The 144,179-nt window shown below is 43.1% G+C and overlaps 2 protein-coding genes, 1 long non-coding RNA gene and 3 other non-coding genes across 9 annotated transcripts; 1 reads left to right on the forward strand and 5 right to left on the reverse strand.

Moving 5' to 3' along the window:
- Positions 1–6,907: 6,907 nt before the first annotated feature.
- Positions 6,908–13,490, reverse strand: HSPA8 (heat shock protein family A (Hsp70) member 8). Its single transcript, XM_035138752.2, has 9 exons — positions 13,442–13,490; positions 11,412–11,621; positions 10,366–10,571; positions 10,123–10,275; positions 9,467–10,022; positions 8,948–9,150; positions 8,322–8,520; positions 7,845–8,077; positions 6,908–7,278 (listed from the first exon to the last, which is right to left on the reverse strand). The coding sequence occupies exons 2-9, from the start codon at positions 11,614–11,616 to the stop codon at positions 7,093–7,095; spliced, it is 1,941 nt and encodes a 646-aa protein (XP_034994643.1). The 5' UTR covers positions 11,617–11,621; positions 13,442–13,490; the 3' UTR covers positions 6,908–7,092.
- LOC118097431 (small nucleolar RNA SNORD14) lies at positions 7,510–7,607 on the reverse strand. Its single transcript, XR_004694041.1, has one exon. It is a non-coding gene; the product is annotated as a small nucleolar RNA SNORD14 (small nucleolar RNA).
- LOC118097430 (small nucleolar RNA SNORD14) lies at positions 8,650–8,747 on the reverse strand. Its single transcript, XR_004694040.1, has one exon. It is a non-coding gene; the product is annotated as a small nucleolar RNA SNORD14 (small nucleolar RNA).
- On the reverse strand, positions 9,230–9,317 carry LOC118097432 (small nucleolar RNA SNORD14). The gene has a single exon (XR_004694042.1). It is a non-coding gene; the product is annotated as a small nucleolar RNA SNORD14 (small nucleolar RNA).
- A 5,357-nt stretch (positions 13,491–18,847) lies between the features above and the next one.
- CLMP (CXADR like cell adhesion molecule) lies at positions 18,848–79,699 on the reverse strand. 2 transcript variants are annotated; one of them, XM_035138753.3, is made up of 8 exons: positions 79,657–79,699; positions 79,163–79,440; positions 33,811–33,968; positions 30,449–30,650; positions 30,170–30,334; positions 29,614–29,736; positions 27,287–27,428; positions 18,848–22,134 (listed from the first exon to the last, which is right to left on the reverse strand). In XM_035138753.3, the coding sequence occupies exons 2-8, from the start codon at positions 79,188–79,190 to the stop codon at positions 21,840–21,842; spliced, it is 1,113 nt and encodes a 370-aa protein (XP_034994644.1). In that variant the 5' UTR covers positions 79,191–79,440; positions 79,657–79,699; the 3' UTR covers positions 18,848–21,839. The 2 variants fall into 2 exon arrangements, with proteins under 2 accessions (XP_034994644.1, XP_060124423.1); XM_060268440.2 differs by having other exon boundaries at positions 79,163–79,512; positions 79,657–79,685.
- Positions 79,700–109,861: 30,162 nt separating this feature from the next.
- Positions 109,862–139,760, forward strand: LOC132591175 (uncharacterized). Of its 3 annotated transcripts, none has more exons than XR_015946994.1 (5): positions 109,862–109,998; positions 122,640–122,868; positions 133,261–133,364; positions 133,621–133,718; positions 137,474–139,760. It is a non-coding gene; the product is annotated as an uncharacterized LOC132591175 (long non-coding RNA). The 3 variants fall into 3 exon arrangements; XR_015946995.1 differs by lacking the exon at positions 133,621–133,718 and having other exon boundaries at positions 137,474–137,628; positions 139,232–139,760; XR_015946993.1 differs by lacking the exon at positions 133,621–133,718.
- Positions 139,761–144,179: the final 4,419 nt, after the last annotated feature.

Consider the following 144,179-nt stretch of genomic DNA (forward strand, 5'->3'; position numbering starts at 1 on the left):
ACCTTCTCCCCTTCCAGCAAGGTAGTCCACATCCCAGAGGAAGTCATTTATACTGGATGAAGGAAAAAGGGAAAGGAAAGCATTTCACTGCACATGGAAAATGATCCCAGCAGGTCTGGTGGTTCTTGTGCCATTTCACAGAGACCAAACTGTATTTTGGGAACCAGCAAAGCAGAGTCAGCCTTACTGAATATGTGTATGTGTGTGTGTGTTGTTTTTTGCGTTGTCTGACTTCCACACACAGCAAGTGGCTCATCATAACTTTTCCCTCAACAGGCCCTCCTTAAGGAGCACTTACATATTCTTTTAATTTTCTGATTTGTATGCTGCATTTTCTTCTTTGTAGAAACACACACACTTCATCTGAACAAAGCCCATGTGATGTAGCGGTTATCAAGACAGAGGTGTATTAACAATCGGGACCAGAAGCCAGAGGAAGTGTGGGGTCATGGTGGTCAGAATGATGGAACAGAACTGGAGACGTCTGAGTTCAAATTTGTGCGCACACGCACACATACCACCTTTCAGAACTCAAAGTGTACTCGAGTGCGCTCAAGAATAGTGCACTTCAGCAGACTAGTTGCATCTCATGACGCATGCACAAATAACAGCTCTTCCTTCCATTGAAGTGAAATGGGGAAGTCCTTTGGGATGCTGGTGGAGAAATGCAGCAATGGCAATATCCCATTGGTTAGGATGTTTTCCCTGCCAGCGAAGGCAGTAGAGAAATAGCTTGGTGGCTCTCCAAGGGCAGGGAGTTCCAACGTTTAGGAATCACAGTAGAAAAATATTTACCTGTGCTGCCTACCCTGCTAATTTCATATCAGTAAAAGGGGGGGGGAGGAATTCATAGCAAGGATTTTTCTTCTGATCTGATGGGGCAAGAGGCTAGGTATTGACTGTATTAAGCATCTAATTCATTCCCCAATAAATGAGCAGGGGAGGGGGAGGGGGAGGGACTGCAATTAGAAATTGTACAATAAAGTTCCCAAGGGACCTTTTTTGCATTTGTCCCTATGCATCATGGACAGCCCATTTTTATTTTATTCATCTTTCTTCTAAGGAGCTCAAGGCATGGGCACTACAGTTCAAGGATACTGACAAGCTGGGACGTGTCCAGAAGAGGGCAACCAAAATGGTCAAAGGCCTGGAAACGATGCCTTATGAGGAACGGCTTAGGGATCTGGGTATGTTTAGCCTGGAGAAGAGAAGGTTAAGGGGTGATATGATAGCCATGTTCAAATATATAAAAGGATGTCATATAGAGGAGGGAGAAAGGTTGTTTTCTGCTGCTCCAGAGAAGCGGACACGGAGCAATGGATTCAAACTACAAGAAAGAAGATTCCACCTAAACATAAGGAAGAACTTCCTGACAGTAAGAGCTGTTCGGCAGTGGAATTTGCTACCAAGGAGTGTGGTGGAGTCTCCTTCTTTGGAGGTCTTTAAGCAGAGGGTTGACAGGCATATGTCAAGAATGCTTTGATGGTGTTTCCTGCTCGGCAGGGGGTTGGACTGGATGGCCCTTGTGGTCTCTTCCAACTCTACAATTCTATGATTCTATGATTATTCGCCATGTCATTTATATCCTCCCAACTCTCTCCCGGTAGCAGCCAGTACACAGGGCTGCAACACAGGATGGAAGAGAAGCAACACAAAACCATCACCTACCCAGCTGAGAAGCCAGGCTTTTCCCTCTGTTAACTGATCACCTGGCAACATAGCAGAGGAGGGAAGGGAAGGGAAACAAGGTCTCTGCATTGGCACAACTGAGATACTGATGGGATGGAGCAACTCAGCTCTCTAGAAAAGTTGCAACTTTTGTGGCCTTTTAGGTTAGAGAAAAGGTGAGTAAGAGGTGACCTAACAGAGGTGTATAAAAGTATACATGGGGTGGAGGAAGTGGATAGAAAAGGTTTTTCTCCTAAAACCTAGGGACAGCTAATGAAGGTGAATGTTTGAAGACACAGGACAAAAAAAGTCGTTTTAAAAAGTATTTATTTACATAGTGCAGAGTTAACCTATGGAATTCACTGCTGCAACTTGGATGACTTTGAAAGAGAATTAGACAAATGGATGAGGGAGACAGGGCTATCAATGGCTAGATTAGAAGCTGTGATGGTGATGTTGTGTCTCTGTTGTGGAAGCCGTATATCTCTGAATACGTGTTGCAGGGAATCACAAGTGGGGAGAGCGCTGTTGCCCTCGAATCTTGCTTGTGGGCTCCCCGCAACTGTGAGGACACGTTGCAGGACTAGATGGGCCTTTGGCCAGATCCAGTTGTGCTCTCCTTACATTGTTAGGTCTTTTTGCCTATACAAGGCAACCTGCAACAAAACTGCAGTTCAGATTGCTCTGTTTAAGGTTTCATCCAGCCATGTCCTTCTCTAAGATACCGTATATTCTGGCGTATAAGACGACCCCCAACTTTCCCAGTTAAAATATAGAGTTTGGGATATACTCGCCGTATAAGAAATACGACCCGGCGTATAAGACGACCCCTGACTTTTGAGATTTTCCTGGGTTAAAAAGTAGTCTTATACATAGGAATATACAGTATTTTGTTTTCACCCCCTGCTCAACAAATCAGTGCATTATAGGGGTTTCTTCTCGATGACTCCCTTGCAATTCTGCAATTCCATCAATGCAACCTTCTCCGCTTATTAGGAGTTTCCCTCACCACAACTGAGGGTTTTCCCCTCAAAAGTCCTTTTGCACTTCTGCAAATTACCCGCCCCCCAAAGCCTGTCATGTATGGATGGTGGTGTTTTGACTGCAGAAGGATCAGCAACGGAGGAGGTTGTTTTTAGTATATGTGATGACTGCCCATGCACATTAATTAGTCAGCAGTCAGGCCCAATCTAAGATGTTATTTTCCTCTAGCCTTTTGTCCTCTCCAGTTGGATGCTGTTGCGCTTGTTAATCTAAATTTAATGGCCATAATCCTAATATAGGGATGGGAGGAAAGGGGGGGGGAGAGATCTAGGGGCTGCTCCAAAGTGGTTGCAAAACACAAAAGGGAAGGAGCCAGGCTCAGTTTGCGCATTGTTTCGAGTTCCGTGAAGATTATGACGCAACTAAAGGGGCCTAAATAGCTTCAGATCAAACAGGCGGCTCGGTCCTTGAGGCGCCTGGCTGGGAATTATCCTCCTGAAAGGGGAACCAATGCAGAGATGGCCGAGACAGGAGTTAAAGTCTATGAGACTTTCCAGTCAGATGTGATGAGATAGCTTCTCGACCCTCCAATAAGCAAGGAATTAGCTTCCTGCCCTCTTTTAATCAGGCAGGAACTGGTTGATGATATAAAGACAGGCTCTCTCAGAGAAAGCTGGGGAGGGAGATAACCAGCTGGTTCTGGTGGAGGGCATATATACTGCGCCAGGCCTTTCCACACTTCATGCAGCAGCAAAGAGTGTGGTGTAGTGGCTATAGTGCCATACTTGGACCTGGGAGAGACCAAGGTTCAAATCCTATGAGCTCTTTGGAGGAAAAAAAATAATCCTGTTTTTTATTGTAGATATATTCCACCTTTTTCTCCGAGGAACTCAAAGTGGTGTACGTATGTGGTTTTCCTCATTTAACCTCCCACAACATGCCTGTGAGGTAGGTTAGGCTGAAAGGCACCGATTGGCCCAGGATCACACAGTGAGTTTCATGCTCCACTTCAAAATATGCTAAAATTTCCTTGTAGACCAGGGTCACCAAACTATGGCCCGGGGCCCGAATACGGCCCAATCGCCCCCCTGCTCGCAGCATAAAGCGGGTTATTTGTGGGGCCTGCCTGGTGTTTTTACACGAGTATAATGTGTGCTTTTATTTAAAATGCATCTCTGGGTTATTTGTGGGGCATAGCAATAAATTCATATTTTTTTCCAAAATATAGTCCGGCCCCCCACAAGGTCTGAGGGACAGTGGACCGGCCCCCTGCTGAAAAAGTTTGCTGACCTGTTGTAGACCTTTCATTACTGAGGCAATTGCATTCAACCTTTGCTAACTTCTCTTAGAATCCGTGCAGGTGTCTTGATTTGGGATGCTCCTTGCCAACTAGGGATGCATTGATTGGAGCACCTCACCCAAATAAGCAAGTGATGAGAGAAATTAATGCTTTGAAGTGCAACTGCTATGTGGCTGTCTCCCATGCTCTCTCTTGACATTTGAACTCATCCAGGAAGACCAAAAAACAAAACTAGCTGAGCTCCACATCCCAACTAGCTGAACTCCACATCCCCAACTCCACACAGCTTTTATAGATTAGTGACTGCTGACATCTGGTGGACAGAACAAGAATTTTGGTTTCTAACTATACTGCTTCAAAGAAAGGCCTAAAACTTGGCATGCCACCAACTCTGGGAGCTCACTGGGCAATCAAGCAATTAAATGGGGCATCAATACAGCAGCTATGCATGTGAAAGGCAAGTCTCCTTGCTTAAATAATTTTGGGAACTCAAAAGCTTTATTAGTCTTATATTTATTACATTTATATCCCACAGTTTTCTCCAAGCTCTCCCTCATTTAATCCAAACAGCCTTGTTGTGGCTGGTCCAAGGTCACCGCTTCTGGCTGAGTGGAGATTAGAACACTGGTCCCCCAGATCGTAGTATGACACACTAACCCAGGGTTTCCCAAACCTGGGTCTCCAGTTGTTTTTGGAGTAGAATTCCAATCATCCCTGACCACTGGTTTTGCTAGCTAGGGATGATTGGAGTTGTGGTCCAACAGCAACTGGAGACCAAAGTTTGGGAAACACTAACCAGTAAACACTGGCGCTCTATAAAGGTGTTAGACATGATGCAACTGCAAATTTTGGATCCCTCCCCCAAAACTAACACCACTTCCTCTAGGGAAGTGGACATGCTTCCATGCAGAATGCATGCGGTTTGGTTTCAATTAGGGATAGGAAGAGCTGAGCTTTTGTCTGAAACCCTGGAGCAACACTGCTAGCGGGTGTTGACAATTCAGTGGTAAACAAACAGATTTAAGACTGTTTAAGGCAGATCTGTGTTTTACTGGTCAAAGCAGCACCTTTATCAACATGGATGTTAAGGAAAACAGGACTGGTAAGGGGGCGAGAGGCTGCCCTGATGAAAGCCACAAAGACTGCCATCCTAAAGCCACTTGGGAGTAGGCCCCACTGAGTTCAGTGGGATTTACAGCATTAACTCTGGAGGTAGTCACCATCTTAATATGCTCTACTAGCTGCTATACATTTCAGGTTGCACCTAGAGTGCAGGGACCTTCTTCCTCCCTGCCCCTCCAAAGGAAAAACTGTTCTATCTCCCCCTACAAAGGGGTGGGGGGGGGTGGAGAGAACTTCACCAACCAATCCGGCTTCAGTCTGAAAACATAGGTGTCTGATTTAATGAACTAGCATCATTAAGTGTATTATTAAAAAAAACCCTGCTAGAATACTTGTAGAATGTGAGGATGCTTTTGTGACAAAAAGGCCTAACCCCCTTTTGAATGTATCCAAGAGCAGGCCTTTCAATCTCAGGAAACCCTTGCAGGCAACTTCCATTTTGTATGCTTTTTTGTCACTTCTCTGAAATAAATATGGAAGACTAATTTTTAGGGGGCTGCCCTTCTATTGCTTCATCTAGGTTCAGATCCTCACACCCTTATTGTGGGTCATATGGTTTCTTTCCCCCATCAAACCTTGGGACAGAAAGAACAGATAAGCAAATTTGCATTGGGGTGGGATTGCTGGTTTTAAGGTTCTGGCTAGTTAATACCGTATTTAACCCATGTGTTTCATATGCATTCGAAGCATGTGTTATGTCGCTATTCACCGAAGTATTAAAGATACATTATGAAGGATTTCTGGAAATTAAGATACATTGTAACTTAGTGCAATCCCCCTGCTCTGGAACTCAGCATTAGAAAGGTATGCAAAATATAAAAAACCTACATATGTGTACTGTTGTGTAGCAATCATATTATGCCTCCCAGCTGAGTGGATTAATATTGGGTAGGATGCTCCAGAGGTTTTAAAACCCACACATTACAAACCTGAGGTGAGGCTATAACAACATGTTTGTGGGAGCTTGCAGGGTTTGAGGCAAAATAAGTCTGCCCTCCTCCCTTGTCAAAAGGTGGCAAGATGACAATTCAGCTAATATAGGAGCTATGCAAAAGCAGTGAATAGCCTTGAATTTTAAAAGGTCCAACCTCAGATCTACACTTACTGTGGAACAATTTAAATAAAAAAATTCCTTCAGTAGCACCTTAAAGACCAACTAAGTTTTTATTTTGGTATGAGCTTTCGTGTGCATGCACACTTCTTCATGTGGAACAATTTGGCATTCTTCTAGGTCTACAAATGACCTTATAACAAGGATGCTGCATAGTAGAAATTGGAAACAGCACCAGGAAGTTTCATGCAAAGTAGCTAAACGTGAATGTTGATGCCTTGCTCCTATGCAGTCTTTCCTGGCATACCAGAAGGATTGACCAAAATGGCTCCACCCCCTTTTGGAAGTTATTTCTTATAACCTTTCCCATTATAATGCACACTCTGCACCCATGGTTTTTTTATACCTGCACCCCATCAAATTCAGAAACTGTTCTACTTCACCTATTTCACTCTGGCTGTATCATGAGGGGGGGAAACCCAGACTGTATCCCTTTGAAACAACACAGCTGCATAAAAAATTGCTACCAATTACTCCCTACAAAAATCCTTCCAGTCTCTGGGACCTTCACTTATTGCTGCTGGTGTCAATCTGAAGACCCAACATTTTATTACCGCTGTTTCTCTTGCCAGGTTCTGGGCTTGTTATCTGTTAACATTTTAAACCACAGGCCAGATATTCAGCAATCCAGATTTTACTTTGCCACCTGCTATTTGACTCAATAAGGATAGCAGATGTTAAGATTCTGCTTTTGCCTACTAAGGAAGCACCACAAGTAAATATTTAATGTTGCCAATTAAATAAGTTTATTGGGACTCAAGTTGCATTTCTACTTTTATACAGTACTGGTAAAGTGCAGTGTTTGCCTTCCCCTCCCTGTGCACATGTTCAAAGTATCAAGAATGCCCTTTGTAATTTGAGTCCTTCAGTTCTGAAGGTGGTCCACAGAAATGTCCTCTCTAGAGCTTTAATCCACCTCCTCAATGGTTGGTCCAGAAGATGCTCCTCCAGAGGGGGGTGCTCCACCACCAGGGAAGCCACCAGGCATGCCTCCGGGCATCCCACCTGCACTCTGGTACAGCTTGGTGATGATGGGATTGCAAACCTTTTCCAGCTCCTTCTGTTGGTGCTCAAATTCTTCCTTCTCAGCTGTCTGAAAATATACAGGAAAAAAGCATCCGTGTTAGTAGTTTCCCTGTACAGTCGTATAAAAAGGGAGGATGCTTGGCTAAACCCAGTTACCACATCACACAGTTACTGCATCACATATTAAGCTATATACAAGCCATTCTAAGTGAACTTTGCCTAGTTTCGTATGATGCATAAAGCGTCTTTACTGGGCAATTGGGGGTTGCAATGCCCAAGATAAGAGATTACCAAGTGGTCGCTCAGACATCCAAGGAAGGTACTTTGAGCCAACACAGGTCTTTCAACCTCTGGTGGAAACTACGAATGGTTTTGGAATCTCTTTCATCATTGCAAACCACTGGGCTACTACTCTACTCCACACCTTTTTAAAAATCAAGGACAGACCCACCGTTTAAAGATTTGTAGCGCCACCCTACGCACTTGCTAGCTTTTGAAGTGTAGGCTGCCTTCTGCCATACAGAACAGCTTTGTGGACAAGCAACGTTTAAATGCTTTCCACCACTATTATTTGAGGCTTGAAGTGTAAAAACCCCTTCCTTTATATATCTGGGTTGGGGCGGAGCTACAAACCTGGTTTTTATCCAGCCAGTTGATGATCTCATTACACTTGTCCATGATCTTCTGCTTGTCTTCATCACTAATTTTGCCTTGAAGTTTCTCGTCTTCCACAGTAGCTTTCATATTGAAAGCATAGGATTCTAGGGAGTTCTTGGACGACACCTTGTCACGCTGCTTTTCATCTTCAGCCTTGTATTTCTCAGCTTCCTGGACCATACGTTCGATGTCTTCCTTGCTGAGACGGCCTTTGAAGAATAAAATAAATCTTGTGTTAAGTTTTTTTTTTTTGGCAGTCAAACCACTATTTGCTGCCTAGGTTTTTTTTTAAAAGAAGTAAAGGCATCCTGGCATCTGGATTACCATCTTATTCCAAAGGGAGCCTACTGATGCCAGTGGGAAGGCCTGAACATTAGGTCAATTAGCTTTGGCTCATCTATACTGAGTTACCTACTTCCATTTCATAAACTTATTTCCACCCCAGTAACTTACCTTTGTCGTTGGTTATTGTGATCTTGTTCTCTTTGCCAGTGCTCTTATCTACAGCCGACACGTTGAGGATACCATTGGCATCAATGTCAAATGTTACTTCAATTTGAGGTACGCCCCTTGGAGCTGGAGGGATGCCAGTTAATTCAAACTTGCCCAGCAAGTTATTGTCTTTTGTCATTGCTCTCTCGCCCTCATAAACCTATAAAAACAATATAAAGTGTTTATCGCCAGTGTCTTTCACAAGTGTAAAGGGCTCTATTTATAGGTTTAGAATGCATTTGAAAATTAACTTCTTCAATAGGAAACTAAGCAGTTATGAGTCAGTTGGTCGCTCAGACATCCAAGGAAGGTACTTTGAGCCAACATAGGTCTTTCAACCTCTGGTGGAAACTACGAATGGTTTTGGAATCTCTTTCATCATTGCAACCAAACACCAGCCTGCTATCCTTACACAGAGTAATTCATGTGATGTCCCCCAGAAGTTGATACTCCCGTAAACTAAAACAAACACTGTCAAATGTCATGTTAGCCAGAGTTTCAGCACATCTGGAGGGCACAATTTTGGCTAGCCCTAGATTAAATGGCAGTATTTTTAGCCAAACACCTATGAAACATTTTTACCATACCTGAATCAGCACACCTGGCTGGTTATCAGAGTACGTGGTGAAGGTCTGAGTCTGCTTTGTGGGAATTGTGGTGTTTCTTTTAATCAAGACAGTCATGACACCACCAGCTGTTTCAATACCCAGCGACAGAGGAGTGACATCCAGCAACAGCAGGTCTTGCACGTTTTCAGACTTGTCCCCAGACAAGATTGCAGCTTGAACAGCTGTAAAAAGGAGGGGGGAAGGTTATGCATAAACCAAAGCACACACTATGCCCCTTTTAATACCCATAAATAATTCTACTCGCTCAGACATCCAAGGAAGGTTTGGACCATCATTATCAGCTTCTGGTGGAAACCGCGAATGGATTTGGAACCAGTCATCAGTGCAAGAAATCAAGTTTACAGGAAGGACTCTGGGTTCTTGGCTTGCGTGTAACACATGCTTAATCTACAGGTATATTGCCCCCAAAGTTTTGGTGTAACTGCAAGGGTGCATTGCTGATAAGCTTTCAGACTATTACTAGCTCTTAGTACTGACCTGCACCATAAGCCACAGCTTCATCAGGGTTGATGCTCTTGTTCAGTTCCTTGCCGTTGAAGAAATCCTGAAGGAGTTTCTGGATCTTGGGGATGCGAGTGGAGCCACCAACAAGTACAATATCATGCACCTGAGATTTATCTAGCTTGGCATCCCGCAAGGCTTTCTCCACAGGGTCAAGAGTGCCACGGAACAAGTCAGCATTCAGCTCCTCAAAGCGAGCTCTGGTGATTGAGGTGTAGAAGTCAATACCCTCATACAGGGAATCTATTTCAATACTGGCCTGAGTACTGGAGGAGAGGGTACGCTTTGCACGCTCACAGGCGGTGCGGAGTCTTCGAACAGCTCGCTTGTTTTCACTGATGTCCTTCTTGTGTTTGCGCTTGAATTCAGCAATGAAATGGTTGACCATTCTGTTGTCAAAGTCTTCCCCGCCCAAGTGGGTGTCACCTGCAGTTGACTTTACTTCAAAGATGCCATCCTCAATGGTGAGGATAGAGACATCAAAGGTGCCACCACCAAGGTCGAAGATCAACACGTTTCTCTCAGCACCAACCTAGGATACACGATAAAAGGAAAATGTAAGTGGAAATAAACACAAATGAGCAATACCCAGATATTCCTCACCATGGACTGGGATGGCTCCCACCACTTACTTTTTTGTCCAAGCCATAAGCAATAGCAGCTGCAGTTGGCTCATTGATGATCCGGAGCACATTGAGACCAGCAATGGTTCCAGCATCTTTTGTAGCCTGGCGTTGGGAGTCGTTAAAGTAAGCTGGGACTGTGACAACAGCATTTGTAACAGTCTGCAAAAGGTAAAAAGAAACTCGTGTTAAAGTATGGAAACAATACAGCATACAATCTGCGATTGCAATGCTATCATTTAAAAACCTCACCTTTCCCAAGTATGCCTCTGCAATTTCCTTCATCTTAGTTAGCACCATGGAAGAAATTTCCTCTGGATAAAAGCTTTTCATTTCTGCTTTGTACTCCACTTGGACTTTTGGTCTGCCAGCATCATTCACCACAGTGAAAGGCCAGTGCTTCATATCAGACTGGACAACAGCATCATCAAATCTACGGCCGATCAGACGCTTGGCATCTATTAAAATATTTTAGTTACTTGTTAGTAATCCTTCACTGGTGACTTCCTGTATCATTTTAATAATGGCACATTGCACTTTTCTAGTCTGAACAGTTTCCAAAAAAGTAGCTATGTTAGATTGAATGCAGCAAAAAAGGGTATTTCAGATTTAATTATACCAACTTTCAAAGCATACATGCACTTAGCAGAAAATGCTGCAACTTAATGGAAAGATGCCTGAATTTATTGATTAATTGAATTTGTACACAACATGTACACGAAATAAAATGTACGTATAGATGTAAAATTTTACATTCTACTAAAGAAACATTTTATACACCCACATATACAAGTATATGTATGTATATGTACTTATCTCTGCCTAGTAAGAATTAAGTTAAACAGATCCATAAAACCTGATGCTGCAACAAACTTGTTGGCCTTTTAAGTTGCCACAAGGCTTATTTCCAATTTGAAGGGAGCACACACAAAGGGTTATACAACTCAATAAAACACCAAATCTTCCCAAAACTCCAGGTGGACATATTAAGCCTTCTCCACAGCACTATGATATTCTTGCCACTAATGCAGCTATTCGTATGGGGCATGTGGTATGGTCAGGGAAGTGACTCCCTTAAGGAAGTGGTTTTAAATATAATTCAAGTGGTGTTGAGAAACTTCAACTCCGCTGGCTTTTGAAATGTTCCAAGTTTTAATTAGCTGTGCCCTGCTACTATAATACTTTATTACCCAATCTTGTTATTACAGCAGTTGTATGACAGAACACCTTAAGCAAGCCTTAATCTAAATGACTATTGTGCAAGACAAATGCTTCCAGAGAGTCTTAATGATCCTTACCAAAGACTGTGTTTGTGGGGTTCATTGCCACCTGGTTCTTTGCAGCGTCACCAATAAGCCTCTCTGTGTCAGTGAAAGCAACATAGCTGGGAGTGGTCCTGTTACCCTGGTCATTGGCAATGATTTCCACCTTGCCATGTTGGAAGACACCCACACAGGAATAGGTGGTGCCAAGATCAATTCCAACAGATGGTCCCTTAGACATTGTAGCTGTGAACACAGTAACATTTAATTAGATATCAACAATTCATACCTGTAATGTTTAAGCATGAGAAAGCAACATATTGGAAGCAAAAACTATGTCAGCCGATTCACATTAAGAACAATCATTAAGACATTAAGAACTATTTAGTAAAACGTTTATCCTAGAGCCAGCCTAGTGAAGTTTCAGAAATGGCCAAGAGGACCATTTACCCATTTAAATCCCCATTTGGCCATAAAACTACCAGTAGATTAGCTCTCTGAAACAATTTGGAATTTTTCCTTGCCTTGAAATCAAAGCATTATTTGTGCAGGACTAGGCCTCTTTCCCAAAACGTTTCTTGCTTAGAGTCCCACTGCTCGGATGTAAAATTATGTTTGCTTTTACGCATTCCATTTTCATATCCCACCAGGCTCCCAGACTTGCAAATCTGAACCAAAAGAATGGGGATTGAAGGCGGTGGAGCGACTTTGGAGAAGCCACCACGTGGCCGAGGCGGAAGCGCCGTCTTTCCAGCCTCGAGGGGAACCGGAAGGATTGAATTACTCTTCCCGACATGCCCGCGCGGAGGGAAGGAGGTGGGGCTGCGCGATGGATTCTGGGAACCTCTTTCCCCCTCCCTCCGCGGCCTGCATTTGGAGCATGAGGCCTCGCCGTATGGGAGGAGCAATACCATACCACGTGCAAAGATGCCGGCCGGAACCGGCCGAGGGCGCTGCTGAGCACGTGGCGGGGAGGAGGAAGGAAAGGGCGATTAGGTAAGCTTCCTGCACCAGCAACGAAGGGAGAAGACATAAGATTCCTCCTTCTCACCCTAAAAAGGAACTAGACCTTTCGCCAGCAGTTACTTTACAACTTCCGCTTTTAAAGCAAGAATCCAATTATCTACGGCCCAGAGAGACAGCAATCCTGCCCCGCCTTGCCATCTGCGGCTCACTTCCTTGCCTCGATATTTGAAGGTCATCGGGAAAATAACGCCCGCTCCCATTTTCTAAGGCTTAGCGCCTCGGCTCGGTGTCCTAATGATTAAGACGCCCTCTGATTTCGTTAATCTCCCCTCATCCAAGTAAAACTGGATTAGCGGCACACGATACATAAACGTGGGGGGGGGGAAGGGGGATATTTAACCCCGTATTTAACTGGGGTTGCCCCCACCTAATTTTCCCGCATTGAATCAACGGGCTTGCCCGTGCAATCCTATAGCTTGGTTTAACGGGGCATAGGCTGAACAAATGCGTAGCAGAATTCAGTCTGCCTTCACCCTACCTTCCTTTTCACTCCCCCGTTCAAAGAAAAGGCCAATGCAATGCAGCTGCTTTATTAAAGGAGGGCGGCCCGCCCACGTGTACTTTAATCGCCTTAGCAGATTTAGCCTAGTTTTTCCAAAGCCAAGCCATACTATTATCTTCCCCCCCCCGCGCGCGCGCTTCCTCCTTTTCTTTCTTTAATACGATGCGTTTCGCGGAGCCTCTCCTTAATTTTTTTTCCTTTTATCGGTTTCCCTAAAGGAACACCCGTTCCAGGCGCCATTGTGACCCCCCCTCCCCCCCGACTCAGGCAGAGACCTCTACGTTAGAGAAGGGGGGCGCAGAGGAGAAAGAGGCTTGAAAGACGTTTTGTAGAGCTGAAAGGAAATGGAACAAAAGGAATCGGAAGCCTGCGAAATTAAGGAGCAACACGGGTTTTTTTTCACTTTAGCAAATTCTCTACTCTCCTCCACCCCAATCACAGAAGGAAAATAAATCAATGAATCATCTGCAATTTACCCATTAACTAGCGCATATAAAGACACCCACTCTGCATTACTGCCCCCCTTCAAAGAAATTACCTGCTTCGTTTTCCTTCAAAAACCAGGAAACGAGTAGCTGCTTCGAGTAGCTCTGGATAAAAAGCGGCTTTCTCGGCCCAGCCACAAGTCATTATATACTGCGGGAGAACCTTCCAGAAGGGCCACGCCTCTTTCCGGCCGACGGGCCAATCCTGCCGCGTCGGTCGCCCGCCTTCCCCGCCCACTTCACCCAATGGCCGTAGAGGCATTGCGTGAGGCCTATGTGACGCAACAAAGGAAAGCGAAGGGGGCGGGGAAAACCAGTGAGTCAACGGGAGCCGGCCGGCTTTCTCCTCCTTCCTTCTTCTGGTTCTAGAACTTTCATCTCTCCCAGCGCGGCAAGACATTGTATGTGGGTGGGAGGGAGAGAAATTGAGCTGCACGACGTGGATCTGGCCCAATGAAATTTCTCCCTCGGCCGCCTTTATTTGCATAACCGGAGAGCTGGGCCTGTTCTTTTTCTGTCTTTTGTGTTCTGATGTGGAGCCAATCCCTCGCAGAATCGGGTTCCCCCCCCCCAATATTTACACAATACCCGATTGGAGGGATTGGGCGGAGAAATGAGACAGGGAGAGAGAAGGGGAGCCGAGCTGAGTGCAAACTGAATATTCGGACGGGCGTGGGGAGTGACCAATGAGATGGTAGCGCGGGAGGAAGGGTTGAGAAGCTGGGCAATCGGATCGCTGGTTACCTCACGGAGCGGGAAGGCAGTGGGCGGGACGAGGGCAACCGCATTTTTGGAAGTGAAGGAGAGAGTCTGGCACAAAATGGCGGATTAGCGAGACCCGTTTGCCGCAGGGCGCTGGCTGACGGCCAAGGCCGGGGTTAGTTGGGGACGGCCGGTGCATGCTCGGGGGCCAAGGGGTGGACAATGCCGAACTATCTCGAGAGAAAGTAAATCGACTCACCACACTCAGGATTGTTGTGGCTTTTTTAAAAAACCTATTTTCATTTATTGCATTCATATTCCACCTTTTTCTCCAAGGTGGTGCACGTGGTTTTTCCCCTCATTTAATCTCCGCAGCAACCCTGTGAGGTAGGTTAAGCCTAGAGGCAGTAACTGGCTTCTTTCCAAGGTCACATGCCGTGAGCTCCCAGTTCCTAGTCGTGACACTTTTTATCAACTATGCCACACTGGTTGTAATATGAGAGAGTTTCTGAAGGGCATTCTGAAACCGATAGTCTTAACCTTTCTCCCTTTGCCGACCTGCTGTGCGAGGGAATTGCCTTTATAGAATTCTGCACATGCTCAAGGGCACATTGCACCCCACCCCCAGGCATAACCTGAAAGCTGCATAAGCGCCACGGGGAAAGGCAAGGGCTGGCCCAATACATTTTGGTACATGAGGCGAACTACAAAATGGTATCTGCCTACCCCTGCCCAGCCAGGGAAGAAAGGGTGAGTGAAGAAAGGGCGGTGTGTGTGTGTGAATAAAATCTTCAATGGGTACAAGGCTGGAGGAAGGGGTCTGCTCTGAATCCCACCTGGCAGGTGCAGAGTCCAGAGGGGAATTTATTAAGCAAAATCTCAGACCACTGCACACACTGTGGCTGTTAGATTTCATTACTGTACTGTATTTTGTATGATTTACATACCTATTGATTGTTAAACAACAACAACTGCCCTCCAAAGGGTTTACCAAACAACAACAACCCCAAGTTGTTCCTCCCACCCCCCCTACCACACAGCCTGTTGGAGAGTAAAGAAGAAGCTGAAAGTTTGCTTCCTGTTTCCTGTTGTGTTCCATTTTTGTTGGCCTAATAAGGGTCTTGTTTCTGCTCTCCCCCCCCCTAATGGGGTGACACTTTGTTTTTCCCTCTTAAGTTCATATACAGTACTGTAGTGCCCAGGTACTAAAATCAGGTACTGTAACAGATTAGCTGAGCCCCTGTCAACCTTGTTTGCAGTTAGCTCCACATCTCTCCTCAACAATATATGATGCTGAGATGGACGGTGGTTAGTTTCATTCTGACACAGAGTTATGTATTTCTGGCTTTAGAACAGGGGTGTCAAACTCAAATTCATCGGGGGGCCGCATCAGCAGTTTGGTCACCCTCAAAGGGCCGGTTGTATCTGTAGGACTATGTGTCCACTCTTTCTTATCATAAATTATTGTCACTGCATTCAATTATTACTGTTTTTTTGTAATAATGTAAGTAATAACTAACATAGTCAGAATAATGGCAAGTAGATATTCAAATGTACAATTATTGTACAATTTATTGAAAAATGATTTTTGGTAACTGCACTGGGTGGTGGAGGCTCGCTAGGATTTCATGCAGGAGCTTTGCAGAGCTACTGGTACCTGGAGATGCTGGGGTCCTTCTGCATGCAGGACAGATGTTCTGCCAGTGAGCCACCACCCTTCACCAAAGGGACTGGCTGAGGTTGACTCACTGGAGCTGTTCTCCTGGTTCCAGGGTTTAAGGGCCAGAAGTATAAAGCAGCATCCTATGTTTCTGAGGAGAGGGAGAGGGAGGGGAGGGAGGAAGGAAGGAAGGAAGAAAAGAGGGGAGAGAAAGAAGAGTAGGGAATAAAGAAGTAAAGAAAAAGAAAGAGGGAGAGAAGACAGAGATAAAGAAGGAAGGAAGGAGAGGGAAAGAAAGAATCAGAACGAGAGAGAGGAAGAAAGAAAGGGAAGGGGGGGTTGCCGCCTTGATTCAGCGCCAGAAAAGAGCGCAAAGGGACCCAGGGGCAAAAAGCATTTCCCGTGCAGCGTGAGGCAGCGGGTATCCATTTTAGGAGATGTGCGTAAAGCCTCAGAGTTGCACGTTCGTGAGGCTGAGCCGCTGCTGAGCTCACGTTCATGAGGCTGAGCCGCAGCAGGAGGAGGTGAGGCAAGAGGAGGAGAAGGCGGCGGCTTGCCGGGTCGGTGCCCGGCAGCGCCGTACGGAGAGTCCCGAGCCTCTGGGACGCAGCAGTGCTCTGTAGCACTTTGAATCCTCCTCCTCCACGCGGCGCTGCTGGGTGCTTTATCTGTGCTTCAGCAGCAGCAGCAGCAGCCGTTTCCTGGCGCCGAGCTGTGGCAGGAGGAGGAGGATTCAAAGTGCTACAGAGCACTGCTGCGTCGCAGAGGCTTGGGACTCTCCGTGCGGCGCTGCTGGGCGCTGACCCGGCAAGCTGCCTCCTCCTGCTGTGGCTCGGGGTGCTCCACGCAGTCCTGCTCCGGCCGCCTTTCTACCCCCCCCAGGCCCCAGCTGTTTGTCGGTGCTTTGTCGGCGTGGCGCTTCAGCAGCAAGGTCCTGCTGCTGGGTCCCGCTGGCTGGGGCGCTCGGCGGGCCAAATGACGAAGTCTGGTGGGCCGGATTTGCCCCCCGGGCCTTGTGTTTGACACCCGTGCTTTAGAAGGTCTTTCTTGTAATTTAGATGCCTGATGACCAGCAGACAGTTGCACAAAAGAAAGCAAATGAATTATTCACGTTTTTCATAGTTTAGCCCTGAAAAGGAATGCTTGGTTCTGGGATTAAAGGTGTAGGCCTAATGTGCAAGGGGAAGGGCTGAAAGCTCAGTGGTAGAGCACTTCCTTTGCATGCAAATGGGCCTGGGTTCAATCCCTGGCATTTTCTGAAAGCATTAGGAAATACTATCTGAAACAGTTGCTGCCAAAGTGTAAATAATGAGTTAGATAGATTTATAGTCTGACATGGTAAGGCAGCAGCGTCCCATGTTCTCTCTGTGAAAATCCCATTTCACAGTGGAACTTGTTTTTTAGTAATATGCATAAGCTTGCTGGCAGATAGAAGTGTACTTACTGAGGAGTAAAGCCCATTAAATTTAGTTGGATGCTTCTGAGTAAATGTATTTTTATTGCATTGACCTGGTTTGCATGCTCCTTTAAATTCTTGTTAAAATAAACTATGGATTAAATTTGAGTGTGCATTGTGCTAGTGCTTTTCCTTCCCCATTCCTGGGGAAGTGGTCTGACTTAAAAAGTGGTCTGACTTAATTCAGACCCAGACCCATAGTTTCCTCCTCTCCAAAAGAACCACAAATAGTAATCTAGTTTTGTTCATATTTAAACCAGAATTTATTTTAACTGTGGTTTACAGTGGCATGGGAATTGGGCCATTGTAAACCATGGCTAATTCTTGCTCCAATTAATTCCTCACATGAAAGAAATCCTTTTTTGCTATCCTCTGACTATTGATGTGGAAATTCCACTGCCCACCTTTTGGGTGAAAAATGAAAGTTGTGTGCAATTTATTTCCCTATCAATCTCATTATTTTGGGGCACTTATTCATACACAAATTTCTCTTTCCCCCAATTGTTACTAAATCCCTTTGGTTTGGGGGCAAAATTAGGATGTCCTTGTATTAGCCTGTTAAAAGTTTTCTTTTTCAAGTAGGCTCTTTGAAGTTGAAGAAATTTCTCCCACCTCTAATCCTGATACTGATGGATCTGTTTGAGGTTGTCAGAGGGAAGCTTTGTCCCTATCATCTTATGTCAAAATGTGCTTGCTAGGGTTGTTGGTTCTGAAGGGTGACTAAACCACTGTAGATCGGATCTATTTATAACTTCATTGATGGTTATATAATCCATAGGGCATTCTAGTTATAAGGTAAAGGTAAAGGGACCCCTGACCATTAGGTCCAGTCGTGACCGACTCTGGGGTTGCGCGCTCATCTCGCATTATTGGCCGAGGGAGCCGGCGTATAGCTTCCAGGTCATGTGGCCAGCATGACAAAGCCGCTTCTGGCAAACCAGAGCAGCACATGGAAACGCTGTTTACCTTCCCGCTGTAGCGGTTCCTATTTATCTACTTGCATTTTGACGTGCTTTCGAACTGCTAGGTTGGCAGGAGCTGGGACCAAGCAACGGGAGCTCACCCCGTCACAGGGATTCGAACCGCCGACCTTCTGATTGGCAAGCCCTAGGCTCTGCGGTTTAACCCACAGCGCCACCTGGGTCCTAGTTATAGTTATATGTGCATTCAAAAGCTTGAAATTTCCATTTTGTTGTAGGATTTCTTGGAATTTATGTTTATTCTGAAATAAGGCTTATTGCTGCTGTAATATAATTTAGCCTAATTAGCACCGTACAAGTAACTGCGAGTGTGAATAGCCTACTCTGTTTACATAGAAATGTGACAGGCTTGCATCGCATGACCATTAGGTCCCACTGCATTTTGTGAAGTGGGATCAGCAAAAAAAACATACCAGTAGGTCACAAGAAAACCATCAGACTCTTCATTGTTTATGTATAGTATAGACTCCCAAGTCCTAGATTTCCTGCTAGCCAGGATATGGAAGCCTACTACTACCCCCTTCTCTAATCTCTCCTCTAAACACTGAGTAGGTACCAGTAAGAGGAAGTTCCTCTCATTTTCCCTCTCTTTGATGCAGTTTGAAATAATTATTTGGACCATAAAGTTAGTTACATAACAAAATTGTGACACTTTTCCAGGTTTGGTTGAACTACAGCATTTATACTGCAGCCTCTTTTATTTAAAAACAACAACAAAATAACCTTACTAAATTGTTGATTCAAAGGAATCTATAATAAATGTTTGTTTCATTTTGTGTTGCTCATTCTGAGCACAAGTACACCAATAATAGCAGGTAGACGTAATCTCAGTTTACCAATTAAGAATTAAAACAAAACTAGAGAAGATTTATGCACCCACACTAAGTAGCAATTGGTATACAGAATAACAGTAAATACTTTAAATAGAATATTTTACAAAATAAAGCTTGGTTTCCCATAACATGAGTGTGATTTCCCTTATAAAATAGTGTTTAGTACCATGTCTACTTCAAAAGCCATTGCACTTAACATTCTCTTTAATTGTGAAATGTTTGATGATCTGAAAGAATATATTCCACCTTTATTTAGATCTTATCTCCCTTCTTAATACCTGTGTAATTCACTTGGGTTAATTTTAACCTATAATGCCACTGATGATGCGCTAAACTAGTAGAATCCATAGTTTGTACTTCGCTGTCAAAGAAATGACAGGCGTTTGTTTGGAAATTTAATAGCATGTGAAGGCTCAAAGTACAGTGGTACCTCGCAAGACAAATGCCCTGCAAGACGAATTTTTCGCAAGACGAATGCGTCTTGTGATCTGATGGTGACTCGCAAGACGAATTCGTTTTGCGAAAAAATTGTCTTGCAAATCGCAGTTTCCCATAGGAACGCATTGAAATTTAATTAATGCGTTCCTAGGGGGGAAAAAAGAAATTTTAATGCATTCCTATGGGAAACCGCGATGCGCAAGACGAATTTTTCGCAAAACGAATTGACTCACGGAACAAATTAAATTCGCCTTTAGAGGTACCATTGTACACGTGTACCATATATTTACAACTTAGCCAATTTGAATACAATGATGTAGATTTTCCTTTATAAATTAGAGTAATTTGTATGGGATAATTTAAATTGGAGTGAGGATTCAAGCTTCCAGTGCAAAATATTTTGATGCCCTAGAGAGTGATCTGGTTTAGTATGTTTATTTTACTTGTACAGTATTTAGTAAACAAAACTAAAAACTTTGAAATTGCCAGACTTGCCTAGTATTTTATTTGCAGTTAGTATCCACTCATTGTTACTACTGAGCTTCATGAATGGAAAAATTTCCGGAGGAAAAACGAAGTGTTGGAAAAAATTCCGCCACTTATCACTGTTTCAGTGTCCTTTTTTGTGATACAAATCATTAATCCATTCCTGTACTTGGGTCAGATCCTGAGTAAAGTGATCTAAACAGCTTCCTAGTTAAAAGTTTGAAAAATGAAGTTTACAATAAATCATAAACTGTTGACCACCTTGCAATCTTCTCTGTGGTGATTCAAATCAGTGCAGTGCTAAAACTGCTCAGTGGTCCATAAACCTTATATTTTAATTTATGCATGTTAAGGATGTGCATAATATGAATTCAGTATGACCTGTAAACTGTATTAGGTTTATTTTGAAGAAGGGGAAAGTAGGTTCCTTAGTTGGGGATAATAAAGTACTACTTTATGCACATTAGGAGCATGTTCTTCAACACAGTAGAATTCTGAATAAACATGTGGGGGTACTGTTAGGGTTGCATCCAGCTAGCTATACTTACAGTAGACCCATTGAAGTGAATTGACCTAAATAATTCATGTCCATTATTTTCAGTGGGTCTGCTCTGAGTAGGACTAACTGGATAGAACCAGGGCCGTCTTAAGCATACTGTATCTGGTCCCCTGGCGCCGTGGTGCGAAGATCCCTCCGGCGTCCCGTTTCCCAGTGCGGCTGTCTGGCAGGCGCAGTAGCGCGGCGCCCCCCTGGCGCCTTGCGCCACCAAGCCTTGCCTTAGAGCCGGCACTGGATAGAACCATTAGTATTCCTAGATACCTGATTTTAATCATACTGGAGCATGCTTCAAATACTTCCAAACGTTTTGTTAAAGAGACTCCCCAAGTAAAGGCTTTTCTCTCTTAGGAAGAAAACTCACCCCTGATTTCCTTTGAGAAACCTTTTTTGAAACCCCTTGTATTGTATCTAATATTAATGAATTGCCAATACAGTACATGATCCACTGGTACTTTCTAAGCAACCATTTGGGAATCATTCTTGTACTATGTCAGGCTAGTGGTTCCACTCTGAATGTGATAAAATATCAGAATTTAGGCTTTAAAACAATCAGCTGCAGTATGAACATTTTAAATCAGCCTAATTAGAAATTTATATCTTCAGTAACAAATAGTATTAATGGAAGTGTTTTTGTACTTTGGAAAATTTGAGGAATTCTTAAAATCAGCTATGGAATTCTACAGTTCTGGTCGCATTGTGTAAACAAACTTTCATTGGCTTTTTCCTTTAAATCTTGGATGTCTGAGTGTTTCTTTCACAAATATATTTACAACAAGATTTCCCAAACCATTAATTAGAAGTTTTACTCATCACATTTTCCATTTTATTCTGGCCTTTTAAAAAGCAACAACATAACTTTGGCAATATCCATCCTAAAAATGGATGGTGTTATTTCCAGTACAGAGAAGAGAAGTACACTGTCCATCACCCCCCCCCCCGACACACTTCTGTATTGCTTCTTGTATACATTTCATGAAAACTGTACCAAATAAATTTCTACTTCAGAGATCTATTGGGATTTTTTGTGTCTCTTTAATTTTTTAAAAAATGGTTCAAGACTCCAGCACTTGATACCTGCCACTTCAGTGTTCCCTTTTCTTCCTTTTAGAGTTAATCACAAAAGCATTAAAAATAATAATAAAAAACAGCATGAGTTCACTTTTCAAGGCTACCTGTAGCAGAGAATACTGAGTGATGGGTTTTATTATGTAGTGGTTGAGTGTGTGTGGTGGGGGAGCTCCCTTGGAAGGTAAACAATCTAATACAGTGCTGCTGGTTTTGTGTGTGTGTGTGTGTGTGTTATGGGCATAGCTGGAGCCTGAATAGATGCGGAATAATCAAACTGACTGGAAAACCCGACTCTGAGCAGGCATCATGGTTGGTGTGGCTTCTGTTTTCATAAAGTTGGTGTGGTTTATTTTCTTTGGCTCAGTTTCCTTGCCATCTATCTCAACCTGGTTGTGTTGCGTTGGAGTAATATGAGGAGTGGCCTCTGTTGATAATGTCTGCTGGCTTCGGGAGGCACTGTTTGCTGTTGATCTTGTTGAGGAGGAACCAGAATGTGAACTTCTGGAGCCAGAAGAGGAAGAGCCAGGCTTGACTAATCGGGCTTTTGGTGCCTCTGCATCTTCTCTGTAATCAAGAGATGGTATGATTAAATGTAGAAAATAATAAAGACCAGACATATTCATTTCATTAATTTTAAGGTGCTTTAGAAGTTCAACGAGGTTTTGAATTAAGTGCTGATATATTCACCTGTATTACACATGTATATCATTCACAATGCGTGAAAAGAATAAAAATGCTTACTTCCATGTTATCCAAATCATCCTAATACCATTCTAAATAATTCAGGGTTTGAATGCAAAATGTAAATCCTAGAGGATTAAAAAAAATGACCAGTTACCTACTGTCAGGAAAGTTTGCAGGAGTTATTTAGCAGGAATATTGTGCATTGCATTGTGGGTGGGGGCAGTCTCTGAAACCAAAAGCTCATATGAATTGATATGCTACAAGTAACACCATAGATCTAAACTCTAAACTATGGCTTTTACAAAACCTATTAATTTGTATAAATACAGTATAAGTATTACCACAGCAAAACTGGCTTGAGTCCCTCCCCTTACACTATTGATTGTGTTGGTGTGAGGGGACACATTCTGCCTTCATACAGCCAAGTATGACATACATTTCACTTCTGGCCCCATGCACTGTGAAGATAATTAAGAACATAAGAAGAACCTGCCGGATCAGGGAAATGACCCATCTAGTCCTGTATCCTATTCTCACAATGGGCAACCAGATGTTCTTTTAGGAGTCCTTTGTAAATTTTCTCCTGTGATCGCTTAAATAAAATTCATGTGTATGTCACATAGCTGTGATGGGTCATTACTGCATTGGGTCAATCTTATATTGTGCAACAACTGCCATGCCATGCCCCAAAAACAAATCCAAAAGAACTACCACACTGAGTAAGATCAGTAATTAATCAAGTCCATAGTCATTTCCCAATAAGACCAACCCTGGAAGTTTGAAATGAGGTTGAGCAGCAACACAACTGAACAATCTAGTTTCCTGAGTATTTGCTTCTAGCAGCCAAAGGTTTAGGGGTTCCTTAACAATGTGTTTGTATTCCCTATCTTAATCATAGAATTGTAGAGTTTGAAGGGACCCTGAGTACCATCTAGTCCAACCCCCTGTAATGCAGGAATATGAAGCTGTCCTGACATTCGATTGAAAACACACACAATTGCACTTCTAGGCTGCTGTTGCTAAAATAACACATTCTGTCATAGTCTGCTAAAACTGTGTTTCTCAAGTTATCTGACATGGTGAATTGGCAGCCCCTTCTTCCCCGTGCCAAGAATTTACACCATATTTGGTCTCTGAAACATCCTACCCAACTTGGACCATGGTGGAAGCTGATGTCTCGTGGACTGGCACATGTCCACAGACCCATCACTTTGAGTAGCATTGCATTAAAATGTGATTGGGTAGAATTATTTTTATCTGCTTTGAAGCATCTTCTGAAGTGCTTTAAAACATGGTTTAAAGTTCCAGGGTAATAAAACCTTTGAGAATTTTTCACCCTTGACCAAGGTTGTAGTACTAGGGCAAAGTGCTGAGGCAGACTGTGTTAATAAGTCATTCCTTTATGTGTGATCTAACCCATATTAATATAGTGGAGTCAGCTGATGAGCCTGAACTACCTGTTGCAGCTTGAAAGTGGGTCACAGAGTGCTTTTGGGACTTAGGACAACTCTAGACATAAGTTGGACAAATCTAGTGTGTGTTACATTCCTGATATACAATTCAGTTGTGATCTAGAATTTGTTTTTTACATTTGTATCTCATCTCCCAAGTAACTAGGCTGTGCAAGTGTGAGTTGCCTGGGTCATCCAAGTGAACTTTGTAGGTGAATGGGTATTTGAGCCTGGGTTTCCCCACAGCCAAACTCAGTGCCGTAGAACTGTACAGTACTATACTATTTCTTGTGTCTTGAGAGATGTTCCTCTCTCAATCATTAATGTTATTTTTTGTATACCTGTCCTATATAAAATACTCAAGGTAGTTTGTGCACTTCTATTGTATCCCATGGCTTGCAATTTCTTCCTGTATCATTCTTGTGTATAGAAAAGGGCAGTGGAGTGAAATGAAAGTTTCCAAAGATGCTAAAGTTGAAAGCAAGGGACAGGACAAAGTCCAGGTAAGTGTCACATAGGCAAATAATCTGTACTAATGATTTATCTTAGAAAATCCCAACCCTAATATACAATCAGAGAGATACAGAGGTTTTTTTAAAAAAAAAAGTGAAAGAGCACAGATACCAGCTTCATGGCTGGATTATAAAGAGAATAAATGGGATATTGTGAGTCATGAGGGCTGGGCAATCTTAAAGGATGACTGTTTCATTTTCTCTCCTGAGGGTGTAGGCTGAATCATGTAGTTTAGACTTGTTTTAAACATCCCACAAATAAAGTTCAGGAAAGATCTGGTAAGGGTAATGTGCTAGAATAAAGAGAGCTATGTACACTAAGTTTGTTGTCATTTGTCAGTTCTTGAAAGTATGTGCTCTTCCTTTCAAATGAATTAGTACTTCACAGTAGTGACAGAAATTATCATTGTTATAGCTATTAAATAATATACAACTTCAAACTAAATTATCTAAGAAGATCACTTAAAACAATAAATATGCAAAATACAATTACAAATTCAATTGACAAGCATAAGTATATAGCTGGGTGAATCTTGTATGGAATAAACTTTGTATTCAGCTCTGGGAAATGGCAGATAAAAGCTCTTTATATATAAAGAAGAGAAGAAGAAGAAGAGTTTGGATTTGATATCCCGCTTTAACACTACCCTAAGGAGTCTCAAAGCTGCTAACATTCTCCTTTCCCTCCCCTCCCCACAACAAACACTTTGTGAGGAGAGTGAGGCTGAGAGACTTCAGAGAAGTGTGACTAGACCAAGGTCACCCAGCAGCTGCATGTGGAGGAGCTGGGAATTGAACCCAGTTCACCAGACTACAAGTCCACTGCTCTTAACCTCTACACTCCACTGGCTGTGTCAGGGCAGTGGACAGTAAAGATACTATTTTCTACATGACTGCTTACTATATACTTCTGTGATATTGTGGTTGTGGTCCTAAATCAAATTTGGGTTTTTTAGTCTACAGCAGTGTTCCTCAGATGGTTGACTGGGAACTAGCAGTTCCCAGTCCACTAGCCCCCAAAGGGGAGAGGAAAGTGGGGACTTGCTCCTCTTGAGCAGAAGAAGCCAGAGCAGAAGAAGCCAGAATGAAATTAGAAACAGATTAAAGTTGTTGTTGTTGTTGTTGTTGTTGTTGTTGAATAGTAAACAGAATAAAAAAGAATAGGATAGGAGAATGAAGCTGTTACAGGAAGAAATGAATGTTAAAAGAGGATTTTAAAAGGGACAGTTTGGTGGACATGAGTTAGAAGTTAATTGTGAAGGGGAGAAGAAATTACAGGGGATGAATAAAAACAATTTGAGAAGCACGAAAGGGAAAGTACCGGGATGTAAAATTAAAAGCTCTCTGTACATAGATCAGCACATTCTTCCTATATTGGGGAGGAGAGTCAAAATATTTCCAGAGCTGAAGTCTGTATTTAAATGGGGGGGGGGGGACGATGAAAAGGAACTCTCTGTCACAAGGGAAATGCTTTGGCAAAGAATTTAGCCATTTCTGAAGAAGCAATAGATATCAATAGACAATGATTTTAATCATCAGCTGATTATGCCAAACTCTGCCTCCATCTGCCACTATTTTGTGGCTGACTGCCCTGCACCACTGTTTTGTGACTGGTGAGTCTCAGTAATTTCCAGCCATCTCAAGTAGCCTTAGGAATAGAACGTTTGAGAACCTCTAGTCTACACCATGTTCATTAGCACTGACAAATTAAAGAAATGCACAAATGAGTATTTAATACCTCTCCAAAGGAACACAAGGTGCACAGTATTTTTTGTTAAGGATCTCAGCATTCATGGGTTAATGAGAATGAATATTTTTGAAATAGCATGTAACTGCACTGTTGTCCATACCCTTTCCCTACTGCAGGAGTGGGAAACCTGTGGCCCTCCAGGTGTTTTAATTAGACTCCAGCTAATCAGTTCCACCTGGCACGCCAATGAATATGGATGATGGGAGTTGTCGTCCAACAACATCTGAAGAGACACCAGTTCCCCACTATAGAATAACACATATCTAGCCTTGAAACTTCAGTCTTGAGTCATTTATACACTCCACTTGCCCCAGGCTTGCATATTGTAATGCAGCTAGATTCATACTGCATTTCCCTTTTAAATAGGTAGGAACAAACTTTAGTAGACAGTAATATAATTTATCTGTGCAATGACATAAATAAAAACTGGGCAGGTGAGTGATATGATAGCCAGTCTTTTCCCCTGCCCACATGTATTGTGCCTGATAACACAAGACAGTGGCTGGTATACAGGCAGCAACCATTTTAAGTGTGTCTGATATGTGCGTGACTGCACACCTGCATCTCGATGAACCTAGAAGTGACCCAAAAAGTCACAAAAGGGTGGAATGGGGTGTTTGCAGGCCTTTTCAGTGGTGTTTCAAATATATGCAATTTCACTTAAATGTGTGGTGCCTTTCAAACTTAACCCTCGTGTAAATTGGGAGTTGCCTGCATGCATATAAAGCTGCCATTTTCTGCATATGTTTAGGCTTCAGTGGAGTTGTCACCGACTGTATTTTTCAATATCATTTTGATGTTGCTAACATTTTTTCACTACACAAATACCTGCCTCATGTTGAAGTCCTGAAGCAGACTTTAGTCCAGGGAGGCTTATACTGTAATACTTTTGTAAATGTTTTAAGGATCACAAAACTCTTTGCTTTTGTCATATCATTAATCCAGCTGGCGTAGTACTATCTCTTGTTGCCTGTAACAGCTCTCCAAGGTATTGGCAGAGATCTTTCCCAGCTCTGTTACTTGGGGGCCTTTTAAATTGGGGTGCCAGTGATTCAGTCTGGGATCACATGGTAATCATGTGCTTAGAATCATAGAATTGTACAGTTGGAAGGGGTTCTGAGGATCATCTAGCCCATTCCCTGCAGTGGAAGAATCTCAACACACGGTGCCCCATCCTATTAGAAACCTCTATCACTGAGTGATAACCTTCCCCTCCCCCCTTCTGCCAGTTCTGAGACGCTTCTGTGACACAGGAAGGTAATGTGGTGTTAATTTGGTCTTTGGAGAATTGTAAATAGAAATTCTTTTGAGATAATTACTTGATTTCATTTGGAGTCTCTTCTTCTTCATATTTCTTCTTCTCTTTTTTCTTGATTGTCAGCCACACCGCCAAGAGAACCAGGGCAGGCCCCCCCATTGCTCCAAACACTGCTCCAGCAACTATGCCAAAATTTTGTGCATCTGTTAATTCATAAATGGATACAGTGTTACATTTGCCAAAGAACAAAATATTTTGCCACAGTATGTTGTGTCTCTTTCAGTGAGTTTCCGTGCAACTTAATCCTCTTGTATAGGAGTTCCTAAAGAAGTTCTAATACTGTGTCCAAAAGATAACAGCATACTCAAATTGTTATAGTGAGCTGCATTAACACTGTAGTCCAGGTTAAGCCCTTTTTACCTCTTCTCTGTTGAATGTCCCTTTATTCATATTTGCATTTATTTTAGGAAAAATAAAGCCTTGATAATCTCTGTCTACTTCTGGGTTAAAGAGGTGAAATTTAAGTCAGATCACTTTCACAAAGTGCTGTGAATGTTTTTAATTATGTTTATGAATTTGTATTACTGTTATTTTTTGTTGTAAATCACTTTGGGAATTTTTGTTGTGAGAAGTAATTGATACATTTAACAAATTTAAAGTAACTATAACAAGACTGGCTGGTTGAAAAATTCCTTTTATGTAGTGACTTCAAGTTTTCAACTTAAACATGCTCTCTGATACACATTCATTCAGTCTACAAATATTTTAAAATGTATCCATAATGTACATTTTATGTTTATTACAGTAAATGTTATGAAATGTGTAATATAGTATCCAAATGTATTATCGTTGTTTATTTACCGTATATTTTTGTTGCCTAATCTGTTGTTGCTCACGGATTCTTTTCACCTTGGTGTGCCATTATTTTGGCATTGTGACCCATGTATAATGGTTGCCGGGCACAGGCTTAAAGTGTTCGGTTAATATTTATTAACCAGCACATTGTAGTACAGTAGAACCTTCTAAGCTATTTATTACTTGATTGGGTAGTTATTACATTTATAACCTGTCTTTCTTCCATCTAGGAGCTTGCGGTAGTTTCCAGTCTCCCATCCAGTCATTAACAGGTTTCAGACCTCTTTATCTTGAGCAAGGTGGCTGCATCATGCATCATCAGACCATGTCATAGGACAATAAAAGTCTGTTGAGAAAGGTGATCTTGTTCATAGGTGATTGCTGCTGGCAGCATGGTGGTGTAGTTGGGGCTGTGGGGGTGCATCAGTGGAACTAATCCAGTGCTTCTTCTGGTATGCCTAAGTAGCCCTGACTTTGCTGCTGCCCAGTTCCACCCAAGGTCTTTCTAGGTAGGCTGCTGTGGCACCTGTCTTGGGAGCACAGCTCCTTCACACCACACAAAGCAGTTACTGTTTATTGTTGTAAGGACTCTTATTCCTCCTGCCCATTTATTTAAAAGCAAATCTATTCCTCATGGTTGCACACACCTAGATTTGTTTGTATGTTGGCAAAGACTTGTTGCCAACCATGTGAGGCTTACACTTACTCCCGTGTCATGGGGAAAACAGTTTCCCAAAAACCCTAATTGCTGGTTAAACTAACTTGGAAAACTTCATGACCCACAGTATTGCTATCATTAAGTGTCTAAGCAGGAAAGCAAAACTTATTCATCGCTGTGAACCCATCCCTTCCCATGTAGTTTTTACTCAGCTTCTGGTTATAAGTATATTTTATTGCTCTACAGGAAAAAAAAATCTTTCTGCCTCTTCAGTCAAATTGGAGGCTCAGTATAAAATTAGGTGAATGGATAATTCAAAAGTGTGGGCTTTACTTCAGAGACATAGCTAATTAATGAAAACTAGAGAAACTGCTTAGAGATGCAGCTGCTGCCAAAAATATCTTAGTTTGTAGGGATCCCTAAAACATGGAATTATAGAGCTGGAAAGGGGCCACAAGAGTCATCTAGTCCAACCTCCTGCAATGCAGGAATCTCTTGCCCGACCTGAGATGCAAGACCTCAGAATAAGAGCCTCATGCTTGGCCAAAGGTGAGCAGAGGCCACCTGAAATTGATAAATGAGAAAGAGGGGTGCAGCTTCTAGACCTAATGGCCGACTGCAGGGTCTTGGTTACTGTGCCTCGGGAGCAAAGCTTCATTGTGTAAAATGACAGCTATTGTGTGAAGAAACTGGGAGATGGAGAGTGATGAGGCCAAGATCTGAACAGTGGCCTTCTAGTTCTTCTGTTTTTCTAAAATGTTCATGAACTGCCTTTTTGGTTCAATTGACATTTATTGCGAATTTAATGTTTAATTTAATATTGGGCTACTTTTCCCTCCAACCTTAAAAACACTTGGGATTCCCTGTATACTTACACTGCACAGTCACTTTTACAACACAACTTTCCTGCCCTACTTCATTAGAGGCAGTACACTGGTATAACCCTGTTGCCATCCATGTGAGGTTCTTCAGCAGAACTTGTGCAGGATTGGAAAAATCTGGGGGGGAAATCAAGATTTAATGAATTAGGTAGCACAATGATACATTGTTTAAACTATGAAAATTGTTGTGACAAATGTGGGGGTGGCCACCAACTTTGAGGCTTTACATTTTATTTGCATTTTGGGTAATATTGCATATAGATTTTTCTTTTTTCTTTTTTGTACAGTATTGATCTTGGAGATATTACAATGTTTTATGTAAACCACTTTGGGATTTTGCATATTAATATATAAATATAATACCTAAATAATTAATGTAGAACCTTCTCGATCTCTTACAGGGAGTAAAGGTACTCTACATGTCAAGACTTTCAGCTTTTTATACTTGTGGTGAGCAGAAGACCCAGAAACCTTCCCTGCTTTTGATAGCTGCCATAATGAGCAGCCACAAGAGAAGGTGAAGGTGGTTTGGGGGCAACAATGGACTTACTGATATGTGCCATGGGTGGCAGGGACCCAGCCTTTCCATCCTCTTCTATACGCTCCCATTTGTACATTATAGGTGTAGTGCCAGAGGCAGTATTGCACTGTAAACTGATTTCTTTTCCTTCTATCATCTCTCCTTCTTTCCAGCATTTGGGTTTAGAAGGTTTTTCTGGGAATGGGGAAAAAAATATCAGATTCCTACTCTTAATTGTAAGCCAGAATAACATGATACTCAATAGATAAACTAAGTGCTTATCTTGGAACAACTTCATAAGAGCCTTACCCAGAACCTTCAGGGTTATGTGGGTCCATTCATACTGCCCGGCATTTTTAACTTTGCATGTGTATTGGCCAGCGTCACTAGGCTGCAGGAAAGAAATCTCCAAAGAGGCATCTCCAGTCCGGTTGTTGGAGGCAAATGAAACACGACCCTTTTGTTCATCATTAAAGTAAGTGTAGGTGTTGCTTCCTGCATAATTTATCACCTGAGAGGCAGAGACAGTCCACTCATTAGTTACTGTGTTCTTCATTTCACCATTGCTAGTTTAATAAAAACAAAATCTCTAGGATTTATTCTTATCCCAAGGGCTTTTCCACACTTGAACATTGTTCATCTGCTAATCCACTAGCATGACTACCTCTCTGGAGAGTTTTAATTCTGACTTTCATAATTTGTCCTTTTAGTTAAGGGTTAACCTTCAACATTCTCTGAATGAAAATTGGAGAAGTCTAAAGTGTTCTAGATGTGTCCTCAATGCTGTGATTCCTTCATTGCAGGGGGCTTCACTAGATGACCCTTGGAGTCCATTCCAACTACAATTCTGTGATTTTGACAATGCCTTTTTTCCTTCTACAGCTATACTTCCAATTATAGGAATTGTTTTGCGTTCTTAAATGCAAGATTGTATCCTACACACACACACACACACACACAAAATGATTTTGAGATGAGATCTCTAAAATTTACATTTTGTTTAAAGCCATGCTTTAATTCATTTCCTTTAATTTGTGTCTGGGGAAGAATATGTATTTTTATACACAGTAACATTGTTACTTGAGACAAAAGTCTTCTGATTCAAGCTTTAGCATAGGCTTTTAGAGGTAAAAATTTGCCTTCTTGTATGACAACAGATGTATTTAATCTTTTCACTTAAGATATTTATTTATACTCCATCTTTTTCCCTGATGGGATTCAAGGTGACATACAGATGAAAATAAGAACTGCTATTTTTTTTAAAAAAAATCATTGTAAAAAAAAAAACATTGATAGAGTTAAAACTATATACAAATATAAAATCTATTGAAACCATACAAATAATTACAAGAAAAACACTGTGGCACCAGCCCTTTCATTAAAACTAGTCAGTCCCCCAAAGCCTGTTGGAACAAGAAAGTCTTCACCTGCTGGCAGAAGGACAACAAGGAGGGAGTTCCAGAGTCTGGGAGCAGCCACCAAGAAGGCTCACTCCCATGTCCCCACCTAGTGCCTGTGAGGCTGGCCTCTCCCAAAGATCACAAAACCCGTGCAGATTCATGAGAGGGAGTGCAGTCTTTCAGATAGCTTGGACCTAAGCTACCATGTAGGGCTTTATAGGTCATAAATGAACTAGTAGCCAGTGGAGCTGTTTTAACAAGTTGTATGCTCCCTATAACCAGCCCGAGTCAACAATCTGGCCGCAGCGCTTTGAACCAGTTTAAGTTTCTGAGCAGCTTTCAAAGGCAGCCCCTCATAGAGTGTTACAGTACGTAATCCAAACATAAAATAACTAAGGCATGTATATCCCTTCATGGAATAGTTTGGTGTTTCTTACACTGTTGTTGATGTCCATCTGTCTCACAGTGTGCCTAATGTTTAACAGAAAACATTTACAGCCAAAAAATATTTTCATGTCTAAGGCTGCAGTTGTATATACACTTACCTTGGAGTAAGCCCAATCAAACTTAATGGGGCATACTACTTAGTTAGACATGTTCAAGACCACTCCAATTCTTCTAAATTTTCTAAGCTACCCTTTTCACCAGAAATCTGTTGTCCGATGCAGAAGCTCTTTTAAAATGCTGACCTTTAAAGCCCTAAATGGCCTCCGTCCAGTATACCTGAAGGAGCGTCTCCTCCCCCATCGTTCTGCCCGGACACTGAGGTCCAGCGCCGAGGGCCTTCTGGCAGTTCCCTCGCTACGAGAAGCCAAGTTACAGGGAACCAGGCAGAGGGCCTTCTCGGTAGTGGCACCCACCCTGTGGAATGCCCTCCCACCAGAGGTCAAAGAGAACAACAATTACCAGACCTTTAGAAGGCATCTCAAGGCAGCCCTGTTTAGGGAAGCTTTTAATGTTTGATGGATTTCTGTATTTTAATGTTTTGTTGGAAGCCGCCCAGAGTGGCTGGGGGAACCTGGCCAGATGGGTGGGGTATAAATAATAATAATAATAATAATAATAATAATAATAATAATAATAATAATAATTAAAATATAAAATAGCTGGTTTGCCAAGCAGGCTCCTTGTATGCTTTTAAAATGTGTAGTGCTAAGTAATCAATGTTAACTAGTTTTGCTATCTTGGTATGACCAAAGGTGTGGCTGGCTCGTGTTTCCCAGTTTGCATTGTAACAAAAGCCTCTTCATAGGACTCTGAAGTCTCATATTGTTCTAAGCCAGGCATTCCCAAACTTTGGCCCTCCAGATGTTTTGGACTACAATTCCCATCTTCCCCGACCTCTGGTCCTGTTAGTTAGGGATCATGGGAGTTGTAGCCCAAAACATCTGGAGGGCCACAGTTTGGGGATGCCTGTTCTAAGCCAACTTTATAAGCATACATGCAGGGGCGAACAAAGGCTAACTGACACCCGGGGCGGGGCAAACTGCCGGCTGTGCACACGTTGCGTCACTACGTATGATGCATGCATGGCATCTCTATGTAGAGGGCATGTGTGGCGTCACTATGTACAGCGCATGCGTGTGACACCGCGCATGCGTTGCACATAGCGGGTTGCCGCTGCCGGCGCCCGAATGCCGTACGGACAGTGGCAGGATCCTTTGCTCGCGGCTGCAGCAGCGGCAGAGGGATCCTTGACTTGCAGTTGTAGCGGCGGCGGAGGGTTCCCACCAGCCTCTGTATGGTGCTCGGGCGGCACCAACGGCAAACCACTATGTACAGTGCATGAATGCGACACTGCACATGCATTGTACATAGCGGTTTGCCACCGGCGCTGCTCGAACACCATACAGATGGTGGCGGGATCCTCTGCTCGCGGCTGCAGCTGCGAACGGAGGATCCTCCACATGTGACTGGCGGCACAATGGCTGCTCGCGCCGTTGTGCCCGGGGGCAGTGAGCGAGCAGCTCGTGGAGTGCCACCTTGTCACCCTCCCAGACATGGCACCCAGGGTGCACCGCCCCCCCCTTGCGACGCCACTGCATACATGAGGGCAGAGTTATTTTTCAAGAAAAAGGTGTCTGAGCTCATTGTGAACTTCTCCCCCCTTCTCTTAGAATGGCAATGACGTCTACCTGAGGGGTGCTGGAGCTGAGCTCTAATGAGCTCCAGCTGAAAAAAGCCCTGGGGTGAGGGCAAGGTTGTTTTATTCCTTTAATCCCAGAATCTAGTGTTAACTAAGGAACTTTGAATTTCAGGGGATGGACATACCACTTTCGGTTCAGCATCGGAATTCTTAAGCAGCCATTCTATGTCTAGGCTTGTTTGCCCCAGGCGGTACAGTCGATGGTGACAGGGCAGAGTAATGTTTGCTTCGGCCACTTTCTTAAATTCTATCTGAGCCCGTGAAAGCCAAGTGGAACAGGATGCTGAAAGAGAAAGAACAAGTCAGATGCTTCCAGTAATCCTACACCAATAAATTGCTGCCTTGGCATTTCATAACAACATCAAACCTTTGGTTACGTAAAACATGCTCAATACCCACACGAGAATTGACCAAGAAGACCAGATAGGAACATTTAAAGCAATATTATTCCTATTACAAATGCAACTAAAATGGAGAGGGAGAGAGTGACTTGCCAAGATGATGAGGCTACACTGAGGTGGAATCTGAATACATCCATCACTCTGTCAAGAGGATCATAGTGACTTTTACCTATCTTTGTGTTATCATGGGATGCTGGGGGGCTTGTTCTGTTTTGCAGATCAGTTGCTTGGTAGGCATGTCACAAGTGCAGCCTCACTAAAACAGAGTTTGGTTATCTCTTGCTTTACAAAATAAAAGTTTATTTGTATCTATTTCAGATGGGCTGGCTGGTAGATTATTGACTGGTTTACTGCTAATCTACGGTAGATACTTTTTACATACTTTTTTTTTTTTTGAAAAATTATGCTGATGCTGGTAAAACACCAGTGGTAAAAACCAGTGTTGCCATGTGCACCAAACAGATGGTAAACATAGAATTCTTTTAACTGTTGGAGTTGATAAAAGGAACATAGGAAGCTGCCTTATACAGAGTCAGACCTTTGTTGGTTTATTTCTGCACTGTCTACACCAGGCATGTCCAAAGTTCAGCCCAGGGGCCTCATCCGGCCCTCTGGTCAATTTAATCTGCCCCCCATGGCAAAACCCCCAGTAAAAGGTCAACAACTTCAATCCTAAAAAAAGGTCAACAACTATGGTCGGCCCTCACACACGTTCACTTCATCAAATCTGGCCCTCTGAAAAAAGTTTGGACACCCCTGGTCTATACAAACTAGCAGTGGTTTCAGGCAGGGGTGTATCTGGAGAAGCCATGGATTGAAATAGGGCCTTTTTGCATGCAAAGCAAGATACTTTACCACTGAGCTGTGGCTCATAGTATATAACAGTTGCTAAAATAATGGTAGGTTTGGTTGAGCCTAAAGGTACTGGTATTTATACCGGTAGTGAATGAGTGCATGAGTAGTGTATGTTTTAAAGCAACAATCAAAACACTTAACTCACTTTTCTTGAATAGTGAGTTGATTTTCGGCTGTTTGAGTACTCTGAGTATTCATCACAACAGTACTGGTGGTAGCTTCCCTCAAACTATATAAAAAAAGTAGAGCTTGAACTACTGGTTTTTAGATTCACACACTCTTGGCAGAAGCCCTGCCCAGAGCAAGGGATTTAATTTATGTGGGCTATGCATAAAGAACCTGTAGCTGAATATAGGCAGGGCTAACCTGGCAGCGGTTGTCCTGGTTCTACTGGCAGCATTTCCACCCATATTGTGTTGCAGTGCATTGATGGGTGGTGAAATGCCATGGACGCCAGTTCCCTCTCCTCAAACTCCATCCATCGGATTCTGCTACTTTGTGGTGGGATTAGGAACCAAATTTTATGACTTATGATTGATAAAGCTTTTGCTTACAGTTTGTTAATAAGAAACATGTTATTTTTAACTTAAAACCCTCCTACCAAAAGGAAACCAAGTAATCAATGGCAAAATTGTATACAGCTGACAATGCTATATTGATGCTTCCAGAGTTGGCCGCTAGAGGGACTCTGATACACATGTGAAATTTAGGCTGAGAAAGTAATGTAGACAAAACAAATAGATATGGAGTGTCTTTGTTTTTATCATGTGTGCTGTTTTTGAGAAGATCTCTTTTTTTATTAAAAAAAGGGAGAGGAGACGCCCCAGTGACAGCTTGTTTTAATTGTTTTTATAGTTGACCATCTTTAGAGCAGCCAGAAAAGAGAAGCAACAGAAAACTAATAATAAAATGTCACCCCAGTTCAGTTTACATTATTTTACTGTGAAATGGTGTGTTCATGAATGAGTTGATTCATTTGTGCTTGCATTTCAAAAAGCTGTTTGGCTTTATCTAGTTTTTGGCTAATTCCCTTATGGGGTATCCAGAGCCCGTATAGGGTCCCTCAGGAGATTTCTATTGGTCAGAGAGAAAGCAGAGGCAAAGCAGAGTATATTGAAAGGAAAGCAGCTAGTAAGCCTGACCTTTATTAAAGAAAATAAACTGTTGTAACAGAGTCCCCACTCACCACCCACAGGAGGGAGGAGAACCCCGAACAATGGTGTTCAAGCCCCTATAAAAACTTTTGAAATTGCCCACCCTGTAGCCCAAGACCACCCACAAAACATCATACATACATCACAGAAGGAGGCAGTCTCCAGCAGAAATTTGAGAGTCTTGCTTCTCTCCTATCTGCCATGATACCTGATAATGCCTTACTTGATTGCCTTTTCTGGGTTGCCTGGCCTTTCCTTTGAGATGGTAAATACTTTAGTTCCTGGAATCTCTTACGCATATTGATAGTTTGCTGAGCATAACAGATACTTGCCAGACTGTATTTGAAAAGGGAGGTGTAAGCCCCTACAGTCCAAAGACAATTGGAAAGCTTTTCCCATTTCCTTCCTCGTAGAGAAATATTTGTGGACAATTTGGGAGAGTCAAAATGGCTTCAGGATTGGTCTCCTGTACTATTTTAGACATGAGGTTTATATACTTATGTATGTGTTTGCCTTGTACATTTATGAACATTTATTCTGTATTTGAGACCTTAAAATTCTTATAACACTAGTTTGAGGAAACAGGAACAATGAGAGTGACACACACACACACACATTCCTGCATTCACCTTTTCAGGACAAATCCTAGCCTCCCAGGTATGCAAAAAAATTCTGCTTAATTCACTGTTGGCAAAGTAGCAACAAAGACCTTAGTCGTGTATACACAATATATGTAAATAAAAAACAGGCAAGAAAATGACCCTTAGATACATTAAGTCAATGATAGGGTGATAGGATCACATTCAAAATGTTCGGGCCTTGCATGTTACCATTTTTTCTTGTGTGTCAGAATACACATTAGGATTACTGTACTTATTTGAAAATTAATTACCATGACTTAACACGGGAGTCCCTTAAGTGAGAATCTAATATTCTGGGAGGAGAAAGAAGACTATTGCTTTCAACTATCACAATCTTAGCAGCTTTTTCTATCCCCACCCCAAACATACTTGTACATTTTGCAAACTATGCTGGGGTATATCGTAAATTGAAATGCAACCCCTTGAAAGTACACATATCTACACAGAATTTGCTCATGGGCAGGCATCCTTTGTTTTTGTTCTTCAAAAAATACTGCGAGAAGTTTCACTGAATCAGTGAAATTGTGTGAAAACAGTATTCCTGTTTTACACACAACTCAGCGCATATTGATGTACAGTAAATGCTCCACCTCTCCCCAGCTATAGCTAACACTTCTGTTAGTTAAACAGCCCAGGAACCAGGTCCATATTCCCCACCTTGTCATTGCATTCAGAAATCAAAGCATATGGCAGTGAATGTGCTCAGATTTGGCTTCATGAATGGCATTGAGGTGGAGAAAATTAAAATGAATGGTATGGCTAAAATAGTCATTTTTAATAGTGCTTTGTGTTTCTAAGAGTTGTACCACAAGAGGGCAGAATTCCCCCAAAGGCCATGGGCGTTTGAGCTTGTTATAGCTCTCCCTCTCTCTCTCCCCCCCCTCTTTCTTGATCACATGTGATAATTCATAATCTAGTGTATATGTGTTCTCAGAATTCAACCAGGTCATGTATGTGAGTTTCTATTTGTAAGCTGCATTTATAATTTGGTAAACCTAAAATCTGGGAAAGAAATAACATGTATTTTTGTATTTAGTGTCAGTGATTCTGAAGAAAATGCTACCTAACTTAAGACCTGAAAATCTAATAGCAAGGAACTTTCAGATTTCTCAAAATAGTTTGGGGGAGCCTAACCATCAAAAGGGACGCAGGTGGGTTAAAGCTGTGGGTTAAACCACAAAGCCCTAGGGCTTGCTGATTGGAAGGCCGGCGGTTCAAATCTCCGTGATGGGGTGAGCTCCCTTTGCTCGGTCCCAGCTCCTGCCTACCTAGCAGTTCGAAAGCACGTCAAAATGCAAGTAGATAAATGGGTATCGCTATGGCGGGAAGGTAAACGGTGTTTCCGTGCGCTGCTCTGATTCGCTAGAAGCAGCTTAGTCATGCTGGCCACATGACCCGGAAGCTGTACGCTGGCTCCCTCAGCCAGTAAAGCGACATGAGCACCGCAACCCCAGAGTCTGTGACTGGACCTTTAAGTCAGGGTCCCTTTACCTTTAACCATCAAACTGTTCATATTCACTAGCTAAGGCTGTAATAAAAGACTTCGATTTATTGAGCCTACAGTTGAAAGGGTTAACTAAGAAGGCACGGAGGTAGGAGATAAAATGGATTGTGATACACACTGCAAGTGTTTCTTCACTTTGCAATTTGGATTCACCTTTGAATCCTAGGCATCTTGAAAATCCTTTTCATCTACAGGGAGTTTCCATAAAATCCTATGTGAAATAACTGGAGATGGCCTTTTAACGAGGCAGGGATTTCATGTAAGCAGTTGGTACTGTATGGTGTTCATGTCTGCCCTTGCATCAATTGAAAAGCTCAGTCTTAAGCAATTTTGCAATGGAGTGTTCATCACACATAAGAAATGCATGTGTATCCTTCAGCTTGTGTCATGAGGAACTTCAAAAGTATATCTAAAACTGGAAATGTAAAAAAATGGACTCTCTAGTGAAGGGTGATGGTGGAGAAAGGTGGAGTTTAGAAGCTTTTTTATTTTTTTACTTCTCTTTTTTGACAATAGTAGTTATTAATTTGTTAAAGATGGATAAAGAGAGACATTGGCAGGCTGCCGTACAGCCATAGAAGAAATTGATGTTTGATTCCCATTTTAGCAAAACATTGCATATGCTCAGGAAATGCTTTTCCTTGAAATGCTTCTCCTTTTGGGTCTTGCTTCTGCATTGGTCCTGATGCTATCAACTATAATTTTATTAGATCAAGTGGTATCTTAACCACTCTCCTGCTGCTTCCTTGTGACAAATTTCCACTGCCATGTTATAATGCCTACAAACACCATGAGCTGTGACAAGAATAAAATATTGTGTAGATCAGGCATCCCCAAACTTCGGCCCTCCAGATGTTTTGGACTACAGTTCCCATCATCCCTGACCACTGGTCTTGTTAGCTAGGGATCATGGGAGTTGTAGGCCAAAACATCTGGAGGGCTGCAGTTTGGGGATGCCTGGTGTAGATTAACCTGGAGATGATTTTTCCCCAAAGAGTTCTGTGAATCTCATTCTATACTAACAAAAAATGATACATTAAAAACTGGGTTGTAGCCAAGTAAGTTCTACTCAGAGTAGACCCATTGAAATTAATGAACCTAAGTTAATCATGCTCATTAATTTCAATGGGACTACTAAGTACATATAACTAACATTGGCTGCAATTCTGTTTGCAGGCTTCCTTTTCTTCACCTAAACTTTAATTTTGCTATCCTTAATAACCTCAAATCTTGAGCCAATGTGCAAGTAGTGCCTTTTTGCAGATTTTTTCTTGCAGAGGAGGAGAAAGTTGGAACATTCTGTGAGATAATCACTCAGTTATGCCCAGACGATGTACATACTGGGACATCTGCTCTTTGTATTCTTTGGCTAGCAATGGAAGAGAGGCTATAGGTCACCTTCTCCCGAGAGTGTGAGCGCTCAGAGTAAGTGAGACCCGGCCCCACATGCATGATGCTTGCAGCCTGCTTTCCTAGTCTGATCTGTGGTTTCAGGAATTTGGTAGAGAGTCAGAAGTGTCTGGTTAAAAAAATATTTTATTGCAGTCAGCTCCCAGAGGGAGCAGCTAGCTAGGCTCAAAACAAAGAGGACAATGAGGCCCATCAATATAAAACATAGTGCCACAGAGGCGCTGACTAATTTGAATCACATGCGCTTGAAGTTTCAAGTGACACAAAGATAAAATGAAAATAAATTTCTTTGCTCTTTTAAGCATTGTGAAGCATTTGAGGTCTGAAGCTAAAGAAATTAGTAAGGATCAAATCAAACTATAAAGAACAAATTGTAGATTTAAAGATTGAATCCCCCCCCACATACCATTTAGAAGCAGTTATAAGGAGAAAATGTGATGGGTCCTGTGCAGATAGATATATATATATATATATATATATATATATATATATATATATATACCGTGTTTCCCCCTTTTTAAGGCGTAGTCATAAAATAAGCCATAGCAGCATTTCTAAGCATTTGAGAAATATAAACCGTACCCCGAAAATAAGCCATAGTGATAGGCGCTGTGCGGAAGAGATCACTGAGCTCCCCGAGTCAGCAGCAGCAACGCCGGCCGCAGCAGTGTTTGCTGAGTCCTTTCTTGCTTTTGGGACTTGGTTACTGTGCTGGCTTGGGATGGTGTGTGTGCAATTGCTGTTGCTGCTTCGTGTTTTTCAGCTGGATTCTCTGGGTTCTAAGCACTTTCCCCCGTTTGTTTGTGAAGCAGCACTCGGCTGCAGCCCCTGCCTCTCCCGACGGCTGCATGAATGCGAGGCTGGATTTGATCGCTATCTCCTTTTCCATTTCTTTTGTCTTTGAGCACCCGGCCCCGCCCCCTCTCCCCTTCGTGGAATGAAGAACGGAGTTTTAGCAGCATTTCCTCATTATAAAAAAAAGGTCAGGAACTTTTACTTTAACCTCAAAAATGGGATATTTCCTCTCTCTAAAAACAACTCTGACCTGAACACCAATATAACGGGGGTAGATCACCTCCAGTTTATAAATCCGCAAGTAGATCGCAGTCTCCTAGAAGTTGGGCTCTATACTTTGGCTGATTGCAAGCCTTTGCATCTTTAAAAAACAAAAACCATGCGCTTCTCAGTCTTAATTTTCCTTTAATTCATCCCCCTATACCCTCCTCCAACCATTGCCTCCTTCCATTCCTTACCCCCCTCCCTCTCTCCCCACTTCCCTCACTCCTGTGCGATCTCATTTAGTCATATACTTGCTTTTTCTGTTGTGTTGTCTATTTTATATTTAATATTATTACCCTTTATGATGTTATTTTTCCCCTTGCGATAATTATTTATTTTTTATCTTTAACTAACTTTCCTTTCCATATTTTTCCATATATAACTCAACACTTTCCCATTCCTTCTTAACTCTTTGGATAGAGTGCCCCCCCATTATTGTTGTTAATTTTACAATTCCTGGATTTTTTATGGAACCGAACAGCTCGGGTGCTTCAGAATGTGCCTTCTGTTGCTACAGGGCTATGGGGCTTCACTATTTGACCCCCCCCCAGGTTGGGATTTTTAAAGTAGTTCTGTGGGTCCCAGGGCACAGAATCACCCCCGATCCTTTCCTTTGTCTAAACAGACCTATTCCCCCCTGACTTTGGAAGGCTGTGCTTCAAGGGTGATACCAGGGGTTTTTTAAGACCTGCGCCTCTTAAGGATTGTTACAGTCCATAACTTCCATTGCTTTCTACAGGGTTGGGGGTTTAAAGCACTGCCACCCCCACCCCACCCTGCAGGCGCTCGGAACTGGCAGCGCCAACAACGCGCCCAGCAATGTGCAGAAGAGAGCACCGAGCATCCTGAGCCAGTGGGTCCCAGTTGTACCAGCACTTTTTTTTTAAAAAAAAGACACCCCCTGAAAATAAGCCACTGTGTGTTTTTTTGAGGGAAAAAAGTTATAAGACGGTGTCTTAAAAAAGGGGAAACACGGTATATATATCCCTGTTGAATCATGGGTGGTAGTCAGCAGCTGTGTAGGTGGGGAAGTGACCATTATTTTCCTGGCTTCTTCACAAAAGTTGCTGTACTAGCACAGAATTTACAATGAAATTTTGAGAGAGTATTAAAGTGGAATTGCTGATGGAAAAGTGGGCTGGAGATTGCTGCTGTTCTGTTTTTGGCAGAATGCCATAAATAAAAGGATATTGCCTTTAAATGTGGCTGAACAGCCATCATAATCAAGCTTCTTGGGGAAGAAGCTGAAGAAAGCATTATGTGTCAGAACCGGCCTACTTGAGAAATCACACTGAAAATTGGAAAGAGTTTTAGAATTACAACTGTTTTTTCTTCATATTTTATGTCAATATGTATTGCTAGTAAAATATGAGAAATCTAATAACCTGGCGATCAACAGTGGATAATGTCTGCTTTGAGCAATGTCTTCCCATTTTAACTGTTTACAAAATATTTATCCTATGAGCATTGCAAAGTTTTTTGTTTCCTGTTAGCCTGACAGGCTAGGTGCCCTCTCAACAGACAAAACAGTTTTTCCCCTGATTATTGTAACCTAACAAACAGCAGGTAAATTATAGCCTCTGATGTTCAGAGCTTCACAGAGAAGTTGACAGTACTGTACAAGAAAATTGTCTGTAGTTATTACAGCTGCAGCTGGAGACAGGAATACCTGAGGCATTTATCCAACTTGTTTCAATTGCAGGTACAAACTCCTAGGGAAGGGAAGAGAGATGGAGGGCAGATGGGTGCATGTACTTGCTTGTCAGATGTTCAGGTTAAGATGATAGCTAACAGAAAGCCCAATATATTTGGGTTGCTAAACCTTGCCCTGGATCTGAATATTGCACATATCAAACCTAATAATGCTGGTTGAAGGGAAACTATGATGAATGGCTAGATGGAAAAGGATATTAAGAATAGGCTGAGGGGTAAACCCTACACATATCTGGAGTAGAGTCCCTAAGATGTTTAGATGGCGTCTTGTATGCATCCTTCCAGCAACTCTTGCAGCCAAGCTGGTGCCAGATGTATTGCTCTGCTTTCCTTTGGACCCATCAGTGAGGGGCTTGCCATCTGGGCAGCCCAGGACCTTCATACACACTGCCCAGGATTGTGCCACGGAGAGATCACTTTGATGCTACTAATGCAACAAAAACAATGCAGTAGGCAGCAGATATGAGTTACTGGTCTGTGCAGTAACAGCAAGCATTGATTCTCCAGGGTTTGACTTCACTCCCAGAAGCACACTCCATTGTCTTTTGAGACAGATGGATGCCAACAGCAGTTTACGTATACAATGTATTCTGCATCATCATCATGATCTGGGATTGTGACTGATCTTAACAGCGCTAAGGAAATTGTTTTATAAAGGATCAAATTAGCCCTTAGTTCAATCAACTTCTGGTTCAAGTCCCCAAGCCAGAAAATTAAACTTTTACCTATTATATGACAAATACATAACTCTTCCCACAAGGATGCCCTGAGCACCTATCTCATAATTGTTGGACTATGTAAACATTAGATTTAATTATAATTTGTCCTTCTGTAGGCCATCAGAAGATTGTCACCATTCTGCACAACAGAAGGCAAAGATCTACGAATGACAAAAAGCCTCAGCATGCATGCAGAAGGCTTCTTACTTATTGCTATTTAATACTTTCAGACATGTTTACCTCACGACAAGGTACTTGTCCAACAACCTGTCTGGTTCCGGTGACAATCATATACTTGCTTGTGTCAGCTGTTCAGGTGTCCTCTAGATAGAAATAGTACTAGTATGATATCTGAACACCAAACATTTCTTGTACTGTATAGCGGTAGAAAAGTGAAGAGGGGGGAATAGGTGTTCAGAAGCACATGTTGCTAAGAGTTTACCATACAGCAAAAGGCAACATGAGGCAAGATGTGGATATTTCCAAGACCAATGTCTGTGCATGATAACACTAGCAAAAAGTGTAATGCAGAAGGCAGCAGATGTTGTTGCCCCTCAGAGACAAAACAGTATGTAAAGTTTGTGCGTAGAGGCGAGTGAAGATATACGTGCCGTTCTGTTGCTGAGTGTTGGCATTTATCCCTTCTATTCAGCTGCGTTTTGAGAAATCTGTTGTTCATACACCGATGGTGCATGTAAGATCAAAAAGTTACATTTATTCCAAGACAACTACCCGCTTCTTGACATAGAACTTAACATCTTTATGTTGACCTGACTGGAGGTGGCCAATTCAAGAGAAAATACATTAGGACTGTAATGGCTAATAAGTCATCAAGCAGATTATTGCCACCAGAGACCCAAACAATCTCCAAAGGAGAGATGAAGGGGCCAGCTGTAAATCTTCTAGTCCAGGGAGAAGATTTGTGAAGTTAGGCTGCTGAAGTTCCTTGACTATGGGTAGGCAAACTAAGGCCCGGGGGCCAGATCAGGCCCAATTGCCTACTAAATCCGGCCCGCGGACAGTCCGGGAATTAACTTGTTTTTACATGAGTGTTTTATTTAAAATGCATCTCTGGGTTATTTGTGGGACCTGCCTGGTGTTTTTACATGAGTAGAATGTGTCCTTTTATTTAAAATGCATCTCTGGGTTATTTGTGGGGCATAGGAATTTGTTCACACACACACACACACCAATATACTCCGGCCCCCTACAAGGTCTGAGGGACAGTGGACCGGCCCCCTGCTGAAAAAGTCTGCTGACCTTGACAGTGCAGTAAGACCAGCATCAGCAGCTGGAACTTTATTGTCTGTTAACTTCTTTATTGCTTTTATGTGTTTAAGTTGAGTATTTCTTTTGTAATATTGATCATAGCTGCCAAGTTATCCCTTTTTTTAAGGGATTTTCCCTTATGCTGAATAGGCTTCCTCGCGAGAAAAGGGAAAACTTGGCAGCTATGATATTGATTCTATTCTGTGTTTTGTTTAATTGTTGGTTTTGTCCTGTTTGAATTTATTTCTATCTTTTGCAGTGTGGCTAGATCTGCTAATTTTTGATGGGATTGAAGGTTTGCCTGACTCCCCCATGGATCCTGCTTCGTATTAAAGCCTGGGGCCCGTGTGATTTGAACTCTTACTGCTGGCACTGGGTCTGGTTTAGTTATGTTTAAAGTCCAGGTCCCAGTCCAGTTGGTAGTTTGTATGACATTTGCAGTGATCTTTTTTTGAAAGGGGAAGATCTGAATTTTTTTAAAGTAATCAAAATTAATTTCTAGATGAGTCATATTTATATCAAGACATTTGACAATAAAATGGTAGTGCTAGATATAAACCTTGCCAAATTCTAACAGAGTGATTTTGCATTTAGGAAAAAGCTTTATTTTGAAACACATGCACGGATCTTAAGAGGTAACCTTGGTATACCTCCCATCACAATCAATGAAAGTCACTTTTCAGGTACAAGCTTCATTCCCTGTTAGCCATTTTCAAGTTACAGTAGTGAAGTGCTCAGTTATGTTCCAATACTTGCTCATAACAAGATATGACAGTTCATGTACCCACTACAAGTGTTGCTAATATGAGACGAAAATGAATGCCTAATGTTCTGTGTCACTTTTCATATTCCCACCTATTCCAAAACATGCATGGATGACCACAGATTTCCTCTGGGCAAAAATATGAATGGCAACAACAGCCACTCCCCCATGTTCCTTATAGTGTAGACTAGAGAATGTGAGTCTGTATCATTAAGATATTTTTGTTTGGTACAGAATTCTATATTGCTTACTTTCACCCTTGTGGTGTGCATATCTATGAATGTTTCCTCATGCAAAAGTCACCTAGCATAAAAAGTATTGTGGGATTCTCAGTACCTCCAGACACGTCATTCCAAAGTTCTTCCTAGCCTATCCAAACCAAAAAGAGAAGTATATTTCAGGTTCTCCAAGTTGAATATGTTTGTCACTGAAGGGCGACTGGGGTGGGGGTGGTTTGTTTTTTTTAAGTGCCTCCAGTATGTTTTTTTCACCACAGATATTCTGTGCCAGTGGTTCCACTAAACTGATATCTTTGAAGCAGTGGTAAATCAGGTGTTCAGGAGCTAGGCCACAGTGAGTCTATTTAACCATCTAATCTACATATGGTACCAGAAGGCATTTTGCTGGGATCAGAGGGTACTCCTCTGTATACACAGAAAATAAGTAATATTACGTATCCTATCCTGAGGCTCTCCTCAGGCATATACAGTATAGTAATAAATTGATTAGATTATCATGTCTCCGAGCTATGCTGGTGTCTATTATATTCACATTCCTCATAACAGTGCTTTTCCTTCTGAAGTGAACCTGCTTATTGCTGCCTTATTCTTAACAGCCCCACCCCTGCCTAGTTTTTATAGTTCTGGTTACAGGTAGGTAGCCGTGTTGGTCTGGATCGAAGTAAAATAAAAAAAATTCCTTCAGTAGCACCTTAAAGACCAACTAAGTTTTTATTTTGGTATGAGCTTTCGTGTGCATGCACACTTCTTCAGATACCTGAAGATATCTGAAGAAGTGTGCATGCACACGAAAGCTCATACCAAAATAAAAACTTAGTTGGTCTTTAAGGTGCTACTGAAGGAATTTTTTTTAGTTTTTATAGGTTTTGTCCCCAGTCACTATTTCTTCTCATTCTATTTGTGTGTCTATGCGCGTGCGCGCACACACACACACACACAGAGAGAGAGCCTCTGATGTTTTCTCCTCTAGCTACGGCCAAAGAGCCTAGGGATGTTGTCTGAGGAAAGCCCTGAACAAGAATAAACTTGTACTGTGTCCCAACAAGCATTCCTGTGACCTTTGCAGCTTCCATTGGGCACTTGTCCCAGTTTCAGAGTGAAGATGCCCTAGGTCTGGCTGAAGCTGCAAAGACCTTTGCATAAGCAACCATCTTGCTATCAGTGACCTGAACAGAAAGATGTTCCAGCTGAGAGCTATGAGATGTCATTGAGCTTGGGTGAGTAAGTGAGCATAATGTTTCTAACATGCTGAACCAGAACAAATGTTGCATCACGTGGGCTGCTGCAGAGCATATCTGCTAATTAGATGTGAAAAGGCCAGCCATGTTACCAAGGAGCACATTCTATGAAGGTCAGAGGAAGTATATGTACCTTAGCCTAGGAAAAAGGGGTAGAGGGGTAATTTTCATTTGTGCCTAGGGAGCCCACTATTGCAAGAAGTTCTTTTGCATTACAACACCTCTTAGTTGCGGATGGATTGTGGATCAGGTTTTCAGGATTCCCCCACCCACCCAAAAAAACAGCTGATATGCACACCAATAACACCAGCAGAATGTTTTTAGAAGTTCCATTTGATACAATGCTAGTTAGATTGGTCCTCTTTGATTTGTACTTGATAAAGATTCTTGGAGGCCTCAAAACGAACTTCATAGTTAGCTTAAAAAAACACCTTCTTGAATGGGGAAGAAAGGAAATGCTCCATTTGAAATCATCTTAAACTTTAATTTGATATAATGGTGAAACATTGACGTTAATGAGCATTTTTGCAAAGGTATTGTATGCATACATTATGTGATGGGGGAGAGAGAGAAATGAGTAGCTTTGAAACAATGCCTGCCTTATTCATTTTAACTTCAGTGCAAACATTTAAATCAACTCATTTTGTCTCACTGGTGACTCCTCATAGCACATAGAACAGTGACTCTTAGCCTCAGGGAACAACAGTTCTCTACAGTGAGGGGAGACAACAAAGAACAGCAGACAGAGGTTGCACAAAGGTAGCTCTCAAAACTGGTGAAAACAGTCAAACTTTACTAACGCTTATGATTTTTTTCTGTGGCATTTCCCCCACCTCCCTAAGACATAGCTGCCAAGTTATCCCTTTTTTACAGGGATTTTCCCTTATGCTGAATAGGCTTCCTCGCGAGAAAAGGGAAAACTTGGCAGCTATGCCCTAAGATGAGCTCTCTTGGTAAGTGGTGATTGTTTTGATAAATCATACAGGGATACATCCTGTTTGGGTTAATGCAAAAGCAAATACACATGTGAAATTGAGAGCAGTATTTGATGGTATTAGAGAAATAAATAACCATTTTTTGCTTCTGAGAAAACAAAGCTTATTTGAGATCTTGTTTTATTTTTACCACCTGTGTTCGTAGCTAATGTAGGCTAGAATGGGACAGAGAAACCTAATCATTTGTAGGCTTAGAGATGAGTTTAAGCCAAATGCACAGTAATTCTCGGGGACCTTAATGCTAGTAGCATATATAATAAGAGTATTTAGATTTAAGCTGATACCTATTCACTAGAGTCAGGAAGACAAGGCAGAGTGCACTGATGGGCAAGAATCAAGTATCCAAGTCCGAGATTTTAAGTGAGGAGATCTGAGATGTGTCAGGATGCAGAAAGGATTAGGGGTTAATGCTGAATAAGATGTTCAGAGTTAAGGCAGTTTGGGTCCTTATATTGACAGAATGAACCTTGGGTATGTATTTTAGTACAGTGTTCCGTTTCCTGGTGGAGCTTTACATAGTCTGGCATAACGTATAGGAATGGGCACAGTATGGCTGTCATCTTGACTGATTATCTATAATTACAAATACTTTTTTGTTCCTCGCTTGACGCTCCTGCTGAGCAACAGAATCCACAGGTAGAAGGCATTTAAATCTTGTTTATCTTAAGCTTCATTTGTGAAATGCAAATTCAAAATTAATGTGTTTTCTCTTTGTTCGTTAATTAGCCAACCGGGTTAGGGACACAGCATATATGCCTGGGGACAGAGCCAACCCACAGTTTCATCTTGCAGATCCTAAGGCCAATCAGTTATCCCTTGCAAAGGTTTGCTAAAACCACCCGACATGCATTTTATACTATTAAAAAAGAAACAATCTCATGGTTGGCACATTCCCGCTAAATATGAATTTGTTTGGCAACGTTCGTGTTTGGTAGAAATATGAACCTTTTACCTTTTATTCCGCTATGGAATATATTTTACACCACTCATTCATTTTTCAGCTTTCTATGAATCATTACAAGTATTATTTTATTATCCTGTAATTTTATTCTTCCTGCTTTTATGACTGCTTTTATTATTACTTTTACCTTGATGTTTTGTTGCTTGTTTGAATAAAAGAAATTAAAGGAAAAAGAAAGAAACTTGTAGCTGCTATCAATCTGAGATTCCAATGTGCTGTTTGCAGCTACGTATTTGTGAAGCAGACATCACAGTTCTGCTGTGGCTTAAGGAGTAGCAGAGCATTTAGCTTAAAGAGAGACTCAGTGGATATAGAGTGCTTCCAGACTTCACATTTGCTCCCATGATGTTGCCAATACCATGGGAGTAAAAGTAATGCCTGCAAAGTACTGCAGCCATTCTGTCATCAATATTTTTGGTATGCTTCCCAAAATTAGATTTTCAACTTTTTCCATGTTATTTCTTATTCTCATATATCTGATGATGAAAATGGATAATGTAGTGAACATCTGTAAATATATTTCCCCACAACTTCCAGTACCAGTCTTCAAAGCGATTGTGGGCTGTGAAGGTAGAAAGACCTGTTTAGATGGGTAGACAATTATCAGATAGATGACATCAGTGAAGTGCAATTGAGAGCTATCCTAGGGTTTTTAGCTTGGTGAAAGGCAGTTTAGAATTCCTATATATTTGAGTAAGGACAAACCCTCGGGAAGCCCGTGGCTGCCAACAGGGTTGTCTCAGATGTTTGTCTTCTTAAGTCTTTATACCTTTCTAGGTTTTGTTTCAGAATTACCCATTCTTCAAAGTAGGGCATCTTGACTTTGCAGACACAGATCTGTCCACGGCCATTCCTGGATATTTAAGTATAGACTCCCTTGGTCAGCTTCCCGTTAAATCAGCTTCACCCCGTCTTGACCTGGGCAAACTCCATTGGTAAGCTGTTTCCTAAATAATGTCTGGTTTGAGTAGCATGCCCCTGTGGACCTACTGTCCTGACAAGTCCATTGTGGCTTGTATTGGGTCCTGGTATTGTATGAACTAGCCATATTTTTCTGGCTTTGTTTTTGTTTGGTTGTGCAAACAAATTATAGAGTTGGGTCAGGCTGCTTTCCAATGATGCCACTGCAATGAGGAAATGAGGAAGTGTCATATGATGGAAGAAAAGGGGGATATTTGATATTTTTAGATACTACTGTTTTCTTGTGGTATTCAAACTGCTTAGGTGGTGGAACTAGCTCAGATGTAAGCCTGTAGGTGGCTCTGGGTTTTTGTAAGATACTTTTTTTTTCTCTTAGCCAAATCCACATATTCCTCAGAGAGCAGAAATGCACACAAAAACTGTTATACTGAAAACAAAGAAAATATTGACTGAGTCAAGAACACTCACCTGTTAAACACAGGCTTGCACTATGATTCCTAGATTTTAAATAGAACTGGGTCTGTTTGTGGCTGATTTGTGGCTGATTTTCCTCACATAAGCACGTAACCTAAGGTAACGTTCTCACAAAAACTTTTTTGTAAAGAAGAAAGGTATAACTTCCATTTTTCAGTTTTGTGTGAGTGGCATGGAAATTTGAGCAAAAGGTATGTTCGGAGAGATCTGTGCAGTTATATGTGTTGGACTTCTTATTAAATGGCAATTCAATTCAACTGTTGGGCCAAGAATGGAAATTCAGACACAGCTGCTTTCTCGAGGACATAATACAAATGCAAGCAGGCAAACTAAAACGAAGCTTTCCTGCAGGAATGAGAATCTCCTTGAACAAAGGGCAAAGTGAGGCACATCCCACTAAGAGTGTGAGCTTCCATCATTGTCTATGGTGGCTTTTTTTCTTTTTATGTATGCTATACAGTAGTGAAAGTAGTTTATATTGTAACATGTTAAACAATTTGGTGGTGCTAAACTGTCTTGACATCAGTGGTTGGCTGAGTTCTGTTACAGAGAGGAACAGGGTGGGCAGAAGGACTTGGACAAGGGAAGGAAGGAAGCACATCATAGAAAAGGAGAGGTGGCAGGATATCTAGGGGGAAAGGGGGCTCTACTATAGGAGGGTTTTGTTTAATTAAAATTTATAAAGCACACTTTCTTATAAAATATCACAAGGCATAAGGTATAGGCTAGTGGAGTGATCAAAACAGGAAAGCTGGAAAGAACGTGGAGAGAGGAAAGGTGCATAGTGTATATCATAAAAAGCAGATATAAGGAAGGTTGCCTATTTGTTTAAAATAAGGTGCAAAATCTAGTTTTAATTGTAAATACTGAAACCAGTATTTGTAATTCTAATTTCCTTTATCCTTCAGATAGTGCTGGAAGACAGCCCCTATTATGCCTGACCATTAGCCATGCTCAGCCACTGCCATTTGGAAGAATTCAGTGACAACTAGGCATAAAGAAGACACTTTTATGTATTGGGTGGCAGATGTGTAGAAAACAGGCTGCATTATTGTAACAAGATACATGTAGCTTCGGCACTTGCCTTTATTTAGCATAAAATTATAATTTGATGAGAAAAAGTGTTAGGTGTGAGAATCATATGGATAGCAGAAGACAACACCCCCCCAACTTTCTCTTATTCTCCTTTCGTCCCGAACACTAGATTGCACCCATGTAGATAATGCAAAAGCATCAACCCCACCATAGGCACCGAGTGTGAGGGACTGTGGGTGCTCTAGCCCCCCCAACATTCCCCATGAAGGGGCGGGGCACCCACAAATTTTTGCGTGGGGCCACCCACCGTGGGGTGTGTGTGTGTGTGCACCTGACATCAGCACGCGCAGCGGTGGAGGATATGCTCCCTTTTTTGCAATTCATTTTTATTAGTGTCTTTAAACATACATTCATCACATCACATTGTCATAACTTGGTTTTCCTGTAGGTTAAACATATACCTATTTATAGAACATACAAAAGTAACACAAAAATACATACTTATTTGTTTGATTCAATTTGCATTTGACTTCCCTCCCCTTCTTACTTGGGTCCTCAGTTTCACTTAATTAACTGCCCCTCCTGACACAACCTTTTATTTAGTAACCTAATTCCATTATATTTTACTATTTTTTCCTTACAGGAGGGATTCTAAACCAGTCAAAAATTTTAGTTGTCCATAATGGTCTTTCAACTACTGTTTAAATATGTTCCAATCATTTTTACATTGTTACTTTGTTGCATCTCTTATCTGACCCGTCAGCTTGTCCAATTCCACATACGCCATCAATTTGATCAACCAGTCTCTCTTTGTTGGCAAGGTCTCCATTTTCCAGTTTGGGGCAGCCAAGACTCTTGCTGCCGTGGTGGCATACATAAAGTTTTTCTCAAAATCTCTTGGGATTTCATTCCAAATGATCCTTTTGGGCTTTGGGGGGGAATGAGACTTTAAACATCTTTTATCCCCACATCTTTTTGCATGTCCATCAAACATGAGATGGGAGACCACTGAGCCCAGCCATGCAGGGTATGCTGCCCAGCTGAGGAAAGGAGTGGCAATGCTGCTACAACTTTCCTTCCTCTTTCTGCCTCCGGAGTCAGACCTGACCCAGGAGGCTGGGTGAGAGGGAGCAGGCTGCACACACATGGCCCTGGGCACCCACTGTCCAGGGGGCCAAGCCGGTGGGCTTGAACCCTACAACCTTGCCTTGTTTTTATGTTTATTTCCTCCTGAAGACCGGATTGTGTCCTCAAAGGGAATTGTGGCATTATCAATGAAACAGGAACAAAATCCCATTGACATTTCCCATCAAAGTTCATTCTGAGAATTTAATCCAGCAATGTAACCTAAACTTTGCAGCTTTACAAAAACACGTCCTCTATCTTGAAATAGGCTTATACAGAATACCCACACGTTCGTAGTGCCCCATTACAGGGAGAGAATCAAAAGTAGGGGAGGAAAAGTGTAACAGGCAAGAAGTAAGGGAAAGACTAAATGTCTGAATGTGCTGAAGCCTGAACTCCAGAGTCTTAATAGATTCCACCTCAAGCATGTATCAAACATAATTAATGTTAATGTCATAGCCATCTTAATGTCAATTACTTTTTAATGTCATCGCCTTCTCTTTGCTGGTGACAGCAATGTTGTACTGCTGGGAATAAATTCCACTCACTAATTTAGAAGTTATAAAGAGAAAGATCTAGAGAAATGCATAGCTGGCTTATGGTTCTTTGCTGTAGCTTCCTGATCTATGAGGAAGCTATGAGTTCAATTGCATTTCAAAGGGCACTGATTATTAGAGCAAAATGTAAAGCAGTCAGTCCATCTCCTGTGGTGTAAGTGCTGTGGAAATGTAATATATCTGTTAACAGGAGCCTGTCTTCCAGAGCTGCAGGTCAGTTTCACACTAAGCATGAAATTCTAGGATCTAGGTTCTTTCAGCTGTCTTTGCTCCACTTTCCAAACATGACTGCTTTCTTAGCTGAAGTGATGTAAAGCACTGTAACTTTAACATGGACATGGAAAGGTAATGTGGCTAAAGACCATGCACATAGGTAGGCTTCCAAGAGGGTGGGAAGGAGAAATGCATGGCCAGTAGTGAAGACTTGTGCAATCATGCATATAGCCAGCACAGGGAGAAATGAAGAATCCTACACGACTTGGAAGTTAAGTGTATTCAACCTAGGTTAGTCAAGGTTTTTTTGGACTAAATTGGCTTTTGTACATTTTGTACAGACTGTGACCCACACACAGACAATTTTGAAGGCCAGCCAGTTGAAGAAGAAAAATATAAGGAGTTTGCAAAATCTCAAGCCCACAAGTCCCCTAAAAACAGAGCAGGGTCATCAAAATAAAGTCTTGACCTTCTGCTACATTTTTCCACAACCACGATAGCTAGAAATGTATTTTATGTTCTTTAATAAGCAATGCACACAGTGATATTGTGCCAGGTTTCAAATCTGAATTGGCCGCGCAGCTCTTTTTGTTGTTCTGCATACAGAATATCTTGTTCAGTGTCCAAAGCAGAATTATTTCTACCTCTTAAAAATTAGGCACTGGGGATTTCTTTGTATCCAAATACTTCCTCAAAGTAGTCCCATGCTAAGGTAATGCTGTGGGCATGATCAGGGGTGAAACCAGGCTTTATTTCACTCCGGTCAAAGATCCAGTTTGGCACCCCTCATGCGCATTTCTGTACATACCAACACAGGCTGGGAGCCTCAACGGTGCCCCTCTGGAGGCTTAACCCGGGCACAAAAAAACCATCTCGCCCACCCTCAACCCCCACCACATAGCAATGGCATGATCCAAGCAAAGTCAAGAAGTTAGTGCATGTGGATTTAAGGAGAGTAGGAGAGTTATGGACATGATCAAATCGATTGGGCACAAAAATATTTAACTTTGGCTGGATCCTGTCACATATAAATAACATCCCATTTTCCTACGAAGTACTTGAGAAGTTTGTCATTTAAGTGTACATTAAGTAGACAAACAGCTAACTGCCTTCTTTTACACACTGTGCTTGGTTGACCTTTTATGGCCTCCTCTGCCAGTGGCAGGGAATGTCCTGATCTTTTGGAGGGGGGCAAGTTACATCATGGGCCATGCCTTAACTGTCGCTGGCCATTAGGATCTGTGGCTCATTCAGAATTTTAAGCAGCAAGAGGAGGAGCCCTCACTACTTTATAAGCTGCGTGTAATTCTTCAAGCAGGCAGAATTCTGCCCAGTGTGCCTTGCAATCTTGGGCTGTTTCCCATCTTGCCTCTTCGTCATTGCAGGCCCAGACACATCAGGCCTCATTAAAAAACATTTACTATAAATGGTAATCAGGTGAAATAAGCACAACTGCCAAAAGAAATAAGGCGTATCGTTCTGATAAGGCTTGTGTACGTACATCTGACAGCTACCATAGCCCAGAGAAACCTCCCATTTCAAACGGCTCAAATTCCTTCCCCCCAAGCTAAACTCCACACAGCCCTGTTGTTTAAACAAGCTGAAAAGAAATCCATGCCAGAGTTTTAATGCAGGGACCTCCTTCCATAACCCCAGTGCTCCCCAGGCGCAAGGCTCCCTAGCAAAACGCCACACGCCAGCCTCTCTTGTTTACACATTTCTGCATTATGAGACAGCCAGGAGGAGGTCATAAAATCTACTCGACTCCAGGGGGAGAGATAAATTCAACCAATCAGGGCGTAACCCAGAGATCACATGAAGTCAAAACCTGGCCCTTGTGTTCTACCCATTCTACCTACCTCACATACTGGTGTGCAACTTGTTTGATACTAAGAACAGCTATAGAATCCTATCGTGAACCCAAAGCCTCCTCCAGCAAGTTTTAATAGGTTTTTAGTTAGGGCTGAAATGAAACGGGAGTGGAGGAATAACGGATGCATAAATATTTTTATACCGTACATACCACAGTATGAGCCCCGCCTTTTAAACAATGTTCATACTTTTTTGTGGAAGGTTATAATGTTTAGTAAGAGGGTGGTTGACGGGACACTCTGAAGATGTTGCTGAATCGAGAGGGGCCAGCCTTTCTTCACGTGCAGATACACATTAAAATGCATCCTAGGAAAGTAGTTCAATTGCAATGGAACAACACCCACACTTGAATGTTATAGCTTTTGACACAAAGTGTGTGGGTGTGGGTGTGTGATCAGTGTAATAATCTTGGGTTAGACAAGTGGTTCTCACAGGGTCTGGCGCGCCACACAGGTGTGGCGGGAGAAGATGGCAAGTGTGGTAGGAAGATTCAAGGACAAATCAATATAATATTTTTGGAACGATGTTTTATAATTTCTGGATGTCCCGTGATCATATTAAAGAGTAGTTGTGTTCTATGTTATAATATAAAATCACACACTGTTAAGCGTTGTTTGTTTTTGTTTTCCAATGTATTTCTTGTCAATAAATTTTTTGGTGTGGCACGAGCAAATTTTTATTCTGAAAGTGTGGCCCAAATAAAGTTTTGAGGACCAAGAAGATTTATGGGGAGGCTGGACTGATTAACCCACACAGGAGAAAGAACATTTGTGAAACCTTGTTTGATATTTATCTCAGCAGCTGGGAAACAATCGGTTGAAAGAGGAAAACATCTATGTGACTGTAAGGGATAGATCTGGATTATTATGGACCCGGAGAGACGATTTGAATTTTAGAAAAAAGACGGCAGTAGACGGTTGCGAGGAATCCCCAATTTCTTGAAGCATGGGAACCCCCAAATTTTTTTAGATGATTTGGTATAACATTCGGTTTGATTGATATATATGTGTATAATTTGAAATAATGTGATATAATTGGTTTTAATTGGAAAAATTAATAAAAATATATTTAAAAAAAACAAATAAAGTTTTGAGAACCACTGGGTTAGATGAAATGAATTTTGAGGTCCTCTCCAAGCTGTGATTTTAAAGCTGTAAGAAAGGGACTACAAAAAAAAAAGCTCAAACCAGATTCATTGTTAGGAAATCTAGCTAGACACTTTACTTAACTATCTGCTTTGTTATGTAAACGTAGTCCAAAGTGAAACTAAAGAGCTGGAGACGCTTCTGGAAGGTAAACTGAAGAGGGTGGTAGGGGAAGTAGTAGGGGAAAAAATAGCAAGGCCATACTGGACTTGGAACAATACAAAAAGTATTTTCTCTTTTTTCTGAGAAACTGCTGCTATGGTTTTCGGAAGCCCACCCTAAAAAAGCAACCTATGGGTATCTATATACCACTATATCATTTAAAAGAATATCTGTCTATCATCTATTGTTGTTGTTTAGTCGTTTAGTCGTGTCCGACTCTTCGTGACCCCGTGGACCATAGCACACCAGGCACTTCTGTCTTCCACTGCCTACATACATACATACATACATACATACATACATACATACATACATATCAGGAGTTCTCAAACTTGGTTCCCCCCCAGCTGTTGTTGGACTACAACTCCCATCACCCCTAGCTAGCAGGACCAGTGGTGAGGGATGGTGAGAATTGTAGTCAAAAACAGCTGGAGACCCAAGTTTGGGAAACTCTGATCAATATACACACATATACATATTACAAACAATGACCATCAACTAACCATTATCCCAATAGGTTTTCTGAAGGTGCCTGCTATGTAATCCATGAATTGGTTAAATTTTTAACCAGCTAAAAATGAAGTGATTTATAATAAGAGGGTTTTATCCAACATTCTTTCAGTAAATTTTAGATCTGGCCTTTGGCCTTGTTATTACATCTTTTTCAGCAGGGCGTCAATGGAATAAGTTGACAGCCAAAGTGACTTGGATAAACATTTCAACATAAGGAACACAGTGGAATTGTGATGTTATGTGGAAAGAGGCATGATTTTCTGGAATAAGGACTAGTTCACAATGTCTTAACTATTAATCTACATGTTTTACTTGCCATTTTTATATTTATTTGCTGCGCATAATATCTGCTTGCACTATGTGGATGGGAAGGTGGAAGTGAGGCAACAACCTTCAGCGTTCTGTTCAGATCCCATTTGACCCTTGTAGCTACAAATTAATATCCTAATGTCACACCTAGATCAGGAAACAGTTCTAAAAGCAACTTATATTAAATGCAAATAAGTATTGCATAAGATTCATTGTTTCCCACACTGTTTTTAGTGGCTCAAGAGTGTTACAGAGGAGCTTCAGATAGAAAAGATTATTACTGAAAAACTTGCTTTGCATGATATGTGTTTTGTTCCTGGTGGGGCTGTTTCAATCTGTAAGGTCCCAAAATTGGTCAGTCAGTCACACACACACACACACACGAGAGAGAGAGAGAGAGAGAGAGAGGAGAGAGAGAGAGAGAGAGAGAGAGAGAGAGAGAGAGAGAGAGAGAGAGAGAGAGAGAGAGAGAGAGAGAGATATTTGTGTTGCAGTTCAGGCCATTTCACTCAAAACAACATTTTTATTCCAGATTGCGACATCTGGATTCTGTTCTTGAGGATTTAGAAATGCTTTCCGGACGGAAGGATGAACAAATTTCTCTTACTCAAGGTTCCAGAAAAGCAAATGAAGATATTTGGCTGAGGGTGCTAGAGATATTTTGTTTTGCAAGAAAGTGTTTGTTTCTTTGCAATGAGATTTTAAAAACATCGTATTATTTTCCTTGGGTTGTGTTCAACTAAGTTTCATTCATAGCAGATCCATTAAAATAAATGACCATGATGAATTCCAGTGACTCTCTACACTGAGTAAAAGGTCGCTGAATACAATCCATTGAGCTCTTACTTTTCTTATCGTTAATGGCAAAAGTATATTTCATGAAACATTATATTGCACACTTAATATACTGTTGCTCCTTTGCAGATTGATCTACAAACACTTCATATTGCATTTAGAATTGACACCCGTTTTTACATTATTATGTATGGATTGTCTCAGTGCACACCAAGCATGAAGATCATCAAAAGCAAGTGCTTATAATACATGGCAAAAATTGCCTTCCTGTTTACAGGAGTTATAACACAGGAGTGGTTAGAAATGAATGCTCACTGGGTAAGCTTTTGAAGCAGGGAAAAAAAATAGAATGATAGAATTGTGGAACTGGAATGACACAAGGGCTCATCTAGTTCAACCCCCTGCAAAGCAGGAATCTTAACTACATCAGCCATGGGTGTAAAGCACAACAAAGATAATTACAAAATTGTATTATTTGCAGATGATAGCCTTTTATTTATTACAAAACCAGAAGATACAAATCCAAAAATTATGGAAAAAAAAACATTTGGCAGAATATCGGGATATTCCATTAACTGGACAAAATCAGAGATTTTACCAATAGGGCCAAGGGCTACATTGTATAGAATTTCAGATGTGCAAAGACTTCATTAAATATTTGGGTATAATGATTTCATCAGATATAGTCCAAATTGTAAAGTTAGCGATCGATCAGTTGGACATGCCTGTCATAAGGCTTAGTTTTTAGGCCCTTTATCATCTTCGTTACCAGTAGTACCTGTGAAAAGGGTCTAGGGGTCTTAATAGACCACAAACTTCACATAAATCCACAGCAGCAGCAGCAGCAGCAGCAAAAAAAAAAAAAAAAAAAGCTAATGCTATTCTAGGCTATTCTGGTACTGGGCCAAAACTAACATTTGTCCCTATTGAAATTCATTTTGTTAGCTTTGGCCCAGTACTTGAATCTGTTACGGTCATTTTGAATCTCAATTCTGTCTTCAGCGGCATTGGCTACCCCTCCCAGTTTGGTGCCATATGCAAATTTGATGAGCATCACCACAATATCTTCATCCAAATTTTTTTTTTAAAAAAAAATCCTTCCAGTAGTACCTTAAAGGGTAAAGGTAAAGGGACCCCTGACCATTAGGTCCAGTCGCGACCGACTCTGGGGTTGTGGCGCTCCTCTCGCATTATTGGCCGAGGGAGCCAGTGTACAGCTTCCAGGTCATGTGGCCAGCATGACAAAGCCGCTTCTGGCGAACCAGAGCAGCACATGGAAATGCCTTAGAGCACCTTAGAGACCTACTAAGTTTGTCATTGGTATGAGCTTTCGTGTGCATGCACACTTCTTCAGATACACTGAAACAGAAGTCACCAGACCCTTATACAGTGGTACCTTGACTTATGAATAACTCAACTTACGAATGTTTCGAGTTACAAATGGAGTTCCCTCCGCCATTTTGGATGCGGTTTAGATAGGATTTTTTCGACTTACGAATTTTTAGGTAGGATTTTTTCGACTTATGTTTTTTTTTAAAAAAAAATTCCCCCCATTGGCTTCAACTTACACATTTTTCGACTTACAAAGGTCTGTTCAGAATGGATTAAATTCATAAGTCGAGGTACCACTGTATATAGTGAGAGGGTGGGGAGCGGTATTACTCAGAAGGGTGGTGGGAATGGGTGATTGCCTGATAGGTGTGGTAAACCTGTTGACGACTGTTAACGACTGCAATTGGTCTTGCAGGAAAAAGCAAGGGGTAAGGTCTGGTGACTTCTGTTTCAGTGTATCTGAAGAAGTGTGCATGCACATGAAAGCTCATACCAATGACGGTGCTACTGGAAAGAATTTTTTTATTTTGTTTCGGCTACAGCAGACCAACACGGCTACCTACCTGTAGTTTCATCCAAATTGTTTATAAAACCTTACATTAGGATCTAGATTTTTTTGCTGGTCTCGTCCTGTAACAGTACTTGTGTCGCAGATGAAATCAAGGCAGTATTGGTATCTAAGATTCCCATATTTCAATAACACAAGGCATTCCAGAGCTGTTGTGTGTTCAGTGGAGGATGTTTGTCATGTTATGCAGTTTATGTAGCAATGGCAGTGGTATGTGCCAGTGACCACAGCATCCTGAGTTGGTGGACCTGATTCCCCTCGCCTTTTTTGCATCTTATCCCAGGATTTCCCCCCTCCATCAATCACTTTGTCCCTCATATAAACAGATGAGTCTGCTCGCCACATCCTTGCTGAAGGGGATTCCTCACTTTCAACCCCCCCCCCCAGCTTGCTAGGGTAGGATGGCCTCTTTTAGTTGAGGCTTATAGGCACTGGCAGTGATGACACAGAAAAATAAAACCGAGAGTGATTTAAAGCAACAGGGAGGGCTCTCCTTTCAACATGCAGAGCATGCAACTAATGTAAATTTATTGTTTTTATGGTTCAGCTGAACTTGGCTACTTTGGAAGTATTTCCAAGTATTAACTGAAAGCCTTCTGTTAGTTCTCAATTTGAATATAGATTTCAGCTCATATGAACAGAAGATTCTTTGCTCCACAATATTTGCTACATAATATTTTTTACAAATTGTGGAAATGAAGAAGTGCTTGTAGGAGCATCATTTCAGGTTTTGGGAGAGCAAAGAGATTTAAGTGTGGGTGTAGAGGGAAAAATTTTTCAATCAGTTTCAAATTGTGGGTGGTGGGTGGGTGGGTAACCCCATTAGGAACATTTGTTGTTTTTAATGTCATAAGCAGAGTTTAGGGCACTTAGGAAAAGTAATTGTATCAGGTCTGAAACATTCACTAAGCGGCACACTTGATGAGAAGGCTGAGCTGCACTAAATGTTAAATTTATTTTTACTTCAAAGCCCACATGCATAAAATGTGCTAATTTGGGGGAGATAATTTAGAGGAAGATGTAAATTGGTAGCCCCGGTTAGTGCTAGGAAGTGTAAACTTGTTACATTGCAGTTATATTACTCTTGCCCTAATTTATCTACTGGGAAATAAGAACATAAAAGTCCAATAAACCCCTGTAAGTGGTATTGTAGAAGGCAAATTAGGTAGAACATTCTCCTTCAGTTCAAGAACCTCCTTAGGGCTTCCTACATGTCATCAAAAGATTGTATTGTGATGTTATGTGGAAAGAGGCATGATTTTCTGGAAGAAGAACTAGTTCTTGTTCATGATTATTTCTTACATGCCATCAACTGGGAAGCAAAGGGATCTCTCTCTTTACACACACACACACACACACACACACACACACCACTTGCATAGCCATACTGCAAATTCCTATAGCTTGATATTAATCCTCTAGAGATAATTGTATGCCAGGCTTTTCCAGATGTGGGCAGATCTTTTTTCTTCTTAGTTACGTGATGCAGCTGGAATCTGGAAATAGACATTTGAAGAGAATATTCTGCCTTTAAGCAGGAATATTTTCTAGGGTGGAACACCACAAGAGAATATACTGAGAAAAGGGCCGGGGGAATGCACCCCCTGCATTTCTGGGAGAGATCTTTGTTCCCAAATAGGCTGGCATTTGTCGTCGTCGTCCCCCGCCCCGATATCACTCGCCTCTTGTTCCCACCCCATCAAATGATAAAGCCAGATTTTGCATCTGAAGGGAGCACAGCTCTCTCATTTGGCACAGAATTATGCCACTGTGGTAACCATGTGTGGATTTCTACTGGGTGTGTACTGAAGTTGAAGCTTAAGTTGGACTGAGTGGGGGGTTATGGCTTGCTATATCTGACCCCTTGAGTTGCTTAGTAGTTAAAGTATTAAAATAGGAGCAGGGGGTGGAGCAACTTTGCTAAAGAGCATCAGGTGTCAATCTGTCAAAGGCCTGGATGAAGAGGAATTTTTTGCCTAGTGCCTAAAGGTCTATAATGAAGGTGCCTGCTGAACCTCCTTGGGGAGAGCATTATAAAATTATTCATGGCATGATGAAAGCGGATGGAGGTTTTTTCCTCCCTCATAATGCTACAGCCTGTGGACATTCAATGAAGATGAATGTTGGAAGATTCAGGACAGACAAAGTACTTCACACAACACATTGTTAAGCTCTTTATGGACCACATTCCCACATGAGGCAGTGATGGCCACCAACCCTGATGGGTGTAAAATATGTTAAACAAATTAATGGAGGAGAGGGCTACCAATGGCGACTAGCTATGGTGGCTATGCTCTGGCCCACGGTCAAAGGCAGTAATGCTTCTGAATACCAGTTGCTTGAAACTACAGAAGTGGGGAATGAATGCTTTTCTGCTTGGGTCCTGCTCATGGGTTGTTTCGCATTAGGACACCTGGTTGGCTACTGCGAGAACAGGGTGCTAGACTAGATGGGTCATTGGCCTGATCCATATTCCAGCAGGCTCTTCTTACCTACCGTAGGTTTAAACCCTCATTCAGTCATGAAGCTCATTGATAAACTTGGGCTCATTCTGTCTCAGCCTCACCTTATATCACAGGATTATTGCAAGTTTGAAATGGGGAAGAGAGAGTTTTGTCTTCCATCCTACCAACTTGCAGAGTAATAACCTGCAATAAAATAATAATAGCACTGCAGGATATTCACTCACTATAGTTCCTAAAAGTTAGTGAACAAGTAGTTGGTTCAGCTGGAGATTACAATTATACAAAAGAGAATTGAGGCTGCTTGGCATTCCTCTCCTCCCCTCTGATCTTTTCTCTGGTCAAACAGGTTTCATAGGATTTTGTAGCAGGACAACCCCTTCCCCATAAATTGAACAAACTGGAATATGTTCATTGTGGACAATAATGCCACTATATCAAAGTACCTTCAACTAGGGGGAGCAAACCCCAAACTATTGCTTGGATCTGCAGTATGGGAGGAGGTCACCACTGCACTATATCCTATTAAGGAAGGCTCCTGTGCCTTTAATAGACAACTTGAATAGCTTTGGGAAGAGTCGAGTCTCTTGTTTGCCTCACCATTAGAGAAGACAGACAATATTGGCATCTCAAGTAATTTATTTAACGGGCCACTTAAATAAATCCTTCCTCATGCATGAATGTTATCAACCCTCTTTCTCTTACATTTGTCTCCTATCAGAATTTTTCCATGGGAGGATTATCCAGAGAGGGAAAGGAGACCATTAATGCAGCTTCAGTTAGCTTATTTCAGTTGGAAAAAAAGCATTAATATTCTTGCAAATGTGAGTAGGAGGGGGCTGCTGTGGGGGATGGAGGAGCAAATAAATCAGAAGTAGGTTAGGCCTGGAAAGTATGTATTTGCAGAATTACTAGGGACACCGATGCTGTGCCAAGTCAAATGCACAAATTATTCCAAATTCACAGGAATGAAGAATAAATTACGTTAATTTCAGAAGTTCTGGTGCCACTCCCTGCTGACTATTGTGCTATTGGTCTGCGTACAGTTCCAGCTCTTGACAGGGAAGTGCATGATTAAATAGGAACCCAGTGCCTCATTTTCTGCTGTTTTGTGCGGGTCAGGTTAGGACATAAGGAAAGGCTTAGAAATGAAGAGTCCATGGAAGTACTGTTCCCTTCTCATTTTGGTGTTGGAAAGATGGCAGTTTGGTGGCTGTCTTTACTGATGAGTGTAATAACTGTTAAATGATTTGCAATTCTGTATGACAGGGGTGTCAACCTCAAATTCATCGGGGGCCGCATCAGCAGTTTGGTCACCCTCAAAGGGCCGGTTGTATCTGTAGGACTATGTGTCCACTCTTTCTTATCATAAATTATTGTCACTGCATTCAATTATTACTGTTTTTTTGTAATAATGTAAGTACAGTAATAACTAACATAGTCAGAATAATGGCAAGTAGATATTCAAATGTACAATTATTGTACAATTTATTGAAAAATGATTTTTGGTAACTGCACTGGGTGGTGGAGGCTCGCTAGGGTTTCATGCAGGAGCTTTGCAGAGCTACTGGTACCTGGAGATGCTGGGGTCCTTCTGCATGCAGGACAGATGTTCTGCCAGTGAGCCACCACCCTTCACCAAAGGGACTGGCTGAGGTTGACTCACTGGAGCTGTTCTCCTGGTTCCAGGGTTTAAGGGCCAGAAGTATAAAGCAGCATCCTATGTTTCTGAGGAGAGGGAGAGGGAGGGGAGGGAGGAAGGAAGGAAGGAAGAAAAGAGGGGAGAGAAAGAAGAGTAGGGAATAAAGAAGGAAAGAAAAAGAAAGAGGGAGAGAAGACAGAGATAAAGAAGGAAGGAAGGAGAGGGAAAGAAAGAATAAGAATGAGGGAGAGGAAGAAAGATGGGAAGGACGGAAGGAAGGAAGAAAGGAAGGAAGGAAGGAAGAAAGAAAGAAAGAAAGAAAAGAGGGAGCAGGAGGGAGAGAGGAAGGAAAGAGGGGAGAAAAAAGAGTAGGAAATAAGGAAGGGAATAAAGAAGGAAAGAAAAAGAAAGAGGGAGAGAAGACAGAGATAAAGAAGGAAGGAAGGAGAGGGAAAGAAAGAATCAGAACGAGAGAGAGGAAGAAAGAAAGGGAAGGGGGGGTTGCCGCCTTGATTCAGCGCCAGAAAAGAGCGCAAAGGGACCCAGGGGCAAAAAGCATTTCCCGTGCAGCGTGAGGCAGCGGGTGTCCATTTTAGGAGACGTGCGTAAAGCCTCAGAGTTGCACGTTCATGAGGCTGAGCCGCTGCTGAGCTCACGTTCATGAGGCTGAGCCGCAGCAGGAGGAGGTGAGGCAAGAGGAGGAGAAGGCGGCGGCTTGCCGGGTCGGTGCCCGGCAGCGCCGTACGGAGAGTCCCGAGCCTCTGGGACGCAGCAGTGCTCTGTAGCACTTTGAATCCTCCTCCTCCACGCGGCGCTGCTGGGTGCTTTATCTGTGCTTCAGCAGCAGCAGCAGCAGCCGTTTCCTGGCGCCGAGCTGTGGCAGGAGGAGGAGGATTCAAAGTGCTACAGAGCACTGCTGCGTCGCAGAGGCTTGGGACTCTCCGTGTGGCGCTGCCGGGCACCGACCCGGCAAGCTGCCTCCTTCTCCTGCTGTGGCTCGGGGTGCTCCACGCAGTGCTGCTCCGGCCGCCTTTCTACCCCCCCAGGCCCCAGCTGTTTGTCGGCGCTTTGTCGGCGTGGCGCTTCAGCAGCAAGGTCCTGCTGCTGGGTCCCGCTGGCTGGGGCGCTCGGCGGGCCAAATGACGAGGTCTGGTGGGCCGGATTTGGCCCCCGGGCCTTGTGTTTGACACCCGTGCTGTATGATCACTTATATAGAGACGCGGATGGCGCTGTGGTCTAAACCACAGAGCCTAGGGCTTGCCAATCAGAAGGTTGGTGGTTTGAATCCCTATGACAGGGTGAGCTCCCGTTGCTCGGTCCCTGCTCCTGCCAACCAAAGCACGTCAAAGTGCAAGTAGATAAATAGGTACCGCTCTGGCGGGAAGGTAAACGATGTTTCCATGCGCTGCTCTGGTTCGCCAGAAGCGGCTTAGTCATGCTGGCCACATGACCCGGAAGCTGTACACTGGCTCCCTTGACCAATAACGCAATATGAGCGCCGCAACCCCAGAGTCAGTCACGACTGGACCTAACGGTCAGGGGACCCTTTACCTATGATTGCTTATACACCACCCAGACACCCATCCCTTTCATATAAATTCCAAGGCAATTGATAGCCATACAACAAAAACAACAGTTAAAGGTTGGGTTGGGTTAAACAATACAATAAATACTGAAGGCAGAGACTTAAAGAATGTTAACTTCATTAACTATGAACCCTTGAATTTTGGGTCACCTCCAAACCGCTGCCAAAGCTTTGTAGTCATTTTGTAGGGTTTTGTTGTGTGAACCTGTGTTTTGTAGCACCCCCCCCCCAAAAAAAACTGTGTAATTGAGAATCTATTATGTTTCAAGATTGCAGCCTTGCAGCAATTTACTACTGAGTAGACTTGCTATGGAATGTGCTGTGCTAGTATACTTATATTGATCCAAATTGCAATGAGCTCACTGGGATTTACTTAGGTGTGTAGGTACTGGGTGGCAGTGTACAGTGTTTGAAAATCAGTTACTGTGCTCAGCTTGGGGGCACTAAAAATGTGGGGTTTGTGCTACAAACCCTAGATAACTACTACAAAACTTTGGCACCAGTTTGGTGTGAATCAGACAGGGTTGGATTTCTGGGTAATACCTATGACCCCTGGTTAGTATGAATTACTCAGCTTGGGGGGCCCAACAAAATGAAGAGTTTGCGTCAAAACTCTACAAAATGACTTCAGAAACTTTGGCACTTTGGGGTATGTAGTTAATGAAGCTAAGAATGTTGTCTGTTGTTAGGTGTCCACACTGGAATGCTGTTTCACAAAACAGGAACAGCCAGGCTGAAAGTCCTGCTGTGAATTGTTTTGGATCAGGCGTCTAATATTTCAGAACTGCAAGGAGAGATTCTCCTGAACAACACAATGACCTATTGCATGAAGAGAGGGTGAGGCAGCCTCCCGATTCCCAAAACCTTAAACGCCAGTGCAGATTATACAGACGAGGGGTGTTATAAGCTGGCCGCAGTTTGCCTCACAAGCAGCCTAGGTGCCATATTCTGCATTAGTGGCAGCCTCCAGACAAACTGTGTGGGTACCCCACCTTGAATGCACTGCAGTAAATGTGAGATCCAACATAACGTAATTATGGGCAAGGAAATGCTTTAAGGATGGCCAGGTACCATTCAGGAAGGGTTAGGTTAGGTTGGCAGGTGTGAGAGACAGGACCTTTTTAGTGGTGGTCCCAGTAGAACTCTCATTCTTGGGAAATGTGCAATACCCTTTTTCTTTCAGGCAGATCCTAACAACATTATTTCTTTAAGACTGCTTTTGATTGTGGGTTCAGTATCCTATTTTAGTTTCTGTTGGATGACTTGCTGAAATAGATTTGGTTTTATTGTCTCTTCTTATTGAGGTATGTGGTTTTTATTGTGCATGTTTTCAGCTGATTTTATCAGACAATGTGACATTGAGAAAAGACTTCTGTTTCAAAGTTGACTTAACAAGCCTATCAAATAATTATTTTAAAATGCAGCTAACCTGTTTTTGTCTCTGTGTTGCAAACTACCAGTGCACATAGTGTCCAATGATGTTTTCTTTCTGGCACTGCTACACCTATATCTAGAATGATAGTTGTTGTTTTTTTAGTCTATTCTCCACATATGGTTAAAAAAGGAAGCTACAATAGCATGGTGGGGGGAACCATGAAAAACCAAGAAATTGATGCACCCTGTTTCTTTCAGTAGGTTCATTTACTAATGGATGTGCATTCACTAGCCTAGAATTGCAGCAGCATGCCCAGGGCATTGCCTAAATTGGAGAATGAGTTAAAGTAATTAGTGTATTACTGTGTATTACAGGATCATTAGCTTCAAAGCAAATGACCTTGGAATCCTCAAACTTTCTCATACTCCGGTCATTGTGTTTCCACGACAACTAGCATTTTCTGTACCACCTCATGTAATGGGCTTCTCTTTTTACGCTTGGAACCTCCTTTGAACTCTCTGTGATCGCTGCAAATCTAGTTAAAAAGCATCTGTAATAACAAAGAATCTTGCAGCACCTGAAAGACTAGCAAATTTATCGTGGCGTTAGCTTTCATGCACAAAAGTCGATTTTTATCAGATGCATCTGATGATGTGGGCTATATTCCACAAAAGCTTATGTCAAAATAAATCTGTTTGTCTTAGATGTCACAAGATTCTTTGTTCTTACTAATGCCCTGGGCATGCTGCTGCTATCCTATGTTTCATTGAAGTTCAGGTCACTGATGGGGAAACTGGCTTTCAGAGGCTCCGTACTTTTTCTTGTGATAGTATTCGCCAGTACTGTTCTGAGTACTGTCACCTCTTTTTTTTCCTGCCCCTGGCAGCCATTTTGTCCTGACGCCTGCAGCACTTTTGCCAAGATATCAGTACCACACCTAATTAAAATAATAATACCGTAATAAATTAGAAGCAACAGCAATGAAAGCATTGGGGAGGCTGAAGCTTATTCCCCTCCCAAAACATACACGTGTTTAACAAAAATGAGAGCCTAGTCTATAATACATTGAAAATAGATAACCGTGGGTGGAGTTTTGGGGGCATTTTAAAATGTGATTCTAAAACTGATGTTTGAATTTTCAACATATTAACATGTAATTAAAGAGCCGCATAAGAACACTGAACAAAAGGTGTACTTTAAAAAAAGCTCTTTTCCTATTGCATTAATAGCATTGGGAGGTGACATATTATAGGCTAAAATATGTTCCTTCTTTCACTTTTGAAAGTGCAATTGGAGCTTGATTCGAACATTCTGTGCCTCTAGCGCTCAGCGGTTCCATGATCCATCTTCCACAAATATTGCTGTAGCTATATGATAAATACTAAAAGCTTTTTAAAAAAGTTTTAATTCAGCAATCTAATACTTATATAATGTTTCAATATAAACCATTTTGTCACCCAAAGTTTTATATTAACAAACCTGATGAATTCCATGCAAGCAAGTATATATTGTTATAAGGTTCGGGGGGGCAAGACACCCCCCCCAAAAAAAACCCCTCTAGATTCAATAAAAGGTTAGAAATTTGAGCAAACTCATAATTTCAAGAATTTAGTAATGGCTGGAAATAACACCAGCTAGTTTCCTTGTGAAGCCAGCCTGGTGATAGCTCGTTGGGGGAAGGTCGATAATGGCATGGTTTGTTTGATAATGCTAAGCCACCTGCAAAACATAAGACTCTGACCAGTATAGCGTAGTTTGTCCACCTTTGGTCTCCACCCTGCACTCAGCTCTCATCTATGGCTCCTAGAAGCTGTCAGCACACCCCAGGAATGGCTTCAACTGGCTGACTTAACCAAGTGAGGGTTGCTGCTGGGTGTCAAACCTTCAGTGAGTTAGGGACTTCCCCAGCATGCGAAGACAGGCTCTGGCGGATTGAGTGGATGAGACCAATAGTGGGTCCAACGGTCAAGAAGGTGGTTTCTGCACGTGCTGTAGAGGGAAGTGAGGGCCAGATGGGGCCTGTGAACTTGAGAAAGTAGCCCAGGCATCCCCAAACTTTGGCCCTCCAGATGTTTTGGACTACAATTCCCATCTTCCCCGACCACTGGTCCTGTTAGCTAGGGATCATGGGAGTTGTAGGCCAAAACATCTGGAGGGCCGCAGTTTGGGGATGCCTGAAGTAGCCCATCTAGGAGAAGGAAAACTTCACTTCTTCTCTTTGGAAGAAGAAAGGCTAAAGAGCAAACCCTGCACAGTTCTGGAGTGGAGTCTCTAAGACAGTTGGATGGTACCTAGTACTGTATACCTCCTCCTGGCAATTCCTGCAGCCAAGCTGGTACTAAACGTATTGTTCCGCTTTCCTTGAACCACATCAGCGAACCTGGGGTGTGTGTGTCTTGCCCTATGGGCAGCCCAGGACCTCCATACACACTCCCCAGGCTTGTGCCCTGGGGAGATCACTTCAGCGCTCCAGCGGTTTGACTTCACCCCTGGAGGCACACTCCATTGTCTCTAGACAGATGGATGCCAACAAGAACTTTTAAAGCCATCCAAGTTGTTGGCCATCACTGCCTCATGGGAGTGAGTTGCATAGTTTAACTATGAGCTGTGTGAAGACGACATTTCCTTCACCTGTCCTGATATCTTCCAACACTCAGCTTCTTTGGGTGTTCACAAATTCTAGTTTATAAGTCAAGATAGGCAAAACAGCTGTTTTCAATGGATTCCTTTGTTGAATTTGTGACATATGGATTTATGGATCAGCCACTCAAAAGGCAAGGAGTGAGTTCCTCTGGAAACTTTACTCCACAGAAATCGAGATTGAACTTTACTTAACCTGTCATCCACTATCCAGTGAGCAGCCTTTTCTGGTTTATTTGGCACACACCACCACAAAGGGCATATTCAGACCCTGAACTAAGAAAAACCTATCAACATGTCTCACATACTATTTATACCATATATGAGCAAGGTTCATAGGATGCTGAATTGGGCTTAAAACTGAAACAAGGGGTAGAATCCTCCCACCTATTTTGATTAATTTGATGCTTTTTTAGAAACAAGGAAAGTTTGGGTATAAGGAGAGAGCTGAGAAATAGGCAAGAGTTCTAGTGTTGTTCCTTCAGTTTGTATCTTTGAATCCCCTGTTCACTAATTCTCATCTCCAGCTCTTCTGACAGGTTTCAGCTTGCTTCAGACACAACCTGATGCAGCACCGAAGAGCGTCAGGAGCCAAGTCACAGTTATTGTTCCTTTTATGGTTGAAGAGATTAAAACTAATGAAATTTGCTATGATCTCGTCTTAACTGATTTTAATCTCCCCTAAGCTGCTTTTGAAGTAGTTCTACTTTCTGGTATTGTGAAAACTGTTCCAACGCTAGCTGTGCCCCAGTCTTATGAAGGACATCTGACATCTGAGTGTATCTGTTACTTCAGCCTTGATTGATTGGTTGATTTTGTTCAGTCTTGTTTAATATACAGAGGATCCTACACAGGATTCTTAACACATAGTTGTTATGACTTCAGCTTTAAGTGATTATACACTTAGGGTTGCCAGACGCAATAGAGGACAGGACTTCTGTGCTTTTAATTGCCCTGCTCATTTTTGAGTCTGGAAACCTTAAAGAGAAACCAGCAGACCCTTTGTTTAATTTTGAAGCAAAGGGTCTGCTGGTTTCTCTTTAAGGTTTCCAGACTCAAAAGAGAGCAGGGCAATTAAAGGCACAGAAGTCCTGTCCTCTATTGAGTCTGGCAACCCTATATACACTCTGAGTATACACTGTTCCTGAAAAATACCAGCATAAGGCCCACCCAGTCTAGCATTGTTTGGATAATCCCAGCAACCAGTACACAGTAGTACAACGTCCACTGGAAACTGACTAACGCTCCATTGTGATTTTCCCAGGCCAGTAGTCTTCTGGTGGATTACTCCTCCTGAGATACTGAGAGCTGATTCTCACATCACAGTAAGAAGATATAAAAACCCCTCATAGAAACCAAATGATATTGTCACTCATTGTAATGATCCTAATGTCATGGGGGGGGGGGAGTGAAAATGAAGCAAATTACTGCTACAGTATCACATGAGTTCATTGCTCATGCAATTTGAGCTGTTAAAATGCACAAATAAGCAGCCAATCTTAATTTTCAAGATAGCCATAGCTTATTAACTATACATCACCGTTTTCTAATGGAGTACATGGTAATATCCTGTGACATACACAAAAACTTATCCTTTTGTTGAAATGGGAGTTCAAATTTGCCAGCTCCGGAATATTTTTCAGACTTCAGTTGACAGCTTATTTCAGGGGTCAGCAAACTTTTTCAGCAGTGGGCCGGTCCACTGTCCCTCAGACCTTGTGGGGGGCCAGAGTATTTTTTTGGGGGGGGCGATGATGAATTCCTATGCGCCACAGATAACCCAGAGATGCATTTTAAATAAAAGGACACATTCTACTCATGTAAAAACACCAGGCAGGCCCCACAAATAACCCAGAGATGCATTTTAAATAAAAGGACACATTCTACTCATGTAAAAACACCAGGCAGGCCCCACAAATAACCCAGAGATGCATTTTAAATAAAAGGACACATTCTACTCATGTAAAAACACCAGGCAGGCCCCACAAATAACCCAGAGATGCATTTTAAATAAAAGGACACATTCTACTCATGTAAAAACACCAGGCAGGCCCCACAAATAAACCAGAGATGCATTTTAAATAAAATGACACATTCTACTCATGTAAAAACATGCTGATTCCCAGACCGTCCATGGGCCAGATTTAGAAGGCGATTGGGCTGGATCTGGCCCCCGGGCCTTAGCTTGCCTACCCATGGCTTATTTCATACGAAAGACTCCAAAGTCTACAGCACTTTTGATCACAGTTCCTGTTTGGTTCAGTCTGCCTTGGCGGGATTTGCTCTGGGTTATTTCAGGTAGACCCCACAACGGAATCTGCTCCCGATACCCTTTGGTCCATCTTGGGCAGCACTTTGGTAAATTGCCCTTTTGTTCAGGAGGTGGGTTGGGCGGGAAGCATGATGATGAAGAATCTGGCTCAATTTCCCTCCTGTCTCTAGAATGGTGATTGGAAATAATTGGAAGTGGCACTGGAAGTAATCGGAAGCGACAGCCCCTGTGCTCTGAGGCTTTTGCTTGAAGTCTTAACAATCCCCCACAAAACAGAACCTAAATTTAAACAATGAAGTCACAAAGTGATTTGCCTTCAAGGTTGAAAGCCCTGTAATTTTAATTAATTAATCAATTTTTTAAAATAAATAAATAAATTGCAGCTTGAATGGGTTGGAGAGGAAAATGTTCTTGGCTATACATTTCAGCTTGGTTTTTTTCAAAGCTCTGTTCAATACTTCCTCGTGTTCCTCTGCTTCTTTGCTCTGAAGGAGAGTTCAGTTCTATATTAAACATTTCCATAGCCCTTAAAATTTTTATCAAGGCTCTTTTTTTAAAAAAAAAAATACTCGGCAGACTCAACTGTACAAAGCATCCAGTGGATGTCTCATAAATATGTACAGAATGGAGGAGTGCCGCCCTGCTCTGGTGATGCTTGTCCTAGGAAACAGCCTGGGGAAGGAATTGAGCTTTCTTTTCTTTTCCTTTTTTTAAATTTGTGCTTGATCCAGAGACCCAATTGGAATCGGGGATGTCATAGACATGCATACGCTATGCATATATAATAATAGTACCTGGGACTTAACACAAGATGTGAGAAGAGATTGCCAGTTTACAAAGCCCTGAGGGGAAGGTGAAAGATAGGGACACTTCCACAAACGGCACCAAGAACGGCACCATCTGAGTTTAAGATGAATAATGGATGGATGGTGTTTATGCCCTATAAAAAAAAGTGCAAGAGAACCTTTTTAGAAATCAAATATACTTTCTAGTCGATGTAGCGCTTTGACCCGATTTACAGAGACGGGGGGAAAACAAGAACCGAAAAAGAGCGTCCAAATTAGACCTTTCGAGATCCTGTCATGGGCTTAAGTGTGAAGCACGACGTCCTATCTTTTTGAGTGCCCCATTAACGATGGCTTCTAACAGTGACTTTTTGGATTTGCACCTCTAAACTGCTATATAAATGGGTTCTGTAAGTGAGCCTCTTTCAAATCTTAGCGTGCGCACGCACGCACGCACGCACACAAACCCGTGTGGTGTTGAGGAGTCACTGTTGTGTAGCGGTTAGAGTTTTGAACCAGGATGTGGGCAGCCAGGGTTCGAGGCTGTTGCTCTCTTTGTCACACACACACACACATCCTCCATCTGGAATATATAATAATCCAACTGCCATTGATGATGATAGAATATAACAAGTGCCAGCAAACCTTCCACCACAGATAATCCAATTAACACCTTCATTTGAAATGCCATCTGTAGGATATACCCTGCAGGAGCATTGCTTAGCAGCTTCAGCATTGAGGGCAAGGGAATCTGGTTCTCACAATTGCTTGTAGGATTTAGGATTCCTTTTCCACAAGTCTCTTGTCAAAAACAAAAACAAAAAAAAACCCACCCCTCATCTTATCTTATCTGACCATGCTTTGTTTTACAGGACCTAATAAAGCTACATGCCTGTCCTCAAATGGCTACAAGCATATACTGCTGGCTATAGAGCAGCATTTCTCAACCGCTGTTCTGCGGCACACTAGTGTGCCGCGAGACGCTGGCTGGTGTGCCGCGACGTGCGGCGACGAGAACGGCGATTTGCATTGTCACGTGCCAATGCACACCGCTATTACCGCCGGAAAGCAATATTTCTCCTCCTCTTTCCCAAAGCTCAGTGCAAACGACTGGAGGGTGGTTTTAGAGTCTAGGGAGGCCCCCTAGGGAGGCGCACTCCAGATCTGCCGCCGGCCCCTCTTAAGCCGCATCGAGGTTGCTCCGCCTCCCCTGCCTCCTTCGCCTGTCCTTCGCCATGGCTGCGTGGCGGACGCTGGGCTTCGCAGTCCGGAATTACTCACAAGCAGCAGCCAAGGTAACCTTTCACCTTTGAGCCGCCCCGCAGCTCCCCTGGAAGTGTGCGCGCCCTTGTAATCCGGGGGCAGGCAGAGCCTTGCCTGGACTGTACCACTTCGGACCGCGGGAGAGGAGAATTGGGGGTCTGAAGGCTTCTCCCCTCCCATGGGGCGGCGGGAGGGAGATTAATTTCCTCCTTCCTACTTAATAGGGGGCCTATACATATTCAAATAAAATAAAATGCCTAGGGGGGAAATAGCAAGACAGGGAGATAGCTGGCTGAACTATTGTAATATTTTTTTGGGGGGGGGAGGTAAAGCTTAAAAAAATATTCATAATGTATATAAAACAGAACAGTTATGACAGCTGATGGAAATTAAACGATGAAAAACAAAACTATAAAATAGGCACGAAGTACAGTTGCACATGGGTTAAATTACAGTCATAATTATATAGTCAATATAGGGCGGCACAGAGTTAAATTTTTTAACTTTTTTAATGGTGGTGTGCCTCGTGATTTTTTTCATGGAACAAGTGTGCCGTGGCCCAAAAAAGGTTGAGAAACACTGCTATAGAGCAAGCGCTAATCCATCAGCTGTGTAAACAATTGAATGCACAAGAAAACATCAGCGAATAAAACAGCCTTATTCCACGCCCCCATGCCCCAATGAATAGCTGATTTTAGCTTGTTATATACATTACTAGATTGATGGAACATGGGAAATTAACAATGCAATGTGTGTAATCCTGTTTGGGGGGGGGGATTGTGCTCTGTAAGTCCAAGTTCTACAGCCAGAAAAGACATCTCCTGTGCATAAGTTATGCAGATTCGTATAATGGGCCAGATTATCAAACATGCCAAATATAATCAGTGACGCCCTGTTTCAGACCTTACAGCTCCAGGGTATGGTATCTCTATGCACAGCTCTAGGTATGCATTGGAGCAGTGGTTCCCAACAGGTGGTCCGGGGACCCCCAGGGGTCCGCGAGCTATACCAGAGGGGTCCGCAAGATGCTATTAGAATAAAAAAAAATTAAATATATTTTGTATGATAACAGATTTTTTGTTTTGGCCGCTTCCTGCATGAGCAGAGTCTAGCGCAAAACTAGAATTAGATAGAGGCAGTAGTTCTGCTGTATGCCGTTAGGTGGCGCTTTACAAACACTACTATTTTGCAAAGAGGCAGCGCGCGCATTCTACTAACGCTCACCTCCCCAAGATGCTTTGCGCACGTCGGCTTCATTTGTGCGCTACTGCGCAGGTACCCTGTCTTCTCCATTCCCCTCCCTCCTCCCTGGCATGCGCTGCCTCTTTGCAAAACAGTAGTGTTTGTAAACAAAGCGTTGTTTTTCGCGGAAGCTACAGTTCGCGTAGTTAAAAATGGACCGTTGGTTAAAAAGTGGTTCGTTAAAATGACAAAGGCCTACAGATGAAGAGGAAGAACTGTAAAAAACGTATAAATATAAAATATAAAAAGACTCTTAATTTGGCTCTCAGTTTTTAATTTTAGGATTAGGAATTAATGGGGGTCCTTGTCACAATAGCGGCTCGATGAGGGGTCCTCGAGAAAATTTTGTTGGGAACCCCTGCATTGGAGTATTCATAAGACTCGTTCAGCATACCAGAGTCTAAAGAAAACAAGGAGGTGCTTTGAGAACTTCAGCTTGGAAGTGGCTTGGAAGTGCTGGGTGGTATCAAATGAAACAGTTTCTCTACTGCAAGAACTATTAACAGCTACCAACTTTTTGTCCTCCATCATTCCTCATGCTTCCATCCTCTGTACCAGGCATAGGCAAACTCCAGCCCTCCAGATGTTTGGGAGTACAATTCCCATCATCCCTGACCACTGGTCCTGTTAGCTAGGGATGATGGGAATTGTAGTCCCAAACACCTGGAGGGCCGGAGTTTGCCTATGCCTGCTCTGTACTCTTTATAGGTAACCTGCCCTCTCCTCTAGGTATTTGATCTGCCCTGCCTCCATAAATCTGCAGGGGTTTGCGGAACCCTAATGTACGGAGCCGATTTACTGAGGGCACACAGTGGCACACGGGGAGAATAGTGGACAGGGCAGTGCCATTGCGCAGTCCTTGTCCCTGTGAAACTCTTCATTTGGCTATGACCCATTGTTGTTAGTAATAATAACAGGGACTGAAATAATTGGAACTTCTTTTTGTGCCAACACTACTAGATATTGGGACTCCTAACTTCTGCAAATTTTGTGCACGTAGGACCATGATGAGTGTGTTGACTTTCCATATTCTAACTTTTACTAGTATGGGACAGAACTTGCACAGTGAAGTCTCCTGCAGCATTTTCAGAACAGTAGCACAGCACAGCTCTTGGAACTCCTTTATTTTTTGTTACTTTGCCCAACTGCACATTACACATGAAAAATCTTTAAAGGCATTCTTTTCTACCAAAGAAATGGACAATTTGGCTATAGCCTTTAACCTTGCACAAAGCAGAAATGAAATACAAGCATGAATTTCTTCAGCAGGAGCAACATGGGCATAGTTAAATGGTTGCACAGAAATATGAGGATGGGTATGTGCTGTGTTAAAAGTGAATGTTTGAAAAAAATGCATTTCTGGTAATATTTGCCCACAAATTTATACGTTGTGCTGTCCTGTTGCAATTTCCATCCTCTTGCCTTTGAACAGAACTACAACTCTCCATACTCGTGTTCCTGCTAGTGAACTGGCCTTGAGGGCTGGCCATTGCTCAGTTTATCCATTACAAATCCCTGATATTATCCCAAAGGAGGAGGGAAACTCCCCGGTATTGCGATTTCATTCAAATGGCCACAAAATGTGAAAACTAGGGGAGAAACACTGCATGCAGAAGAAACCTCATATTACATGCTCTGTTGGATCATGCCAAAAACCTATTTACTCCAGCATCCTCCTTCCCACAGCAGCTGGCCAAATTGCCTTCAGGTATCCTACAAACAGAGCCTGAACCCAACAACCTTAATATGGAGTGTCTCCATTAGTCTTTTGGGTGGGTCATAAAGCAGTTTGTACCCATTTGTACTTAATTTGTTCCCATTGTATTCTATCAGTGCATATCACATTTCCTGCGAGTAAGCTGCCTTTGAATAGTTGTAGATTTTGGCAAAAAAAGGTTTGTGCCATGTTGGGGCTAAAGCAAGTGCAAGATATTGGTTGTCTGTCTTCTGATTAAGTCTGATGTGCCCAGAAAGTTGGGAAATGTGAAATACTGTCATTCTCAACCTACTATGTATTGGGACTTGGCGCCAAGGCTAATGAGAGAGGGCACGTGCTCCCACTTGCCTACCCACCGCGGACATTTTGCAACATCACCGCAACGTCCCATTTCCTGTGGGAGACCCAAAAGTTTGGAGTTGCTCAAGAGATGGAAACCTTTACACAGACTGCAGTATGTGACAGCTGGTAGGAGACAAGAATTTGAATAGGTCATTCATGTTTATGCCTCGCCCAGCTCTTGCTGATAATCCAGGGTCCATCGATTCACACCCTTAGAAGCATCAGCTAGCAAAACCTTGTACTCCATCCTTCCTCATGCTTTCATCCTCTGTACCATCTCTGGGTGGTAATGCTTCTGAATACTAGTTGCTGGAAACCATGGGGAGGAGGTTACTCTTGTGCTTGAGTAGTCTCTCTGTCGCACAGGCATCTGGGTGGCCGCTCTGAAAGCAGGATCCTGGGCTAGATGGGCCCTTGGCTTGATCCAGCAAGCTCTTGCTATTTTCTTATGTCCATCTGCTTTCCTAAAAGAGGAGGAGTCTCTGAATCTACTCTGGGTCTTCCAGACTGGTGAGGAGGGATGAAGGCATAGCAGCCCTTTGCGATGCGCTGATATGGGATTTTTCACAGAGCTGCCTGCTTGTCAATCCAATGTGGAAAGTGGAATTGAGGGGAAAGCTTGTTCTCCACACTGTGATGTCTCTGGAGAGGTGGAGGAGGCTGTGGCTGCCTCAGTCACAAGGGAGGCCAGCCTTCGTCTCATTTTACTCAAGCCTGCCTTTCTTAATCATTTCCTCCATCTTTTTACCTCCTCCATTTTACAGAGAATGCCTTTTATGTGGGACGTATCAGTACTAACTTAGTTTGCCTTTTATGAAGATGACACAACAGCCAGCAGCTTTTTGGGGTTGTTGTTGTCCTTGTTTGCCATCTACGGCAAATAATTATCAACCTTTTGTTGTGGTATAAGTAGCTGACGGTGATAACATGTATTATAAAAAAGCATTTTAAATAGACTTTTGAATAATTTTCAGTGCTTCACTGGTTCCCCTGGATTTCTCTCCCTGCCTTTCTGGTCCTTTCGCACACTGGACACAATCCAGCTCAAGTTAAACACTTAGAAGTCCCATTGATTTCAACGGAAGACATTTAAGAACATCTATAACCATGTAATTTTGTTCATGTCTGCTCAGAGGAAAGTCCCATTGAGTTTGGTGGGGCTTACTCCCAGGTAAGTGGATAAGCTCCCACTACTTAAATAAATGGTTTCCCAAGGTAGCTTAAAGTCAGCTGAAATGCCAGATATAATTTAGTTATGCAGCTAAAAATGGAAAGCGTGAAGGTGTAAGCAACACATTTGGGAAAATTTGAATCTTACAGGTACACTCATCAGCAAGCCGTTATTAGCTGCTGTTCTCTGTTGACTCTGTGGCAAACCTGATTCTCCTCTCTGTAATGTGTTAAATTACTTTCCTTTTCTTCCACTGTCTTTCTCTTGTTTCCTTTCCCCTTTTATTTCCCCTATGTTTGTCTTCGGCCCATTCTTATTTTCTCTCTTTTGTTGGCTCCCCACTTCAGTTTGTCTATCTTTTCTTCTCCCATGCATCCCCGCTCCCTCTTTTCCCCTTCTTCACCTCCCTCCCATGTACTTTTAACACATCTGTTTCTAATTTGGGGCTGTCGATGGTATCAGTTGGAAACAATGGGCTCCTTTAAAATATCAGAAATAAATTTCCGAGCAGAACGACATACAGTACACAAAAGTGAGCAGATTGGCCCCCGATCTTGAAACAATGCTTTGTTGGTCAAATGTGCGGATGGCAAAGTTGTCTAAGGCTTTGTATCGTAAAAACCTCAGCATTTTTATGTGTGTGTGAGCTCTGTAGGCAGCGTTTAAGATTTCTTCAAGAGAAGTATTTAACATTAATCAGTTTCAACAGCTTTTTGTGTAAAACAACAGCAGCCCACACCTTTAGGAGAAGAGAGCCTCATGCTTTAAACTCTATTCATTCCGATATGGGAATTGAGTTTTAACTCTCCCCCCCCCCTATTTTTGTTCTCCATAAAAATAATAAAAATGCCAAGAAATTGAAAACAGATGATCTCCATGCTCAACAAACTTCGATGCCAGCCCCCCGCTTTATATCATAAAAAGTAACTTATTTTTCCAAGAGCCCCTCCCTTGCTAGTTACTGTTGTGGTTGCAACTCCTTTTTTGTTAGAATTTTTTTTCCTTTTAGAAAATACTAAAACAAAAGCCTCCAACTTACCTAGAAACAGGATAGAAAGTGCAGACATTCCGTCTCTGTGAGAGAGACTTTTCTTCCCCCTTTTTTACTTCTCTCCACTCAGGAATGGCAGGCAGACCTGCTCAGAATTCAAAGTAACGCCTCTGGAATGTGCTCCATGTAATTGCATCCATGTGCCAGAAAAATAACCAACTTTGCTCCTTCTTCCCTTCTGCTATTCATTTCCCCCCATCCAGTTTCCATGCAGATACGAGGAGAGCCTGTTTCTCTCTGTCCGCTGGTTCGGAGCCTGTCAGCATCTGGAAGAGGAAAGACAAGAGGCGGTGCAGCTGAGAGACACATCTATGGCTGCACAGAGTAATTTCGCATGTCTGGAAAGAAAGAGAGAAAAGGGGAAGGAAAATACACAGCGCACAATTTTAACCATATGGCTGAATCCCAGAACAGCCCCTCCCTACCAACCATCAACCAGGATTAACAGTGAAGGGCTGCTCATGTGGTGAGCTGTTACTTACTCCTGTACGTTCTGTGGCAAAGCAAGTAGATTGCACTGGTGTCAAAATGGTTAAGTAGATTAAACTTGGAAAATAATTGTCCCTCGGGTAGGAGGGGCCTGTGGCATTCCAGGTGTTGCTGAACTTCAACAGCATGTTTTAAATATGTTTTGATTGCTTTGTCAGTTGTTTGCCACCCCAGGCACCTTTGAAACGAGGGGCAGGATATAAATTTAATAAATATTAATAACCACAGCAGCAGCAGCTCCCATCTTTCCTGTCCCTTGGCCATCCTGCTGAGGCTGATAGAAAGTGAAGTCCAACGACATGGAAAATAACAGTAATTCTCTCATAATTCTAGAACGTGTGGAAGCTGAATGTTGGAAGATTCAGGATAGATAAGAGAAAACATTCATACAGCACATAGTTAAACTATGGAACTCACTCCCACAGGAGGCAGCAATGGGCACCGACTTGGATGACTTTAAAAGAGGATTGGACAAATGCATGGAAGAGTAGGCTATCAGTGGCTACTAGCCATGGTGCTTATGCCCTGCGTTCATGATCTGAGACAGGAATGCTTCTGAATACCGGTTGCTGGAAACAACAGGAGGGGAGAATGCTTTTATGGCTGTGTTACATACAGAGGCGGAACTAAGGGGGCGGGGGGGGGCACTGGGTGCTGCACTTATCGCAGGGCCTGCAGCGTGCCCAAGCCACACATCTCTCCTGGGAGTGACATGGTGGTTCGGGTGCCTGCAGGCTCCACACCGCCCTCAGGGTGCGCCCGCCACCCTGGGCGCCCGAGCAGCTAGCTACACCACTGGTTACACAGTCTTACATGCAGAAAAGCCTAGGTGATGCCTAGTGGTTTGAGGATTAGTGAAGTTAGACTCCTTTTCCCTCTTGTCTAGGTTTCCCCCATACAAATCCCTGTTGGCCAACATCATCAGTTGAACTAGTCAGAGGGAAGAGCAACAGGTAGCTGTTAACAGGTCACAGTACTGATTTCTTTTTTTTTTTGGTCTGGGTGTGAAGGCTTACCCCCCCTTCCCCCAATTCCAGGACATATCTTACATTATCTAGCAGCTGTGGTATTATGTAGAAGGTCGACCAAATCAGTTTCATTCACCCAACCAGAGTACAAGGTAGCCTGTGGTATTTCTGTACTTCAGCTTATTCTTACCCTAAATACAGGTAGGAAGTCGTGTTGGTCTGCCGTAGTCGAAACAAAATTAAAAAAAAATTCCTTCCAATAGCACCTTAGAGACCAACTAAGTTTGTCATTGGTATGAGCTTTCGTGTGCATGGTGTGCATGCACACGAAAGCTCATACCAATGACAAACTGAGTTGGTCTCTAAGGTGCTACTGGAAGGACTTTTTAAATTTTGTTTTCTTACCCAAAAGTTACTGGAATTTGAAACCCGCCTGGGTTTGGCAGGATCACACAGACACACACACCTCGTTGTTTGTTGCAACTTTTGGTCCCGCTCAGGTGGGGACAAAGAATGGATGGGTTTGTTTTTTTTAAAAAAAAAAAAAAGCTCTGCCTTCCTACTCCTTTCCGAGTGCTGCGTTTCTTTCAAACTCCAGTGGCTGCAAGTATCACTCAGCTCAGCAATGGAAAGACCAATGGGTGGCTGCTAACACTGGCAATTTTTGGTTTGGATGTTTAGCCTGGTCCTGGATTTGGGGGCAGTGTGTGTGTTGTGTGGACACTACAACTAGGCTAAGATGCCTAGTGCATCTCCCTGTCTCCAGTTTGCAGAAAGCTGAGTAATCTATCACCTTCCATACACGTGCCTGAAGGAGATGCGAAAAATACAATAAAAACAGTCAAAAACAAACACAACACAGCAGTTAGGCAGCAGGTCTCACTCATGGGATGAGCAAGTTAATACCAAACAGCAGATATCCTACGATTCTCTTTTCACAGTTGCCCCTTCGGATTAGCATTATTCGGCTGCGGTCTCAGATTCACTTAAGAATCTTTTAATCAGTCTTTTATTTTCACAGTCTGGTTGCTTAAAATTTGGTGAAAGGGGGGGGGGAGATAACCCCCCCCCAACTCCATGTCCTGTGCTTCCCCCTGCTCAGATTAATAGACACTTTTTCTTAGTTCTGCATGGTAATGTATGTACTGCATGCCTATGTATTATTTGAGTTGATTATATCCTCATATGTCTTACATATGCCAACATTTGTTTATAATAATCGCTTCACATCCTACAGTATTTGAAAGGATGTAAACTGGTCCACCCCTATTTATTTATTTATTTATTTATTTATTTATTTATTTATACATACCACTTTTCAGGCAAACCTCATAAAGCAATTCACAAAAGCCCATTAAAAAGACAAAATTGACACTTATTGTTGTAAGTTACAATAAAGGGGAAATGCAACTGTTTGCTTAGAATGAGCAAAACTGCTTCTTCTCCACTCAGGGCAAGATGGTCCTTCAGAAACCCCTTTGGTAGCAGCTGGAGTGGGGGTAAGACATAGGCCTCAAATATGTTACAAGATTTCCAATTTCCATGGGGAGAGACCATAGAACTCTCTTTATCTTAATATAGAGCACAGGCTTTGAATGTAGGTGTCAGGAGTCAGGACCAATCTCAGGCTTCTATAGTTCGGAAAGGATGAGCTAGCAAGTGAGGAGCAAGGATCTTTCTGAGTTCTTGCAGAGCCACTACCAATCAGAGCAGGTGATACTAGCTAGATGGACCAATCCTTTGACCTGGTTCTGTGCCTACAAGATGTTTAAAATCAACATGAAAAGGACGTCCGATGATCTAAGCGGAAAGCCACTGGGTGCTTTGCCAGATATATAACAGTCACCCTGACTGATAGATGAAAGGTATTGTATGAAAGCTATTGCTAGGTCTTGAATGAAGCAGGAAAATAGAATTTCTAATAGACTGGTGGATCACAAGCTTCTATCCTGTACCCTCCCTCTTCAAAGATAGCTGGACTAAATAGATGCAAAGGATCAGAAACAATTGTAAAGCTGAAATTGCTTTTGAGCTTTCGTTGCTATTAACTGATCAATGTGGAAGGGAACTCAGAGGAGCATTTGTAATGTAAATGAGCATTTTGGCAAATGTAGGCTTTATATTTGCATTACAGGCTATTGAAGCAAAAGGCTCCTGAAGTCTCCTGTGAAAAAAATGTCCATAGGCTTGGCCTTGCTCTTTCCATTTCCCCTCTATATGAGCTTCATAAGGATATAAGAAGTGCCCAGCTTCTGGATCAAGCCGAAGACCCATATCATTCTGTTCTCACAGTGGCTAACAAGAGGCCTTTGAAAAGTTTGCAAATGAGACATGGGTGCAACAGCTTGTTCTCCCTAGTACTGTATTTTTCACTCCATAAGACGCACCTGACCATAAGACTTCGTTTCAGAGGAGGAAAGGGGGAAAGCCCTGTTTTTTGGGGGGTCAGCTCACAGTTGTGCAGCTTCTTTTGCAAAGAGGAAAACCCCCATTTTTAAAGGATCAGCTCAAAGTTGTTGAGTTTACTTTGCAAAGGGGAAAAAATCCTGTTTGACTCAGTTCTGCAGCTTCTGATAATCTAATAAACCAGATAATCCTCCTGTCACATGTTGCTGGGGAAACAAACAGCCTCTCTCTGCAGAACATTCAACAATGAAGGCCTGGGCAAGGGGGCGGGGTGGGAAGGGAGCTAGCCTCCCTTATCTCCCTCCCTGATCTCTTGCAATCAGCTGCTGAGCGGCTTCTTTTCAACACCCCTCTTTCCCTCTTGTTAGCCTTTAGCGCTCTCTCTCTCTCTCTCTCTCTCTCTCTCTCTCTCTATGGAATATGTAGTCTTCCTAGAGCAGCCGTAGGAAAGGAATACGGTAACTTAAAATACTCTCTTGGCTAAATGCTTTATTAAAAGCAAGCCCACCCAAAGCCAGCAAAACTCATCATTAACAACCAAGCGCAACCTTTGCTAAAAGGGAGCAGCATCTACATATTTTGCTTACAAAAAAGAGAGGTTGGTTTCCTTTTGAACTTCAGTACTTGCCTGACTGAACAGGCTGCTGGTTTCTAAGCACTGGAGCCAGGAGCATGGCTGAATTTTCAGCATAGGACACAAATCAATGGAGAAAAGTGCATTTCCCCCCATCCCCCACTCTCCCAGATTCAAGAAGCACTGAGCTTGTCACTCCACATTACAGCTCAGATAGACGACATCCCAAGCTATGCCGTGAATGCTACCCAAAATGTTTCATCATTTTAATAGAATCAATGCATCAGGAGTCGAGAGAGAAAGAAGCATCATTCCTTGTGCTTATTCCCCAGTGTCCATGGAAATCATCTGAGGAACGCGAGAAGGAAAACCTGCAATTCTATATCCATTCTAGCTCAATGAAACTTACTTTTGAGTAAACATGCATAGCAATGCACTTTAAGACAATGATGGAAGCAAATGTGTTGCATATCCCATGCTACCAAGAGGAGAGAGTATGTGTGTTGAAGTAGTGGAATATCTTTGCTTCCATTTCTCTTGCAAATATTCTTTTAAGTAGCATTGACTGGAGCCCATGATAAATGCTCGATAATGATAAAAATTAACAAAGTATGTGTGGGATGCTAGGAGATAAGAGACTGATGGATTCAGGTAAAGGTAAAGGTATAGGGACCCCTGACCATTAGGTCCAGTTGTGGACGACTCTGGGGTTGTGGCGCTTGTCTCGCTTTACTGGCCGAGGGAGCCGGCGTACAGCTTCTGGGTCATGTGGCCAGCATGACAAAGCCGCTTCTGGTGAACCAGAGCAGCACACGGAAACACCGTTTACCTATTTATCTACTTGCACTTTGACATGCTTTCAAACTGCTAGGTTGGCAGGAGCGGGGATTCGAACCACTCACCTTCTGATCGGCAAGCCCTAGGCTCTGTGGTTTAACCCACAGCGCCACCCGCACTGAAGGTGATAAGAAGCACCTTTCCCATTCTAGTTATGTTTGAGAGCTCAGAGGTTGAAAGCATAATTTCTTCAACCATTATTATTATTAATAATAATAATAATAATAATAATAATAATAATAATAATATACTGCCCTATACCCAAAGGTCTCAGGGCGGTTCCCAGAAAAGATCAACATAAAAACCACAATATATATAATAAAAACAAAAACCCATCCCCCAAATAGCCACATTTTAAATGGGCCTAGGATGTCAATCAGACCAACCAAAGGCCTGGTTAAAAAGGAACTGGATTACTGGATGGATGGACCAGAGAAGAACCAGAATGAAAAGGTATTCTCTCAGGAGGTGGTGTTCGGATTTCATTTTTCCAGTGTGGTTTTATTCCAAATGACCTCCCCCATCTGCTTGGACATTTGTTCCTTATTTGGGTCATCTGTAGATATGTGCTTCCAATGCTGGACAATGAGTTGTGACATTTGGAAGTACGTAGACTTATTCTCTCACTGCTCTGGAGTGTGTTTAGATTAGCTTTCTTAAGTGTATGTATTTCTTCATACAAAAGGAGTCTCAAAATGGTTTACAGGAACAATAGCATATAATACCCCCCCATTAAAATAAATATACTTAAAGTGTCAACAGTCATCACCCAACAACATAAAATAATCACCCCACCAAAAATGACCAAAACAAGACCATTAGCGTTGTCCAAATGCCCAGGAGAATAAAAACATATTTGTTTGGGACCGGAAGGATGACAAATTCAGCACTTGGCGAGCCTCTGTGAGGAAGGTATTCAACAACTGGGGCCACTACAGAAAGGACCCCATTTTATGTCACTCTCTCGGTGGGGACACGTAAATAATCCTAAGATGTTGTTCTCAGGGTCCAGACAGGATCATATAGGGACAAGAGGTCCTTGAGGTCTGGTGTGGGGTCCTGAGCCACGCAAGGCTTTATAGATCAAAACCAATACCGTATTTTGAATTGGGCTCCCAAGCAGCTGGAGGTAAGCAAGAAAAGCCATACAGTACACAATAAGTGCAGGTGAGCCAGAACTGGAGTTATATATGTTCAGGTCATCAAGTTCCAGTCAGTAGTCTGATCACTATTCTGCGCTGGCTGCTGTTTCCAAACAGTCTTCAAAGCCAGCCCAACACACACTGTAGCAGTCTAATCTAGATATTACCAGAGCATAGACCACTGAAGTCCAGCTATTCCCACCTGCATAAGGTCATAAACTGCTAAAACTGGTGGAAGACACTCTGTGTACCTGGGTACCTAAGACAAGCAAGGTGACATAAGTGAAAACCTTACACATCTAATGTATCTGACCCCTCTCCTGTATGTTCCCCCCCCCTTTTAACCCCACACAAAGTATATCAACCTTACATGCCAGATAACAGCTTTCCTGCGATACAGGTGAATAGAACTTGATTCAGAGTTCACAGGCTGTTCAAGATGTCTTTTCAGTACCCACATACACCTTAAGCAGCTTTGAGAAACAAGCTACCGTAACAAAAGCACATGCAGAATTCAGGGCTTGCAAACAAAAAGACCCCCTCTGCCTCATGAAGATAGCTTAGCACATATTACCGAGTGTGAAAGCTTTGGTTAGCAAACAGGATTTTTGTTTTAAGCTTACAAGGGCCTTTCCCCCAACACTCAGTTTAAATGAAGCAGTTGAGGTTCTGTTTCCCCCCCTTCCCCACAAAAAGAAGAAGAAGAAGAACACACTTAAGAGGTTCCTTTTGTTATATTTATGGATGCCTAGCAGTGAACTGGAAATTGCTTGGGCTGTGGCATTGAAGTGGTTTAGCAATACCCAGCTAGGGATAGATGGCTCTGACTCCCAAGTTACTGTGGTCTCTCGTACTTTTCATTTATTCAAGCTCAGCTGGGGGGGAAAGCCATTTCTATGTGGAAACAGTCAGGCTGCATTACTTCCGCGTCCCTGCAGCTCATATCCTCCTCTCTGAAGGTGGCACCAGTTTGTCGGCCGTCGTGGGTGTTTCATGAATTTGCTTTCCATGAGAACGCTGTGTTGCATGACCCTTAAAACGAAGAGGATAAACTTACCACTGAGCTGTAGCTGGAAAGACGGTTACCACAAACTAGGTGGCTTTTCTCTGTTCAAACTCAAGTATCGCTATATGAGCACTCTCTTTCTATAAAGAATTAAGCAGTTGGTGTGCTCAGGAACTGGCAAATGAAGATTGCGTGTTTGACTTTTCGGCAATGTGCCTTGGTTGGAAAAACATGTTGCCGTTTAATGGTTCCCTTGTGGCTTTTGCAAAATGAGTTTGGTGGCTGTAGGCCAGGATTTTCTTAAGCAACAATTCAGTATCTTACAGACACTATGAAATCAGAGGTTACAGTTTGGAGTCCATTGTGCAAAAAACCAATTGCCTGGAAAGGCGCCTTGTCTGCTTTCAATGAAATCCTGTCATACACCAGTCCCATCATTCCTGTAGATCTGGAGGTATGGCCAGCCTCTTCAAGCTCTATTCATGAAATGTGTGGCAACAGGTTAAAGAAGAAGGGTCTCAAGGTGGCCTTGGGAAGAAGAGCCAGTTAGTTGCTGCAAGAGGCAGGACAGAAGGCAGAGAGTTACCAGGCTGGAATTGCAAGGCTGGGATGAGAGAGGGATCACCATTTAAGTGGAAGAGTAGAGTGGCTGCTTTGCAAGTGAAGGGGGCCAATTCAGTCCACCACATCTCAAACTGTGAAGGATAAGGCCATCATTGGCTACTAGACATGATGGCTACTAGACAAAGATGGAGGCAGTATGTCTCTGAGTGCCCATTGGGTGTTTATTTCAGCGGTTGAATGTACAAGTTTATGACCATGCTGTAGTGTAGTGCTTATGCGACTGTGAATAAAAGGTGGCTGGGCTCATTGTCTCGGGGTTGGGGGGGGAGGAGAGGTGACAAAACTGATTTCCAATTAGTGCCCCCCTTTATTTCCATAACAAGTCTTGAGTCTGTACTCTGAATGGGGACACCAGGGACCCAGAAGGCGCAGGGCTTGTCAGTACAACCCCTGCACAGTCTCATCTGGGTCAATTGGAGCAATTGGCCCAAATTGGGCCCTGTGGGCTGCTCCAGGGGAATCTAGATGGATTTTATTTATATCTATAAGATTTTTGCAGTCTTTGGCTGTGAACTTGGGCCCTACACACAAAAAAATTCAAGTTGTGCCCCACTGCTTCAAATTGGGCCCCACTGGCTAGCCCTGAGTCTCATTGTTGTTGGGCCTGAGTTTGCAATTTTGGAAGAGGGGAAACTGCGGCACTGGGGAGAGGGCAGGCTGAAGAGGCCCCCTAGTTTTAGAGGTCCTAGGCTTCAACCTACTTAGCCTATACAATACATAAATCCGGCACTGCCTGTCCTGGTGGCAGAGAGCAGGAGGAGAGTGGGCAGGAGCTTCCCTGCCCCTCTCCAACCCTGACCCCTGGTGTGTGGGGTGGCATACGCTCCACCGCTGGTTTCAGGTGGCACCTTCATTGTACATCTTTAGGCGCCATGCAAAAAAGTCCCTCTTCAACCAGGCTTTGGGCTGACTAACATCCTATATCTGTTTAAAGGTGTTTGGGGGTATGGGGGACTATTGTTTGTTTTGTTCTTGTATTTCTTATACATTTTGTGTTTCTATCTATTATTCTTATGCTGTGAACCGCGCTGAGAGCTATGGATGAAGGGTGGTATACAAATGTAATAAAATAATAATAATAATAGTTGATAAATCTAGAACAGTACAGTGGTACCTCTACTTACGAATTCAATGCATTCCGAACACACATTTGTAAGTTGAAAAAATTTGTAAGTCGAATCCCATAGGAATGCATTGGGAGAAAAAATTTGTAAGTCGAAGCAACCTTATCTAAAAATTCGTAAGTAGAAAAAATCCTATCTAAACCACATCCAAGATGGCGGACAGAGCTCCATTCGTATGTAGAAACATGCGTAAGTAGAGGTACCACTGTATGTGGATGGACTCTGGGTAGAAGAAGTAAGAATTCTGACATTGATGAGTCCTAGTACTGTGTAGGCTGTAAAGAAGGCTGATCGCCAAAGAATTGATGCTTTTGAATTATGGTGCTGGAGGAGACTCTTGAGAGTCCCATGGACTGCAAGAAGATCAAACCTATCCATTCTAAAGGAAATTAGCCCTGAGTGCTCACTGGAAGGACAGATCGTGAAGCTGAGGCTCCAATACTTTGGCCACCTCATGAGAAGAGAAGAATCCTTGGAAAAGACCCTGGTGTTGGGAAAGATTGAGGGCACTAGGAGAAGGGGACGACAGAGGACAAGATGGTTGGACAGTGTTCTCGAAGCTACGAACATGAGTTTGACCAAACTGCGGGAGGCAGTGCAAGACAGGAGTGCCTGGCGTGCTATGGTCCATGGGGTCACGAAGAGTCGGACACGACTAAACGACTAAACAACAACAAAGTACTGTGTAGGAATGCATCTAACCCCAATTGGAGGAAAGCAGTGACTGGATTTTATCTTCATACAGACATACACACACACACACTGATCAGGACTGACAAGAGGAGTAGAGCATTCATGGTGTGGTGTTCGCTTATAAATTCATAGAAGAAATGCATAGCTAATTATAGCAATGTGACACAGTTGCCCATTGATTCTAGCTCTGTGTTGGTTCTGGCCCTGGTGTATCTTGGTTGACGAGCATTAATGTAGCTTTGCAACATTCCATTTTCGAGAGCTGCCCAACCTTGGACATCCTTTGGAAACAGGGGGGGAAACCAAAACAATGCATTTCAGTAGTACAAATTAACTAGAATCAGAAATATCTTCTCAGCTGACATTTTATATTTTACATCTACAAATCTGTTTTGAAGGTTGTGTTTCTCTCCTGTAGCTTGCAGGTTAGGATAGTCTACAAATATTAACTCTTCTTCATTTAATATACAGTCACCTTGAGGAATATGTCGTGGCATTCACTTCAAATCATTCTGTCCAAAGGAATGCCTTAAAATGTGTGTTGCTAATTTGACCTAAGCTGTAAAAAGGAGGAAGTAACAAGATAGATTCTTTCAGATCCTATAAAATGCCTGTCTCATTGTTGATGTCTTGGTGGTTTTCTCTTCCCAATCCAGAGGAACTCTACAGTGGTTACTGTTTGGCACCCAAGCTGTTTTCTGACAGTTTTTTAGTTGCTGAAAGCAACAATTTAAACCCAGTGAATTAGGAAGGCTGTGGTGGACGCGCAATCGTTTTGTTTGTTTGTTTGTTTCAGAATTTATAAGCTCACCTACATTCAGAGAATACCCAAATATATAAAATGGATTATAAAACAGTATTACAATATAAAGACCAACAAGACTTGCAAATTGCAGAAATTAAATAAATTGATTTTGGAAGATGTGAGAAGAAATTTTCCATTGAACATTGAAAACATAATCTATGTTGTGGCAACTTGCTTCACTTCTTAAGGAAGAGAATCCTAGAGAACTGGTGTCACAATGCATCATTGAGTTGCATCATGCTTAATTTCAGAGGAGCATGGCACCATCATCTTCATCCACACATCTAAGCAACCAGGGTGAGATGTAGAGGGAGCAGCCGCTTCCACGTTTCCCTGCACCAAAACCGCACAAGGCTTCACAGTGGAACACTTTCGACCGAGGTGTCACATATTGTTGATAGGTTGTCTGTGCAACCGTGCAAAAAATGTTTTCACTAGCTGCAACTTTCAAACTAAATTCAAGAGCAGCCCCATGTAAAGCACATTACAGCAAACCAGTCTAGATGTTAGCAATGCATGGATAACAGTCACCCAAGGATCCCTGTCTGTGAACGGTCATAGCTAGTGTACCAGCCAAAGCTGGTAAACGACACTCCTAGATACTTGATCATTCTTGAGTGTCAAGAATATTCCCAAGCTACACAGCATTTTTCCCAGAGGGAATTCAACCCCATCTAGTGCAAGCAACTGACCAATATCCCAGACTGAATAACCATTCACCCACAAGGCTTTCATTTTGCTGGGATTCCTTTTCAGTTTATTGGCTCCTTTTCAGCCCATTGCTATGTCCAGAAACCGGTTTAGGACAGTCTGATTAATATATTACTGATAAATAGAACTGATTGATCTTAGAGGCCTCATATGAATGTTGATTAGCTCCGAGGACAAAAATATTTATTGATGTATTTATTATATTTATATCCCACCATTTTGTCCAAGGAACTCAAGGTGATATATACGGTTCTTCTTTCAGCTAACCTACCTCACAGAGTTGTAGTGGGGATTAAATGAGGGTGAGAATCATGCAATCCACCTTGAGCTCCTTGGACAAAGACATGGGGTATAAATGCAATCAAGAATAAATAGTATTGTTATAAGAAAAAACTGCTCCTTTTCCCTTATGGGGTATCCAAGAGCCCGTATAGAGTCCTTAAGTGGGTTCCCTGTCAGTAGGAGAAAATAACAGAGGCCAATCAGAGAATATTGAGAAGCAAAGCAGCTAGTAAGCCTGATCTTTATTAAATTGTTGCAACAGGGTCCCCCGCTCACCCCACGCAGGGAGGTAGAAAAGGAACACAGAAAAATGGTGTGCAAGCCCTTATATAGACTTTTGAAATTGCCCACCCTGTAGCTCAAGACATCCATTCTTTAGCCCAAAACATCATTCATACATCACAGAAGGAGACAGTCTCTAGCAAAAATACATCATGGACCTGACAAAGGTCACTGATTGCTCACTGACCTGGGCAACCTGGACATTCCTTTTGGGATGCCAAATACTTAGTTCCTGAATCCAGGTCATAGACTCACCCTATTCATACACAAATACACCCTTAAGACAGGATTTGAGCAAAGAGACAATGGAGAGGCTTTCCCCATTTCCTTCCTCACTGCGGGGTATATTTGAGGTCACTGGAAGAGTCAAAATGGCCTCAGGATTGATTGCTCTTCTGTACTATTTCAGACTGGGACCCAGGTGGCGCTGTGGGTTAAACCACAGAGCCTAGGGCTTGCTGATCAGAAGGTCAGCGGTTCAAATCCCTGCGACGGGGTGAGCTCCCATTGCTCGGTCCCAGCTCCTGCCATCCTAGCAGTTCAAAAGCACCTCAAAGTGCAAGTAGATAAATAGGTACGGTACCATTCCGGCGGGAAGGTAAACGCTGTTTCCGTGTGCTGCTCTGGTTCACCAGAAACAGCTTAGTCATGCTGGCCACATGACCTGGAAGCTGTACGCAGGCTCCCTCGGCCAGTAAAGCAAGATGAGCGCTGCAACCCCAGAGTCAGTCACGACTGGACCTAATGGTCAGGGGTCCCTTTACCTTTACCTTTACTATTTCAGACATGTGGTTTATATACTTGCAGTACAGTAGTCCCTCGGGTTAAGAACGTAATTCATTCCAGAGTTCCGTTCTTAACCTGAAACTGTTCTTAACCTGAGCTACTACTTTAGCTAATGGGGCCTCCGGCTGCCGCTGCGCCACCACCACGCAATTTCTGTTCTCATCCTGAGGTAAAGTTCTTAACCCAAAGTACTACTTCCGGGTTAGCGGAGTCTGTAACCTGAAGTACCACTGTATGTTTTCCTTGTAAATTTATGAACATATGATACACTTGGAATTCCTATAACAGTATGATGGAGAATGGAATGGTGTACACAGTGGAATGGTGTACTCTAAAGAAAAGCAAGCGTTTACTGCTCCTGGATGAATAGATAGGCATTTATTCAGCATACACTTTAGGACGAGAGGTTCAGTGGAAATAAAAAGACATTATCATAGCCATGTGCCTAGCATAAGGTTACCAGATTTTTTTCAATGAATCTGGGGGAACTTTAAATAAATACTACACGTTCTGGATGTTGATGCTGAAGCGATGGTGGTGGCATGAGGTGGCCACCGCCTTGACCTCGACCGCCACGTCTCCCCTTCCTCCGAGGCTTCTATCTTCTTTCTCCGTGAGCCTGGGCAGCCCCTGAGTTGTTGGTTCTTTGGTGGTGGTGATGAAGCAGTTTGCGGTGGGTCAGGCATGGGAGGCAGAGGAGGGCTGAGAGCGGCAGCGTGGCTCGGGCAGCATCGTTCCTCCCTTCCCATCGGAGCAGTCCCAATCCCACTCCTACTTGCATGCAAGCAGGAGGGGACGGGGATCCCTCAGCTGGTAAGGGAGGCTTCCCGTTGCCTAACTGAGAGATCCCTGCCCCCTCCTGCTTGCATGCAAGCTCTGATAGGCAGTGTGAAGCCTCCCTTCACAGCTGAGAGATCCCCGCCCCGCTCCTGCTTGCACACAAGTAGGAGTTGGGAGGCTGCTCCGATAGGCAGTGTGAAGCCTCTCTTCACAGCTTAGTTGCTGGGATCAGGGAAGGCGGAGGCAGCCCAGAAGCTGCATCTTAGAGCTCCTACACCACCATCATATGGGGACTTCCGAGCAGCTCCTGAAGCCAGCCAGAGCCTGGATATTCCTGGGGATGGAATTTGTCCGGGGACTTATTCGCAAGTCCGGGTACTGTCCCCGGGAAATGGGGACGTCTGGTAACCCTAGCCTAGCAGCATTTTGCTTTCCCTGTCCCAAATCTACCCGGATCCTGTCTCTTCCCATATGAAGAAAAAACAGAAAGAACTATTCCGCCCTCCCCATCCCCGACCCCCATCCCTAGTGCATTAACATGGTATGGCACAGATACGTCAAGCTCAGCTATCTAGCTGTCCACTAGCCATCTCTTCCTAGACTGTCTTTCCACAGGACCCCAGATCTAGGCAATTTAGGGTTCGTTTGTGATGCCACAGTAAGTCATGCAGTAACCCCAGAGGAAATCAGCTCCCTGTCTGATGAAATTAACATTAGCAGCCTAATTCCATCCCTCTGCGGAATGATTGATGAAACGAGGAGCTCTGGTGTTTTAAAAGGTTGTGTTTGGCCTTCAGCTAATTGCAGCTATGAAAAGCTTATTCGAGGCCCCCAAGAAAAGGGGGGGTAGGGAATTCCTTTAAATATCTACAGCCACAGAGTCCTTTGGGGGGTGAAGATGAAATGTAGCTGCTTGGCAGCAACTGAAGCATAGCAGCTTGTGAAAGGTCTCGGGGGGGGGGGGGAATGAGAGAGGGAGAGGGTGGAGAATGAGGATAAAAGCACAATTTAGTCCACAGACCCCAAGTGAAGGGCAACTATTGAAACTGATCATGGCCGTTCCTCCACCCCCCCTCCGCCCCCACCCCCTGCACACACACACACACCCATTCAACAGTTGCAACTGTTGGATCTGTCTTCTGAAAGGTAAAAGGGCCCCTGACCATTAGGTCCAGTTGTGACTGACTCTGGGTTGCGGCGCTCATCTCGCGCTATTGGCCGAGGGAGCCAGCGTACAGCTTCCAGGTCATGAGGCCAGCATGACTAAGCCGCTTCTGGCGAAGCAGCGCAGCACATGGAAACACCGTTTACCTTCCTGCTGTAGTGGTACCTATTTATCTACTTGCACTTTGATGTGCTTTCTAACTACTAGGTTGGCAGGAGCTGGGACTGAGCAACGGGAGCTCACCCCGTCTCGGGGATTCGAACTGCCGACCTTCTGATTAGCTCTGTGGTTTAACCCACAGTGCCACCCGCATCCGAATCTGTCTTCTACTAGAGGTTTAAAAGCCTGTAACAATTCGTAGAAGTTCATAGAGGAGGCAAGAAGCAAGGAGGAAACAGTCAAGAATGATATGTTTTACTATGAGAAGGTATTGGTGTTCCCTCTGGCTAGATATCCAGATTACTCTCTTTGCTGTGGTCATTTGATCTGTCTCCTGCTCCTCCAGGTATGCAAAAAACAAAACAAAACAAACCTTTTAAAGTATTTTCTCCCATTTTAAACTTATAAAAGAATGAAATGGGTGGGGGGAGGGGGGAGAGACACAACTTGGATGAATTGATGTGCCAGGAATAACGTGAGGCACTTCAGAAACATGGATAATTGTTCTTATCATTCTCCATCCCCTTCCCTGTTTTGTGAAGAGATTTCCCTAGCAATAGTGGTCTGTGATTTATAGCCTGCTCCTTGTTACAGCACAATTAAGTTCACCATAGGATGTGTGATGTTGGCAAGAGTTCCATTCAGAAGGCATTAACTTCCTGTCAGGTTTGTCTGATAGATATGGCAAATAACAAAGGGGGCACATAAAATGAGAATGATGCCCAAGGGGTCTCGAATTTGCTATGAAAGCCTGTCACCTCAGGTTGCCTTTCTGGGTCCCTCCACAAAATCCCCAATTTTTGAATGGCAGGCATAAAAGCTGAAAAATGAACAGTAGTGAGCTTAATTTAATTCAGTCAATTAAGACAAGATGACTGCCAAGGGAAAGAATCTGTGAGGAAATATTTATGCGACGGCGTCTTGTGTTTCACTGTCATATGTGAAAGATCATCCTAAAATGTAAAATGTTGCTGCAGTGGTCTAGAGTTGTCACTGCAAAGATCCCATGGCGACGAGAGATACAAGGTGCTACATAGTTCATTTCTGTGTATGGTAAGCCTTCAAACCTTACAGAACTCTTAACCAAATAGTTAAGATAAAGCAAAGTGATACAGAATATGATAGTTTTTTATGTTGCTGGATAGAAGCCCAGTTGCAAAAGTGTTTTAGACAGACACATAAATTGCTTAGTAGGGTTGTTTGTTTGTTTGACAAATCACTTGCAGAAGAACTTAAGGTCTCTTTGTAACTGGACTCTGCCAATGTATTTGGCAAGGCTACCTGCAGAGCTGTGCCTACTATGCAGTTGAGAAGGACAAGGTAATTCTGCAGTCATTGTACAAAATTCTGCAGTCATTGTACAAAAGGCCAATTTGGAACCTTATTGCCAAAATAAAATAATATTTCTAAATCCTGGTACTTGAGAAGTTCGTTTTGATTTTGTTTCTTTTGTCAGTCAGTTTCGTAGAAGTTTTGATCCACATAAGGCCCAGTAAAACACGACTCTTGATGGAGCCTGGGTCCAATGCTAAATAGCTTGAATGCCCAAAATCAAAGTAGTAATTTTGAAGATTGCCACTCCCCCTCTGGTTTTTTAATTTGATTGGAAAATCCAACTCTAATAGTAATTTTTTTTATAAAAAAAGATTAAACATAGATTTTAAAGGAGGACAGTGGCTTATCAATAAAACTTCACATTTATATATTTATCATCTAAAGTTGGGATTTTTCATATTTGCACTTTACTTTCCCTTAGAACAGTGGTCCTTGACTGATTGAGACCCAAGACCAACCTCTGACTCCCAGGCTGCAATGTGGGATCCACTTTTGCTTTTGCTTTATACTTAACAGTGCTGATAGTGTTCGTTCTTAATCCTAAAATGGCAATTCACAGAGCAATATACCCAGTGCTTCCCCCCCCCCTAGAAAATAGGTGCCGGTACTCATCATGAAGTTGTTACAGTAAGTGCCACACTTTTTGACAACGAAAAAGAGGTGCCATTAGTGGGTACTCTTGCGTACCCCCTGAAACCCCCCACTAAATATACCTACTATTACCTTGGCATTAACGCGGGTGGCACTGTGGGTTAAACCACTGAGCCTAGGGCTTGCCGATCAGAAGGTCAGCGGTTCGAATCCCCGTGACGGGGTGAGCTCCTGTTGCTCAGCCCCAGCTCCTGCCAACCTAGCAGTTCGAAAGCACGTCAAAGTGCAAGTAGATAGATAGGTACCGCTACAGCGGGAAGGTAAACGACGTTTCCGTGTGCTGCTCTGGTTCGCCAGAAGCGGCTTTGTCATGCTGGCCACATGACCTGGAAGCTGTACGCCGGCTCCCTCGGCCAATAACGTGAGATGAGTCGGTCACAACTGGACCTAATGGTCAGGGGTCCCTTTACCTTTACCTTAGCATTACTACTAAATGAAAACCATTCATTTGTGGCAGGAGAAAGGCATGAGCGTGTGGTTAACCAGAAATATGTATCGTATTTAAAAAAAGAAGAAGCAAGCCTTGTGTATCTTTCTCCTGCCACACTGCAGCATTTGTGGAAATTGATAAAATGAGGATCTTATCAGAAGAACATGTCATAATACAAACGTGTGTAGTGCTCCTTTGCTCTGGTCAGCCTAAACTGAAATCTGACATGGCAACAACAGCTTTGCTGAGACTTGCCTGGTGTGGCCTCGACCCACCTACTGGTTAAAGACCTGCGCCTTAGAAGGCCTTGCCTTTCAAGCCACAATGCAGGAGAACCTAAGATGCCCCACTTTTAGACAATGAAACTCATCTCTCTGAAAGATCAAGGGTGGGGTGGAATTCCTTTAGCAGCTTGAAAGGAAAAACCATAATAAATATTTCCTCTAGGAAGGGATAACTTCAAGTACGTTACTTAATATGGCCTACAAGAGAACCAGTTTGAAATGGTAGGCAGCAAGCCTTAAAGAGTGTTTTCCAAAAAGTGAAAAAGACATTGCCACAGAAGGTTCAAGTGGCACCACAATATGAATGTTTTGCACATGCAATCACCAGATATTCTCCGTATTAATGTAAGCTATGTATATATGGGGTTCCACATTCACTATGCTTCTGGCTCATTATGCTCTTCCAAAGTGGCCACCAGTGTGAAGTCTCCCTGTGATGATTGGCCACGGAAGATGATGTCTCAAAAGCACAACAGTTTTGGGGAAAGCTAAAGCATGGTTGTCGGAAAGATCAGCTCGTTTGTTTGGGGAGAGGTGGCCTTTTTGCTTTCTCATCTTTCCAGTTGTTAACAAATCTCCTTGGAAGAGAGAGCGTGTCTCGCATTGTTTTCAGGAAGAAATCACTGCCATTCCTTGTTGGGAGAACTATCCATTGCAATAACCAAATGAAAGCTTGACATTTTTAGTGTCTAAAAATATAGGAGTTTTACAGCCTGTATCCACATTAAGGAAATGCCGACAGTTCTGGGTCATCCTGCGAGGCTTAGAAGATAAAGTTCCATCATTCCTTAATGTGAAAAGGATTAACTTAAATGGTGACTGTCATTAGGGAGCCACAAAGGCTTTTTGTGTGTGCACCACACCGTACAATATGTAGGTAATATTTTCACAGATACAACGGCTGATGCAATAACAGCTACATTTGCAGCCCAGTTCAACTTTGTCTTCCTTGTCCCAGGAAGGCAAATGTTAAACCAAATACTTTCAGGCCTCCTTGTCAAAGATGTGGCTTTTGTAGCATCAACATCTTCTGACCTCCTGTAATTTGGTTATTACAAAGAGAGAGAAAGACTGACTTGCCTTGCACTATCCCAGTAAATTAAACAGCTGTTAGGTATTTGAAGAAGTGTGCATGCACACGAAAGCTCATACCAATAACAAACTTAGTTGGTCTCTAAGGTGCTACTGGAAGGATTTTTAAAATTTTGTTTTGACTACGGCAGACCAACATGGCTACCTACCTATATCTAGAGCTGTTAGGTGGTGGGAGTTGAATTAGATCTTTGGGAACAGGCATATCCAATCTGGTCTTTGGGTGCTTCATGTGTATGGGAAAGAGTCCCTGAGCGACTTAAAACAGACTGTAGCCAGGTTTAACAAGAATGGCATCCCAAATGGTACACATTATACCTTTTGGGGTATTCCTCTTGAGAGATCTGCTTCTGCAAAAAGGAAGCACACAGCATCATGTCAGAGTTCTTTTGTATTTGTACTTCTATTACTACTGTTATAAGAAGAAGAAAAAACTGCTTCTTTTCCCTTATGGGGTATTCCAGAGCCCGTAAAAAGTCTTTCTAAGGTTCCCTATCAGTAGGAGGTCAGCCAGAGTATAGTGAGAAGCAAAGCGTCTAGTAAGCCTGATCTTTATTAAAGGAACTATTGCAACAGGGTCCCCACTCACCACACGCAGGAGGGAGGAGAGAACCCTGAACAATGGTGCTCAAGCCCTTATATAGACTTTTGAAGTTGCCCACCCTGTAGTCCAAGACCACCACCCCCCCCCTGAAAATCATACATACATCACAGAAGGAGGCAGTCTACAGCAGAAGAGGCGGCCTACAGCAGAAATCTTGTTTTCCAGGATACTTGATAATGGTCACTGATTGCATTACCTGGGCAGTCTGGCCATTCTTTTATGGTAGTTAATACTTCAGTTCCTGAATCCAGGTCACAGGCTTCCCCTATCCACACACAAATACGGCCTTAAGACAGGATTTGAAAGCAAAAAGATAATTGCCTTCCTTACTGCAGAGGAATATTTGAGGTGATTGGGAGAGTCAAAATGCCTTCAGGATTGCTCTCCCATACTATTTCAGACACATGGTTCATATATTTAGATATGTGTGCATTTATGAATATTTATATTTGAGACCTTAAAATTCTAATGACAGTTTTTGGTATTGATTTGTTTGATATACTTCAATAGACAAACACCCTAGCATCTGGGGTGGTGGATATATTATTGCCCTCCTTAAATAAGCATGACTGTCCAGGAGGGAGAGGAGTGGAACACAATAGAGTTGGGTAATGGTTCTGAAAACCATGCTGGAAAACTTGACAAAAGGAGTTGAGAGATGAGAATATTTTGCAGAGAGCTAAGGAGAGCCCTGCTGCTCAGTTTTGGCTCCAGGCAACGACATAAATATCCCTTATTCTACATAAAGAGATAAATGCTGGTGTGTGGAAGGCAGATTAATTTAAAGCAGTGCCTTTGTGATGGCAGCTGAAGGCAAAAGATCTCTCTTAACAATATGCTTGAACTGTTTCATGCTGCAACCTGGAATGCATTGATAGGAGGTGGAAGGGACTGGAGGAAATATTCTCTTGAAATGTTTTTGGTTGTTTCCACACCAGGAGTACTGTAAGCCTTCTCTCCTCAAATTCTGCATTAGTCATAACAGGATTTTGAACGCCACCAGTCTAAGAACATCTGAATCAGGCCAGCAACCCATCTAGTCCAGCTGAATCAGGCCAGCGACCCATCTAGTTCCGCATCATGTTCTCACAGCGGCCACCCAGATGCTTGTGGGAAACCAGTAAAAAGGACCTGAGCACAAAATCACTCTCCCCTCCTGTGGCTTCCAGCAAACTAATAATCAGAAGAATTCTTGCCTCCGGTTGTGGAAGCAAAGCATAACCATCATAGCTAGTTGATAGCCTTCTCCATAAATTGGTCCAATCCTCATCTAAGGTGGTGGCCATCACTGCCTCTTGTGGAAGTGAGTTCCACAGTTTAACTGTCTCTTCAGTGTCAGCTGAGACCAGACAAAGAGAGCAGCAGTTGTGGGGATTCTTACTGGGTTTTGTTTATTATTATTATTAGAACTCTTTTAGCAAAGTGCTTATCTGTTCTCACATTAACTTTAGTAATTGATTTTGATAATGAATTTATGAATAGTATAAGATTACTGAAGCAGTGTAGAATTAAAAAAAATTAATATGATATAAAATAAAACTCAAAAGAGTATAGTACAAAATTACAGGAGCAATGCTTTGAAATAGGTTGCTATTTCCACTTTGAACGGAGGCTAACGAAATAGGTTGTAAAGGTCACACAAACGGAATTAACGTCTGAAGTGAAATTTGAGCATGGGCTGTCCAGCATTGTTCAATGTGCTGCAATGAAATGTGGAGGAACCTTCATTTTCTGCATCCCTTTACCTACGTTCAGCCATTGCTGGTTAAAAAAAAAGGTTCAAAATCAAAAGTAAATTTGTAGGTAGATGGTCCAACTCTGTAGGCATCACAGATCATGCAGAGCCTCTTCTGCCACAGTTTCCTGTTGGTTATCCTCATTCTCTGGTTGAGGAGGGAGCTCTGAGAATGTTAATCCACTGCCAATTGTACTGGGCAGTGCATAGAGAAATGTGGGCGAAAGGTGCCCTTTTGCTGGTCACAGTTTATGGAGCTGAACTGGAGTTCTAGGATACAGGTTCAGAGCATCTAGGTGGCAGCAGTACTCCTGTGTGTATACAGCTTCCAGGACCCGGGTGCATTTATGAAATTGCATAAAATGGGGAGCACCCTAAAGTGTCCTCCTCAACCAAGCCCCGCTACCCCTTTGGCTCCCATGAGCTGGAAGGCGGTGGAGCTGGCGCTGACACGTATGGATGGGGAAGGAGCTTCCCCGTGAGCATCAACTGGACCGATGAACTGAGCCCCGCTGTCCCTCTAGGGGCTTGATTGACCAGGTGCTCACCACTTCTGGGTACCCAGCACCTTGTGTGTGTGCAGTTGCGCGTAAACAGAACACATATCAACAGGGAGTTGCCTGTAGGTGTGCTTGCATGTCCTTTCCATCCTATGGCAAGTTTATTTTTGGAAAGTTTATTTATATTATTATTATTATAATTAATTATTAACACTGCCCAATTTATCCTTGCAACAACACTGAGATTAGGCTGTGGGTAAGTGACTTGCCCAAGGCAAAGGCATAGCCCTAATTTATTTTACAGGGGGCAGGCTTTATGTTGGGGGGGGGGCAGAAAGGAATTATCTGTGATGCAATTGGTCATTTGGCTAACTATTTTTATTTATTTACTTGATTTTTACTTATTTTAACTACTTACTGCCCCCCTTCATCCCATGGCTACACCCATGGCCCAAGGTCACCCAACGAGTTTCATGGCTGAGGGGGATTTGAACCCTGGTTTCCCAGGTCCTAGTCCAACGCTCTAACCACTACACCGCTCTGGCTCTCATTAGGATCCTTTGGTCTTTCCCCTGCTAACTTGCTAAGCAGCCTCACTCTTCCCTTATGAAAGACAGAACCTGCGGGTTAAGGATTCTGTGTGTGCTATTTTCAGAAAAGTGGGCAAGTTTTAGTGCGTATGTCTAATGGCTTGGTGTCTTTTGAGAAACTGCTTTCCTGGGTCCCAGTGGGGAGAGGATGGTGATGGAAGAATTCTCCACCCCCCCCTCACATATGTAAATATTCATGAAGCTGCTGAGGCTACCAGGTGGGAATGAGAGGGCCTCATCCATAAGTAAAGAGCATCAGTATCTTACGGCATTAGTGAGAAGAGACTGACATCACTTTGCTTTTATTTCTTTCTATTTTAAAACATCCTGGTTATAATACTCAGCTCTGGCGCATCCAGCAAATTTCTGAAGATTTTACTGTATTTAAAAGAAAACAAGAAACACACACAAACGAGCCCACTCTGTGCTGCCCTAAAGGGATATATTAAACTCAGCAGTGATGGTTATGCATGCTAAGATGTATAAATGCCCCTTCCATGTTAGGTTGGGTATCTTGGAGTTCTTTTATATGATTGGATTTTGTGTGTCCTATCTTCTCCCAGCTTAGGGTTCCAAAGGAGGCTGTATTGATCCCAGGACACTCACTGGTAGAGCGGAGGCTGTGTCCTGAAGGGCAAGGCTGGGGCTGGGCAGTAGTTCAGGCATATCTGATGCTCCAGAGAAGATCTCAGTTGGGGCAGCAGGCCCAGGCAGGACAGGACAAGTAAGGGCAAAATATAGGCTTTAAGTATGCTAGAGAGCTCACAGTGGCCAGTGTTGTCCAGGGCTCACAAATACTTTAGCTTGACCTGTATTGTATTGTGCATTGATTAAGTCCCCCGGGTCTTGTTCCACGACTGTGCCTTGGGGAAATGTAATGTTACCTGCTGAATCAGAAGCTCAGTAAACCACATCTCTCTCTGATTTTCCACACATCTGATCAGATCCAATTCAATAGGTAAGATTGGATTTTTGCAAGGCACAGCTGCAGAACAGAAGAATTCTCAGACCTGGGAGAATCACTTTGTATACAATACAATCAAAATCCAAGCAAAAGTATGGAGGAACCCTAGGACTTGCTCAGAAATAGCTTTTTTTTTTTGCCCTAACCTACGGTATGACAAATGATGATCCTATGATATGACATGAAATCATAGAATCACAATTGTAAGTTGTAAGGGATCCCAAAGGTCATCTTCTCCAATACCATGCAATAAGGGATGTGGGTGGCGCAAGGGACATGGGTGGCGCTGTGGGTTAAACCACAGAGCCTAGGGCTTGCTGATTAGAAGGTTGGCAATTCGAATCCCCGCGACGGGGTGAGCTCCCGTAGTTTGGTCCCAGCTCCTACCAACCTAGCAGTTCAAAAGCACATCAAAATGCAAGTAGATAAATAGGAACCGCTACAGCGGGAAGGTAAACAGCGTTTCCGTCTGCTGCTCTGGTTTGCCAGAAAGTGGCTTAGTCATGCTGGCCACATGACCCGGAAGCTGTATGCCGGCTCCCTCGGGCAGTAAAACGAGATGAGCGCCGCAACCCCAGAGTCGGTCACGACTGGACCTTAATGGTCAGGGGTCCCTTTACCTTTACAGGAAGCACAGCTCAATAATCCTGATGGATGGCCATCCAACCCCTGTTTAAAAACCTCCAGTGAAGGAGAGTCCACTATGTTCCAGGGTAGTTTGCTCCACTGTCAAATAGCTTTACCACCTGAAAGTTCTTCCTAATGTTTAGTCAGAATCTCTTTTCTTGTCATTTGAATCCATTGGTTTGGGTCCTCTCTTCTGGATCAGCAGAGGACAAGCTTGCTCCACCTTCCATGTGACAACCCTCCAGGTATTTTTGTGATTGCAAGTTGTTTAAAACTGCTTTTAATATTGCATTTTACTGTTTCAACTTGCCCTGGGACCTTAGAGTGAAGGGTGGGTATTTGACAATGGTGGTGGTTATAATTTCATACTAGAAATTGGTATGCAGGGGTGCAAAGAAAATTGCTGCTGTTCTTGATCCAGCATTGCATATGTGGCATAGCGACAGCAACCTGAACAGACATTGTGGCTTTTAATCTATCAACAGATGATTTGGGATCAGGTCTCAGTTGAACATCTGGATTGTGCAGCAGTGAAATCCACGGCCCTTTTTTTCTGGCACAGCAGCTTCGCAAAGGAGAAGGAGGAACTTCACCATTGTGAGCTCCTGTTATGAATGACTTTACCTGGAGGTGATATCTTCCGCCAGGCTGACTTTGACATTAAAAATGGAAGAGGCCAGGGACGTTTTCCACCCAAAGCTCAATGGAAAGTGGCAGGTGTCAGATTTTTGCAAATTTCTAAATGTAATCTACAGGCTTCTGTTGACAGGGACATGAAGGCTGCAGCCTGGAAAGGAGCCAGCCTAAACTGCCACAACCTAGAAATACAAATAATTCTAAAACCAGGAAAGAAAGAGAAGTTTAAAGCTTTCATTTTAACTCAAAAGGCCACAAGGTGAAGACCGAGCAGGTCTAACATATGCTGCCTATGTCCATGGCTGTAAAATTTCACAGTTTTGCTATGGTCAGGACTCGAGGGGAAATGAGGGGCGGTTGAACCAATGTTTGTCAGATAGATGCATAGATACTTGAAAGTCACAAGTAGCTTTCCCTTGCAGCCATACATAATTTTGGAAGCCTGAGAAAATGGATGAGGTGCTTTGATAAGTGGCAGTCAATCTGCTGTTGCCCCTCTTGGCTTATTACATCAAGCAGGGAGGGAGTGGCTGGATCCAGAATGTCATAAAGGCTCCCTTCAGAGAGGAAGCAGCCCGTTTGCTGTTCAACAGCTCCTGCAGAAGCCTAGTCTGGACCTTAATAATTATTTATTATTAAATTCATATCCCACCATTTCTCAAAGGTGCTGAAGATGATGTGCCTGTTTTTCTCATTTTTATTTTTACAATAATCCAGTAAAGTACGTTAGTCTGAGAGTTGGTGACAAGGTCACCCAGTGAGCTTCACACCTGAGTGGGGATTTGAACCCTGTTCTCTCAGGTCCTGATCCAACACACTAATCACTGCACCACACTATCTCTCTTGCTATTAAGAATGTAAGAGCCTGTTGGATCAGGCCAGTGGGATATCTAATCCAGCATCCTTTTCTCACCCAGATGCCCGGGGAAAACCTGCAAGCAGGACCGGAGTGCGAGAACCTTCTCCCTTCCTGTGTTTTCCAGCAACCACAGAAACATTACTTCCTCTGACTATAGCGGGTGAGCATAGCCATTATGGCTAGTAGTCATTGATAGCCTTCTCCTCTTGTGAAATTGTCCACTCTTCTTCTAAAGCCATCCAGGTTGGTGGCCATCGCTTTCTCTTGTGGGAGTGAGTTCTAAAGTTCAGTGGTGTCCAAACTTTTTTCAAAGGGGGCCAGATTTAATGACGTGAAGGGCCGTGGAGGCTGACCAAAGGGCTGACCAAAATTGTTGACTTTTTTTGGATTTTACCCTGAAGTTGTTGAAGTTTATTTAGGATTGTCCCCCAGGAAACAAACTGCCCCAGGGGCCAGATTAGGCCCCCGAAATGGACTTCGAACATGCCTGCTATAGTTTTCTTTTAATTTTCTTTTAGCTGCCTTGAATCTTCCAACATTCAGTTTCCCTGCATCTCCATGAGTTCTAGTGTTGCGTGTGGAGACCCTTTAACCTGGCCTAGAAATAAATTCAGACAAGACTCAAATTTTGGTTTGGTTTTTGGCAGAATTTAGGCCACAATTTTATTGATTACAAAATCAAGTGAGTGGTTGCATAGGCTCTGGTTCCTAAAGCTACCTAAGGGGCACACCATGAGTCAGCCAGGTCAACACCTGGGACGGGAGCCTTGACTAGTCCCCGACCCTGGTTCCCCCAGATGTGCCCTGAACTCAGGGCACAACCCTGCTTGGGAAAGACCAACCATGAGTCCGTGGATTCCTTCTTAAAGGAATACCCAACACATAGGGATGGCTAGGAATCCTGCCACCCCTATCAGCATGAACCAGAGCCTATCCGCCAACCTTACAAGTTGTGGTGATTTGCTATGCGGCAGGCGAAACCCAAGTGGCCCCAGCCAATCAGCCAAATGGGGAAAATCCCTGCCGTGCCCCTGTCCCAACAACAGATGACACACGACGGCATAGCAAGGTCAAGTGCAAGCCCTAAAATTAGGGAGAGGTGGGCGGGTGTTCCGATGCACTGCGATCCGAGAAGAGGATCTCGAGGGTCATGTGCAGCAGTTAAGTAGTGGTCCCTCTGCCAATTGAGTGACATGCCCTTAGCCCAATTGTTCCCCATCAGAGGGACCACCAATAGGGTGTTGTGGCTGCTCCAAATGTCCCCGCCCCAACACCTAGGCCTAATTGCCAGGACTCTCTTACAGGGAGGACCCGATTTATGAGAGAGGGAGAAAAAATTTTCTCTGTCCGCTTTCTCCATGTCATGCATAATTTTATAAACTTGCCTCATGTCACCTCTTACTCGCTTTTCCTTTAAATTAAAAAGTCCTGAATGTTGTAACCTTTCTTCATAGCTCCATCCCCTTGTTCACTTTTCTAAACTGTTCCTTTTCTCAACTCTGCAATATGCTTTTTGAGGTCTAATTTGCTTCTGTATTATTCCCTTCCTGGGCGAGGCACTTGAATGGGTGGTTTCTGTGCAACTCCTAGTACTACTGGATGAAATGATGTTACTGTATGTCATCATCTACATGCATATAATATACACACTTAAAATAAAATCGCATGTGTTGAAATATAGAGTCAGGGTTCTCCCCAGCAGAAACGGGAGAGATTCCCAAGAGACAGAATTAGCAATACAGCAACAAGCCAGAGTCCAGAATGCTCAAATATATGATTTATTACAAAACAGAAACAAGGACATAGGCAGTATTCAGATGGAACCAGCAATTGTTTGGTTAAATCTACAGAGGAGATAGGAGATGGAGAAGTGTAGACAAGTGTTGGAATGACAGAGAAAGGCTACGCTGGGGAACTAATGCCAAATAAGGAGATTAGTGGGCGAGGGGAGCCACATCAAGATGCAGAAAGGAATGAAAATGTAAATAGCAGGTTGCTAAGGCACCATGGGTAGAGGAGACAGAGTTAAGTAGGGAAAGGAGATCGGAGTTTTAAGTCTGAAGTCATTCTCTTGTTCCCACAGTGTACAGTGAGTGCAACAGTTTGTGTGAGGGAATCGAAAAGGATTCCATGTGCATCTTTCTGGGTATGGCTTTCTAACCTTAGCACTGGGTTTCACAGTGCTTGTTTTGTATGGTCTTTTCCCTCTTCAGGGCCCTAAGAAGCCATTCAGCAGGTATACAATGGTACCTTGGTTCTCAAACTTAATCTGTTCTGGAAGTCCGTTCCAAAACCAAAGCGTTCCAAAACCAAGGTGCACTTTCCTTGGAAAGTAATGCAAAACGGATTAATCCGTTCCAAAAACAACCCCTAAATCAGGAATTTTACTATCTAACAAGACAATTGATCCATAAAATGAAAGCAATAAACAATGTACTGCAGTCACACAATCAATCAATCAGTAGCTGAACTGGGTTCCACACAGTCAAAAACAAAACAAAACAAAAAGAGCTACAAAAACAAAAATACAAAATACATAGCAAAAACAGTGTAACACTCAAAACGGAAGTGTGGCACTCAAATTGGAAGCGTAACACGCAAAACAGAGCATGTTCGGCTTCCAAAAAAAGTTTGCAAACCAGAACACTTACTTCTGGGTTGGCAGTGTTTGGGTTCCAAGTTGTTTGAGAACCAAGGCGTTTGAGAACCAAGGTACCACTGTATTATGAAGCTTGGTTAGTTTGGACTCTGGTTGCAGTGGTTGGGGCATACAGTATATGTACTCTGGAGTCCCCTGCAGCACAGCGAGGGAGCTGTCCCTTTTCATATCAGTGGAAGAAAGCTAATAAGGTACTTCTAACCTTTAACCCTTTGTGACCAGGAAAGATGAAGACTTCTTGAGTTAAGGTGCTTGGGGAAAAACAATTTGGCGAAAAATGTGCTCCCTTCGAAACTATGATCCATTTTAGTTGGAATTCAGGCATGTTTATCACTGCTTTGATCATCCTCATAGATGACCAGGAGAAAGGTAGGGAAAATAAACCCTGCTGATCCGAGGGGCACCTAGTCCAACCCCCTGCGATGCTCCTGTTGGTGCTTGCAGAGACATAGCTGGGCTTGCAAGCACCAACAACCTTCTGATAGCCATTGCCTGCAAAGGCACAGGACTTTAGGCTTTTCAAAAGGGGGCTCTGTACTTCTGCAAAGCCTCTTGGTTCACCTGGGCATGCTGACATTTATCTTCTGTTTCTTAGTAGCCACATCTCAGTTCCATTTCTGTTGGCACTCACTACCTGAGTTCCACATTAAGCGAGAGTCATTGGATTAATTTGCACGATACTTTGAAATGGCACAATTTGGCTTTCTGGATATAGAATGTAATCTTTTTATTGTTGTTGGCCAATTTATTGTCATTGCCCTCTCCCTGTAAAAAGAGAGACCTTAGTTAAACAGCCAGGTGGTTTATGTTGAGATCTCCATGGAATACAGTGAAGCGCAATAAATAAGAGCCCAAATTTATTTTGCAGCCGGTGACATTGAGCTCTGTACAGTATCATAGTTGTTATTCTTCTCAGTCCTTAACTGCACCTGGCCAGGAACTGGAAGAAATGTGTTTATTTATTTACTTGCTTCAACTGGATTAAGACTTCCAGCCCTAGTTTAAGAAACAAAATACTGGACGGAAACATTCTGAATCATTTCATCTTGGGTATTTATATGTTAATAAACATCATTGGCTTTAATGAGCGTCATTCTCTGTGAATGCACATTCTTGAGGCTTGACAGCAGTTATAGTATTTACATTAGGCAGCTAAGAGGGATTGTTGTGACTGAGGATTTCTTTAGCCATTACACTGAACACGGGCATGAGGGACTTGTGTGTCCATTTTTGGTGCTTCTGGTGTCCAAAAGGGAAAGTTGTGCATCTTCTCTATACTGAGATGTGTAGGCACCAGACATAAGAACAATTTAATGTGAAGGAGATCAAGAACACCCTGCTTTGAATGTTGGAAGGGCAGTCGGGGCAACCACCCCAGGACCTGTGCCTTTGGGAGGCCCACAGTTTGCACTGGTGGCCACAGCTGGCAGATCCATTGTGTGGTTGCCCTGCTGCCTCCTGGCCACCAGGCTGGGCTCACCAGCTCTTCCTATCCTTGAGTTGTGCAAGGAAGGATAAATTGGAGGCAGGGAGTATGTGGAGAGGAGAGGGGCTGCAAAAGAAGGAAAGGAAGTAAGGTTGGGAGGAGGCAGTGGCCAACGGTGCCACTTGGCTGCCTGGGGCAGCACCCCCTGGGGCGGGGCATCGCTCCACAGCGCGCATGCGTCGTGACGAGCCAGGACGGACTGCGCATGTCTGCACATGCACTGTCCATCCGGGTTGGCACTGCTGCTCGGGCGGCGGGCTCGGGCGGCAGCTCCTGGCCGGCGGCACTCTGCTTCAGAACATGCTACGGAGCGGGTTGCTGGCCGGCGGTTTGCCACCCGGCAACCCTCTCCGTAGCGTGCTCTGCTCCGTAGTATGCTCTGCTCAGGTGGAGGAGGCGAGGGGTGGGCCAGGGGCCAGGGGCGCTGCCCCCGCGTGCTGCCCCTGCCAGACTGGAGCTGGGGTGGCCCGCCCCCTACGCCCCTCCCTTGCTACGCACCTGGGAGGAGGAACGGCCACCATGTTTTAAAAGAGGGCAAATGACAGAGGCAAGGTGGAGGAGATGGCAAGGGGGTCCCACACAGTGTGATTTGCCACACATCCAACACACTCCAGGGATTGCCCTGCATGGAAGAATGGAAATGGGGTACTTCTCTTACTTTTGCATGACACCCAAAACCAAACACACGTCACGTTTTCACGTGTATTGGAAGGTGGGGCAGGGGAGAACCTTATTTGAAACTGGAATCAATGACAGCATTTGATCGTATGGAACCAAGTCCCCCATCGGGACTTGAAAACACAGGGCTTTGTTGCAATAATTAGAAGTTCGTGTGTTAGGACAACATTATAAAAATATTGTGTGTGCATTAAATGGCAGGTGCTACTCCTTCGTTTTGATTGTGAATATACAAGCTCGTCAGATTTTTTGTGTTGCCCAAATCTTGTCAGAGTATTTATGCCACCGCCAGCCTGCCCGCTGGATGCTTCACCTTACATAAACAGTTCTAATGTTCATCATAATCAACAATTGTTTTACTATTTGGGGATTCATATACAGGGTTGTTCCTTCCTGCTTTTATTTTGCTTCCATATTACAGTTTTCTTCTCTATTTGAGCCTTTTGCCCCACTCCACTCTCTCCCTGTCTCTTTCCCCCTTCACCTTCCCTAAGGCACTCACCCACCCCAGCCTAAGGACACTGGCATTTTGTGAGAACTCAGGTCCTCTTTTGTTGCTGGCAGTAGGGCCATGTTCCTTCCCATCCCCTTCCCCCATCCCCTTCTAGTTATAAATGTTTTAGTGATCTTTAAACAGGTTGTCACAATGTGTTACTGTGAGAATTAACAAGGATCTCCATAAACAGATTGTAAAGTGATAGCCATGTGAGTTGCTGCCTGTTACTCTAGCAACAGCTCAACAGAAAGAAGGCTTTTAATTATGGACTCCTTCAGTCATGGCTAAAAGGGACAACTGCTGCCAGCTCATTTACAAGGCAGTCCGGAGCTTCTAGGTGGACAGTCTTGGTGGCTACACAAGAGGTGATAAGGCTTGGCTTGCGGCAGTCGGGGGGGGGGGGAGCTATCGGCTTTTCATGCTGATGCAAAACAACCCTGTTCCAAAAAGGCAACTCCCATCCCAACCAGCTTGCAAGCAAATCCTAAATGCATTGACTTGGAAGCAATCCATGCTGAAATTTAGAGGGCTTCCAAATATACCGGTATGTGCCTGGAACTGGGCTGTGATAAATGAAAGCCGTGGCTGTCCTGGGCTTTCCCCTCTCCCCAGAGCTCAGAATGTGATTGTTTTGAGGTTCCTCTTCCCAGAGTTCCAATACAGTCAAGGATAGTATTTGTAAAGTTGGTTTCCTATAGAGGAGGAAGTAGTGATGATGTGGGACATCTTTATAGCAATCTCTTAGGGTTGCTCCTCAAGGATCCCATGCTTTGGAATAAGTACCTTCCTCCCTTCACGTGCAACCTCCTTTTTAATAAATATTTAAGTTGAGAAGTTTTCTAGAATCACAGAATCATAGAATTGTAGAGTTGGAAATGACCCCAAGGGTCATCTAGTCCAACCCCCCTGCAATGCAGAAATCTCAGCTAAAGCATCCATGACAGATGGCCATCCAACCTCTGCTTAAGAACCTCCAAGGAAGGAGGGAGGAGTTACAGCAGCAAGTGGCTAGTCAATATTCAGTCTCATGCAACATCAACTTCCTCGTCAGCTGCTGTGCCATGGCTGAAGATCAAACAAATGTAGGGAAGCAGATGGTGGCCAACATGAAGACTGATAGTGGGAGCAAGAGCGTATAGCATGGCCCATGCTGTATAAGATGTCCTCCTTACCAAAGAACTAGAAGAGCAGAAGGGAGGCAGCATGGGCATGACCGGGATTTAGGGGGGCGGGCAGGACACCCACCTGTCCTGTACCAGAACCAAGCTACCTGTGACATGATTGGTCAGTCTGCAGAAGCCCCACCTATTACTCAGTTGGGTTGCTAAAATGTGCCACAAAATCAACCAAGTGACCTCAGCGAGCGTTTCCATTTCAAATATTCTGATTATTTCTACTTTTTTAGTTAAGTACTGTATTTTTATTGCTTTACTTGATTTCGAGAGGGGGGCAGCTGCTACGCACATGGGAGGCAAACTTGTAACTTGTAACAGGGAACCCACAAGGAATTTGACCACCTCCATTCACTTGGACAAAGGTTTGCTGGGGACTCCTCTTTGCTGGGCATTCCAACTAAAGGAAACAAAACCTACGCTTCCTGATCTTGAAGGCACAGTGGTATGAAACTCCTCAAGCCTAAAGCAGAGCTGGAAAGAATTCTTTACTCCAGTGTCTCCTTACTGGATGAATGAAGGAACTCATTCATCTGGTGCTTTTTGGAGGCCTCCCATCTTTTTGAATTCACTTTATAAAGCAACCAGAGACCTCAAAAGGTCCATGGTGCCTTACTGGATGGGACATTAGAAAAGTGAGCACTGCAGGAGCTCCAGGCTGCCTCATTTTAATTGTCCTCTACCTTTGAAGCAGGTGTTTCAGAAGGCTCTGGCAATACTTTGGTTACGAAGCTGGCTTGTTTCACCAAACCATAGTTAAGGTTAACCACAGTTTATGGTCACATTAAGCTGTGGTTATTCAAAAATGGAAGAGAACACACTTCAGATCGCAGAGTCCTACCAGAGGGGAGGAGAGAGCTCAAGCTTGCTCCCATCAGAAAAACAACAACAACAACAACTTACGGTTTAATGTGCTGTCCGAATGCAGGCAATGCGTGTGTAAATTTGTATGGGTAGATGGTTGCTTTTGTGTCCATAAATGTTTGTGCCTGCCAGTCTTGTGTCTCCCTGTTTCTCCTTCAGTGAATAATATTGCTGCTACCTTTGAATTATTCACTGCTGACCTTTAAAGGGGTGGAAAAGTTGCAAGTTAACCAGGATTCTCTGTGAAAGATGCAAATATGCTTCATCGGCACACAGTGCCTTTTCATTTGGGATTGAAAACAAAATAACATGGCTGGAAGATAAGCGAGCAAATGCCCTCTGAACCATAACAATCCCAAGAAGCCTGAACCCTCAATCTCTGCACGGGGAGCGGGGCAGGTGCTGGGTGGTCTCTGGGCTATAGCTATTGCAAACAAACAGTGGCACTTCACTCTTTATGGCAGAAATTCCCATTCTGTTAAGAAAATATGTGAGAGGGGGCTACTTCAGGTTTGGGATGTGAGGACGTGATAGGCACGGAGGTCTGAAAAATGATAATTCCATTTTTTAATTGTTTATTTATTCCATATGTATCCCACATTTTTCTCCAAGGAGCTCAAGGTGGTTTACATGGTTCCCCCCCTCCATATTTAATCCCCACAACAATCGTGTGAGGTAGGTTATGTACCACTGATAGTAAAACAAAACAAAGTCTTCGAAGTGGTTTGCGAAAAGAATAGAACAACATAATTATCAGTAAAAAAACAGTTAAAAATAGCTGTTTAAAACATTTATTTATTTTTTAAAGCTATCAACAGTAGGCTAAAAGCCGGACTATAACACATGCCAGGGTTCCACATGTATGGATTGGTTTTGCCTAAACCAGGAGTCAGCAAACTTTTTCAGCAGGTGGCCGGTCCACTGTCCCTCAGACCTTGTGGGGGGCCGGACTATATTTTGAAGGGAAGAAATGAACGCATTCCTATGCCCCACAAATAACCCAGAGATGCATTTTAAATAAAAGGGCACACTCTACTCATGTAAAAACACCAGGCAGGCCCCACAAATAACCCAGAGATTCATTTCAAATAAAAGGACACATTCTACTCACGTAAAAACACGCTGATTCCCGGACCGTCCGTAGGCCAGATTTAGAAGGCGATTGGGCCGGATCCAGCCCCCGGGCCTTAGGTTGCCTACCCATGGCCTAAACAGAAATGTTTTTAGAAGGCACTGAAGAAAGTAGTGTGAAAGTGCCTGCCTGTTGTCAATAAGCAGGGAGTTCCAAAATGTGGGTGCTGCCACATTATAGCGCTTTATATCATATAAAGGGGACCCAAGTGGCGCTGTGGTTAAACCACTGAGCCTAGGGCTTGCTGATCAGAAGGTCAGCGGTTCGAATCCCTGTGACGGGGTGAGCTCCCGTTGCTTGGTCCCAGCTCCTGCCAACCTAGCAGTTCGAAAGCACGTCAAAATGCAAGTAGATAAATAGGAACCGCTACAGCGGGAAGGTAAACGGCGTTTCCATGTGCTGCTCTGGTTTGCCAGAAGCGGCTTTGTCATGCTGGCCACATGACCTGGAAGCTATACGCCGGCTCCCTCGGCCAATAATGCGAGATGAGCGCGCAACCCCAGAGTCGGTCACGACTGGACCTAATGGTCAGGGGTCCCTTTACCTTTACCTTTTTATCATATAATATACATTATAATTTACATTCTTGGGTAAAGAGAGGAGGGAATGACTGGGCTCAGCCACCTCCTATCTCCCAGGTATGTTTACTTGACTTCCCTTCAGGAAGTCGGAGCAGGTACTGTCCAAGCGGACAGTGGTGAGTCCTGTCCCATGGTGACAGCTGATGTGAGTCCTGCCCCAACTGGGCAGATGAGGTGAGTCCTGTCCAAAGGGGACAGCTGATTGAGTCCTGTCCTAAATGGACAGATGGGGATAGTCCTTCTTAAGGAAGGATGAGTGCATAACCAAAAGCCTAAACCAACACTCGGATTAAAATTGGTGTATTAAATAAAGTTGTGGCCCTAAATTATTTGCCAAAAACCAAACCATAATTCTGGTGTCCGTTGTGAGTTATTTAAGGTAATTTCTGGTAAGCCTCGACACACAAAAGACCAATTTCTTACACATATGGAACGAGTATTATGTGGCAACTTTAACAGTGCCAGTTTCGCAGAATGAAGTGGTTGAATGGGCATATATGGGCTAAGGAAATCATGCAGGCATTATTATACTACTGACTTACCGTACTTTACCCTAAAGTGCTAGGGTGGGTTGCAACATCAAAGCACATTAAAAACAGTTTAAAACAACTTATGAAGATCATACTGGGCTATCTTATTGGGCTGTTGTAAGAATTGCCATGCGACGTGGGTGACGCTGTGGGTTAAACCACTGAGCCTAGGGCTTGCCGATCAGAAGGTCAGCGGTTTGAATCCCCACGACGGGGTGAGCTCCCGTTGTTCGGTCCCAGTTCCTGCCAACCTAGCAGTTCGAAAGCACGTCAAAGTGCAAGTAGATAAATAGGTACCACTCCGACAGGAAGGTAAACCCCAGAGTCGGTCACGACTGGACCTAATGGTCAGGGGTCCCTGTACCTTTAAGAATTGCCATGTTAATGCATCTCCGTCATTTTGAATGCTTAGACACTGTATAACTCCATCGCTCTTGTTTACCGAAAGGATGATTCTTCAGTCAAGACAGTCAAGACACCTTTGTGTGGGCAACCTTACCCATTTTTCTTTCATAATGTGGCACTGGATTATGAGGTGCAGGGGTGACAAACTGAAATAATGAGACTCAGAGCCTCATTGAGCCTGGTGGTTCGACAGCAAGATAAAACCTAGTACAGCCTCAGAACGGGGAGATGTGTTTGGTAACACACCAACACAACAAACAGCAGCAAACACGGGATTCTCCCCCCCCCTGCCCTAAATAAAATAAAAGGGATTTCTCAAGAGAAATAGGAGCCTGTGCACACTTTCAAGCATGTCTTCACATCCATAAGTATTAGGAAACAATTTTTTCATATATATATTTAAATGAAAGCTAAGTTTCTCAGGGAGTTAAATGTTCCAAGTTTAGCACAATTTCAGGCCATGGAATTGCGACATACACATATACTCCCGGTTGTTTTACTGACCCCGTAGCAGTATAGTTGGTACAGGATAAGCTGCAACTCTTTCCTGGTGAGGAGCCTCCAGACCCACCAAGCTCACTTTCCTCTACTTGCTGCCCAGCCATAACAGTTGTCTGAGTCCAATGCTGCACTGAGAGGACAAGAATTTTCTCTTTGATTCTCTCCAAGCAATAGCCTTCCTCTCACAGGCCTGTTGAAACTCATTGCTCTTGACCGGGCTATTATTATGTGGGCTTTATGGGACGCACTGAGTGCTTACGGAGGCAAAACCTGCTCTGCAGAGCTTTTTGGAAACTGTCAATTAACATCACAGCTGCCTGAACCTCATAGCCAGGCACATCCTGTTGAGGATATCTTTAGAAGCCCTCAGAAGACAAGTAGAAAGGGCCGCAGAGAGTCTTTCAAGTTTCTGATGGATAATGAGGCAGATGCTTGCAGCATATTGTGGTTTTCAGAGGCAACCACAAAAGAAAAAGAAAATGCGACGGCATGAATAATTTACACCTCCTGCTCTGCCTCCAACGCCTCTGTGTTGGGTCTCTGTATGTGTCAGAACTTCTTAATTCCTGTACATTTGTGAATGTGTGTGTGCAAGTATGTGTGTTCTGGTGTCAGTGTGAATATGTGACTCTCGCAATGCGAACAGGAGGACTTGAATTTCTCATTAGGTGGCAAAATTGGTCTCTCACCTCATAATGGAAATCCAGGCGGAAATTCAAGGAGCAGAGAGGGATGTGTAGCAAAACTGCCAACATTTTGCATGCGCTGACCCAGCTCCCTGCTTAAGTTTTGGTGACTTGACTGCAGGGCAGGTGGAGGTGGCTGCTGAAGCCTTTTTGCCTTGTGCTCATTCTCAAGCACAGAGGCACATGTGGGCTCCCTTGTGCCCTTGGCAAGGAGCTATATTGGCACCCCCTGTCCCTTGCGTCCTTGGCAGAGGAGCCCCCTGCCCTGCACCCTTGGACCCCCAGCACTTGCACCCTGGGCAGAGGAGTCTGCATGCTTTCCCTGGCCTATCCAGAGAAGTGGAGGAGCTGCAGCACAAATGGGCAGACAGGCTCCTGGCTACTCCAAGATAGAGTGGGGAGGCATGATTTTTGCATTGCCCTGGGCCTGCATCCTTGGCAGGGGCCAACCTGGCCAACTCCTAGGTACAAGTGTACATCTGCGCTACTAACATTCCTGTCTGGGTTTTAAGACCTTGCTTATAGGTCTACTGTGATTGTCCATGAGACAGGTGAGAACCAGGGACAGCATCTTTTCAGAGGTACAGCTCCATATCTCTGGAACTCTCAAGAGAAGCATGTATGTATGTCCCTCTCATTGTTAGCTTTTAAATGGTCCTTAAACACTTAAGTACTGGGCTTTTAAATCATTGTTTGTGTTTATTTTAATTTTAATTTTATAATTGAATTCGTGTGTGTGTGTGTGTGTGTGTGTGTGTGTGCATACACACACACACACACACACACACACATACACATACAGTGGTACCTTGGATGTCAAACGTCCCAGAAGTTGAAAGTTTCATTTTTTGAACGCCCAAAAAAACGGAAGTAAATGCTTCCATTTTTAAACACGCCTCGAAAGTCAGCTTCCGCTGAGTCCCCCCCCCCCAATTTTCTCCATTGAATTTGCAGGACACCCTTTGCGCCTCGGTTTTTGAATGTTTCAGAACTCGATCAGTCTTCTGGAAAACCGAGGTACCTGTGTGTGTGTGTGTGTGTGTGCTGTATATGTCACCTTAGGAGGGCTTTGCACTGAGATGTGATGAATACATTTCTGATGTAAGTAAGATATTTTAGAACTGTTAATTTGAAGAGCAGACTGATAATTTTATTAAGATATCTCTAGTCCCCACCTCACAGAAGTTTTATCAGGAAGAGAGATTAACTGTTTAATTCATTTAAGTCAGTGGCTTTCATGCACCCACCAGCTATGGTTACGCTAAACAGGATTGGTTCTCAAAAGATGTGGGATTAGATAGTCAGAAAGCACTGAAAACTGACTGAAATGTGCTGATCTGAGGGACAATAGAGAAGAGGGCTGCAACCAAATGCACATCTATATTTTAAAATGTATAAAATTGCAATAACCAAAGAGATTCCTGCGTGCCTGAAAATGAACACAAGCCACTGACCTGTTATTTGTTTATTTGCTTGTTCAGACATTTTAATGTTGGCTTGAGCAGTTCAGGTCACTTACAAAAATAAAACAGACATGATATTAAGTATACCATGTGTGTTTATAATAATAATAATAATATAATAATAATAATAATAATAATTTATTTATACCCCGCCCATCTGGCTGGGTTTCCCCAACCACTCTAGGCAGCTTCCAACCGAATATTAAAAACAGTACAGCATCAAACATTAAAAACTTCCCTAAACAGGGCCGCCTTCAGTTGTCTTCTAAAAGTAAAATAGTTACTTATTGCCTTGACATCTGCTGGGAGGGCGTTCCATAGGGTGGGTGCCACTACCGAGAAGGCCCTCTGTTTGGTTCCCTGTAACCTCACTTCTCGCAATGAGGGAACTGCCAGAAGGCTCTCGGTGCTGGATCTCAGTGTCCAGGATGAATGGTGGGGATGGAGATGCTCCTTTAGGTATACAGGACCGAGGCCATTTAGGGCTTTAAAGGTCAGTACCAACACTTTGAATTGTGCTTGGAAACGTACTGGAAGCCAGTGTAGATCTCTCAGAACCGGTGTTATGTGGTCCCAGCGGCCACTCCCAGTCACCAGTCTAGCTGCCGCGTTCTGGATTAATTGCAGTTTCCAGGTCACCTTCAAAGGTAGCCCCACGTAGAGCGCATTGCAGTAGTCCAAGCAGGAGATAACCAGAGCATGCACCACTCTGGCGAGACAGTCTGTGGGCAGGTAGGGTCTCAGCCTGCGTACCAGATAGAGCTGGTAGACAGCCGCACTGGACACAGAATTAACCTGTGCCTCCATGGACAGCTGTGAGTCCAAAATGACTCCCAGGTTGCGCACCTGGTCCTTCAGGGGCACAGTTACCCCATTCAGGACCAGGGAGTCCTCCACACCTGCCCGCCTCCTGTCCCCCAAAAACAGTACTTCTGTCTTGTCAGGATTCAACCTCAATCCGTTAGCCGCCATCCATCCTCCAACTGCCTCCAGGCACTCACACAGGACCTTGCCTTCACTGGTTCTGATTTAAAAGAAAGGTAGAGCTGGGTGTCATCCGCATACTGATGAACACCCAGCCCAAACCCCCTGATGATCTCTCCCAGTGGCTTCATATAGATGTTAAAAAGCATGGGGGAGAGGATGGAACCCTGAGGCACCCCACAAGTGAGAGCCCAGGGGTCTGAACACTCATCCCACAGTGACTGTGGAGGCCAATTCTGGATCCACACATCCTTCCACAGTGGGGACATTGGTTTCCGGGCGGGAGTTAATCACGCTGTGGATTTGCCAAGTGTGCCTTCCTCCTAGCACGTTTCTCCCTTGCGTCCTGAGTTCGAATGTCTTCAAAGCCCATGACACCTTTGGTAAAGGCTGTTCTCCAACTGGAGCACTCACAGGCCAGTTTTCCCAGTTGTCAGTGTTTAAACTACATTTTTTAAGATTTGCCTTGAGAAAGTCTTTAAACCTCTTTTGTTGACCACCAGCACTACACTTTCCATTTTTACGTTCGGAATAGAGTAGTTGCTTTGGAAGACAATCATCAGGCATCCGCACAACATGACCAGTCCAACGAAGTTGACGTTGAAGAATCATTGCTTCAACACTAATGATCTTTGCTTCTTCCAGTACACTGATATTAGTTCCTTCCTGTAGCACCTTAGAGACCAACTAAGTTTGTTATTGGTATGCACACTTCTTTAGATATCTGAAGAAGTGTACATGCACATGAAAGCTCATACCAATAACAAACTTAGTTGGTCTCTAAGGTGCTACTGGAAGGAATTTTTTTTATTTTGTTTCAACTACAGCAGACCAACACGGCTTCCTACCTGTAACTGATATTAGTTCACCTATCTTCCCAAGTGATGTGTAAATAAATTTGGAGACAGTGTTGATGGAATCTTTCAAGGAGTTGGAGGTGGCGTTTATAAGTGGTCCATGTTTCACAAGCATATAGTAAGGTTGGTAGTACAATAGCTTTGTAAACAAGCATTTTGGTTTCCCTGCGAATGTCCCGGTCCTCAAACACTGCACTTCAATCAAGAGAAAGCCACACTCGCAGAGCTCAGGCAATGCTGGATACAGGAGTCCCAGGTACAGGATGCCTGACAGATGTTTAGAAACCTCCAGAGAAGGTAGATTGTTCCACTGTCAAATAGCTCTTACCTCCAGAAAGTTCTTCGAAATGTTTCGTTGGAATCTCCTTTCTTGCCCTTTGAATCCATTGCTTTGGGTCCTCCCTTCTTGAACAGCAGAAAGCAAGCTTGCTCCATCTTCCATGTGACAGCCCTTCGGATATTTGAGGTGCCAGGGATCAAACCTGAGCTCTCCTGTATGCAAATCATGTGTGTTACCACTGAGTCACCACAAGCTTTCACAATTTTATTGCTGCAGTTTTAACAAAGGACCCCATTAACTCCTCCAATATTTTGTATCACGCTTAGAAGTTGTTGTAGTAACAGCTAGTTGATGGCTTTTGGAGTTCTTCTGTGGCAACTTTACTGAATGATGTGAATAGCCCCACCCCCTGTTTTCAAGATCAAAACATACTTAAGCAGTTTATCTAGTTCAATATGTTACAGAGGTATTAGGACATGCATGATGTCAAATTTGATTCTGGAATGAAGGAGGATTAAGAAATCTGTTCTTTAAGCATGAGCTAGGGTGCCCTCTGGAGGCTCTTAAGAATAAGCTTGGATTAAGACCTTGGCTTGTTCATATCTCTTAACACCCGTCAACTTCTTAAAACAGAGGTTCTCAAACTTTTTGACCAACTACATTCTTTCTGCGGCACCCCTGTGGGGCTCAGGAGCCCAGTGATGTCACCCCTTGCCTGTAGAGCTGGTAGCCTCTCATCCTTTTTCAAACGCCCTCCCTTGTGGAGTGTTCCCTCAGCCTCCTCTCCTCTCCCTTCACCTCGGGAGTCCTTCGGGCAGCTGCAGCTGCTGCCCCTCGTCTCTGAGCTGACCTGCTTCCCCAAAGAGAGGTGCATCCTCACACTGCCCCACAGGGGCCTGGGAAGCAGCCAGGGCCAAATTTAGATGAAGAGAGGCCCTAGGCTACTCCACTTCCACCCCCACAACTAGAAGAAAATGGAAGAGTGTTATAAACAAAATTGAGCGAAGCCAAGGATGATGACGGGTATTTAAAGTTCTACAATTCACAATTTCTCCTCTAAAGGACATAAGATATTTTTGTTAAATGCCATGGTGATTTTTAAAAATGCATAAAATTAACACTGGAAAACTTTTGCAATAACTGAACTTTGTAAACCTGGGCAGGCCTGGAACTCGTTCCCATGTCTCGTTCCTCTCTAAGGAATCAAGTTCAGCCTTCATGGCATTTAACCATGGCTCAGCATCTTCTGAGGTTAAACTTTGGACCTCTTGGAAGCTTGAAGGTTCCCAAACATTCTCTGAGTTACTAACAACAGCTGTATCTGCTATGATTGTTTTAGCAAACTCTTCAGCATACCTTTTGGGTGGTTTACGCTTTGTGGACCTTTCAGATCTGCGTACTATACACAAGTCTTCCATGCTAGGCTTCTTCTCTTTAGAAGAATGCTGGGCAGGCCACATATATATCTTATATATATATATACTTATATACCTGCTGGGATTGACAAGGCACCTGATCCTCACCTGAATCTCATAGCTCTCCTGTAGCTGCCTCTGATTAGTTATCATTTCACTCTGGGGGGAAATAATTAGCATCGCACATCATGTGCATGGAAGTTGCCGAACCAATTAACCAACTAGAAGGATTACTGTTAATAGCACCAGTTTTCCTATAACTTGATATCGCTGGATAGTTTTGATGAACTGCAAAAGCATTTTTAGTTTGCTTTCTGTTGCCACCCTGGAACTTTTCTTTATTAGTGCCACTTTGTTTTGTACGATTCCTTGCAAATGAAGGAAAACAACTTTTCTGCTTGTATATGTTGATAATATGATTTTGGTTACTGAGGACAAACAAGATTGTACAAAAACAAGATAAGGGGGCCCCTGCACCAGGGCAATCTATATGGATTTTATTTATATCTATAAGATTTTGCAGACTCTGGCTGCGAACTGGGGCCCTACAAAATATATATATATTATTTTTTAAAGTTGCGCCCCACTGCTTCAAATTGGGCCCCACTGGCTAGCCCTGAGTTTCATAGTTGCTGGGCCTGAGTTGCCCTGCCCTTGCATGAAGTCTTGGGTTTACAATTTTGGGAGAGGGGAGACTGCGGCACTGGGGAGAGGGCAGGCTGGTGAGGCCCCCTAGATTTAGAGATCCTAGGCTTCAGCCTACTTAGCCTACATAAGGGGTTAAGGGGTGATATGATAGCCATGTTCAAATATATAAAAGGATGTCATATAGAGGAGGGTGAAAGGTTGTTTTCTGCTGCTCCAGAGAAGCGGACACGGTGCAATGGATTCAAGCTTCAAGAAAGGAGATTCCACCTAAATATTAGGAAGAACTTCCTGACAGTAAGAGCTGTTCGACAGTGGAATTTGCTGCCAAGGAGTGTGGTGGAGCCTCCTTCTGTCAAGCGGAGGCTTGACAGCCATCTGTCAGGAATGCTTTGATGGTGTTTCCTGCTTGGCAGGAGGTTGGACTGGATGGCCCTTGCGGTCTCTTCCAACTCTATGATTCTATGATTCTATGACAAGTTCTCTTCTATAAATCCAGCACTGGAAGCAGCCCCTGGCCAGAACCAGAGGCTCCATTCGCCTGGAGAGCTTGTAGCCAGGGCTGCCTTTGGGAGGCAGAAACCCAAGAGGGCATCAGAGGAGGGAAGGAAGGAAAGAGGGAGTCACTTCTTAGGAGGTATGACCCACACAAGGACAGTGGACACAGACTGAGAGGGAAAGGGGCAGGAATGGCAGTGAGGTAAAATGACGGAGAAGTGATTGGGACCACATTCACTCTGCATATTTAAAGTGCTATGATGCTATGATGCTGCTTTAAACAGTCATTGCTTCCCCCAATGAGTTCTGGGAGCTGTTGTTGTTTAGTGTTTGTGACCCCATGGACCAGAGCACACCAGGCACTCCTTTCTCAGAGTTTCCTGTGAAGATCGATTACTAAACAACTCTGGGAACTGTAGCTCTGGGAGGGAAGTAGAGGCCACCACAGAGCTCTCAGCACCCTTTACAAACCCCAGTTCCCAGGATTCTTTGGGAGAAGCCATGAATGTGGTATCATAGTGCTTCAAATGTATGGTGTGAATGTAACCTAGGTCCCAAGGGAAGGGAGGTGACATTGGTGACCCAATTTATATAAAGACCACAAGTGGTGAGAAAAAGAGGAAGACAACAAAGTGACCAAGGAACAACAGCAAACTCAAATTGGATGAAAGAATATCCTCTATCCTCAACTTCAAACAGAAATTCACAGTAAGGGAAATTTCCATTTTTTAACCTGTGCCTTCCAAGTTCATACCACATAATCAGTCTTTTGGATCGCACAGGGTTTAAGCTACTTCAGAAAGGGTGTTAAAAACTACCTCCTCTACAGGCCTGCTGTTTCTATTGTGACTTTTTTCTTTTTCTTTACCAAGACATGTTTGGGTGTTTCTATTTAAAATATGAAAAATGTATCTAGTGTGCTAGGAATTTGGAGGATCTTTCTGCTGTATTTTAGTTTGTACACCAAAGTGGAAAAATGTGTTTTCATTTCAGATTCTATTCTCTCACATCAGCTTTACAAGCCTTTTGCAAAGGGACAAGATGATCCTGGGCAGCGGAAAGCTCCTTTGTTTCCTGTTGTGCAATCCTAAATAGAGGAAAAGATATATTTCAGTGTGGATCTTTAGTCTACATAGAGATGGCATTAAAGCAGAAGTTCCAGAGCCACATCAAATATTGGAGATTGAAAACCAAGAACACATCTAATGCTGCTCAAAATCTGGTCAGTAGTTCAGAATCTTTCCTTCCGTACTATTAAAATGGGCAAGATGTAGATTATTCTCAAGTAAATATGCATTTTTAGACATAACTCAGGGAAGATACCTTAGTGTGATAATTTAAGGATGGAATCTTAAACTCACTTCTTAGGGAGGAAGTTCCATGAAATGTAGTGGGGCTTCTGAGCAAACATGGGATTGGTTACACTTTGAGATAATAGAATCATAAAATTATAGAGTTGGAAGGGACCCTGAGGATCATCTAGTCCAACCCTCTGCAGTGCTGGAATATGCAGTTGGCCCATACCAGGATCAAACCTAGAACCTTGGCATTATCAGCACCATGCTCTAAACAACTGAGATGTGTTGCATTTAGACAAAGGAAGCCTGTACGTATATATATTTAGACCTTTGTAAAATTATGCCATAAACAAAAAGATTCCTGCATTGCAGGGGGTTGAACTAGATGACCCGTGTGGTTCCTTCCAGTCCTATGATTCCAACACACTCCCTTGGACTTGGTTCTTTTAGCAATATTACCACCTAGTGGTCTTGAATCTCTAAATTAACAGCACAATCATGTTCATATTTACTTGGAAGCAATGACAAACCTAGACAGCATCTTAAAAAGCAGAGACATCACCTTGCCTACAAAGGTCCGTATAGTTAAAGCTATGGTTTTCCCAGTAGTGATGTATGGAAGTGTGAGCTGGACCATAAAGAAGGCTGATCGCCGAAGAATTGATGCTTTTGAATTATGGTGCTGGAGGAGACTCTTGAGAGTCCCATGGACTGCAAGAAGATCAAACCTATCCATTCTTAAGGAAATCAGCCCTGAGTGCTCACTGGAAGGACAGATCGTGAAGCTGAGGCTCCAATACTTTGGCCACCTTGGAGAAGAATCCTTGGAAAAGACCCTGATGTTGGGAAAGATAGAGGGCACTAGGAGAAGGGGACGACAGAGGACGAGATGGTTGGACAATGTTCTCGAAGCTACGAACATGAGTCTGAGCAAACTGCGGGAGGCAGTGAAAGACAGGAGTGCCTGGCATGCTATGGTCCATGGGGTCACGAAGAGTTGGACACGACTAAACGACTAAACAACAAAATCCCACTGTGTTCACTAGGACTCCATAGTAAGTATACTTAGACTGTAGCCTGACAGCATGGGAACTGTTCCTGATAGTAGGAACTATTCCAAGCCTTAAAGGATAGGATAGGAACTCTTCCCAGCAGTTCTCCACTGTGTTAGTGTTCTAATTACGTATCTGTGCTCTGGGTCTACGTACTTCATCTTTCTTTTTCTGCAGTTTGGGCAGTGACCTTTAAACTATGCTTCAGGCTTCAGTAAGGGCTTTGTGTTGCATTTCTTGATGTACTGCACAGCTCCTAAGAGGGAGTTTAATAGAAGTCGGTAGAGAAAGCAACAGTAATAATGAGAAGCATCAGCATGTAGCTTTGGAATTACTGTACTGTATAAAGATGGTGGATAGTCAAGTATGCTACAGTGGCCAGAAGACTAGAAAGAATTGACTTCATTGTGATTTGTAGCGGCTAGATCCGGCTTGTCTGTCTGCTGCTGACTGGAGCTACTGGAGCTAATCTGTATCGCGTTTTGTTTCTTCTGGGCAAGGAGGAGAGCACATTTATGTATCAAGGAACTGTTGTCATATCCAAAGAGCTGATATGAAGCCTGCTCTGTGCCTGCAACCCTTTGCTACAATGCCTCATATTCATGGTTTTGCATTTGAAATAGACCACGTTGGTGAACCTCTGGAGCATATTGGGCCACCAAAGCAGACTCTGATATTTTCCTGCTCAAGAGAATGAGGACAAACATATGAAACACCTTATGCTGCGGCCGCATTCACATTGCAGCTTATTCCATTTGTCTGAAGTTTCCCAAACTGTTAATTGACATCTTATATTTGAGCTTGCACATGACATAAAAGCCATTTCCTGGAACTGGGAGCTCATTTCTATGGTTTTGTTTTGTTTCAGAAGAAATCTGTTTGCAGCCCCCTTTGCCTAGAAAATAATGGTATTGAAGTGACAGTGGTATACAGTGGTACCTCGACTTACGAAGTACTCGACTTCCGTATTTTCCGAGTTACGAGCGACAAAAACGGCCGCGCGCTTACTTTTTTTTTCGACCTCTGAAGGGAACCGCGGCGCTTTTACATGTGGTTTAATCGACTTGCGAAGTTTTAGATGCGGTTTAATCGACTTGCGAATGTTTCTGTTTCTGGTTTTTTGTTTTTTAAAAGGGGAAGCTTTTTTGACTTCCGAAATTTCCAACCTACGAAGGCGCCTTCGGAACGGATTATCATTGTAAGTCGAGGTACCACTGTACTGGCATACAGTTCTGTCCCGGGGGAATCAAGGGGAAACAGAAGCACGCATATTCAGAAAGTGTGGTGATGTAGTGGCATTGTCTAATGACGTTTGTTGTGTCACATCTGAGGGATAGCTCAGTTGGTAGAGCATGAGACTCTTAATCTCAGGGTCTTGGGTTTGAGCCCCATGTTGGGTGAAAATTTCCTACATTGCAGGGGGTTGGACTAGATGGCCCATGTGGTCCCTTCCAACTCTACAGTTCTATAATCTATAGATGTGAATGAAATTTTAGTGTGGTGGGCTGGTATATCAATGAAAAAGCCACAGTTCCATAATGCAACAGGCACTGCAAGGTGAAAGGAACATTAGAAAACAGGACAGACGTGCTAGCATTGTTATTTGGGAAACTAATACAAAACTCCCCATGTCTGAATGCACCCTCAGTCAAACCAATGTTTCCCCTAGCCGAGCCTTGCTTCTAGAGATAGATCCCAAAAACTTGGATCTGGATGTAAACCACATGCTTTACCACTGAGCGATGTCCCTCCCCTCCCTTTTATAGGAGATACACTGTCCAAGGTGGGAGATGAAATAATTCCCCCCCCCCTTTGGGATGTTGTTCAGAACTCCACAACTGTCCTTTGCTGTTTGGGGCCCTGAGTTTATTCTTCCCTTTACCTTCCTTTTGCCTCATGAGGTTGTTACTGTCTTTTCTCTGTTTCCCATTCATTCATGGGCAGAGCTGCCAGTTGCGGTTTACAGTAATTGTTTTGAGACTTGGTGGGTTGGAGTGTGTGGCAGCAACAGGGATTCCTGCTGCAGTAACTCTTGTAAACACCCAATTCTCTTGTGGATCTTTACACTATGCAACACAAAGGATGAAGCCGGAGCATTATAGTGGGTGTGTAAAAGGGGCAAACTCCTTCCAGAGTCAGATGAGAAGTTTCGTGACGAGCCAGCAGATGGTGCAGTCGCCAAGATTTATTACGTAATTTCTGATTTTTAAAGCACACCTTTCCCTGTGTGAAGATATTGCTATTTCAGACAGGAAGGATCTTGGGTGAAGTTACAAAGATTGAAAGTGCAAGGTCAGTAACTTGCCCTTCTATTCTTTCTTAGCCCTCAGCTTAAGCAGGTGATGCAACAGATTGAGTTAATACCAGATTGTCAGGGTTTTGATGACCAAGTAACCCTAAGAGCTCTTGGAAAACCTTTGGCACCTCAGCCAAAGCAAACCTCAGAGCAAGCCTGGAGAAAGTCCTTGCCTCTTCAGAGTCCAGAAGCACAGATAGGGACCTTCTATTGGGATTGGATTGGATGCTAGGAGAGGATATCTTTATTAGATATTATCTTTCCTCACATTTGTCAGTTCAGCAGAGCACCATCCCTTAAAAGGGAAACTTAGATAGGCTAGTTTTAGCCTTTTTGTATAAGTAATCCAGAATGCTTTAAGACAGACTGGATTTTCCTGGTATTATCCCCTTTTCTTCCCCTTTAAAATAATAATTGCACACAAGCAATCTTGTAAGAGGTAAAATAGCATTTACTCACTCAGAATAGATCTTGAAGAGTAACAGGTACAGTGCAGGCAGGCTTAAGATGCTAACAGAGTTACTAAGACATACTAAAGTCTAGCTTTATATAGCTCAAAGATGCAGATGTTATATTGCAGACATGGTGGAAAAGAGGAAGAGAGCATGTGCCCAGGCAGGAGGAGGAGCATATACCGTATATCTCCCTGTCAGGCACAAAGTGAAGGGATCTCACAGAGTTCTCTCTAGCAATTTTAGAGGAAATTTTAGAGGGCCTCAGCCCCTTCAAATGCCTATCTGGCCAAACATGAATTGTTGGTTTGACTGTAATAAAATATCCCACACCTTCTGTGCAGTTGTGCAAACCCAACACTCAAATCCCTGAGGTCTTGGTCTCCTTGCATCTTCTGTTAACCCTTCACCTCTGCTCTGCTTCCCAACTGGCTCTCGCTACTAGGTGTGCGAAACCCAAATGTTCCTGGTTCCTTTTTGTTTCAGGCCCTGTTTTCTGGGGAAGGGCTTCCTGGCTCCTCGACTTGGTACTCTACCTGCTACCCCGCTGCTTGTGGTGGGTCCCTTTGCCATAAATCCTGCTCTCACCGCCTTCCACTGGCTGCCCCTTCTCTTTATGCAGCTGCAGAGAGGGCAAGAGAGCACTGGATAGCCAGCTGTTGCCATGCAACCCCATGTTTACTCCTGGTTGGGTTGACGGCATTGCAGTGTGGAGGCGTGATGTCACATCACACACGTGGATGTATCAAGCAAATGCCCTGGTTCATATATGGGACCTGAGTAGGGTTGCCAGACCAGGAGTAGCCCAGACCCTGAGATTTTAGGGCCCAAGCCTGAAACCTAGAGGCAGCCTCCTGGTGAAGTCATGAGGGTGGGCCCCATAAAGCATGACACGTAAAGCATTAACCACAGTCTCAGGGAGTATGACACATTCAAATAGAAAACAAAATATAACAGATGAGCAAATAGGTCCTCCTTAGCTCCTTAGCTTGGGTAGGGAACATTTAATCTAGTTCAGACCATCAGGTGATTTTGGTTTTGTTTATCTTACTGCATTTGTATTCCCCCTTTTATTCCAAGGAGTTTAAGAATGGTGTACATGGTTCTCTCCCTTCTCATTTAATCTCCACAACAACCCTGTGAAGTAGGTTAGGCTAAGAGGCAGTGACTGGCCCAAGGACATACAGAGAGCTTCATGGCTGAGTTGGGATTTGAATCCTGGTCTCCCTGGTGTTAGTCTGACACTCTAACCCAGGCATCCCCAAACTGCGGCCCTCCAGATGTTTTGGCCTACAACTCTCATGACCTCTAGCTAACAGGACCAGTGGTCAGGGAAGATGGGAATTGTAGTCCAAAACATCTGGAAAGCCAAAGTTTGGGGATGCCTGCTCTAACCACTACGCCATGCTGACTCTCTCTTAGGCAGCTCACACAAATAACTGCTTTCCCATAAGGAATGTGCAGCTCTGCGATTTGTTGCAGTCATTCATTTCCCCACAAAAGATAGGGAATTTTTAATTATGAGGCTGTCATATCATCATTTTGCAGTCCTGCTGATAAAAGTGTCAGCAGTAAAATGTACGCTCAGAAGGGTGCTTTTTTAGCACACGAGAAAAAGCAAAATTGGAATATTCGTACGACCCAGTGTTAACGAGAGGTTTCACCCACTTGAGCTGGCTGTCTTGTTTGTCAGGATCTAGGTCAGACTTCCCCAAACTTTGGCCCCCCAGATGTTTTGGACTACAATTCCCATCTTCCCCGGCCACTGGTCCTGTTAGCTAGGGATCATGGGAGTTGTAGGCCAACACATCTGGAGGGCTGCAGTTTGGGGATGCCTGATCTAGGTCTTTCAGTCAAGGAAAATTAATTCATATAAATAGCTTTACTTGGGTTAGCTGAACAGAAAAATATAACAAGGCAGATCTGTGGTATGTTTTCAGAGCATGTATGAAAGTACAAAAGTTGGTGAATATAGAAACATACACTTACAACATTGTTTTAACAGCAATCAAGGAGAAGAGCAAAGAATAAGGGCTACCACCAGTCAGTAATAGGAATGAATTGCACATTTCCCCAGAACTTCTTTGATGTTAGAATTAGGCAGTTCTGTGCCTCAGGATGAAAGTGAATGAAGTATTAGCAGGAGCAGCCATCTCTAACTCATTTTTATTCCCTACTTTGGTAAATACAAAAACAACTTTCAAAATGAGCAAACAGGCCCTTAATTCCCAACCTCACCATGTAACATTTTACTTTACCTCATTAATTGAAGTTGGTGATCACTGATTAGTTAGCTAAAACTTGGCTGCTGCCACACAAGAACTGATGGTGCAACCCTAGAAGGCACACATTGTAGCTGCACAATGATGAAGAAGAATTGTAATGGCAGGCAAACACTTTTGCGGGGAAGTTGGTCTGCTGTTGCTTATTTCCTCACCGAGGAACCCTGATAATCTTCTGAAGGATCTTTGATTTCCTCAGAATGTTTGCAACACCCTGTTTCGGATATTCAGGAACTGTAGTCATCCTTTTGGTGTGTGTGTGAGAGTTTTGTTTTCCTCCCACAGCTTCCCCATGGAAAACACACTCTTTACCGTTGAATTGGACCATGGAAAATTTGATAGCCATTTGGTCCAATTCAGCGGTAAACCAGTGTTTTCCTGGGGGCAAGTGGTGGGGCAAACGGAGGTGCACACATGCCTTAAAACAGAATCTATCTGCTAAAAAGAGTGGGACAATTAATAACAATTTAAAAATCACCAGTTCATAACGAAATAACAGCCCAGTCAAAAGTAAAACATGCCTAGAATTGCAGTCTAAAAATCAGACCTAAGAGTTGAAAACTCTTAAAGGTCTAAGAAAATCTGGTGCTGGACGGTTACACATCAGGTGAACCTCCCTGGGAATTGGGTTCCATCAAGGAAATGGCCCACTCCATTTATCAATAATCACCCACAAACAGAGAATGCAGGAGCTATTTGGAATTGGTAAACCCAATCAAGATGTTTTGCTCAAGAAAAGCTGTATCTAAACACGACCTTGCCTCACCCCCAGTCTAGGTACCAAGAGCTTATCATGAGGCCAGTTTATGGGCTAGACTAGAGCATTTTTAAGCTAATAAGTGACTCTCCTTTTGTGAAGCAGTAATCAAGATTACTCCTTCCTTATCATACCAACATGATAAGAAAGAGCAAGAAATAACAGAAAAATTGAAACGAAAAACAGTGCACATAAACTAGCATCACAATTGATCACATTGAAAATGGAAGCTCATGTCGGTGTAAACTGATTGTGTAAGTCAACCCTAATTTCCTTAGGACTAGTTACAGGTAGGTAGCCGTGTTGGTCGGACGTAGTCGAAACAAAATAAAAAAATTCCTTCCAGCAGCACCTTAAAGACCAACTAACTAAGCACACAAAAGCTCATACCAAAATAAAAAAGTTAGTTGGTCTTTAAGGTGCTGCTGGAAGGAATTTTTTCCTTAGGACTGTAAATTGCAAATCCAGCAGACTTTATGAACAGGCCGTTAGCTTTGAATATTTGTTTCCATGTTGATTTAGAGAAGGTGCAACAAAACAGACTAAATAAAGTTAGTAACTTTTCCTTATGAACAACTTACTGGTGGGGAGCTGTCACTCATTGATCAAAGCAGCCTGCTACATTTGTTCCCATACTTGCTCTGTATGCGATGCTTTACATACTCTGTGCTTTAAATACGTAAATGCAAAGTCTGCATCAAGGCGATCCAAGTTATGGGCCAAGGAAAAGCAGCAGACCAGAAGGAATTATGCAAAGTGGCATATAATTATTTTGCTTCATTTTACCATCCTTCCTCTGGTCAAGTGGTGGGGTAACAGACTGCAAGAAACATGGAAACTGTACTCCCTGACCTTGGGCAATTCTATTAGTTCTCTTGACACCTGAGATTTCATTTGGCATTGCCCACATTTGCACTCATGAGGACTAGAAACTTGCTTTTTGAAAATGAAACAAAAGCAGAGATGCTGTCTGTGCCCAATGCAAAATTATGAACTACCGTATGTAAAAGACACACCAGCTCCCCGTGTTTTGTGTTGCTTTGTCTGTAAGCATCATCTGCTCATTTTGCAAAATAATTTAGGAAATCTATGTGCTTCTGCTACTACATGCAAATTCATACTGTTGATATTTATGCCCCAGATTGCCATTCTGTGCAAGAGTCTGTTCATTTGGAAGGATAATACGCTTGATTGTCTAGCATCTGCTTCTCACCCTTTAAATCCTGGAATGCAACCAGAAATATTTTTGTCCACTGCACTTCCAAGTTCAATACTATGCAATGTGGTGTGTGTGTGTGTCCTCTCCTATACACACCCAAAGATTTCTGTCCAGGGAAACAGAATTAGGTTTCTGAAGCCTATTCTTATTGCAATGACAGTGAAATAGGAAGAAACCAAGTCACATAAACTAGCAAGCTTAGGGTGAGATGTAAATTGTGCAAACTAGTCCTTGTAGAAAATATTTTGTGGGTTGTTCGAGGACAGTCACGGAGCAGCCCCCCCTCCCACCTACCCTTGGATTTTAAAAATAAAACATCAAGGACACAGAAGAATAAAAACAACCAAATTGTGGACTTTATCTCCAAGACTTCTTAGAAATGCAGCTGCGATAAGGAAGGAGGTAGGGCAAATGACAACCTCCACTGAATAACAGAACTACGGTAAATAATTTGCACTACTGTTTCAGACATTGTCTGTGAAGTATCGGTGGGTTCCCACGAGGCAAGACACAACGATAACAGCAAGAGCCTTTATTGAACTACATAACTGGGAAACAGAGGCGAAGCAACTATTTATATACATTTCTGGAAGCCTGGGCCACTCCCACTCCCAATGTGATTGGCTGTCTAAACTTCCCAACAGTGAATCATGACTCAGAGTTCAAGGGCCAATGGCAGAGACCAAAATCCTGAAATGTTCTGTGATTGGACAACATGTATCGAATCAGAACACAGGAGCTCAGAACCCTTAGTCCAGACTCAAGCTCAGGCAAACACAGACCACTGAATACATAGCAGTCTGCATGTTTTTATAACAGCTGTGGTAACAAGAGAAGTAGCTCTGCGCCAGAGGAGGGTGGCCCCCTTCCCTCAACTGCCTGTTGTCTAGAGTGGAGTTGAGATGGTGTGAGAGCTAAAAGCTAGAAGCAGGGGAGGCTACAGGCTGAGCATCTGGGAGACAGAGTCATGCCTGTTTTCTGCTTGAATCCAAGGCTGCAGCTTTGGGAAAAGCAAGACCTTATGGGGTGTTGCTGCTGTGAGCCCCTTCATTGTAGGATCAGATTGTATATATGTGTAAATAAACCATATATCCTAAAGACACCACAGTCTCCACCATCCCTCATTCTAAGGAAGCTGAACCCTGAGTAGGTAAGTGCGTGGAACCCCTGGAGTTTTGCACTGCTCGGAGATTGGAGTGGTGTGTAACAATACTATATATAGCTGCATCAGTTCACAAGAACCCCAGCTGCAACACACACACACACCCTGCAAGATTCTGAATTGCAACAAACTATGAGAAAAGACAATACATAATTGTTTAGAGAAAAGCATTTGGAAGAAGTGTTGGAATAAATATGTGGTTTTGGGGCTGGCGGGCAAGGCAAAGTTGAAATGAACAGTCTTTAAATGGGCATGCATTTTCCACATGGTATTCAGATCACAATCTCTCCTTGCCAAGTGGATTCCCATCACGGATATGTGGTCTTGCCTGTCACTTGTCACACGAAATGTCTCACATTCCTCCAGTGATTTGCCATAGCCTGTCAATCATCTCAGGTTCCAAGGCAAGAATCCCCCTCAACACATCCATCCTGCTGTTATTGCCTCTATTTTTAGCTCTCCAGCTGCCTCGGTGGAAGAAAGTTACAAAGGAGAAATTTGGCCATTTCTCAAGTGGTAACCTCTTCCCCCTTCCTTCTGCCAAGGAAAATAGGACGGCTGTATCACTGTCTCCCTTCAAGTTTTCGACCCAGGTGCTGTGTTATTTGCATCCAACAGCAAAGGCAGGGGGAAGAAAAGAGGTTAAAGCAGGTAACTGGTAATTCTGCAACTTTCTGGCCAGAATTGACAGATTTATTCAGTTCTTTGCAGAGCATTTAATAAATTTAGACCATAATCAAAGTACGGTATATCTTCCAGGCCCAGTCAAGCCACCCTTGGAATTTGGGCATTCCTGTGCTGCCATAATGTTTCTTAAGGACCCAGTGCACTGAATGTCTGCGCTCTGTCTCCCGGGTTGGAGTCAGTGATACTGAATACCAGTTGCAGGAAACCACAGAAGGGGAAAGTGCTCCTGTGCTCAGATCCTGCTTGGGGTTTTTGCACAGGATCCATTCATTAGAGCATGCTGCTGTCAGTGGCAAGGTTGCAAGTTTGATCCCCATATGGGACAGCTGCATATTCCTGCTTTGTAGGGGGTTGGACTAGATGATCGTTGGGGTCCCTTCCAACTCTACAATTCTGTGATTCTATCTAGGTGGCCAATGTTGAGAAGAGGATACTGGACTAGATGGACCTGAACCAGCAACGCTCTTTTTATGCTCTCATGTCTTCCTGTTTTCTCATCCCTGTACAGGAAAGGTAAGAGTTTGTTTACTGCTGTTGCCCCTTGAGCAATTGTTTTCCTTTACAGAGTACAGCTTGTTCCTCTGAAACAATCATCTGCCTGGGTTCTTATTTTGTTATATGGCACAGTCTTTGGAAGCAGCTGGTGTTACTCTAAGTATGCTAAATGGCCATGCTGCTCCATATTTGTTTCCAAAGGGATGGCATATCGATGCCTGATAACAACAACAACAACATCAAAAAGCCGTGCTCCATTTTTTTGTTTTCAAAGGGATGATATGTTGATGTCAGATAACTGTCATCAAGAAGCTGAACTAAGTCAAGCTGTCATCATGCTAAAAAGCTCCCTTGCTGCGTGACTGCATTAAGGTAGGGGAATGGGTGGGTGGGTGGGTGGGTGTGGGTGTAGCATAGAATGTCTATACTGATCTTGTTTTCATTTCCTGGCTATATCTACATACTAAATATGACATATTTCTGTCTCAGGTGATTATATAATAAAAGCTCATAAAACATACCCCTTAGCAGAAATGTTGGTCCTAGTGGAAGACACCCTTACATGTAACTGCCCCAGAACCCAATGCCATTTCTCACCCTTACATGTAACCCATTTCAAATGGCCTTCTGAGTAGAAAGTCTCGTGCACAAAAACCCTTACTTTCAACAGCGTCATGAGAGAAAAGGGCTGGCCAAAAGGTTTTCAAGTGAGCCATTTTCAGGACATGCTGAGTCTTGCTAAATCCCTGCCTGCTCATCATAAAAAATACCCTTTATCATTTGTGGTGGACATGTAAGATAATAAAAGCTTTCTGGGAGACGATATATAATGGAATGGGGGGGAAAGTTTAAAAACATTGTTAAAAAACCAGAAGACTTATTATTAGGAATTATAGGTATCGACATACCAAAAGATCAGAAAAGACTTTTTACGTTTGGGACAACAGCTGCTCAGATGCTATTAGCCCAGAAATGGAAAGAAGACAAAGTCCCCACCAGAGAGGAATGACTAGAAAGCTCAGGAAGCAAGAGGACAAAAACTTTTAAAAAGAATGGGGAAAATTTATAATTTATTTAGGAGACCACTGTAAGCAGATAAAACATTAGCACGATTCTAATAACACTTGTAATGTAACAAATACCATGGGTAATATAGATTGATATAAAGTTTAGATTATGGAATGTTTTAATGTTGATAATAAGATCCACAGAGGAGGTGGAGGGAAGTAATCTCTATATATGAATATGTATTTGGATTGTTATAATTTTACATTTGTAAAACCAATAAAAATAATTTCAATCATCATCATCATCATCATCATCATCGTCAAGATCCTATGATTCATAACATCTTCCTGCTACCCAAACTTTGCTAATGTCAATGTCATAGACTGACTGGACACAGAGGAATGGTGGGAGGCACTAGCTGGGGAAACCACTGTTAGGATTCCTGCTCCGTGTTTGCAGTCATGGGATTGTTTTCTATCACATGACGGTGTATGGTTTCATTCCACAGAGTGGGAAGTGACGGAGACAGGATGTTTTGTGTTACTGTGTTCCGGAATGTAGGACTATTGTCCTTTGTTTCTCTCTCTTTGCTGTATGATGAGAAAGAGGAAGGAGCTAGGTCAGAATGCTCCGAGTGTATTATATGTAAATAAAGTAGATCAGCCAAAATGCTGAGCTATTGAGTCTGTTACACGAACCACCAATACTCTGCAGGATCCTAAGCGTGCTGATGCTTCTTGGTATCGGTCGCTGTGATGTTCGGGCTGAAGAAAGCTTTTGAAACTCCCAAACGATCGACCAGGAGGGAGAGAACATGCCAGGTGTCTCTACCAGGGTCCTACACGAGAGTAGGACGATCCTAACAAGGGAGGCAGACTCAGAGCCCGGGGACTGGTGGTGGAATGATGAAAAACAGTGCATGCCCCTCCCACACCACCACACAATTTAAAAAGCCATAGATTGTTTAATCAAAAGAGAAATGTTTTTGACTGTGCCTAAAAATATGTAACAAAGGCATCAGGCAAGCCTTTCTGAGGAGAGCATTCCACAAGCAAGGAGCCACTGCAGAAAAGGCCTGTTCTTGTATTGATGCCCTCTGGACCTCTTGTGGCTGCCTGAACATCAGTGATGGCAATAGATCCAGAAGGACCCCCAAACTGAGTACCTGCTCCCTTAGAGGGAATGTAACCCCACCAAGAGCAGGCAACGTCCCATCCATCTGCCTAGGGAACCACCCACTAACAGTGCCTCAGTCTTATCTGGATTGAGCTTCAGTTTCTTGGCTCTCATCCAGTCTGTTACTGAGACAAGACCGGTCCACCATATCCACTGCCTCACCTGCAGATGTAAAGGAGAAGTACAGCTGTGTGTCAACAGCATATTGCTGACAACTTACTCCAAAGCTCCAGATAACCCCACTCAGTGGTTTCATGTAGACGTTAAACGGCATAGGGGATAAAATTGAACCCTGAGGAACCCCACACTGAAAGCTCTGTGGGATCAAAGAGCACTCCCCAAGCATCACCTTCTGGAAAAGACCATGCTTTGCACTCCTAACTTGGACAGTCGCTCCATGGCCGAAAGTGTTGAATGCCACTGAGAGGTTGAGGAGAATTAACAAGGACACATCTCACCTGTTTCTCTCCTGACGGAGGTCAACATCCAGGGTGACCAAAGCAGTTTCTGCACCAAAACCCCAACTGAAATGCATCTAGGAAACCAGTTTCCTTCAAGAGCACTTGGATCTGGTCCAAAATAAACGTACAGGGATTGTCTGGGAAGCTGGAGGCCCCTTATTCTATCTGTCTTAACCTCTCTCAGCAAGCACCCAAACTTCCAACAGAAATGACATGAGATGACATTGCAGGGGGAAATGAACAACTCATCGCTGCAACGTTTTGCCCAACCTTTTCTATTCTGCAGTTCTTAAAAACACAGTTTTGCTAAATGTTGCCTGGCATTACTGAGAACCCCACCCCATAGAGAATTATGGATTTGTGAATGTGTGCTTTTAGAGAATGGAGACCTAAGTCATACACCAAGAGTAGTACTATGTTGAACTCCCAAGCAGTGCACATGAGAATTTATTTTGAATTGTATCCAATTCATCCCTGATGCAGCTACCTCAGATTACTGTACCATATAACAAACACATTGCAGTTTTAGCAACAAAAGCTTATTGTTGATTCAAATGATGACCCTTAGCATAATAAAATGACTTCAAAAAAATGAGGCCCTAAAGTAAATGAGCGATACTGTTTGAGTTGTCCAGAACCCATTTATACCGCTGGAGGCCTTTTGGCAAATGCCACCACTTACAATAATTGACAGATAAGCCTTCCTGCTCAGAACAACTTCCAAATTAGGAGAGTAATTTCATATCTACATGGGATAATGAAATAAGAGTCATATTGTCTGCATAAAGTGGCACTGGAATGCTTTGATTACCAACTAGGGAGAATAGAGCTCCTGCAACATTTATGTGGTCGTTAAGTAATAGCAAGGCCAAAATGCAAACTTGTTTTACAGTTCATGATGCAAAAAAAAATTGAATCTGAAAAATAGTATGCAAATTCATTTTGAATCTTAACATTGTTATTAGAGTAGAGCTGTTGTAGTCCTTTATCCAACCAAATACCGGTAACTGCTAGTTCTCCCCCACCCTCCTCTTAGACACTGCTTGTGAACAGAATTAAAGGCAGATGAGAGATGGACAAATCCAACATGCAGCTTTTTTGCTGGGCAGCTAATGTTGTTCTGAATAAGATAATTCAAAACAAAACACTGCTCAGTTGTGCTACATCCATTGAAAAAGCCAGTCTGCATTTGGGCCACAGCCTAGTTTGCTTTGACCCATGGTGAGGAATTCCTGGGGATTACTACTAGCACATCAGTTTGTGTAAACCCGGTCACTATTCTTCACGCATATAAATAAAGCCCAATTTCCACCACTACCACCTCCTCCTCCTATTCTACGTGCCTTTTTGTCATAATATACTTAAATTGATTTCTGATGTAACTATTTCGTTAATATTTTAAAGACAAGTTTCCTTCTTTGGTGTGGTTTTACAAACTGAACTCTAGCATTTTAAAACTGTTTATGCAATGCACTTTTACAGATACAAATTATTTTTGAAAAACAGAAACATAAGACAGAAAAAACGTGTCTGCGGCAAAGCAAAACAACAAACTTCAGAGATTACCCTGGGCCCCTCCAGACTGGTGTTTTCCTATAGGGATATCCTGCAAAATATTATTGGCACAATAAAAGCAGGTGAGTGGTGGGTTTATTCTGCTTTAGTTTGTTCTGTGATGCTCCCCCAATTATGCTACCACATTATTTCTGTGTGCTAGAGGGAGAACAGGGCAAAAAATACAGGGCAAAAAGAAACCAGGAACACATGTGATATAAAAAGCAGTGCAACCAACTAAACCTTTGCAGGCTGAAACAGTATTGAAAGCAGAATCATGTGTGACTGTTCTCAGAGCATCATGAGCAGAAATAGTCAGGAATGTGCCATATAAAGAGCATAAGGAGGGGTCCCATATTACATCTATTCCAAAATAGTTGCCAACAGGACAAAGCAAAATGATGTATGACAAGATAACTGCTTCACATTTAGCCCTTTATTGCTTCTACCAGTGACCCCAAAGTTGTCTGCATTGTTGAACTGACAGTACAGTGGTACCTCGGTTTACAACCACAATTGGTTCCGGAAGTCTGTACTTAAACTGAAGCGTACTTAATCTGAAGCAAACTTTCCCATTGAAAGTAATGGAAAGTGAACTAATCCGTTCCAGATGGGTCCGCAGCATTTGTAAACGGGCGTTCGCAAACGGAGGCGGTTGTAAACCAAGGTATGACTGTAGTCATAAGAGGCACCTAAAAAAGCTACAGTGGTACCTCTACTTACGAATAACTCTACTTACGAATGTTTCTACTTACGAATGGAGCTCTGTCCGCCATCTTGAATGTGGTTTAGATAGGATTTTTTCTACTTATGAATAGAGTTGCTTTGACTTATGATTTTTTTTCTCCCAATGCATTCCTATGGGATTCGGCTTACATTTTTTTTTGACTTACGAATGTGCGTTCGGAATGCATTAAATTCGTAAGTAGAGGTAACACTGTACATATAAGATGGCTGTATATATTTATTCAGGTCTGGAATCTCTTTATCCTCCATTGTGGAGGATGACAGACCCTGAAGATATTCTCACAACTGGTGATAAGATTTTCATTTGGAGTCAATTAGCACTTCATAGGGATGTCATGCTTTGTTTCCTGCAGCCATAAAATATATTGGTGGCAAGGCACATGTTTTCAAGCAGGCAGCACCCAGACAATCACACCTCCCTGGAACATCTCCATCATACATTCCCAATTGTTTGTTGCTATACTTCTTCCTTTCACTCTTGTATAAGTGGCAGCATAGCTTCTGTAACCATGAGTGCCACTTAAAAGTCTGAATTGGCCCTTAATATGGAATCAATGTTTCCTGATGAGACACTGTTAAAGTGGACAGAAGCTATTTTTCATTTGTATCCACCTTGTGGTCAATATCTCCTTTTTGTTCAAGCTATCCCAATAAAAGATTTATCCCCTGCATTTAATCTCACTTTATTATGAGATTCTGTAGAATAATAATAATAGGTAAATATTAGACATAGTTTAATTAAACGCTCTCTTCTTATGTTGAATAGAATTGACCTCTGCTAAACAGTGATGAAATATGTTTATCTGCTGTTGACCCCTTGCTGTTAGAATTGACCCTGGTATAGCATTATTGAATACAAGTGCCTTTTGTCAATCCCTTGTTATCATGTTACTGCTATGTGATTTTCACCCACTGTTAAACGGAAAATCATTATAAAAGGTGAAACAGGAAGGATATCACAGTCAAGGGAAGAAGGCCAGCCTGACCCCATTCATCAGCAAAAGATGGAGCAGCTCCAGGAGTCTCTTGCTTCTCCCCAGGGCCGTCTTTACCCGGGGGTGCAAGGGGTGCGGGGCACCTGGGCGCCGAATTCGGGGGGGCACCAGGTGCCTGCTGCTGAAGCCGCCTAATCTCTTAACTATCTACCTGTTATGAACTTTTATGAACTATCTACCTGTTATGACTTTGTGTGCTCATTTACCACGGTGGCGCTTGTCATTCACAACAGCGGCACTTGTCATTCACAACGGCACTGTGCACGCGAAATTAACTCTTACATCAAAATATTATGTTGCGTATTGTATTGAGCTGCTATGCGGCAGCCAGGTCAGCGGCACCTTTGACACGACTGATGTTTCTCCTAAGTAGGTGCCTAAACAATACTTATAAGTTTAAGTGTGGTGGTGTTGTATACTTAAGTATAAGTGTATTGTAAATAAATGAGCAAATAAAAAAGTTTGTTTCTTTTCCCTCCCTACTTTTGTAAACGAGATAAGGCCTAAGCGTGGTGTCTGAAATGTGGCTTTTTGACTGATATATCAAAATGTTGTGCTAAATATCATCCACACCAGCAAGTGTGGCAGCACAAAACGACAAATGTCATTGGACAGCGTCGCTACTCCCCCTTCTGTTCCCTTCATGATCCCCCCATGAAAATGGCAGGAAAATAACTGTATGCTGGTGTTCTGTCCCAATTTTTGTCACTTTGCTCCCACAATTTTACAAGCAAAGGGGGCTGCAAATGGATTTTTGCCCCGAAGCAAATAAAATGTAAATGAGCACCAAGCATGTGCCATATTCCATTAGTTTTCAGGAAGGGGCATTTACGTCATGTAAAATCTCAGATATAATGCAGAAATGAACAGTTAAAAGAAATATTAAATAAACAGCAATGTCAATGCAGCTTCACCTCCAACAGCCAATTGCTTGGGGGCTGCAGGTGTGAGAGGAAGCACCCTTTTTACCTCTCGCACCAGCTGGAGGAACAAGGGTTGAGAGGAAGTGGCATCCCCTGCCTCTTAGGAAAAAGATCACAAGACCTACCTGGTTCCATCCATGGGCCAAAGAAAGAGCAGGTGTTTAACCAGTCACTGCCATAAGGAGCATTTGTCAACTATGTCTGTTGCCTTAGGACTGAATAAGTGAAATGAAGAACATTCTGGTCTCTGCCACCTACCAGATGGAAAAAGGACTTCTGGGTCTGTGGCAGCACCTCTGCCCAAGCAAGAACCCCAGCAAGGCAATACCAGCCTGGTCTCAACCAGATATAAGTGCCTGCTTGTAACCCATCTTTTTGAGAACCATACGATATAGGGGTTAAAGCAGGCATAGGCAAACTCGGCCCTCCAGATGGTTTGGGATTACAACTCCCATCATCCCTAGCTGACAGGACCAGTGGTCAGGGATGATGGGAGTTGTAGTCCCAAAACATCTGGAGGGCCGAGTTTGCCTATGTCTGGGTTAAAGTGTCCAACTAGGACCTGGGAAATCAGGGTACAAATCCTGTCAGCCATGAAGCCCACTGGGGGTGCCAATCTCTCTCTCAGCCTAACCTATCTCACAAGGTTGTTGTGAGGGTAAAAGGGAGGAAGGGAGAGGTGTGTATGCTACCTTGCCAAAAAGGTGGGACATAAATGTAACAAATAATAATAATAATAATAATAATAATAATAAATCTAGCACTGTCCAATTAACATATTTCTTCTCTGCATTCCCTTTTCCTTTTGGTTTGAGGCTGTCTCTCATTTTTTTAAAAAAATATATGGTGTAAGCTACTTTTGAAAACAATATTTGTCTGAAAAGTGGGACAAAAATACAGGAAATATTTTCATGCTTCTCATTCTGCGAGCCAAACACTACGATGGCTGCATCCTGAATAACAATACAGTACAAGAAACCAGGAGAGACAGGGCTCAACTAGAGGGCTCTGTGTTCTTGTTGGTGACACAGCGTTCCAGCGCACCCATCAGCCCACTTTTTGCCACTTCTCACCATCCCTATCTCACAACAAGTTGTGTGCACCTGGTGCTATGTAGTGGCAGAACGTTGCAGAATTGTTACAAGATGATCAGATTCTGGCACTTGGGGAGCCATCCCAAGATTGTGTCCGGTGACGAAATGTCTCACTTGCATGGCAGATATACGCTGCATCATACAGCTCTCCAGACTCTTTGGAATAAAGTGTCACAGTTTAAACAATCTCCTTTTCCCCTGTAAAAATCATCTACCACTGGCGCAGAACCAGAGGCAATTGGTACTTTTCTTCTGTGACCACAGTTCAATACTGTATGTGGTACTCTCTGTTTCCAAAAGTAAATGTTACTGAACTAATGTGAGGAGCTTTTTTTAGTTCCAAGATGGCAGCATTAAAGCTCTCAGGTCTGGAACTGCTGAAGAACAAGGCATGGTTTTGTATATATTTGTAAATGCGAAAGAAAGGACAATCCGTTTTTTAAAGTGCAACTTCTTATGCCAGTAACTATGTGGTCAGGGAGGCAAAATGTGACTTCTCAGTTGTACATCTTCTGGAAGAGAAGAAATACTCTGCTCTCTTTTGGATTGGGCTGTATTCACTTTTAGCAAACTGGGAATCCAGTGCCATTTTAGCTGAAAAGGAATGCTCACATCATTATATTGGAGTATCCAAAGGAAAGAATCTAAACTACAGCACATAGTCAAACTATGGAACTCACTCCCGCAGGAGGCAGCAATGGCCAACAACTTGAATGGCTTTAAAGAAGGATTGGACAAATTATAGGCACAATAGCTATGCTCTGCCTCTATGGTTGAGTCTTCTGTTGGACTATTTTGAAATAACCTGCTTGGAGGAATGCATATGACAAACAGTACATCAGATTTAAAAAATGAAAATGGCCATTGCAGGCAAAATCTGTGAGCAGAATACTAGATTTCAGTCCTACAAATTCTCCCCTCCTGGCTCCAATATCATTAACTGCACTAGGAGTAAGATAAGCCATTTTGTGCATTTGCTTTTATGATGACACCAAAGCCATTCAACAAAGGAGTTTGGGCCTGGTGCCCATGGAGCTGCTGGACAGGCTACCTTCTATGTACTGACCGGATACCAACCCTCTTAGCTTCCAAAATGGAGCTACACCAGGCACCTTCAGATCTTTCTCAGCCTACTGAGCTCGCACCTAACCACTCTGCTGCATGGCCAAACTGCAAACTTGTAAGCAGGGCAGCTCAGAATAGAAACAGAAAGAGCAGGGTGGGGAACCAGACTTATTTTTGCATGTGTCTGGAGATCTAATCAACATCGCCCCCACCCCAATGCTACCCACATGCTGAGGCTAGTAAACACCTGAGCCATCATGATCCTTAAACAAACTGTTCACAGAAGAGCTTGTTCCCGATGCACTGTTCCCACCCACTCATTCCAGGGTTCCAGGCCACCCACCTCCTCTTTCTTCTTCCTCTCCTCAAGCCTGATAGATTAAAAAAAAAAGATGAGGATTTCGGTTGTTAGCTTGCACCTTTCTAATAATAGCCTTCTAGCCAGACCTTATCAGTCACAGCTTGGTAGCTCTGTTCAGCTCTGTTCTCTGCCAGATCCCTTTTAAAATCTCTCTTTATTGTTGTTATTTTTCTCAGATCACATTACTAAAAGCTGCAGCATCCTGGGAAGAAGATATCGAGGGAGACGAGTTGAATGTGTGCGTGTGCTCGAAAATATGGGGGGGGGACTCTCTCTCTAACTCGCAGGCACGCTGCTTCCTTGTATCCTTCAGCCAGCCAAGAGTTAACAAAATGAAGAGCTCTCATGGAGGGTGTTCTCGGCAGTGAAAGGTGGATGTGTTACTGGATGTTAAGAGAAACGGTTCACTCATCTGTCCACCAGGAGCCTGTGGTTTGAGCTTTCCACATTTGAAGATCTAGGCTTACATACAGCGAAACTTCCTTTCGCAAACCTTATCTGTGCACCCAGCTGGGGAATCTTCTGCGCTCTTCACACATGGCTGGGATTTAACTGAGGAGTGGGGGATGCTGCTGTGAGGAGTTCCCCTTTAGTTGGATTTTTGACAGGACTCCCTCAGGTTGTCTGGATGAATGAGTGCCTTTCAGAGCCGGAGAAGGTAAGCCTTCCCTGTGTTACTATAAGCATTCCAGTTAGCATCCCTAGGGACCACATACAAGCCTGGCATCGTGCCCATTTCACACTGGGGAGATTGGAACCGGTTCTCTCTCCACCCCCTGGCTGTGGAACCAGGTATATAACTTAATTGTTTTTAGTCTTTTTTTTTGCTATAAAAACAACAATCCAAAAAGCATGCATCATTTTGACAAGATTTTTTTTGCATGGTTTAATCTGAGAGGTGCCCGTGTGATAGTTCAAATGCCTTATCTAACATGTTTGTCTATTCCTGGAGCCTCAAAGCTATTGCCAGATGTTGTGGTAAAGCTATTAACATGGACTTACTGGAAAAAGGGGTGTAGGATGACTGACTTTTATGTGTTTGCTGATGATGGTCTTGTAGGAAACTGGTGTAACCAAATGTCTGGTCCTCAGGTAAATTGCCAGGAAACAAACATACTTGCATTTAACGTTTAAGTAAATGCAAAAGACTTCCTCCCACTAATGTCCTAACTTGAGAAACCAAGCTTTCCATAGTCTAGTTAATATTTCAGCTGTGCCTTTAAAGAAAAGGGCAAAATACAGTTTATGGAGTTTCATGTTTTATACTTGAGCCCTTAAAGTGTTGCACCCCAAAATGGATAGGATGTCCCAATCTTTTTTCCAGGTAATTAAAGCAATCAACATAATAAGCCACATGTTAAGGCAAATACATACTGCTTAGTTTGCATACAACAGTGAAAGGTTTGGATAAAAAAGTGAACTTTTTTTTGAGAATAGCAGCTTTCATCC

Source organism: Zootoca vivipara, chromosome 14 (genome assembly GCF_965207765.1).
Source record: "Zootoca vivipara chromosome 14, rZooViv2.hap1.1, whole genome shotgun sequence".
In the NCBI taxonomy this organism is placed as follows: Eukaryota; Metazoa; Chordata; class Lepidosauria; order Squamata; family Lacertidae; genus Zootoca; species Zootoca vivipara.

Excerpts from the sequence above, each read along its gene's own strand:
- HSPA8 (XM_035138752.2), bottom strand. The coding sequence starts at position 11,616 with ATGTCTAAGGGACCATCTGTTGGAATTGATCTTGGCACCACCTATTCC. Across the intron at positions 9,151-9,466 it reads AGCTGTGGCTTATGGTGCAG|CTGTTCAAGCTGCAATCTTG; the intron begins GTCAGTACTAAG and ends TCCTTTTTACAG. Across the intron at positions 8,521-8,947 it reads AGCCAGGTGTGCTGATTCAG|GTTTATGAGGGCGAGAGAGC; the intron begins GTATGGTAAAAA and ends TTGTTTTTATAG.
- CLMP (XM_035138753.3), bottom strand. The coding sequence starts at position 79,190 with ATGTCTGCACTTTCTATCCTGTTTCTAG. Across the intron at positions 33,969-79,162 it reads ACTTTCTATCCTGTTTCTAG|CATCCTGTTCCACTTGGCTT; the intron begins GTAAGTTGGAGG and ends TTTCTCTTTCAG. Across the intron at positions 27,429-29,613 it reads TGTAAAAGTGACTGTGCAGT|ATGCACAAAATTTTGGCATA; the intron begins GTAAGTATACAG and ends ATGAATTAACAG.